At 34.6% G+C, this 144,179-nt stretch overlaps 1 long non-coding RNA gene across 1 annotated transcript; it reads right to left on the bottom strand.

Annotated features, from left to right (window-relative positions):
- Nucleotides 1–26,531: 26,531 nt before the first annotated feature.
- LOC126952274 (uncharacterized) lies at nt 26,532–115,144 on the bottom strand. Its single transcript, XR_007724836.1, has 3 exons — nt 115,073–115,144; nt 112,386–112,471; nt 26,532–26,726 (listed from the first exon to the last, which is right to left on the bottom strand). It is a non-coding gene; the product is annotated as an uncharacterized LOC126952274 (long non-coding RNA).
- Between the last annotated feature and the right edge of the window lie 29,035 nt (nt 115,145–144,179).

Here is a 144,179-nt window from a genome sequence, read left to right as displayed (position 1 = left end):
ATGGGCTAGCATTGAGTGTCTGCAGCTGTTCCAGGTGCATGCTCTGCTTCCCTTGTAATACTGAATGCCTTTAACAGCACGCAAGTCACCTCTTGAATGCTTTGCTGCATATAAATTTATTCTGCCAGATATCTTAAATCGTTTCTCTCAAGTTCAAAGTTCCACAGATCTCTGGGACAGGGACAAAATGCCACTAGTCTCTACATAGCAAGAGTGACATTTACTCTACTTCCCAAAAAGTTCCCATCTCCATCTGAGACTGCCTCAATCTGGACTTCATTGTCCATATCACTATCAGCACTTTGGTCAAAGCCATTCACCATGACTCTAGAGAGTTCCAAACTTTCCCACATTTTCCTGTTTTCTTCTGAGCCCCCAAACAGTTACAACCTCTGCCTGTTACCAAGTTCCAAAGTGACTTTTACATTTTCTTTTCTTTTTTTCTTTTCTTTTTTTTTTTTTTTTTGAGATGGAGTCTCGCTCAGTCGCCCAGCCTGGAGTGCAGTGGCACAATCTCGGCTCACTGCAAGCTCTGCTTCTCTGGTTCACGCCATTCTCCTGCCTCAGCCTCCCGTGTAGCTGGGACTACAGGCGCCCGCCACCAAGCCTGGCTCAATTTTTTTGCATTTTTAGTAGAGACGGGGTTTCGTTGTGTTAGCCAGGATGGTCTCGATCTTTTTTTTTTTTTTTTTTTTTTTTTGAGACAGAGTCTGGCTCTGTCGCCCAGGCTGGAGTGCAGTGGCCGCATCTCAGCTCACTGCAAGCTCCGCCTCCCGGGTTCACGCCGTTCTCCTGCCTCAGCCTCCCGAGTAGCTGGGACTACAGGCGCCCGCCACCTCGCCCAGCTACTTTTTTTGTATCTTTTAGTAGAGACGGGGTTTCACCCGGTTAGCCAGGATGGTCTCGATCTCTTGACCTCATGATCCGCCCACCTTAGCCTCCCAAAGTGCTGGGATTACAGGCTTGAGCCACTGAGCCTGGCCTACATTTTCAAGTATCTTTACAGTCATAACCCACTCTACTGGTACCAATTTACTGTGTTAATCCATTTCCATACTACTATGAAGAAATACCTGAGACTGAGTAATTTATTTTTTAAAAAGGGAGAGTTTTAATGGATTTACAGTTCCACATGGCAGGGGAGGTCTCACAATTATGGTGGAAGGGGAAGGAGGAACAAAGGCAAGTCTTACCTGGCAGCAAGCAAGAGAGCATGTTCAGGAGAACTGCCCTTTGTAAAACCATAAAACCATCAGATCTAGTGGGACATATTCACTATCATGAGAACAGCAAGGGAAAACTCACCCCAATGATTCAATTACCTCTCATAGAATCCATTTTATGACATGTGGGGATTATAGGAACTAAACTTCAAGATGAGATTTGGGTGGGGACACAGCCAAACCATGTCAGGTCTAATATTCAAAATCTATAAAGAATTTAAACAAATCAACAGACAAAAAACGACCCCATAAAAAAGTGGGCAAAGGACATGAACAGACACTTCTCAATATAAGACATTCAAGTGACCAATAAACACATGAAAAATGCTCAGCATCATTAATCATCACAGAAATACAAATTAAAACCACAAATCAAAACTATCTCACACCATTCAGAATAGGTATAATTAAAAAGTCACAAAAATAACAGATGCTGGTGAGGCTGTAGAGAAAAGGGAGTGATTATTCTCTGTTCTGGAAATGTATTGTATATTAGTTCAGCCTCTGTAGAAAGCAGTTTGGATATTTCTCAAAGAACTTAAAACAACTACCATTCAACCCAGCAATATTACTGGGTGTATACTCAAAGGAATATAGATCATTCTACCAATAAAATGGATATACTTGTATGTTTATTACAACCCTATTCACAATATCAAAGACATGGACTCAACCTAGGTACCCATCAATGGTGGACTGGATAAAGACAATTTGGTAGATATACATCATGGAATACTACACAGCCATAAAAAAAGAATGATGTCAATTCCTTTGCAGCAATATGTATGAAGTAGGAGGCCATAATCCTAAGGAAATTAATGTAGGAACAGAAAACCAAATACCGCATGTTCTTATAAGTGGGAGCTAAACACTGAGCATACATGGACATAAGCATGAGCACACAGTCACTATGGACTACTAGATGGAAGGTGAGGAAAGAGAGTATGAGTTGAAAAACTACCTGTTGGTTATTTGCTCACTACCTGGATCCAATGTACTCATGTAAGAATACTACATATGTACACCCTATATCTAAAATAAAAGCTGAAATTTTAGAATAATAAAAATAAAAATAAATGAGATTCCATGTTCACAGATTAGAAGACTCATTATTAAGATATCAATTATTTTCAACTGCATTTATAAATGCAATACAACTCCAATCAAAATCCCAGCAAACTATTTCTCTGATATTGACAAATCTGATTTTCGTTTTTATATAGAAAAGCTAGACTCAGAATATCCAACACAATGTTGAATTAAAAATAAAGTTAGATGAATTATAATACCCTATTTCAAGACTTACTACAAATCTGCATTAATTAAGAAAGTGTCATATTGCTGAAATAATAAACTTATAGATGAATGGAACAGAAGAGAAAGGCTATAATTAGACCCACACAAATATAGCCAACTGATCTTTACAAAAGAGTAAAGTAAATTCAATAGAGGAAAAGTGGTATTTTTGGCAAATAGTACTGAAAAATTAGATTTCTCTGTGCAAAAAAATTTAGAAACAGACTTTACACTTTTTATAAATATCAACTCAAAATAAATCATAGGCATGAATTTAAAATATGAAACTATAAAAATTTTAGAAGAAAACATAGTAGAAAATGAGGTGATTATTGATTAATAAAAGAATTTTTGTTATACAGCACAAAAAGCAATATCCATGAAAAGAACTGATATGTGGAAGCTTATTAAAATTAAAAACTGTGTGAAAGACACTTAAGAGAATGAAAAGACAAGTCACAGACTTGGAGGACATATTTGCAAAACACGTATATAATAAAATATTTGTATTCTATGTATATAGACTTGTAAAACATAAAATAAGAAAAAAATACGTAATTTAAAATGGCAAAAGATTTTAACCTTACCAAAGATGATACGCAAATGGCACATAAGCATGTGAAGATATCCAAAACCATTTGCGATTAGGAACTTAAATAATGAGATACAAATATACACCTATAAGAATGACTAAGCAAAATCTAACAACACAGTCTGGGTGACGGAACCTTGTCTCAAAACAAACAAACAAAACTAACAATATTAGAATCTGGTAAGAATATGAGGCTATCATTCATTGCTGGTAAAAATGGCAAATTATACAACCAATTTTGAAGTTTCTTAGACAGTTTCTTACAAAGCTAAACGCATTTTTACTATACCTAAGACCATTGCTGCTTATATACTTCTTAGGTATACAAGTGCATTACTACTGTCAGGTATATACCTAAGTGAAATGAAGACATTTCTACACAAAATTCTATATAATTGCCAAAAACTAGAAGCAAACAAAATTTATTTCTGTAGGTGAATAGATAAACCAACTTGGTAAATCCATACAATAGAATGTTAGCCAGAAATAAAAAAGTAAATGAATTATTAAGCCATGAAAACATGGAGGAACTTGAATTACATATAGTTAAATCAATGAAACCAATCTGAAAAGACTATATATGGTATGATTCCAATTTCTGACATTCTGAAAAATTTTTTAAAAAAAACTATGCTGACAATAATATGTTGGTGGTTTCCATAAGTTTGGAGAAGGGAATTAATTGTTAAAGCACAGGAGATGTTTAGGGTTGCCAAATTTTCAATGTATTACTGAAGTGTTGAATGCATAATATTTATTTGAAAAACCATAGAACTTCACAGCACAATGAATGAAGCATAATGTTTGCAAATTTAAAAAATAAAAGTAAAAACAACTTTTAAGGTGTCTAGCAACCCCAGAAATGAATGCGCCCTCATTTAAAGTGTTAGGGGCAGAGATGTTATTGGCAGTGTTATTGGCAGCCTAAGTAAATTTGGAAATAAATAAAACCCATAAGACTAAAGGCAAAAAGATCTGCATGTAAATACTGTACTCTAGCTGATAAAGTTCTTTTTCAGAAATGGTTCAGGTTACCAATTCTGATATTGCTATATGTATGTACTGAATTTAAACAATAGGTAAATGGATGGTGGAGGATGGGAGCCCAGATTTTTAATGTTAAAATGTGAATTCTCCAATAAACAAGGAGAGGAGGTTAGAATCACCCATGTGGCTGGAGACATCAGTGTAAATTCATTTTTACCTTAATGTAGATAGAAGTGGTTTATATACAAATAAGTATAAATAGGTTTTCAATTCATAGGTTAGTACATACATGTATATTTCACTGCTCTGTCAGATTAGAGGGTCTAAAAGCAATGAAACCTCATTAGCAATGAGCACATTTAGTGTACAGATCATGGTTTGTAACTCCATTTTCCAATAAGTAAAACCAGGGATTCTCTGAAAAATGTCTGATTCTAAGACTATAGACATATATTTCACTGCTCTATCGGATGGGAGGGCCTAAAAGCAATAAACTCAACTAGCAATGAGCACACTTAGTGTACAGATCATGGTTTCTAACTCCATTTTCCAATAAATGGAACCTGGAATTCTCTGAAAAATGGTTGATTCTAAGACTATAAAAGATGAGCTTGGAGTACTTGAGTGTCGGCGATTAAGAGTATGCTAAAATAAAACAAAACAAAAAAACAAGAACAAAAGGCCAAAATCTACATTGAGTGGTCTATGGCAACGGGATATAAGTGCCAGCTGAAAATGATTCAAATGATCAATAGCTGTAATCATTTGAACAAAACTGATGAAATAGTATTGGATTATAGCCTAAAGTATAAAATAAATAGCCATAAATTCATATACATATACGTAAATATTTGGATTAACAAATAAAAGGGACAAAAGAGACATGTCTCCTTTCCAGAAGAATTATACATAATTTATGTAAATAAGTCTACCTTCAGTAAAGTATAGCACAAATCTCTACTTCTTAAGTGTAGACTACATAGTGACTTCTTTCAAAATATAATGTATGAAAAGAAAGAAAAAATATAACTTTAGAGTGGAGAAGCTTGACAGTTTATCAGCCAGATGACGAAAGTCAGTATTCACAGTGATAAATCATATTAATAGTGTGCAATTTTGATACGATGTAATGAAAAGAGAAATACATCTCCATGGTTTTTCTCCTAAAACCCACAACCCCAATTTAACCATGAGAAAAATATTAGACAATTGCCAATAGAGAAAAATCTCACAAAATACATGACCATTACTTCGTTTAATAAAAAGTGTCAATTATTCAAAAGTTAAATATACATCTGCCACATGACTCAACCATTTACTCATAGGAATTTACCCATGAGAAAAGGAAACACATGTCCTTGCATTCTCTTCCGTTGGCCTATGGTAATACTGTTTTCCATTATTGCTAGATTTTGGGTACCTCAACCAGCATCTCTTATTAATTCTTTTAGCTTTACAAGTTTCTTAAAGTCTCTCGACTTATGTGAGTTGAATTCTGCTTCCTGATAAAATTAAGCCTGAGAATATTGCTTAGATAATCAAAAACATATGTCATCATTACAGGAATTAACTTTTTGCTATATTTGTATCTAATCTATTCCCCAGATTATCATTTGCTTTTTTAATTTCAGGAATGATATTAGTGTATTTATTAAAATTTAAATAAACATTAATAAGTAGTAAGTTAAATGTCAGTATGTTTTAATGCATATGTTAAGAGACAGGAAAAAGTTTCACATAAACTTTCTATTTTTTGTGCCACCTATAACTTTTACACTTGGTCTGCCTTTGCAGAAATTTTTAAATGTCATATTTATGTGATATTTTTATAATTATTTCTCAATGAAATCTCTTTCTTCTTATTCACACTATGGTTATACTCAGTACAGCTCATGCCATCATGTTTCTGGATTTTATTGGTGCCAGAATATCAGTTCAATGATTTGTATTCTTCATAATATACTATATGCATAGACAAAGACCTTTCTCATTTGCAGGAACTTGGAAAATTATTATTACCCTCAAACAAAATAAAGGACAAGGAGGAGTCAATCCAAGCATTGTCTCATGCCTTTCTTAAAGTTGTATTTTTTTTTTTTTCCACCATGAGGCAAACATCCCTCTTTTTTTTTGTTTTTATCTTTTCCAGATACCTCAAATACCTAAATTTCATAACACTAGTTTTAAGGAGTCATAGGTGATCCTTAGCTTGAGAACTATTGCTTCTAATATTTTTACCAAAGACTTACTAACTTCTCCTTGTGAAATCTTGTGCATTTTGTGAGTATTCATATACGAGTCACAAAGAATCAAAGTTTTACTAGGCTAGTCTCTATGTGACTATTTCTAAATGTCCAGATTTAGTAGGTTGATAGCCAAGCCCTAAGAATTGCATAGGTTATATATTTCAATTAAACATTTCAAAAATAATTTAAAATAAAATACAAGTGAGAAATCTGAATGGAATGATCACTTCAAATTCTAGAACAAAAGTGAGGATGTTTAACTCTGTAACTGTTAATGTTTAATCTCAAATATGAGCTATTGTAGTGTATGCTCTCTGATTTCAGCCAAGTATAGAGCCGTGGTAATATGTGTGAACTCTGGAATCATAAGAATGTGTGTTCAGAACTGTCACCCATCAATTTCCCAGCTGAGTGACCATGAAGAAATTATTTTATTTCTCTAAACTGTACTTTCCTTATCTATAAAATAAGAATATTAATGTCCATGCTTTATGTATCTAAGAACTAAATTAGATAATGTACATATGTAATCAAACTAATACCCAAATTTCTTGGTATAGAGTATAGAGTTTGTGGTATTTCGGTCTCTGTCTACCTTCCTACCCATATATTTCTGTATATTCATCCTCATTTACAGAGTTTCCAGAAAAAGGGCTCCTGATCCAAACCCCAGGAGAGGGTTATTGGATCTCACACAGGAAGGAATTCAAGGAAAGTTGCAGAGTGCAGTGAAAAGAGACAGTTTATTTAAAGCTACTCAGATACAGAATAGGGTAGCCTAAGAAAGCAAGGGGAGGCACATGCCATCTTTCTTTTAAACTCTTCTTATATAACATATTATCTATGTAAAAGCTAAGTTATGTCTATGTGCTGGTGGACTGACAGCATGACAACCTTTAGTATTTTATTCAAAGTTATTACTGGCATTTTAGTGTGTAAACACATCAAAGCATGACTATAATCATCACAAAAGAATATACTTTTATGTGATATTTGGGCATTTGGACATTTTGTTGTTGTAGGAGTTTGTCCTTTCAGGTATTACTAACCTGTTTCCTTAGCTGTAAACATCCTAAGACCATGGGTCATGACTGGCAAGAAATGTGCCTTTCCAGAGGCATAAAATCAACTCATAGGAGTTGATTTTAAAATGGTATCACCCTACACCTGTAATCCCAGCACTTTGAGAGGCCAAGGTGGGTGGATCACCTGAGGTCGGGAGTTCGAGACCAGCCTGACCAATATGGTGACACTCTTTCTCTACTAAAAGAACAATATTATTCTGGTGTGGTGGTGCATGCCTGTAATCCAAACTACTCCAGAGGCTGAGGCAGGAGAATCACTTGAACCTGGGATCCAGAGGTTGTGGTCAGCCGAGATGGCACCATTGCACTCCAGCCTGGGCAACAAGAGAGAAAAACAAACAAAAAAAGGTATCACCCTGGCTCTTCTATGCTCCTTTTTTTCCCCAACATAATCCCCTTTTATGAGAGAACCCTTACTCTTAAGGGGAGATGAAGGACGCAGGTCATTCTTCTGTAACTTCTCCTACTGACGATGGATGTTGATCTTTGGGGCAGGATTCTCTTGGAAATGTTTGCAGCTGGCCTCTAGGGAGCCAAGGGAGTTCCTCGTTTGTGTGATGTTCTGATGATCCCATGGGCATAGGCCCTGCCTAGTACTGGAAGAGCAAAAATCTCTGGATTCCTGATCTAAGAGGACTAGAGGTAGGATGTCTTTATTTCCTAAGTGAGAAGATGGGATGGTTTGGAAGCCTTGTGCTACCATCATGTTTGTTTAGAATTGTTGTCATTTGAAGACACAAACTTTATCAAGAGTTAAACAAGCAAGGGCCAAAAATTAGTAATAACAAGTTAGCTATCAAAGATATAAAAAGGACAAAAAACAAGGGAGACTCAGGAAGGCTCTTTCAATTGTGGACCAAATATAGTTGGGATCAGTGCCTTGGTTATATTTGTGCCCCAGACAGCTTTTTCATATATTTTCTGTATATCTTCTTCTATTTGACCTGAAGTATTTACACAACTGCAGCAGGTTTAATTATAACATATACTCCTTCTTGTTCAAGCAACCAGTAAGTAAGTGTTAATTTAAGATCCATTGCTATATCTGCTAATAAATCAAGGAAGAGTTTTAATGTGTCGCCTGTTTAATGGACAGTGTGTAGAATGAAGAAGTAAAGTTTTTAAGAGTTGCCTTATGGTAGGTAAATTTTCCCCAAAGAGCCAACAAACTGACAGCAACTTCAATCCCAGCCAATATAAGGCCCATTGCTTGCTTAATGCTAGGGTGAGTGACGTTATACAGTTGTATATTAGAGGGCTTTGCTTGTTCTATTGTACACTGACCCCTGAAGTAAATGTTATCAATACACTGGTTTCATGATCCCAAATGAGAGACAAATCACTTATAGGTTAATTGAATGAATGACCACATAGCCATGGATATGCACTGGGGGTACAAACCTGTATGGATGGGAATCATTAATAATGTTGAGTAGCAGTACAAAAGACTTTGGATGTTACTTATCTGTTTATTTGCAAAACAACAGCCTTAGGTCTTCTAAGGGTTCAAAAGTGTAGGTCTTGTTGTCTTTCTCAGGAGTCTGCTGGGACTCATAAGAAACAGGTTTAATCTTGAATAGGTGTACCCAGCTAGTGATTCCCCGAATTTCAACAGCAATAGGAGTGCTTAACAATACCTGATAGGGGCCCTTCCATTTTTGTGATCTACAGGAGATCCTTCTTTTCAAGTTTTTAATAAGACTAAGTCTCCTGGTTAAGCAGGAGAGCTATGAATATTTATGAAGGTGGTTTTTATACATCTATATTGAACAAACATGTATGTGAAATATGACTTTGTTTATGTTGGGGTGGAGACTCAACCCTTGACTGATATGATCTTAGATTCTGTTTATAATTCGATATCTTATTACCATAAAGAATCGGTTCTGTAAGTCTTATGATTTCTGTTTTAATGTTAATGCTGATCTATTGTGCCTGATTTTCAAGTTGGGGGGAAGGTATAGGAGGTGTATCCTCCCTCCATCCAACCCTGTTCCCTGTCATGGCCTCAACTAGTTTCTCAATTTTTTTTTTTAATTCCCTTTGTCCAAGAGGCAAATACACTCTGTAGGAGGAGGGGTGATTAAGGTTAATTAGTTTATTTTTATTAATTTTAGTTTATATTTCCCCTTTTTAGTTAAGACATGCCAGAGGCAGTATAAATGGCCAGGCTTTTATTTTGTTCCATAGTGATGTGAGGGTGGTGTGCTACCTGCCCCAGGTCCATCATGTCTCTTGGTGGGAACCCTATGGTGAAGAGACTTAGAGTCAAAAGACATATAGCCAATTAAATGCTCCAGGCCAGATGCAAATAGAGGTAGGCAGGCAGTAATTAATTTAAAATCTCTTTTAAGCAACATAAGAACCAAAATACTAAAAGCCAAAATGCAAGGTTATAAAATTATCTTATCTATAAATTCTAGGTATTGAGCTACTATAATCTTGACTTGCAGCAATTAGCTATACAAAACACCATCATTTTGTTCAGCTGTTGAGGCATTTGTGTGCCAATCCTTGATTTGGAAGGTCTAAATTAATTTTAGCCCTCAAAACTGGCCCTTGCAATGCAATAGTCTCTAGGCCTGGAGGGATTGGATAGTTTCAAATTCTGGAGCTAAAACATGAGGAGTTAACAATATTTTAAATGAAAAGCTAATACATTATTAAATTAACCTTAATGTTTTTGAATACAAGCCTGACCATATGTCTCATGAAAGCTGTTTATTTTGATTGTTGCTTTTGCCTGAATCTGAAGATGAAGTTTGTTTAACTTGAATTTGGTATTAGAAACTGACAGGAATCAATGCCTTCTTTAGATAAGATAAATGCACTCGGGAGTTGAAGCCCTGTAACTTAACAGCACAAGGATTTGTTAATAGCACCTGATAAAGACATTTTCTAGGGGGCTGGAGGGAGTCCTTTGACTGATTTTTTTTCAGCATATGTAATTATCAGGTTGGGAGTGGTAATACTGGAGTTCATGGTCTGACTGGAAGCTGTAAAATGATCCTACAACCTTGCAGTGAGTAATTTTTATAGCTTTAAAAAGTCCCAGCAATAAAAAGTAAGTCAGAGACTTAATCAAGGATTTTGATTTTGGGGACATTTGTTAAAAATGTAAAAAGACTCAAAACATTTGATTAAAAGAGAATCGCCGGTCATTGTGAAATAATAGTTATTCATTTTATTGAAGTGATAATCAAAATGACTTTGAAAGTCAATAGATGTAAAATCCTTAACCCTTTTAAATCTTAAAATTTGGCAACTAAGAACCTAATTCAGACAGTGTAAGAATTATAAAATCTTGTTTCCAAAGCCAGTTACCAAAAAGGCAAAACAAAAAAATCTTTTGCACCATGACTGCTTCTCCTTAAGGAAAGCCCATTTATATAATCTGGAAGTCAAACTTGATGAAAAAAGTGCTTGGTTTAATCAGACACAGAAAGAGTGTTTTCAAGGTTATGAGTATAGCAGGGGAATACTTGGCTCTTAAGAACAGCATGGGTTTTCTGATTACACTGAAAATTTAGATATATCAAGAAAAGCCAAGAGTAGAGAATCAAGTTATACTAGACGAAAACATTACTTTTTTGCTTGACCTTCAAGATAAAATATTTCAGTATCAAGCCATAACAACAGTTAGAACCAGAGGATAAAACATTACAGGGGCTGATGAAAAAATCAAAGGAGAGAGTTGTCATTTTAGGTCTTCTCAAGGGGAAAAAACGCTGAAAGCAGTGAGACACAGCAAAAGTTGAACTTTTGAGATATGGGATTCTGAAAAGTTTTTAAAAGAGAAAGATTTTAAAATTAAAAGTAAAATTTCTTGTAATTCCGTTGAGAGCAAATCAATACCTTGAAAAACATGGTTTTATGTAGGAGACCAATCTTACAGAAACTATTATAAATGATTTCCTTTTAATTATAATCAACTTAATCACATACAAATTCCTTTATAAATTCTCCTTCACAAGCCTTATTGTAACTTACACAGGCCATCTACAACATGCTTTGCCTTTCTTGTTCTAAACTTCTGTCTCTCTTAACTAATCAGTCATTTTAATTTAAGACAACAATTTAACATACATGACCCTTTTTCATACAAAATTATTCTCTTTTCTTCATAACTTTTCTTACCAAAAATACACCTTTATATTCATAATTTTCTTCATCTCTCTCTCCTCCCTACATATTGGTTCCTTTCTACCTTGTTTCACAAGTAACTATTTTCAACTCCATAATTTAATTGACCTTTAGATAATTTCTGATTTAGACAAAATTATGTTTTTACTAAATAAAACTAGATCCCAAAAGGCTTTTGGCCTCCAATGCTGTACACAGAGATACCAATTAGGCAATCCAAAAATAAAAATCATCAAAATCAGAAGGAAAATGGTAGGTATAAATTTCAGGGTGATATGAATCACTACTGAGGCACAGACAGCAAATATGCAGCCAACAAAGGAGACACGGGGATTAAGAAGCAGAAGGTTCTGGCAAACATGCCTCTGAGCCACAGTTTATCCATCATGGCAACATTGTAACCTGATACCTCTAAAGGCCAAAAAATATTGTACAACAAGGTGGTGGAGAACCTGGGAGATCCCACCAGGCCAGGTTCCCTAGCAGACATAGCCCAAAGGATCCAACAACTCTGGGCAGGGAGCTCTAATCCCTAGTCTCTGGAGAATATTAAGGAACATGGTATCCTTGTGTCTCCTGGGACTCAGAAGACTAACTGCATTGCAACAAGGAAAAGGGACAAGAAAGGGAAGGGAAGTGACAACAAAGTGCACTCACCCAGATCCTACTTACCAGAGGTGGCCAATTGGTGCTGCAAACTGAATTTCCTTAGCCTAGGGCCTCATCTTAAAAATCCCTTTGATGCCAGGAAGAAGTTATCAAAAAAAAAGGACTCTGATCCCAATCCCAAGAGAGAATTCTTGGATTTTGCACAGGAAGAAATCTAAGGCAAGTCACAGAGTGCAGTGAAAAGAGCTAGTTTATTGAAAGCTACTCAGATACGCAGTAGGGCATCCTCAGAAAGCAAAAGGAAACACCCATCATCTTTTTTTTAAACGCTTCTTATCTAGGGGTCTTGTCTATGTAAAAGCTACTTCACATTATGTCTACATGCTGGTGGGTTGACAGCATAACAACCTTTAGTACTTTGTTGATTTAAAGAAAGTTATTCTTGCCATTTTAGTGTGTAAGTGCAACAAAATATGACAATAATCATCTTAAAAACATGAATTATTTTGCAATATTAGATCATCTGTACATTTTGTTGTCATAGGAGTTTGTCCTTGCAGACATTATTAAACTATTTTCTTAGCAGTAAACATCTTAGGACCATGGGTCATGATTAGCAAGAAATGTGCCCTGCTAGTTTAAGATGGAGTTGATGTTAAAATGTTTTCAGTCTGGCCCTCCTATGTTCCTGTTTCCCTAATAACAACATGCCTTCTGCTTTACTGTGAGCATAACTAATAACCTCCAGTCTCTTGAGCATGATAATTTTTTTCTTTTTTCAATAAGTTAGTTCATATTATTTCCACTGCCTAAAATCGTCCTCCAGTTTCATTCTTCTCAGTGAATTCATATTTCCACCTTGTCTGTAAAAACTTTTCTTATCCCATAAACATAATGGACCACTTTTTCCTTTCTCTATTGAGCTACATATAAACATTGAACACCCTAACTGGTCAAATGTGTTAGAATTATTGATTTATATATTTATTCCTTCTGATTGCAAGTCTTAACAGATTGTGACTGCATCTAATTGGAGTTTTCTTTTCCATCTTGTAGCACATAATGAGGGCATAACAAATACCTTATTACATGAATTTCTGACTTTGTAGATTGATTTTAGAATGTTTCATCTTGTCATATCTAAATAAGTCTCTTGCTTGTTTCTATATTGGACAAAAAAGGTGATATTATTTCTTGGAGACAGTCTTCTACCTATGTCTCTATCCATTTTTGAGGTAGGAGTTCAGCAGGACTTATTTTCTGAGCCTTAGTTATGACCCTGCTGAACAAGAGAGGATGTAGCAAAGAAACCAGCCAAAACCTGCTAGAACTAAGATGGCGATGAAAATGACCTTTAGTTCCTGTCACTGCTTATTTGCATTTGCATAAGACACTCCCACCAGCTATATGATGTTTTGCAGATGCCATGGCCACAACCCAGAAGTTGCCTTACGTGGTTCAGGGAACTCCCCATTCCTTTTCCAGAAAGTTCATGAATAACCCACTTCTTAATTAAGCATATAATTGAGTGGGTATAAATATAGGCAGTCGGTAATTTTCCAGGGCTACTCTGGAGCACTCTGCCTATAGGATAACTCTACCCTGGCTGTGGAGTAGCCATTTTGCTTTACACAGTTGCTCTAATAAACTTGCTTTCTTTCACTGTTGGCTCGCTCTTGAATTCTTTCCTGAGTGAAGCCAAGAAACTTCCCGGGCTCAGCCTCTATTTTGGAATACGTCTGCACTATATTCATTATATGTTAGTTGAGTGTAGAGATGCTTCTTGACTTATGAAGAACAGGCTTACAACCTTATAAACTCATTGTAAGTTGAAAATATTATAACTCAAAAATGCATTTAATGTATAACATAATGAATATCATTGCTTAGCTTATCCTGTCTTAAAAGTGCTCAGAATATTTATATTAGCATAGAATTGGGCAAAATCCTCAAATGAAAAGCTTATTTCACAATCAAATGCTGAAAATGTAATTACAATGAAAGTGAAAAACAGAATATCAGAATGGTTGAATGATACGTGAAGTACTGTTCTACTGAATGCACATCACTTTTGTGTAATTGTAAAGTAAAAAAATCATAAGTCAAACCATTGTAAGATGGGAATTGTCTGTATTTTATGTTAGTTATTAATGTTGTGGATTTTTTGCTTATTAAAATGTATGTTGCATGTAGAATTAAATTTGACCTGAGGCTGCCTTCATATATTAAGTTTTTATGTAACAAACTGCAGCCTAACTTAATACACAAACAAACCAAAACCTAATTTAGGTCTCCAAAAAACAACCAAGCTTCAGCTAATCACAAACAGGCAGGGTTCAGCCAATCACAGGGATCCAGTTCATCACACCATGCCCAATTAAGGGAAATGCCTCATTACAAGATGCCCAAATAAGGCAAATACATCGCTTTAGCCAAAACAGCTGTCATAGGAAAATATCGCCATTGATTACTTTTGACAAATACTCTGGAGATAGGCTTTTTCCATGGAGCTGGATTTCATTTAGTCAGATAACAATACCTGAGAATGGATATTTTTATAGAGCTATGAGACAGATTCTAAGTGACAATGCTATGGAATAGGATTTTTTGAAAAGTCCCAAATCCAGTCTGCTTTCTCCAGAGCATTCAAGGCAGCTGGATTTCTTTTCTTTTGTCTTTCTTTTTTTTTTTTTTTTTTTTTTTTTTTTTTTTTAGACAGAATCTTACTCTGTTGCCTGGGCTGGAGTGCAGTGGCACAATCTTGGCTCACTGCAACTTCTGTCTCCTAGGTTCAAGCCATCCTCCTGCCTCAGCCTCCCTAGTAGCTGGGACTACAGGGGTGCGCCACCATGCCTGGCTAATTTTTGTATTTTTAGTAAAGACGATGTTTTACCATGTTGGCCAGGCTGGTCTTGAACTCCTGACGTCACAGGATCTGCCTGCCTCACCCTCCTGAAGTGCTAGGATTACAGGTGTGAGTCACTGCACCAGTCAAGTTGCTGGATTTTGAAGCTACCACAGTTGTAGAGAAGGTAAAGGAAGTAGGTCAAGTTTAATAGACACAAACCATGCTGCTCCAAATTCAGCCATTTTTCTACAATAAGCACTCTTAGGTTGTTGGAAGCCTTTGGTTTTTACAATCCTGAAAACATCAATTTTAACACTTTTTCTACTGGTTTTCTTATATTTTTTTGAGGAATGTCCTCCCTTTGCCACTCTAGAAGAAATCCTGCTAGATTGCCGCATGTTTACAATAGTTTTCTATAAGAAATGTATCATTTAGCATATGTATTTCTATGTAATCTGCTTTATTTATTTCTGAAAAGCCTCTAACAATTAATATTCCCACAATAAGTATATGAGAGTGGCCATTTTGTCCAACACAAGTAGATTGAAATTGCAATTTTTAAAGGTAATGAACTATTATTTTTTTTCATACAGGTAAGCCATGAATAGGTACATAGTATTTTTATTATCTATCTGGATCTACTGTTAACTTTCTGTGTAATTCTGAGAGTCTATTAATAGTTCCTCTATATTGGTTTCTTTAGTTATAAAATGAGAATTGAATTAAGAGCTTCACTCATGATTTATTATATGAATAAATAAAAGTGATTCATTATTTTGCATATATTGAGTACATAAAAACTAGAGTTTTGCTACAGGGGTGAAATCAGGCTCCTTATAACCATTAACTGAATAGATTGAGAGCAATGCATAGTTTTAACTTTTGTGTGTATCTGTGACCCCCTACCTATGGCACTGCTTAGAGTTCTTTTTTTTTTTTTTTTTTTTTTTTTTTTTTAATGTGAAGCTTTTACTTCCCCAAGTGTTTTGAAACAGAATTCCTTTAGTCCATTTTGTGAAGAGATTTGATGGCAAATCATGAAGTAACTAGTTTTTTTCAACATATTGTAATTAGTCACCTATTTTTAGAGCTGAATGTTAATTAGTCATTTCATGTTCTTAATTAAAAATGTTTCAGAATGGCATTGAGGCATAGAACAAATGAACAAATTAAGTCCATTCTGCATGATAGTTCATTTACCCTTTTAAATACATAATATATTTTAAATGTTGAAACTAAACACTAAGATTAAATCTATAATAGAGCGAGCTAAACTTAGTACTTAAGTGCTTTTTTTGACAAAGTCACTTTAGGGTCATATTTTTCTATCTAATATCCTTTTTAAAAAATTCTGCATAAATAGATCTCAATTATCACAGTGAATCGCCTAGCTAATCACTGTTTTCTCATTCTCATTCTACTCAGCCTATGGCATTCAGAAACTTTATTTCTTTATTACTATTTATTATTTGTTTAGCATTGTTTACCCAATTTGTATTTCATAATCATTTTGTCTCATTCACCAATATAGTTTCATTTTATACTTGTTATTGTTTTTTCTTTTTCCTTTTACATATGTTATTATTCTCTAAAATTCCATGCAAAAATTAAAAATTTTATCAATTTTTATTTGGGAAAATTTCCAGAAGATGAGCAGTGGTTGGGATCTAAGAAGCAGACAAGATACGGGAAGAAATGAAACAGTTAACTTTTCAAATTTTAGGATTATCTTCACTTAAGTCTAAGATTTTCTTCAATAGCCCAGAAAGGCAGATTTATTTTATTACTTATGCTCTTGTTGTTTTACTAAAAACTAAGATACAATTGAAAGGCTAGTATTTTCTGTTATATTTCTGCACTTATAACAAATTTCCTCTGTAATTCCTGTGTGGTAAAGATAAGATACGCAACATACTGACAAATGCATTTGTCTGAGTGTTTGTGTTGATTGGGCACAGAGGTGGTGCAGTTGCCAAGGATAGCTGAATGTATATAGCTATGGTATTCTTGACTTTTGTTTCTTATACCACAGTGTCTCTGTAAGATTTTTATTGGGCGTGTAGTCTGTGTGTATTATAAACCTGTTACAAACCTGTGTCTTTGGATGTTTGTCATTTTGCGTGGGTTTATGTTTGTAATATAGACTTGTTCCTTTGATATATGCCTGCTCTCCCTGATAAAATTTATTCTAAATTAAATGTATTTTGCCTTGGAAACACTTCTCATACTTTTTGTTGTGTCTAAGTGACCTCTCACTACATTTTAGTTGTAGCTCTCCAATGTTCATTTCTCATCAGCCTTATTACAGAAGCCCTGTGAAGGAAGACTGTTTATTGCTCTGTGAGCATGTTTTACTCCTGCCTTCACAGATAGCATCAATGACACAGATACAACTCACAGCTGCTCTGCCCACCTCCCAGTATCCCAGCAGCTTGAAATGGAAAGTGTCATTACAATTGCTTAACAAGGATATCTCATAACAGCTGCAGAAATCAACATGACAGAATCCAAAAGAACAGACCTAAATAGTAGAACTCTCAAAAATATTAATTCAAATAGTGAATTCCACAACCTGCTTCACTTGCATGCTTTGCAGTCTGGTTAGGCTTAATTCCTGATATAACTTTTTAACTAGAGCTGTCCTAACAGGAAATCTGGCCTGTGATGTCATAAAATTCACATTGTATTTTCTCTTTTTTTATTTTCATCAGGAGGTTTTTTCTATACTTGGTACATATTTTCAATAAAGCACTGACAGATGCAGATGTACATGTCCCATTTAATGAAAAGCGTTGTCCTTCAAGGAGGCCTAGATTGATTGTTAGAAAATTGTATCAAAAAATAAAAGAAGAAATAACATTAATAATATATAGACATTTTAAGAAAATAGAGTAGTGAGGGGACACTCACTAAGTTTTATAAGTCTAGCATACCATGATATAAAGAATTTGACCAATAGACCCACCTAAAAAAACTTAAATCATAAATTTCTCATAAATATGGACACATTTGAATCAAATGCTATTAAATAATATACAGTAGTGTCTCAAAAATTTTTAAGATAACCACGTGAATGTTATTGATGAGAGAGAAGTTGTTTTCAACATCCTAAAATCAATCAAAAGGAAAAAAAGGCACTTAATCTCAATAGAAAAAAAAATCCCTTCATATAATCCAACATCTATTAGGGTGAAATTCTCAACAAAATAAGAAATGTGTCATTGATAAATAAATAAATACACAAACAAACTAATCTATGAAAATTCTACTTAATAGTAAAATACCAAACACTTAGCCTCTATGATCAGAAAAAATGTAAGGATGTCTGCACTGATCACTTCTATTAAATACTTTACTAAGGGCTGGCACAATATAGCCAGAAAAAAAATAAAGGTACATAATTCCGAAGTGAAGAAGTAAAATTATTTTTGCAAATTACATATATTATTGTTTACATTGAAAACTTTAAAGTATCCTTAAAGAAAATTTATCATAAATAATGAGTGACTTCAGCAAGGTAGCCGCCTACAAAGTTGATATTCAAAATTGTTCTATTTCTATATGCTAACAGTAAATAATTGGGAAATAGATTTTAAATTAACTTAAAATTTTCAAGCATAAGTATAACAAATGATGGATTCTCTGAATCTTCATGTTTAGAGGAACTTTAAATCTTCAAAGTATTTTTGAAAGAAATTAAACAATATTTTAAAAATCCATGTTTATTGTTATAAATTAATTCACAACACATCAATTTATTGATTTAGCACACCCTCTTTAAAATCTGGAATGGCTTTGCTGTAGAAATTGATAGGTTGATTATAAAACTTGTTTGAAATGCAAAGGACCTAGACTATTCAAACAATCTTAAAGAAAAATGTAGACAGAGTACTCAAAGAAGTAATCAGTAATCAGTGGACTATGGCAATGCCATGAGAATTGACATAAAGTTCAATGGACATAGACCCCTACATATATATGGCCAGTTGATCTTAAAGACACTATGACAATTCAAAGTTGAAACAAAAGTCATTCTCAACAAATGGTGCTAGAACAGCTGAATAAACATCAAAAATGCATCAATTCTCACTTCACATTATATACAGATATTAATTTGAGATTGGTCATATACCTAACATAAAATCTAAGACTAAAGAAACTTCTGGAAAACGAATGAAGCTTCTAGAAGAAGTCACAGGAGAATATCTTCACAACCTTGAGGTAGGTATCTATTTCTTTGAAAATATTCATAATACGTGTATCTGACATAGAATTTGTAAGAATACATAAAGCACTCCCACAAATCATTTAAGACAAACAATCTATTTAAAATGGGTAGAGATTTTAGACAATTAACACGATAGGATACACGAAATGTCAGGAAAGTTATGGGAAGTGCTTATTGGGAAGTGCTTATTGAGAAATGCTAGTGAAAACTGTAAGGTGCTCAGCAGGAAATCAAATAGAAAATACAACTTTAGACATCCTGGATTAGCTAGAACTAAAGAGATTCAACTTTTAAGAGAATGTGAAACAACTGGAACTCTCATGCACCACGTGTGGTGGTGTGACATAGTACAACTACTTTGGAAAACTGCTTGGAATCTTTTTTTTTCTTAGATTTAAACATGAACATAGATAATGATATACTAATTTTACTCCCAGAAAAACAGTGAAAATATATGTCCTTAACACATGTATGCAAGAATGTTTGTAGTAGCATTATTTATTATGGCAATGGGTAAAAACAAAGGCTGCATTCATGAAAAGAAGAATTTATAAACACATTATGATATAGTCATAAATGGAAGGCAGTTCAGCTATGCAAAATGAAGACAAAATTATCAATAGAAGCAACACGTTTAAATGTCAAAACACTACGCTGAGCAAAAGAAATCAGATCTAAAACAGAATATATTTGACATTATTCACAGGATATTCAGAAACAGTCAAAATTTATCCAAAGAGATAAAAGCTGCATGCTACTTAGTGTCACCTATGGAAGGTTAGAATAACTGTAGGAAGGAACAAGGGAAATTTTTTGACCAATGGAAACATACTATATTTTAATAGGACTGCTAATTATATACATGTAAACATTTGTAAAAACTCCTTGAACTCTACATTTAAAATGGGTGCATTTCAATGTATGTAAATTACACTTCATTTTTTAAATATATGTAAATTACACTTCATTTTTAATGTTATTTCTAGAAATTACTAGAAAAATACTTCACTATGATTTAAAATGGGCCATCAATTTTCAAAATAAAATTTTACCTACATTTATGATTTTAAGTTATTTTATAAAGATGTATAAATGAAGCAATCACTTCTATAATGTTTATTATTCAAGAATATGTTCTTTAAAAATAAATTAAGGTTGTTAACGAAAAGATAGAATACATTGTAGAATCCAGTGATAAGGAATATCAGAAGCATCAAGACCTAAATAAAATAGTTCCCGTGCAGAAAGGTTAAAACTAAGTCCTAAATAAACAGTTAGGAATTTTATGAACTACAGAAATTTTCAAGAAGAAACCTAACTAGTCAATAATCAATTTCTAGTGTTGCAATTTATTTCATTATTCCTGGCTGAAATTATGAATGTGTTTTAAATATAAACTTGAAGACAACATCTGTTTTCAGGTAGATAAAAGATTCCTATTTGATTTTTAAAAAATTACAATTAACTTCACTTAATATTATATACTGAGATTACAATTAAATAAAAAACAGTATCTGTTTATTGGATATATTTTCTAAAATTTGATTTATAGCTTTGTTATACAATATTTTTCTAGAGAAAAACATGTAATTTTATAAAGATAATAAAACTCGAGTTTTTGTGAAGTGCAAAACCATATAATGTTAATCATGTAAAACTTTACCAAGACATATTTTCTGTTTTTGTTGCAGAAATTGATAAGCTGATTATAAAACATATTTGGAAATGCAAAGAATCTAGAACCAAAATATTTCAGTTTAAAAATCATGTGTTCCTTTTTAGTGTAGCTTAAATAATCTTTATTTTTATGCTCTTTCTTAATTTTTTTTTAAAGATATGTCATTTAAAATTAAGATAGAGAGTGGTAATTTGCTTCACAGGCTTTTAGCACTAATAACCCTATATTAGGAATTAAAAGAATGTTTTGTGAGGCTATAAACATTCAAAATTTTGATGTATATTGGAGATAAAAAGTGCCATTTAGGTGAACGTTGGATGTATTTATCTTTAAATAAACAATTTTATTTATTAGATGAGAGCTTTTAAAATGTTGAGTCAAATTGCTCATATTAAGTTCCAGATTCTTTTAATATTTATACTTTTTTTGCCACTTTCACATATTAGTCTGAATTTATATTTAAATAGAGTATACTACCTTTTATAATTAGCAATGGAAATTATTTCAGTTATCTTCATGAAAACTCCATGTTTTCTAAAATATTACGTTTTTAAACAGGAATATAATAAATGATTACAAATAAAATATATCATTCGTTTTCATTTAAAAATTTAAAAATGTTATCTGTAGCAATGAATGAAATTCTTTTAGCTAAAGATCACCATATGAGCTAGCAATGCTTGACCTGAAAGAAAACTATTGGGTTAGTGCCTCACCATTATTGTTTACATTGAAAACTTTAAAGTATCCTTAAAGAAAATTTATCATAAATAATGAATAACTTCAACAAGGTGGCAGACTGCAAAGTTGATATTCAAAATTCTTCTATTTCTATGTGCTAACAGTAAACAATTGGGAATTAGATTTTAAAATTAACTTAAAAATTTAAAGCATAAATATAACCAATGATGGGTTCTCTGATGATGAAGATGATAATAATAATAGTCACTATTTAGTGGTGATGATGATATTTTATTTAGAAACAGTAACACCTTTTATGATTGGTGTATCTTACTTCTTCATAAGCATCATTCTAGCAAAGAGAAACATCTGATAAAAATACACAAAACAATGAAAGTAATTACCATGTGTTGCACATTCTGAGGAAATAATTTATTTGGGAAATAGAACACACTGAATTACCAGTTTCTAGTTTACCTAAACGTTTGCACTTAACCTAAATTTTTCTACTATGAGCAAGGAATTTATTTAAACACAAATACACATTTTTTTTTAAATTTGAAGACCCAGAAAAAAGATGTTTGACAAATCAATTATGTGATTTTCAAAGAAAGAACCCTTTTATATTTATTAGTAGTAAATGTATTTTTTTTACAAAGATTAGAACTTTTGAAGGTAAACTAGATAATCTTTCTTTCTCTTTGAAGAATTTTTTCCCCTGTCAGTTCCATGGCCTATTTGTGCCTGTTAAACACTTAGAACAATAAAATTGCCTTTCATGAAACAGAAAAAAAGGCAAAATGCTCTATAGTTTTACACTGAGGTTACTATTTGAAATTTTTAAACATTACTAGTTTTTCTCTTTCAAAATTTTTAATTTTTCTTTTCATATAGAGAAGGGAGGAATTATTGGAAAGAATGCTTTTTATTTCTTTATTTTAATTTTAAGAGGGAGGTTTAGCTGCGTCACAAGTAATACAAAATATGACAAACTTTAGTAATAAAAACGACGATGTGAGGTTTATTTCTACTAGAATCTCAAGAAGACATGAAATGCTCCCATCTTGAAGTTGAAGGTACGCGGCAAACCTATGAATGCCTTTGGTTATTCTGTAGGGGGCAGCAAAATCTAAACAAAATAAGTATTGAAGGCCTACTGACAGGAACCATTTAGCAGCTGGTTTGTTCTATGAACAAAGGGGTGGAATATACCTGAATTGCTTCAAAATTATCATCATGGCTAATTAAAATTCTTTACATTCACAACAGGGGTTGCTTGTATTCCCCTTTATCTAATCTCTTCCTTTATATACACAACTACTGAAGCTGAACAAAACCAGTGAGATAAAATTAACACACAAATTGTTTTTCCTCCCTTTGGGCAGGACAAATCCTGTTTACAAGGAAAATGATATTATACATAAATATTCATGAAAAACAACAGAATCAAAATGATTGTGTTTTTGTGTAAACTAGCAAAAAATAACATGAGGTAGAATATTTGATACATTTATTAACTGTTCCACAGTGTCCAAAAAAAAAATTTATTTAGAACATATAACCATTTGCTATCAATAAATAATTTTAAGTTGTGCCAATTAAGAGAAACTAAAGACTTAATTAACCAATAAATTTATTCACATTTCCTGTCCATCTTATAATGGACATTTTAGTATATTGCTTTATAATGCTTTCATTTTAGTATATTGTCAAAAGATGATCTCTTCATTTCTTCCCCCTCACAAAAGTTTTGTTAGGAAAGAATTAAGAAAGCAAAAAGATACATTATCTTCGTTAGGATTCTAGGGGCGAAATTTAATCTAGTCAGAAGTATAAGTGGAAACTTGAAGGAAAACATTTTTCATTAAATGGGACATCTACATCAACCTATAAAATCATGTGATTTCAAAACTGCAGTATTCATTATCTTTCAGAATTAAATCACCAGGCTTTTGTAAAAAAAAAAAAAAAAAAAAAAAAAACATAAAACGCTTCTTATATCATGTTCTTTGGCTTTATATTTCACTTACTGATTTTTCAAACAAATAATGTGTGTTAACATTAGACACTGATCATGATATTTCTTAGGTATATATAAAATCTGTAACTGGCAAATTAAAGAAATACAGTAATTTATGACATGGAGGATGTATCTTTAAGGTATTTAAATAAAAGTGAAACGAGATAGTATTAAATTAGCCAAACCTCAAATAATATCACATAAACAAAGTTTCACTTTTTTCTTCTATTTAGAAAGCTTATATACATATCTTAGTTTCTCTAAACTTTCAACATTAATTTCATTTCTTTTCTATTAGTTACTGCTTATTCACTTTCTTCTCTCATTAGAACATTCTATGAGAAACTGTATTCAGTACTAAGAGTGTAATTAAATCCAAAGTGTTTATTTTTTTCTCCAATACTATTAGGTTGGTTGAAAGTAATCGTGGATGTTGTCATTACTTTCAATGGCAATGGCATTTTGATGTATAAAACCTATAAATGGTAAATTAAAGAAGCACAATAATTTGTGACGTGTGGGGGATGTATCATTAAGGTGCGAAAATGAAAATGAAGTGAGATATTAAATTGGCAAAAAATCAAATAATATGAAATGAACAATCAAAATTTACCAACGTGCTTTCATCTCCAGAGTTTGGATAGACACTCCTTATCCAGTCTCTGGAACTGAAGACATATAGATAAATTGTTGTAATGAAATCGTTTCAAGGAAACACTCTCTCTGGCTATCTGACCTTTTTGTTCTAACTTGGGAATCCAGCAGATTTGTATACTGAGAGATACATGCATCAACTTGAAATTACACTCTTTCTGTGTTCTTGTTCTTAACAGTATACTTTCTTTAATAAAATGGAAAACAAATGTGCATGAATGTGTGTGTGTGCGTGTGTGTGTATGTGTGTTTGGTTGTTGAATCCATTCTTACAAATATGTTGGTCTCCAATTGCCTTAAAACAACTACACCAAACTGCCTCTTCTCAAAATCACGATAGTAGGAGTGTAAAAATATACAACTCATGATAAGGGAACTTTGCACCAACCTAAGGTAAGAAAGTGAAATATTACGAGATGGATACTATTATTAAGAAAGAATATTAATTTATGTTGTTTCTGTCTTATACTACTTAAGACATTGTTTAAATCCAATTTCAATTTTCATTCTTAATTCATCAACATTTCAATATGATTTATTGATATTATTAGTTGTGTTTTTCTCAAATGGATAGAACAAGCTGTGGGTAATGTACAGACTGCACCAAGAGAGCTTTAATTTACTCAGAATATTTCGTGCACTGTTTTGTAAAAATTATATTTCACAGGAAGAAAAATCTTCCATCATTTAAAAATTAGGATTTTTCCAGGTTATACTTACATATTTTAATGTACAGGAATAAATGTAATGGGCTTAAAAGAGCAAGACTCTCTCGTACATTTTTAAAAAGGGCTGAACATAGAATCAGAACTCTGTTAAATTATGAACAATTAATTTAACTTTGAAAATATTTATATTCCTTCAATTTCTAAAATTATATGTCTTATTTTATTTTGTTTTATTGTAAGCCTGGTTTTTAAAGTCCATTGATTTATCTACATCAGCAATTTATCAAACATATTTTTCTTGCAATCTACTAGTTCAACCATCATAAGCTGCTTGCTAATTGTGATAATGTTTCACTGGACTCTTGTAAAAATAAGAAAAATAAAATCACTGCACAAACTTTTCCTTAAAGCCAAATGCCAGATGTATTTTACTACCTAAACACTCACTATCCAATCTCTGGAGCTGAAGACATGTCGATAAATTGTTGTGATGGAATCGTTTCAAGGAAACACTCTCTCTGGCTATCTGACCTTGCCGTTTCAACTTGAGAATCCAGCAGATTTTTATACTGAGAGATACATGCATCAATTTGAAATAACATTTTTTCTACATTCTTGTTCTTAAAAGTATACTTTCCTTAATAAAATGGAAAACAAATGTGTCTGAATGTGTGTGTGTGTGTGTGTGTGTATGTGTGTGTATGTTTGGTTTTTGAATCCATACTTGCAACTACGTTAGTCTCCAATTGCCTTAAAACAACAACAACAAACTACACCTTTTCAAAATCATGGTATCAGGAGTGTAAAAATATACAACTCATGATAATGGAACTTAACAGGACAAAATTTTCATGGAACTACTCTAATACCTGTTTCCCCAACTCCTGGGATACTGCTTGTTAAAATAATATGTATTCCTTCTTTTCCCTTGTCCCTCAAGCTTCCCAAACAGTTTACAATAATTTCTATGGTAGATTGAGTACTGTTTATTTTCATGTTCCTTTATTGCTGAAATAAAGACTAATACTTTCAAACTTCCAGACTGCTGTTATTTTTGCTTCAAAGCACTTAAGAACCAGTTTTTCAAAAGGTAATGAAATTGATATTCTCACGTAAAAGTCTCAAGTAAAGGCTTAGATAATTCTGAGACTCACATTTAGAGTAACAAGTAGTCAACAATTTTCCGTTTGTTTATGAAAATGCTACTAAAGCACGCTTTGATGGACATGAATTATGAGTCATTTTATAGTGGTTGCTGGTAATGATGTGCTGGATTTCATTAAACAGTCTGCATCCTTTCATTTTATCTGTTGAATCCATAGCTCATAAACACAAATTAGTTGGTTTAAGATTGGGGGGTAGTACATAAAATAATCATGCAATAATTATAGTAGCTCATTTATGTATACATTAAACAGAAAGAATGGAAATTAAAAAAAAAACTATTTCAGTAATTTCTTATAACACTTAGGATATGAAAGGTTTACAGAGACAGTGGGTTACTCAGAATAACATAACCGCCTAATTCAAGAGCCAGAACCACATCTTGTCTCCTTTATCTCTGTCCAACACTCCTTTTACTAAAATGGTAGCATGCTACAACTCATATGAAAGTGTTGAATAATCACTGCTAAGGCATTTGAGACTGAACAAAGAGCTAAATAAAATGACATCACACTGATCATACTCAAACCTCTGACATGTAACTCATCAAGGTGATATTCTGCAGGTCATTCAAACTCTCTGATCTTGGTCTTCATTTTCATATCTGAAAAAAACAAAGATAATATTATATACCCAATAACCACGTAAAACTTTCAGTACAGTGCCCTTCACCTGGTAAATATGCCACAAACATTTATTACTATTATTATTATTATTACTACTCAATTAGTACTCTTTCTATTTTTACCTTAATGTACATAGTGTTCTGGGGCAATTACTCTCTTCAAGTAAAACACTTAACAATAGTATTTTGTTCTTATATCCAAATCTAGAAAATTACATTTTTTCATATATATACATTCTTTTCACTATGGGTATATATGGTTATATGTAAGTGATTACATTTAAAAAGTCCACACCAAAACTTTAGCATTAAATTTGCTGTCAAGTTTTTTTGAATTTTGTCTTTCATTTTTCCATGAAACTAAATTGGCTATTTTCTCTACAGAGTTTCCCATGAAATTTGTGGAATTATTAATTTAAAATATCTCCAGTATATGCACTGCCCCTTGAGTTGTCACTTGTGACAGTTGACATTTTCTCTCTAGGAGTCCCTATCTGTAATAATGGTTTGAGAAGAGAAACTTCTGTTAGAGGCTCCTCAGTGATCATAAGGTAGGCTTTGCAGGTTGACAAGTCAAACAAATGTCATTTATTATATTTTTGGCTCTTCTTCCCTCATTGGGATCATTTAAGTTTCCTTATTCTGTGATCCCTAGAGATCTGTGCAACTCCATTTGAATTAGATGCTGTCAAAATCATTACATCTGTCGAGAATTCAAATTCCTTGCAATTCAATATTAAATTTTCCTTGTCATTTCAAAAAAATACTGAAGACAGTTTTCAGCAAATGGAGATAGAAATGTCAAAAATTCTCAGCTCTCACACTTTAAATACTGAATTAATGAGTGTCAATCAATAATCTTATATCAGGTCATCTTTCCTCCATGAAGTGACACCTAGGAATAAAAATACTCTGCCACTCTGTGTCATTACTATTGTAAATATTTGCATCTGAGAAATGGTCTACTCTAGGAGTGGAAGACTGAGAAGATACTTGCTGTTGGATGACTTTCTGGCAGAAATTGAAAAAAAATATAATCTGAAAAAAGTAGCAGTTAATAGTTTATGTAACAAATAAAAATTGCTAGTTTAGAAGACTCTAGAGAGCTTTATTCTAAAAAATTTACTATAATAAAGATCTAAAAGTATGACAGGAAATTCAAACTTCTGATCTGACATTCAAAAATCCCACTCTTGTCTTTCAGCCTCTCCAACCCTTATGCTCCAACATACCGTTCTTTCCACGTTGTTAAAAGTAGACAAAATTTCAACTCCAGCTATATCAACTTGCTTTCCCCTACATTGCCAGGTTTAGCTAATAAAAAGTTCCTTTATAAAAAATGATACAATGACTTTACGGTTTTCTTTTCTGACCTCAGCTGTGATTCAGGGCTGTTTCTCATTTCATTTGCTTTTCCTAATTATAATCTCCTTCTATCTTCATTATTGCTGATCTAAATGTTTTCTTTTGGATTCAGGTTCTGAATCCAATTCTACCTAAACTGCATTTGGCAGACCAGAATAGGTGTGTGAGCTCTTTGACACTTTTAAATACGAAGGCAGGAATCCACAGTAATATTTAGAAACTTTTTTATAGCAATTTGACAGAGTAATTTTATGCTGATTAAATTTTATATTAATACAAAATTGGATGGTTTGTACTTTGTGATTTTTCATCTACTTTTTCAACTGATTCACTTTTCTTGCATTTTGCTTTAAGTATCAGTTTACACCACATTAGGATTTTTTAAAATAAATATCTGATCCTTTACCACAGATAGTTTAGAAAATGTGTTCTAATTTATCTCCAACTTACTGCCTCTCAAATAATGACACTGGATGTTTAAAATATGTCTCCATCATATGTAGTGCTCTTTGAATTTCTACTTATGACAGATGATGCTTTGTTAGTTTTGTTTTTACTTATAGTAAAATAGAGGCCTGAGTTCAAAACTGCTCTGAAATACATCAGTAAGGTAGGCTGCATTGTACTTTTTCCTAGACTTAAGCCAAGTTTGTAAATAAAGCTACTGGAATCTGCATTCTAATTAAAGGAAAGACTGGTTCAAATTATATACTCCAGGGCCAGAAAAATAAAATTCAAAGATAACTGAGGTTGAGAGAACCCGCATTTGCTCATAATGCGTGGGATTGGAGCTGACTTACGGCAACTGTCCCAGACCTTCTTGCATTGAAGCAGTAATTCTAGACCTGTTTTTCATGTGGAGAGGACAGAGGTTATCATAAAGTTTCAAAACCTTCACCCCCACCCCGAGTGTATGATCATTAATAGCATGTCCTTCTACCCAGTCTAACAATAAAAGATTTCATAACTACTGTCCATTTCTCTTTCCCGTTCCCAACCACAAATAGGTCACCTGGTCCAATTCACTCTACAAATATTTATTCCTCTTATCACTGCCCTTTTCCAGCTTAGGCCCAGACTCATCACTTAAAGCACTGCAATATGCCCAACTCATCTCATTACATTTGCCTTGTGCATTTTCTAGTAGAAAGCAGTAGAATGCAGACATCTCCACATGGGATTCTCTAGCATTATGAAGCTTACTAAAATCACTGATTTCTGCTCTTGAGTGGTCTCCTCAAGATGATATTATCAAAGGTTGTAAAAGTCAGAACAAGACACCCAGAATATTTTCGGAAGCTTTTAAATGGAGTTTAGTGTCAACATGGCATCAAGCTTTATATCCTAATAATGTGACATCAGTGACAGCTTTAAATTTCATATTAAATGATAGGTTGAGCAGGACCAAATGCTTTCTGAACCTTTATTTTGAATTGCTGAGGAAAGCAGAATTGACAGTTTCAGCTCTGTAATCATCCTTTGAAACTAGTTTGACGATAGAAAGGGTTTCAAACTCTAGTTAAGAATTGTGTAAATGAAATGCAAGAAAGTTCTAGGAGTTCTTATTCCAGTGTAAATTTGGAAGAGCCCATGTGCAAATTTTATTTTGCTTAATGGCAGTTAATAAATTACTCTATCTTATTTTAAATTACCACCTGCAGTATAATTACACCATAGGAATCATAAAGTACTTCTGAAAACAAACAAAACACTTTTGTTTTCCTTTAACCTATATAATCATCAAGGATCAAAGAAAAAATGACAATATGACTGGAAGGGTAAGATGAACATTTGTTTCAGGAAATGTAAACCAATTGTTCTTTCTAGCTAGAAACAACCCTTAACATTCTTCAAGGGCATATTCTATAGTGAATTATATATGGAAAAATTGGAAACCATTGTTAATGTAGATTTTATTGTTATTAAACCAGAATACTTGACATATTTTCTGACAATATTAATAGATATTTTAATCCAAGATTCTTGTAAAATACAGGGATTACAATCTTTCTACCCAATATTTTAAAATATTTTCAGTTTTAAAAAAAGTTTTATTTCTTCCTCCTATTCACATTTTGAGAAATTAATTAAAGTACGGGATTGGATAGAATTTCTGCAAAGTTACTGCCTGATTTCTAGCCAAAAAACTAGGGCCTATTTAGTTGAAAAGGAGCCTATGTTAAAACAGAATAAACTTCTTCTGGTCCTGACATTCCAATTCATATATTTTTATACAGGTCTGAATTAAATCATAAATCATGGTTTAATTTTGAAAGTGGAAAATACTTTGTGATCTTAGATTAGCAGTCATCTTCATCACACAGAAGATTTCAATTAATGTGTAGAATTTTATGATGAAAAGCAGATAATTGTTACTGAAACTGACATAGATACCTAAGAAAACAATAACTTTACTCAATAATAAGGCCAAACATTTATTGAGTGTTACGGGCTAGAACAATTACTTGTGTTTTACAGTCTTTAACATGTTTAATTCTCACAATAACCTTACCTGATAGCTACTATTCTATTCTATATAGAAAATGACATTGATGCACTGAGAGATGAAATTATTTTCTAAGGTCTTACAAATAGAAAAAGGCAGTACTGAAAGGGGACAAGATTTACCTAGATTTTTGTGTTCTGGTATGCTTGCTATATGTAACATAATTACTATCCTGTTTTTCAAATATTTATGCACCTACAAAACTTCTTTGTTATTTAATATGGTTTCATTCATTCAAACATTGCTCATTAAGAGCAAGAAATGCTTCTACATAATCCAGTTATAATAATGGATATACAAGAGAAGTTTGCTGTTCTTATGAAGTTTACAGACATATTAAAAATTCAATCCAATTACAGATTCAGGAATAATTTAATTATTTCATGAAATCAACACACTATTTGGGTTTGGGAAATGAGAATAACTTGGATCTTGGTACCAAGATAAGCAGAGCACTATGGAAGTAAAACTTCTTGAGGATAAACAACCTTGAAAAGTAGAAATTTTGAGCAATTGGAAAAATAGAAATGAGAGGTATACTAGATTTAGACAGTATAACATTTGTAACATGGTTGTGGACTTCTGGACTTTTTTTGTGGAGATATTGTGAGACACTTGTGGGCTTTAAACATAAGCCTTGGGGCAATGTTTTACTTTTATCTTTTCTTATTTCCTCCAGGATGTACTGGCAAATGGCATGCAGCCTCATTACATTTAACTTAATTTAATCTCATTTAGCTAGAGATTTCATTAATTTACAACTTGGTATAAATTAGCTCTCAGAGACAAATATGTCCACACATGTATGGTCTCTTATGGTGAAGCAGTTTAGTGTCTATGAACTTGTCCCAGAATTGGTAATTATTCTTAGGGCTGGAGTTCAAATTTGATATTTTATTTTTTTGGTGGACTCTGAATAGTAGTGATGCCAGATATTTTCTTGATCCCTTCGCAGGACTTGCAAGATGGGTGCCTCATTTACTCAGCCTAGCCCGGTCAAATCCTTGTGGGAGGGAGCGTGCGAGCAAACGAGTGCAGGCACCAGAACAACCTAGTGTAAGAACCAGTTGCTTTAGCACCCGCAGGAGCGAAGTCTGGGCGGGCTTCGCAGCAGTGTCCAGGTTAGGGGTGCCTGTGGCCCCAAAGTTCCAGAGGGCATGTTACAATGCTTACTTAGCTCTGCCGTCTGCAGACAGCAGTGTGTTATCAGCTCAGGTGGCCCTTGGCCTCGTCACGTGGGGAAGCTGCTTTTCTTTTTTTTTTTTTTTTTTAATTTATTATTATTATACTTTAAGTTGTAGGGTACATGTGCATAATGTGCAGGTTTGTTACATATGTATACTTGTGCCATGTTGCTGTGCTGCACCCATCAACTCGTCATTTACATCAGGTATAACTCCCAATGCAATCCCTCCCCGCCTCCCCATGATAGGCCCCGGTGTGTGATGTTCCCCTTCCTGAGTCCGAGTGATCTCATTGTTCAGTTCCCACCTATGAGTGAGAACATGCGGTGTTTGGTTTTCTGTTCTTGTGATAGTTTGCTAAGAATGATGGATTCCAGCTGCATCCAAGTCCCTACAAAGGACTCAAACTCATCCTTTTTTATGGCTGCATAGTATTCCATGGTGTATATGTGCCACATTTTCTTAATCCAATCTGTCACTGATGGACATTTGGGTGGATTCCAAGTCTTTGCTATTGTGAATAGTGCTGCAATAAACATACGTGTGCATGTGTCTTTATAGCAGCATAATTTATAATCCTTTGGGTATATACCCAGTAATGGGATGGCTGGGTCATATGGTACATCTAGTTCTAGATCCTTGAGGAATCGCCATACTGTTTTCCATAATGGTTGAACTAGTTTACAATCCCACCAACAGTGTAAAAGTGTTCCTATTTCTCCACATCCTCTCCAGCACCTGTTGTTTCCTGACTTTTTAATGATCGCCATTCTAACTGGTGTGAGATGGTATCTCATTGTGGTTTTGATTTGCATTTCTCTGATGGCCAGTGATGATGAGCATTTTTTCATGTGTCTGTTGGCTGTATGAATGTCTTCTTTTGAGAAATGTCTGTTCATATCCTTTGCCCACTTTTTGATGGGGTTGTTTGTTTTTTCTTGTAAATTTGTTTGAGTTCTTTGTAGGTTCTGGATATTAGCCCGTTGTCAGATGAGTAGATTGCAAAAATTTTCTCCCATTCTGTAGGTTGCCTGTTCACTCTGATGGTAGTTTCTTTTGCTGTGCAGAAGCTCTTTAGTTTAATGAGATCCCATTTGTCAATTTTGGCTTTTGCTGCCGTTGCTTTTGGTGTTTTAGACATGAAGTCTTTGCCCATGCCTATGTCCTGAATGGTACTACCTAGGTTTTCCTCTAGGATTTTTATGGTATTAGGTCTAACATTTAAGTCTCTAATCCATCTTGAATTAATTTTCGTATAAGGAGTAAGGAAAGGATCCAGTTTCAGCTTTCTACTTATGGCTAGCCAATTTTCCCAGCACCATTTATTAAATAGGGAATCCTTTCCCCATTTCTTGTTTTTCTCAGGTTTGTCAAAGATCAGATGGCTGTAGATGTGTGGTATTATTTCTGAGGACTCTGTTCTGTTCCATTGGTCTATATCTCTGTTTTGGTACCAGTACCATGCTGTTTTGGTTACTGTAGCCTTGTAGTATAGTTTGAAGTCAGGTAGCGTGATGCCTCCAGCTTTGTTCTTTTGACTTAGGATTGTCTTGGAGATGCGGGCTCTTTTTTGGTTCCATATGAACTTTAAAGCAGTTTTTTCCAATTCTGTGAAGAAACTCATTGGTAGCTTGATGGGGATGGCATTGAATCTATAAATTACCTTGGGCAGTATGGCCATTTTCACAATATTGATTCTTCCTATCCATGAGGATGGCATGTTCTTCCATTTGTTTGTGTCCTCTTTTATTTCACTGAGCAGTGGTTTGTAGTTCTCCTTGAAGAGGTCCTTTTCTCAATTGATGCAGAAAAGGCTTTTGACAAAATTCAACAGCCCTTCATGCTAAAAACGCTCAATAAATTCGGTATTGATGGAACGTACCTCAAAATAATAACAGCTATTTATGACAAACCCACAGCCAATATCATACTGAATGGGCAAAAACTGGAAAAATTCCCTTTGAAAACTGGCACAAGACAGGGATGCCCTCTCTCACCACTCCTATTCAACATAGTGTTGGAAGTTCTGGCTAGGGCAATCAGGCAAGAGAAAGAAATCAAGGGTATTCAGTTAGGAAAAGAAGAAGTCAAATTGTCCCTGTTTGCAGATGACATGATTGTATATTTAGAAAACCCCATTGTCTCAGCCCAAAATCTCCTTAAGCTGATAAGCAACTTCAGCAAAGTCTCAGGATACAAAATTAATGTGCAAAAATCACAAGCATTCTTATACACCAGTAACAGACAAACAGAGAGCCACATCAGGAATGAACTTCCATTCACAATTGCTTCAAAGAGAATAAAATACCTAGGAAGCTGCTTTTCTCCAGTGAGGGCAAAGGGCCAGTGTGACAGCCTTTTTGGGTACCCGCATCCAGTGGATCCCAAATTCTTGTTCGCTGCCCAAGAGGAATGAGGTCATGCAGATGAATTGAAGGATGGTGAATGTGGAGAATTGTACTGAGTGATGAAAGCAGCTCTTAGCAGAGAGGGAGCTGGAAAGGCAACAGGAACGGAAGGTTCCTCTCCCCTGAAGTCAAACCGCCTCTTGGCATCTGTCTTTCGAGGTCAAGTTGCCTAGTCCAGACACCATCTCTGAAGTGAAAGTTTCCTCTCCCAGATATCCAACTGCTTCTCCCTGATGTCTGGCCACTTCTACTGTCTGCCAGCTGAGTCTGGGGTCTTTATAGGTACAGGATAGGGGCGGCCATAGGTAATTTTGGAAAAGGCAGCATTCCATTGGTAAAAAGACATTATTCAGAAAGAACCAATCCGGAGAGAGCAGGCACACAGAGATGGAAGTTCTCACTTTGGGCTGTAGGTTTCAGGCCTTTTGGCTCAAAGGTGTTTTGCCAGGGACCCACCCCTGTCTGCCTAGACGTTCCCTCCCTCCTATAGCTATCAGCAGTACAGTTTTCAGAGTTTCCCAGTTGAAACTAATATTCAGTTGGGAGTGAAAATGGAAATCCTAAAGAATATCACCCAAAATTTTATATTTCCTAGAGTCTTTCATCTCATGAAAAGAATGGGAACTGTAGAGGTCTTGTAATTTGTAGTCTTGGCTTACTTGGGTTGAGTGATATTGGTGACAGAAGAGAAACATAATCTATCTGGTATTTTATTAAAAGATAATGATATAAAGGTGATTAAATGACAGTCACTGTTCCCAGGAACTATACACTACAGTTTACAGTATAATGGATAATAGTAGTTTTATAAACAACTAAGTCTAAATTTGTGAGAATGTCTTTTATAGAGATGTATACCAACTACCAGAGTAACAAGTGAGACCATTGTTCTCTCAGGATGGATGGGGTGCATAGATAAGAAACACCTGACTCAGGACTTGAAAGAAGTAGAAATTTTACAGATAATAAAGGGATGAAGAGAGTAAATGTTTTAGAGAGTAATAATGGCACATATAATATTAGAGAGAAATACATAAAATATATTTCAAAAATGATCCTTGGCCAGGTACGGTGACTCATGCCTGTAATCCCAGCCTTTTGGGAGGCCGAGGTGGGCAGATCACTTGATGTTAGGAGTTCAACACCAGCCTGCCCAACATGGAGAAACCCGGTCTGTACTAATAATACAACAATTAGGTGGACATGGTGATGTTTGCCTGTAATCCCAACTACTTGGGAGGCTGAGGCAGGAGAATCACTTGGACTCGGGAGGCAGAGGTTGCAGTGAGCCGAGATCATGCCACTGCACTCCAGCCTGGGCAACAGAGCAAAAATCCATCTCAAAAAACAAAAAACCCAGAAAAACAAAAATGATTTTTAATTTAGTGCAGATAAAGCATAAAGTGGAAAAAGGAATAATGACAGGTGATCAAGTTAGCAAGGCTCACCCAAGCAAGATTGTAAAATTTGCACCCTACCACAGCAGTGAAACCAATATATTTCTCCTAACAAAGCAGCCTAGAATAATTTTAAAAAGAGTCTACATATTGAAAATTTTATCTGAAATGTCAACAGCCTAAAAAACTCCACATATTTTAATCTTCTTAAATATGAATTATGTTGCGTTGACATATATCAAATATTATTTAGTCAAGCAATTTCACTTAAACTCATGGTTCACATTTATTTTGAACCTTTCAGCAAACTTTATGTGAATTGTGTGACACGTTATAAAATTGTTTATCAATAAATTCTCAACTAGTTTAATAGAAAATAGGAATAATGAAATATTTAAAAAATAAAATTCTGGCATTGCATAGGTAGTTCACAATTTAGTGCATAAGCAATAAATGTTTTAATAAATGTTTATCATGCTAATGTAATGTAATGATACTTATTTACTTTAAACCTACGACTTGACAAAAGTAATTAGAATTAAAGCAATAATTGAGTACATTTTAAAGTGGAAATAAAAAAATGTTTTGTCTCATGTGGAAACAAGTGTTCAGCATTTTAAAATAAGGTTTATTGAATTGTGTTAATTTTCAATAGAGCAATACATTGATAATTATTTTTCAATGTATAGAATGCAGTTTCTACATACATACCTTCTATATACATAATTGTCTATATCTACATGATAATTAGTTCTAGATCACAAATAAATATATACAAAAATATAATAATTTGAAAATAACAAGCAATTTGACTTATAAAGAAACTGAATTATTGAGCCATCTTGCCTTTTCTAATTTGTAAGTTTAAAGTGGTGTATATTTCAAAGCAATAAATTTGAATTGATCAAGTTAAATTGAAGGATGAGTACTGTTTACTGTGATGAAAGAATCTCATAAAAAGAACAATTACTAATTATTCATATGAAAGAAGACCCATTTAGCATAATAGTTAGCTGTTTATAGTAAAAGAAGGTAACTTCAAAATGGTTCTATACACATACATACATACACACACACACACACACATACATACACTCACACAGACAGGAGCCTCAGTCAAGGGCCTTGTGATATTTTTCAAATCACACTTAACATTTTCAAATTCAGAAAGAATTTTAAAAGAATAAATTTTGAACAAATTCAATTGGAAATGTTTTAGTAATTTTTACAAATCATAGAATTACAATATGAAATTTTCTATTATTGTCTCCTTTATATTTAAAGGAAGGAAGGAAGAAAAGAGAGGAAGACATTCATGTTTTCTTTACAAAATTCATGGAGTCTTATGTTATTTTACTAACTAAAGTTTGTATTTCATAATTACATCACAGTATATAAAAATATTGATATTTTTGAAAAGGGCTTTTTATCTATGATTTTGATAAATTAAGGTGAATAAATACATGAGATGACCATTTTTAATGCATGAGATGGATTAAAGGAAATGAAAAATATTATTTATTGTTAGAAAAACTTTAAAGTTAAAGGGGAGCTTCTGGATGGTATAATCTCTATATTACCAACCAGAGCATGTCAAGGAAAATAGACATGATCTTACCAGAGAAGATACCCTCACATACACACATGCACATGTATTTAGCTGAATTGGAGGGTGGTACTGTGCACCAGATTCCAAGAGCTTCTTGCAAAATGAGGAAATTTTTTTACTATGTAAGATGACTTACATATAGCAAAAGTGCTAGCTCTTAACATGAAGGGAAAATGAAAGAAACTAAATTAAGCACAATTTCTAATATTTCACAGTCACTTAGACATGTGAAGAAAAGGACTGATATGAGATGAAAATTACTCAGATCTTCTCTATTTTGGTTAAAGGATGGATAATAATGTCTTCTCCTGGAATGAAGAGTGAGAAGAGTAGCAGATTAATTACTACGTCTTTGGTATCGATCACTAATGCATATGTGATCTAATTTTCAGTTTCGTTGCTTAGAGAAAGGCAGATTGTGGGAGTAAACCAAGAGTTAAGAGACTTATGTTCATGGCATTGCTCCTTGGTTAGTTAAATTTGATAAAAGATTTAAAAATAAAAAAAGAGATTTAAATTCAGTTGCATCCCTGTTAGCAAATATCATTCCCTAGAATATAATGTAAATATAATAGGCTAAAACCAAAGCAAACCTAGAAAAGCAACATTTGGAGACATAGTGAAAGTGTCCAGAAAGTTAGAAGACTGAAAAGTAAGAAGAGTATTTAGAAAGCCTCGTTTGAAAATGGTACTGAGCATTACATTTATTACACTGTATTATAGACATTAATGGTGATAGTGATATTTCATGCCATTATTTGATTCCACTGGTGAATGGAATGAAATAGCACAAATGGGTATTCAGAAATCTTCTGTTCAAATCTTTGGCCTAATGGCAGATCGCTGTGTAAACAGTGTAGAACAAGTGTGTGTGTGTGTGTGTTTTTCTTTTTGTCTTTTTGGGGGTCTCAAACATTTCTAAAACCTATATTAGTAATTTGTGCCTGTGTTTTGTCTTTTGTTGCCTTATCATTTCTTTACTCAAAAATCATACTTGCTGAATCATCCACTGTGTTGCAGACATTGCAGACACTGTTAGAGGTGATCAAAAAACTAAAAATTAATAAAAACAAAAAAGAAAAAAATTGGGCACCATCCCTGTGATACTTACAATAGAGTAAACTTTTGCTTGTAACTGGAGCTTTGTGCACAGTTATTTTCTTTAAATAAGAGACAACCCAAAATATAAATTAATCACGGTTTTGGTCCTCTCTTCCTTAGGTTAAAGAAGAAACTGTCCTGGCTGGGCGCAGTGTCTCATGCCTGTAATCCCAGCACTTTGCAAGGCCAAGGAGCCTGGATCACGAGGTCACGAGTTTAAGACCAGGCTGTCCAATATGGTGAAACACGGTCTCTACTAAAAATACAAAAAATAAAAAACACATCCAGGCTTGGTGGTGTGTGCCTGTAGTTCTAGCTACTCCAGAGGCTGAGGCAGGAGAATTCACTTGACCCCAGGAGGCGGAGGTTGCAGTGAGCAAAGATTGCACAACTGCACTCGAGGCTGGGCAATAGAGGGAGGCTCCATCTCAAAAAAGAAAATAATAATAATAATAATAAACTGTCCTATATTTAATAATTTCCCTAATTTTCTGAATTATTTGTTTCAACACAGTCACTTATGACTGTTGTTCTGTAAATTTAGGCACCAGTGTCTAATAGGGCTTGATAAACTCTTCCTCAAATTTCCTGTTGAATTCACGTGGGTATCTTCTACTGTATGCAAATGTTTTAGATCGCAAAGCCTTTCAGAAAATGAAAAATAAACACATTTTAAATAAAAAGGAACATCATTTCTGGAACTTTTCATATATATGTATATACTTCAATACTTTGCAAAGTGTTGAGTCAAGTCCTCATTGAGTATGCAGCTAGAAAGACTCACAAAACCAAAAAAGCAAACAAATAAATAGAAACAAATTTTGCCTTTTTGCATCATCATGTATTGTACAAACACATATACACATAATATATAACAATGAATCAAACAATCATCCTAATCAACTGTCTAATTTTGTTTTATTGTAGCCTTCCTGCTTGGAGAGATGGGATCTTAGTCCCAGCGCATCAAAGATGGAATGAGAAGCAAAATTCTAAGACATATTTTTATATAGACAATTCTGCCTCTTAGAAAGAGGTTGGGCCGGGTGCGGTAGCTCACGCCTGTAATCCCAGCACTTTGGGAGGCCGAGGTGGGCGGATCATGAGGTCAGGAGATCGAGACTATCCTGGCTAACACGGTGAAACCCCGTCACTACTAAAAATGCAAAAAAGTAGCTGGGCATGGTGGCGAGCGCCTGTAGTCCCAGCTACTCGGGAGGCTGAGGCAGGAGAATGGCGTAAACCAGGGAGGCGGAGCTTGCAGTGAGCCGAGATCGCACCACTGTACTCCAGCCTGGGCGACTGAGCGAGACTCCATCTCAAAAAAAAAAAAAAAAGAAAGAGCTTGAAAATTGTGTGATATTGCATAAGGTAGCATAAATGCCTTGTTTTATGATTGGCATCAATTCTTAAATACTTTTTTGTTGTACTCATTCACTTATTTTCTGTATTTTCAAAAGCACATATTTGTTTTTTTTTGTCTGTCAAGGCAGAGAAGGGAAACGTAGTAATTTTCTATGTCCCCTATCTATTAGCTGGAATTCTCTGGTTAAACGACTTAATTATCTAAATTTTCTTAAAATGTACCAGCTTTATAATGTTATTCTAAAGACTAAATACATTTACACATGTTGTTAAAAAATGCTTAGCATATTATATTAAAAAAAAAGATAGCAACAGTTCTTATTTTAGATATTGTTACAATTATTGTTGATTTTCAAAAATTATACAGATTTATTTATTTATTTATTTATTTATTTATTTTGTATTTTTTGAGATGGAGTCTCACTCTGTCACCCAGGCTGGAGTGCAATGGCACAATCTCGCCTCACTGCAAACTCAGCCTCCCAAGGAGCTGGATTACAGGCACGTGCCACCACGCCTGGCTATGTTTTTTATATTTTTAGTAGAGACGGGTTTTCACCGTGTTAGCCAGGATGGTCTCAACCTCCTGACCTCGTGATCTGCCCGCGTCACTCTCCCAAAGTGCTGCCATTACAGACGTGAGCTACCGCGTCTAGCCATATTTTTTTATTGATTAAATGTACTTTGTGTTGCATTTCATGGCATAGAGAATGGACACATTTATTAGATTCCAAAAATAAAAACTTCAAAAACAAATAGAAGACAAAAATTGAAAATATAAAACAAGTTCTGGATATAAAGAAAGCTTTGTGTATTATACACACGATTTGTTAGAAAATTGGAGAAGCATTTTCACGTTTGGAAAAGCTAATATGTAAATATGAGATGTATTTGGTTTTGACTTCTTATAACATTCAAACTTCCAAGAATTTTCTTATTACTGAGAAGTGAATTTTCCAAATGGAAATTTTTATATTTGGACAAAACATACCAGCATTTTAGGAGATCATTTTTTTCATATACAAACAAGATACAGTATTTCTGTGGGATATTTGAATGTGTATATTGTGTGATTATTTTTCCATAAATCATTTGTTGAAAAAATGAAAATCTATAAATAAAACGTTTTAGGACACCCAATATTTTTATATATTTTTGTCTCAAATATAAATTTGACATTTTTTATATATCTATTTGTAAAATTATACATTCATGTTTATAAATAAAGAGTAAATACTAGATTAATTATAATTTCTTAATTTAGCCACTAATTATTTCTAGAATTTTATGTGCAAGATATTGAGTAATCAGTGAATCATGGAATAAGATCGCCTATTTTCTAAATTCAAGGCTAACACATTAGCCAATAAAATGTTATTTCTTTCTATGAGATGATTTAAAACATATCTGTCATTGAATCTTATTAAGTAAAGGTTTTATAAGAAAAAGCCCAGGTTCCTGCCGAGCGCGGTGGCTCAGGCCTGTAATCTCAGCACTTTGGGAGGAGGAGGTGGGTGGATCAGGAGGTCAGGAGGTCAAGACTATCCTGGCCAACATGGTGAAACCATGTCTCTAGTGAAAATACAAAAATTAGCTGGGTGTGGTGGCACGTGCCTGTAATCCCAGTTACCGGAAAGACTGAGGCAGGAGAATTGCTTGAAGCCAGGAGGCAGAGGTTGCAGTGAGAAGAGATCGCGTCACTGCACTCCAGCCTGGGTGACAGAGCGAGATTCCGTCTAAAAATAAATAATAAAATAAAAGCCCAGTTTCCAAATGTTAAAATATTTAAAAATTATTTGTAATTTATCTCATTATTGACACGTTTTTGAATCTTAGATTTTAAAAAATGCTACTTAAACATTAATAACAATCTTTGAGCTTTTATAATTTAAATATTTCAGTAAAGATCTTTCTATATATACTACGTTAAGGAAAACACATACGCAGAGATAGACAAAACCACTTCACAAATATAAGAAATTGCTATGTATTTGTGTGTGCATGTTTCTGTGTAAAAAAAAGATGAGTTTATTAAAAAACCACTTATTTATAATTTATATTATATAAAAAACATGAACTTTATAACACATGTAGGCTGAAGGTATAACCCTGTTCTGAATTTTTTCTCATGGCATGACTGTTTTCGTTATTTACATTTCTGTTTGAATGGAATCCTCATAGGTCCTTCCTTGCAAAAAATAGTAAGTTTATTCCTCTACCCAGTTTTATTCTTCCCAAAACTACAACAATAAAAGTGATATTATTTAATTAGTTTTTACTCAATATCCTCCTCAACTAAACTGTAAGCTCAATATAGACAGACTTTCTTTTCATAAACTGTAAGGTCAAGAGCCTACAGATAGTAGATGCTCAATTAATATTAGGAACTGGGTAGAGTATTGAATTAATTAGAAAGCTACTCTGAAAAGAATGCAGAAGCCAGGATGTTGATTTGATTTCAGGACATGAGAGTTACTTAGAATTCAAGACAGTCTTTTGTTTTGTTGTTAGCTATCTATATACAAGCTTTTGAAAATTACTTAGTTTCTCTGCCCTGGGTTTCTCATATTCAATATAAACATTTAGGTACAAGTTTGTGTTTGTAATAAAATATCTCTCTAAAATGAATAAGATATGTAAAATCTAAAAGTCTGGGCCCTAATTCCAATTCCAGTTGTGCCAGTTACTAAGGCCAGTTCTTGTAAATGTAAAGGGAGAATGATTAGACTTAATTGGATTCCTAAAGCACGTAACGCAGAGCAAAAGATCTTCTAAATGAGTCCAATATATAACTCTGTATGTCATTTTTTCATTTTAAGGTACTTTTAGCTCTAAATAATTAATAATTTGCTTACATAATTCTGTACTAATGTAATCAGGAGGAAGATGGGTATTATCAAGCCAAGCCGTTTTGGAAGCCTAAATCTCCTCTGTTTGGATCCTGGATGGTACTCAAGACCTCACTGACCAGGTTTTAATGTCAAATAATGAAAATATCATACACAGGTCTACTTCTGTATAATACTCATTACAACTTCCTAAAATCAAACACATTAGTAATGTGCATCTCTGGAGGAAACTAATCCAGAATAAGTCTGAGCATAGTTTTTAATGCTGACTGTAACTCAGAATGAGTAGAGAAAGACAGCACTGCATGATATTGGCTTGAAACACATGACCACTGAGCTGTCATTGTATTAGCAGTGAGGTGCAGTGACAGGTGTATTGGAGCTGTGAGCAGTATCAAATATATCCAGGACATTATGCAATCATAAAGCAGTAAAAAGATCTCCTCTCTGAATGTAATATTCACTTCTGCCTAAAATCAGAAAATATACACGTGGATTGCAGCATACTGACAATGACATGACAGAAGTTGGTTAAGTTTGTGATAAAGCTGCCTCTAGCTCAACTCTAAATATAGTCATCTCTGACTGCTAGATACTGCTGATGAAGCTCCCAACTTATTTTGCATAGGAATCTAAATATTATCTGAAGACAACTTCTAAATAGATATTTAAATCAGTATTCACTAATTGGAATATTCCCTGTTGTCATCAACTTGCAAATGTTGTAACACAGTTAAAATTAATTCTAAGTTCATGTGTGTTTTCTGCTAAAAAAAAAATGCACACTTTTAACAATCCATTACATATTGAAATAAGAGAAAGAATTGAGAAAAGCAAATAAGTTTAAGGAAGTTAACTTTGGTAATTGGTTCTAAAGGAAAACTATGCAGTAATGTATTATTATTTCTCCTACAGTAAAAGATTTTCTATTCTGTATAAATGAGTTCAATTAAATATGCAACTTTCCTTGATATTCACTAGCTGATAATGTTATTAATAAGTATTTTTTATTCTCTCCACTTCTGCGCACATCTTTATGATCCTCTGCCTCTTAATGTTAAGTGTGTAATATAACTTGTTTTGGTTATACAATTTGAGAAGTGATATTTGTCACATCAGGATTAAATCTTTAAGATTTAAGGAAGCATTCAATTGTTTCCTGTCACTATAGATTAGTTTTAGTTTTATAGAAATGAGTATATATAAAATAATATGTTATTTACTCTTTTGACTGGCTTTTATCACTCTACATATTTTGATATTCAGTCTTTTGTTCAGTGTCTCTCTAGGTAGTATTTTTATTGTTGAGTAGTATTCCATTCTATAGATATGCCACCATCTTTTTACCTAATATATTATTCTGGGCTCTCCAGAGAAACAGAATCAATAGGAGATATGTATCTATATCTATCTATCTGTCTATCATCTATCTACTTATATATATGTATACTTACATATAGAATTTATTATGAAGATGTAAAGGCTCTCATGATTATGAAGACTGACTAGCATCATAATCTGCTATCTGTAAGCTGGAGGCCTAGGGAAGCCAGTGACACAGTTTCAGCATGAGTCTAGAGGCCTGAGAACCAGGGAGCCAATGAAATAAATCCCAAATTTCCAAGGTCCAAGAATCAGGGGAGCTAATAATACAAGTCCCAATATGAATGCAGGAGAAGACCAAAGTTCCAGCCCAAGCCATCATTCAGAGAGCAAATTCCTCCTTCCCTAACGCTTTTGCTTTATTCAGATCTGCAAGGATTGGATAATGCCAGTCTACCCTGAGGAGGGCAATCTTGTTTACTCACTCTATCAATTCAGATGCTAATTTCATCAGGAAAAGTCTATACAGATACACCCAGAAGTAATATTTAGTCAAATTTCTTTGTACCTTGTGATATGATGGTCAAATTGACACATAAGATTTATCATCACAGTCATTCACCTGTGGATTGGCATTTGGGTTATATCTAGTTTTGCCTATTAAAAATAAATCTTCTATGAATATTCATGTACAAGTCTTTGCATGGTCGTGTACCTTTATTTCTCTTAGGAAAACACCTAAGAGAATGCCCTTCTGTTTTCTAAAGTAGTTGCACCATTTTACGTTGCAACCAGAAGTGTATGAGAGCCTCTGTTCCTCCACATTCCCACATAACTCATTCTAGTAAAGTATTTTTAATTTGCTTCTCCTTAACTATATTAGTGATGTTGAGCATATCTTTGTGTGCTTATCTGTCTTCGTCATATCTTCTTTGATGAAGTATCTATCAACTATTTTTCTTTTTATGTTGGTTGTTTGATTTTTTATTATTGAGTCTAGGAGTTCCTTATATAAGCTGGATTTTTTTTTTAATACAACATATGGTTGTAAATATTATATTCTAGTTTGTGGGTCTTTTCATTTTTTTCTTTCTTTTTTTTGAGACAGAGTCTCACTCTTGTCACCCAGACTGGAGTGCAATAGCGCAATTATGGCTCACTGCAACCTCCGCCTCCCATGTTCAAGTGATTCTCCTGCCTCAACCTTCCAAGTATCTGGGATTACAGGCACCCACCACCACACCTGGCTAATTTTGTATTTTCAGTAGAGACAGGGTTTCACCATGTTGGACATGCTGATCTCAAACTCCTGATTTCAGGTGATTTGCCCGCCTCGGCCTCCCAAAATGCTGGGATTTCAGGCGTGAGCCCCTGCGTCTGAACCTTTTCAATCTTATAACAGTGACTTTGTAATTTCTGAAAAATTACAGTTTATCTATTTATTCTTTTATGGAAAGTATTTTGGTGGCATATCTAAGGAATCTTTACCTAATTTATGTGTGATGATTAATTTTACCTGGCAATGTGTCTGGCTATGAGGTGCCTGCATTAAACATTATTTCTGTGTTTATGCCTATATGAAGGTGTTTCTGATAAGATTAGGATTTGAACTGGTGGCTGCAGCAAAGTAGGTTGCCCTCCTCAATGTGGGTAGGTATCATCTAATCCTATTAAAAGCCTGGTATAGAGCAGGCAGAGAGGAAAGGAATTTGCCCTACTTTTTCGCATCTCACTGTTTGAGTTGAAACATCTCATCTCATTTTCTTCAGCTCTTGAACTGGGGATTTACGGCATTGGCTTCCATGGTTCTCAGCCCTTTGGACTTGAACTGAATTATACTAACAGCTTTCCTGAGCTTCAAGCTAGCTGATCTCATGAGAATTCTCAGCCTCCACAATCATATGTGCCAATTTCTCCACAATCTCTCTCTCTCTCTCTCTCTCTCTCTCTCTCTCTCTCACGCACACACACACACACACACACACACACACACACACGATATTAATTATGATAAATTATACTGATTCTGTTTCTCTGGAGAATCCTGACTAATACATTAAAGTTAAAAATACTCTATACTTTTTTCCTAGAAGTTTTACATACATCTATGATTTTTGTTTATAGTTCAAGGTAAGTATCAAACTTGACTTTTGCATATGCACATCTAATTATTCTAGCACAATTTGTTGAAAAGGCTATCCTTTCTCCAATGCTGTGTCTTTGAACCAGTATTAAAAATATATCATCCTTATATGTGTCAGTCTATTGCTTGACTCTCCATTCTACTGATCTATTTGTTTATCTTTATAAAGCTCTCACATGGTCTTGATTACTATAGCTTTATAATACATCTTGGAAAGACTAATACTGCAACTTTGGTCTTATTTTCAGAATTGTTTTGCATGTTCTAAGCCTGTTGAATTTTCATTTGAATTTTAGAATATGTTTGTCAATTTCTACAGAAAAAGCCTGCCAGAATCCTGACTGGAATGATACTAAATGTAAGATTAGGCTGGGTGCAGTGGCTCACGCCTGTAATTCTAGTACTTTGGGAGGACGAGCCGGGCAGATTACAAGATTAGAAGATCGAGACCATCCTGGATAACATGGTGAAACCCCATCTCTACTAAAAATACAAAAAAATTAGCCAGGCATGGTGGTTGGCACCTGTAGTCCCAGCTACTCAGGAGGCTGAGGCAGGAGGACAGCGTGAACCCAGGAGGTGGAGGTTGCAGTGAGTTGAGATCGCACCACTGCACTCCAACTTGGGCGACAGAGTGAGACTCTGTCTTTAAAAAAAAAAAAAAAAAAAAATAAAAAAAAAAAATCTAAGATCAAAATGAGAATTGACATTCTAATAATATTGTGTTTTCTTTTATGCTAACACATATCTCTATTTTTATTTATTATTGTCATATTGTTTGATTATTTGTTGGTGAAGTTTAACTTCAAGACATTATTTATATTTTCAAATTCTTTACTTTTAGAACATATGGAATAAAGTTGTATTAACTGTCTTAAAGTACTTTAGCTCTAATTCTAACTACTGTGTTATGTCTGGGATGCTTTCAATGGATTATTTTCCTTAATTATGGGCAATATTTCCCTGTTTCTTTAAATGCCTGGTAATCTTTGATATTATGCCAGACATTGCAAAATTTTTGTCATTGTGTTTTGAACTTTTTATTCCCTGTAAATGTTCTAGGTATTTTTTTCTGGGATTTAGTAAGTTACTTAGACATAGCTTGTTCCTTTCAGATCTTGATGTTATGACTGGTTAGGCAGCTGCAGAGAAGTAACCAGGCAGCTAATTATTTCTCATTAATTAGGTATGGTCTTTCTGAGTTTTTAACCTTTTGCTTCATGAATTATGAGATTTTTCTGGTCTTACTAATGAGAACATACACTGTTTCTGGACCTATGTGTGCACTGGTCATTGTTATTGCTGATCCTTTTTTGTAGTTCTTTACCCAGTCTCAGGTAGTTTTCTCACAGATATGTACAGATTAATATTCTGCTCTTTGAGGGGGACTTCTGTGGATTTCTAGGATTTTATCTCCTTGCCCCTCTGCGGTTGTCTCCTTTGTGGTACTCTGTGCTGTGAACTCTTGCTACCTAAGTCTCCTGGTAGTCTTAGCTCCATCTCCTCAACTCATGGAACCTGCCAGAATCCTCTTTCCTTTTTGTGAGCACGTGCTTTCTAAAATGTAAATATGATCTTTTAGTTTTCCTACTTAAAATCTATGTTTTAGAGCTTGGCGTAATATATAGGAGTTCTTGTGATCATGTTCTTGCAAGTCAAGTCCTCCAAACTTGTATTGTTGTACTCTGACACACAGAGAAAGAAAATAAAACAAACAAACAAACAAAAAACCAACACACTGCTTATGTAATAAAATCTCCTGGGTGCATTTATTTACATTTTTAAATATATTGTCACACTTACTACAGGAATGGTTGCAAAAAAAATATATAGATTTTTCATATTCCCTTACCAAACTTTCCCTAATGTTAACATGCTACATAGCCATACTAAAATGATCAATACCAGAGAACTAAATTGTCACATACTTCTCTCTCTCTCTCTTTTTTAAAATAGATAGAGTCTTGCTCTGTCTCCCAGGCTGGAGTGCAGTGGCACAATCTCGGCTCATTGCAACTTCGAACTCCTGGGTTCAAGGGATTCCCCTGCAACAGCATCCCTAGTAGCTGGGACTACAGGTGCACATCACCACGCCTGGCTAATTTTTGCAATTTTAGTAGAGATGGGTTTTTTCTTTCTTAGTTTTATCCTTTCTTAACAGTTGCCAGGTCTTTAATTTTCCTTCGCAGCATTGATACTTTAGAAAGTACTGGTCAGTTACTTGGAAAATGCCTATCAGTTTGAGTTTTATTGATACTATCTCTTATTAAAATGAGATTGTGACATTTTGGAAAAAGTACTATAAAAATGATATTGTTCTTTTTAATGAATGATGTCAGGGACTTCGCAATGTCAATTTATTTTATAAGTGGTGATGTTAGCCTTGACCACTTGCTTAAGTTAGTATCTGCCAAGTTTATTAATTTTAAACACTATTTTTCCCATTGAAATTTATACATATTTTGGGGGTACATATATTTAAATTACACAAATGTTCTGTTTGTTTTCAAATTTCCTTCACTATTTTTGTTCATATATCATAGGTGTGCATATTTTGGTGATATGTGCAATATTTTGATACATGTGTACAATGTGGTTCCCCCCACTAATTTTGCCAACCATAGATAACTTTTTCCTAAAATAATTATTACACTGGTGTTTAGTGTGAGTGGTTTCTTCTTTCCCTCTTTTCTTCTAAATTTTCAAATCAGAATTCTATGAGAAAGAATTTCTTCTCTCTTATTTATTAATTCAATATTTGTTTGATTCATGAATTTTTATTATATAGACTATAGCTAAAACTATCATTATTTTATTGTTTAAATTATTTGGCCATTAGGATCTACTACAGGTTGCCTCCTGTGTTCTTTTGTTATACTGTTATCCTTTTGTGATAACTTTTTTATATTCTGGCACCCCAAGATGCTTTAGATATATTTTGTAATTTCCTCACCCTAGTCCTGCATTCAACCATTATTTTAACATGAAACCCTAGTTCTTTTTATTGGAGAATGATGTTTAGGATAAAAGATTGTTTAGGATATAATACTAATATAGATTATTTAGGATATAATACTAATTGTGCTCATTGCCACTGGAGTACTATTAATACTTGGTCTTCGCCTTCTCAATAAACAGCTAGGGAATATGTATATATATATATATATATATACACATACACACACACACACACACACACACACACAAGATGATTGTTGACTGGATGATCAACATATGTTTATTTATCCATATTTAACCAGTCAATCATCTTGTATCATATACCGTATAATTTTTCATGATCAGTTTAACTGACATCTCCAGTTCTATCATTTGAGCTTTTTCCTTTTCTTATTTTCAACTTCATTCTCCGATACTTAGATAGCCAATTCTTATTTTTATTATCCATTTTTATAGCTTTGTTTAATGCCAGTGTGTAATAATTTCATAAATTCTCACTCGTCTCTAAGTATCTATTTTTAAATTTTATTGCACAGATTACAATATATATTTATGTACAGAGATTTTGTTTTGTTTTGTCTTTATCTTTAGAAAGTAACTTAGTTTATATTTTGCATTCCACATACCCCTCAGTGTGGTTATGTTATTGATTTGCAATACAGTTAGGTTAAATTTTTATTCTGGAATTATATTTTTGTTTTCTTCAATGTCCTGGTAAGTTTTAATCATTTGTTCATAGTCACAGTTACGCAAAAAATATATTCAGAGATGAGTCACCATCTTGTTATTTCTACCACCCATTGTCCTTCCCCTCATCTTTCTACCCCTTTTCGCCCACTCCTTACCAGGTGATCAGCATATATCTGGAATATTTTCAATTTCACCTTTTTTCACTTACTTAGCTCTTTCTCATTATTTATAACAATTATTTTTTAATTTATTGGGCCTAATCCTAGGCCTGAGATCATGCTACATAGTACATAGTTTGATTCTCAAAAAAATCTTATGAAGTAAGTAATATTCCTAGCCCATTTTTAGGAAGAAGGGAACAAAAGCTTAGAGTGGTAAAGTAAATTGACCAGGGCTTCACAGGCATGTAAATGATCCAGCTCACATTTATGTTATCAGGGGTGTCTGATTTAAATATGCACTACTATCTCCCAAATATTTTTTAAGACCCAATGATACTTTTACATTGAGGCCTTTAGTGATCTCCCAGGGCAGCTAGGCATTCTTTCTCTTCATCTTCCATGGTCACCTGCTTATTATTCATGTAACATTTTGAATCCTAATTCTGCCACTTACTATGTTTATAACTTTATGTAATATAGCTAACCCATCTGTACCTCGATTTGTTTATCTGTTACGGTAGCTACCTCACATGGCTGTGGTGAATATTAAATTGGTTAATATTTGTAAAGATCTGTATTTCATGTAGAAGATACAGTGTAATAATTGAAAAGTGTTTTAAACACACCAACTTCTGATTACTAGTTTAATTTTTAAAACATTCGTTTCTCACTTCCTACTTTTTATTTCACACTAGATTAAAAAGATTTTTTTTGGTCACCCTTGCAATTATTTCCACTGCATAAAAAGTGCCTAGAATATACATCAGTGTTCAATGTATACCTGAAAAAAAATAATTTCATAAAAATTAAAATCTGTGAATAACATTCCAAAGGTTAAAAAAAGATAAAATGAAGTGTTAATTTAGCAGTCATTTTAAAGCCAATATTAAAATTAAAATATAATTAAATATCTGCATTGACATACAAATGTATCCTGGGAAAATAGTGAAGTTTTTATTGAAGATTGCATGCATTACAAAATAAATTTCAATTGAAAAATAATTTTTACCGAACGATTTCTGGATTTTCTTTTTCCTAATTTAAAAATTATGAAAAGTGTTAGCATTTTTTATAAGACTTTGGAGGTGAATCATTACATACTGCTGGCTTCCTTTCTGCCAACATCAATAAAACAGTAAAGTTCTTTGGCTTTGGGGTCCTGAGGGACAGCCATGAACCTGAACTTGATGCCCTTCTCAAAACTGTTTCCTGAGAAAACTCTGGAGTGAGCCACAAAAGAAAGAAAGTGAAATATTTGTGTTAACCAGACTTTCTGGATGTCAAAAGGTCAAATATTACTGTATAGATAGATATTTGAACCTTTTACACAAATCAAACTGTTATGCTTCCATGAGTTGTTCAGGCTCTTTATCTCTGCTCACAATGAGGAGGAAAGGTAAACAAATATCTTTATATATCAAATAATTTTAAGGAAAATGAAAATGAAATGGTATTAGGTAAATTTAATGTATGCTTTATTTAATATTTTTAATTGTATAAATGTGGGGGTACAATTGCAATTTTGATACATGGATTTGTTATGTAGTAGATCAGTTTGGGCTTTTAATGTAACCATCATTCAAATAGTGTACATTACACCCACTAAGTTATTTCTCATCCCTCACCTTCCTCCCACCATTCCAAGTCTCCAATATCTATGAGTCCACTCTGTATGTCCATGTCTACACCTTATTTATCTCCAACTTACAAGTGAGAACATGTGATATTTGATTTCCTATTTCTGAGTTATTTCACTAAAGATAATGGCCACTAGTTCTGTCCATCTTTCTGCAAAATACATTATTTCATTTTTTTTTTTTTTGGCTGAGTAGTATTCCAAATGTGTGTATGTGTATATTTTGGCTGAGTAGTGTATGTGTATATTTTGACTGGGTAGTTTTCCATGTGTGTATGTGTATATATACATATATAACATTTTATTTATCCAATTATCCATTAAAAAATGTATTAGTCCTGGCCGGACGCGGTAGCTCAAGCCTGTAATCCCAGCACTTTGGGAGGCCGAGACAGGCGGATCACGAGGTCAGGAGATCGAGACCATCCTCGCTAACACGGCGAAACCCCGTCTCTACTACAAAAATACAAAAAAACTAGCCGGGGGAGGTGGCGGGCGCCTGTAGTCCCAGCTACTCGAGAGGCTGAGGCAGGGGAACGGCGTGAATCCGGGAGGCGGAGCTTGCAGTGAGCTGAGATCCGGCCACTGCACTCCAGCCTGGGCGACAGAGCGAGACTCTGTCTCAAGAAAAAAAAAAAAAAATGTATTAGTCCATTTTCACACTACCGAGAAAGACATACCAAGACTGGGCAATTTACAAATAAAAAAAAAGGTTTAATAAACTCACAGTTCTAAGTGGCTGGGGAGACCTCACAATTATGATGGAAGGTGAAAATCACGTCTCACATCAGAGCAGGTAAGGGAGAGAATGAAGGCCAAACGAAAAGTGTTTCTCCTTAAAAAAATCATCAGATCTTGTGAGACGTTTTCACTACCAGGAGAACAGTATGGGGAAACCACATCCATGATTAAATTATCTCCTACTGGTCCCTCTCACAACATGAGGGAATTATGGGAGCTATAATTCAAAATGAGATTTGGATAGGGACACAGCCAAAACGTATCATTCGGTTCCTGGCTCCTCCCAAATCTCATGTCCTCACACTTTAACACCAATCATGCCTTCCCAGCAGTCCCCCAAAGTCTTAACTCATTTTGGCATTAACTCAAAAGTCCACAGTCCAACATCTCATCTGAGACAAGACAAGTCCTTTCTGCTATGAACCTGAAGAATCAAAAGCAAGTTTGTTATTTCCCAGATATAATGGAGGTACAGGCGTTGGTTAAATACAGCCATTCCAAATGGGAAAAATTGGCCAAAACAAAGGGTCTACATGCTCCATGCAAGTCCAAAATTCAGTGGGCAGTCAAATCTTAAAGCTCCAAATGATCTCCTTTGACTCCATGTCTCACATCCAGGCCATGCTGATGGAAAACGTGGGTTCCCAAGGTTATGGGTAACTCCGCCCTTGTTGCTTTGTAGGATAAATTCTCCCTCCTAGCTGATTTCACGGGCTAGCATTGAGTGTCTGCAGCGTTTCCACGTGCGTGGTGCAAGCCCTCAGTGGATCCATCATTCTGGGAACTGGAGGATGGTGGCTCTCTTCTCATAGCTCTACAGGCAGTGCCCCAGTGGGCACTCTGTGTGCGAGCTCCAACTCACATTTCCTTTCCACACTGCCCTAGCAGAGGTTCTCTATGAGGGCCCTGCCCCTGCAGCAAGTTTCTTCCTGGACATCCAGGCATTTCCATACATCTTCTAAAATCTAAGCGGAGGCTCCCAAACCCCAATTCTTGACTTACCTACACTGAAAGACTCAACATCATGTGGAAGCTGCCAAGGCTTTGGGCCTGCACTCTCTGAAGTTGCAGCCTGAACTGTACCTTGGCCCCTTTCAGTCACAGCCGGAGCAGTTGGCATTCAGGGCACCAGGTTCCTAGGCTGCACACAGCATGCACAGCATGGGGACTCTGGGCCCAGTCCATGAAACCAATTTTCCTCCTAGGCCTCTGGGCTTGTGATGGGAGGGCTGCCATAAAGAGACATGCCTAGATACATCTTCCCCATTGTCTTGGGAATTAACATTTGGCTCTTTGTTACTAATGAAAATTTCTACAGCTTGCTTGAATTTCTCCTCAGAATATGGGATTTTATTTTCTGTCGCATTGTCAGGCTGCAAATTTTCCAAACTTTTATGCTCTGTCTTCCTTTTAAAACTGAATGACTTTAACAGCACCCAGGTCACCTCTTGTATGCTTTGCTTTGCTGCTTAGATATTTCTTCTGCTAGATATTCTAAACTGTCTATTTAATTTCAAAGTTTCACAAGTCTGTAGGGCAGGGGCAAAATGCTGCCAATCTCTTTGCTAAAATGTAACAAGAGTCACCTTTGCTCAAGTTCCCAATAAGTTCTTCATGTCCATCTGAGACCACCTCGGCCTGGATTTCGTTGTGTGTATCATTATCAGCAGTTTGGTCAAAGCCATTTAACAAGTCTCTAAGGAGTTCCAAACTTTCCCACATTTTCTTATCTTCTTCTGGGCCCTCCAACCTGTTCTAGCCTTTGCCTGTTACCGAGTTTCAAAGTTGCTTCCACATTTTCAGGTATCTTTTTAATAGTGCCCTACTGGTACCAATTTACTGTATTAGTCTGTTTTCATGCTTCTGATAAAGACACACACAAGACTAGGCAATTTACAAAAAAAAAAAAAAAAAAAAAGAGGTTTAATGGACTCACAGTTCCATGTGGCTCATGGGCCTTACAATTATGGCAGAAGGTGAAAGGCACATCTCACATTGCAGCAGGCAAGAGAGACAAGGAGAGCAGAGTGAAAGGGCTTCCCCTTATAAAGCCATCAGATCTCGTGAGACCTTTTCACTACCGTAAGAAGAGTATGTGGGAAACCACCCCTCTGATTCAATTATCTCCCATAGAGTTTCTCCCACAACAAGTGGGAATTATGGGAGCTACATTTCAAGATGAGATTTCGTTGGGGACACAGCCAAACCATATCAAGCAATATTTAGGTTGATTTCCTACCTTTGCTATTGTGAATAGTGCTGTGATAAACATACAAGTGTAAATATCTTCCTGATATAACAATTTTCTTTCTTTTGTGTAGATACACAGTAGTGAGGTTTCTGGGTCAAATGGTAGTTCTTTTTTTAGTTCTTTGAGAAATCTCCATATTGTTTTTCTGTAGAGATTGAATTATTCTACAACCCACCAACAATGTATAGACATTCCCTTTTCTTCACAACCTTGACAACCTCAGTTAATATTTTGACTTAAAAATTATTTTAAACTCAGAGGAGATTTAGGCATGTTTGTTACATGGATACGTTGCATACTGATGGGGGCTGGTCTTCTAGTGTACCTGTTACCCAAATGTGATATTTTATTAATAGCCATTCTTACTGGTATAAAATGGTTCTCATTGTAGGTTTATTTTGCATTTCTCTGGTCATTAGTGATGTTAAGCATTTTTTCATATGTTGTCTTTTCTGATTTTACTTATTTGAATCTTCTCTTTTTTCTTGGTTAGCAATCTATCAGTTTTGTCTGTCTTTCCAAGAACAAAATTCTCATTTCATTGATGCTTTTATTGTTTTTTTAGTCTCAATTTTATTAGCTCTGCTCTGATCTTTTTTATTTCTTGTCTTCTGCCAGCTGTGAGTTTGGTTTGTTTTTTATTTTCTAGTTCCTTGAGGTACAATACTAGGTTATTAATTTGAGATCTATCTTTTTGATTTAGGCATTTAACAGTCTAAACTATTTTCAGCACCATTTTCACCGTATCTCAGAATTCTTGGTATATTTTGTCTCTGTTTTCATTCATTTCAAAACAATATTTGATATTTGCCTTAGTGCCATTGTTCACCAAGTTTCATTCAGGGACAGGCTGTTTAATTTTCCTGTTAGTTAATAATTTAGAAAGTTTCTCTTGACACTAATTTCCAGTTTTTTTTTTTTTTTTCTTTCCACTGAGAAGTGGTCTGAGAAGATACTTGACAGGATTTTGAAACTTGGGAATTTATGTAGACGTGCTTTATGTGTAAGTATATGGTCTATTTTGGAGAATGTTCCATGCACAGATGAGCAAAATCAATATTCTGTTTTTTGGGGGTAGAATGTTCTGTAAATGTATATTTGGTCCATTTGGTCTACAGTCTTGTTTAAGTCCAGAATTTCTTTGTTGATTTTCTAACTTGGTGATCTGTCTAGTATTGTCAATGAGGTGTTGAAGTACCAATTATTATTGTATTGCTGTCTGTCTCTTTTCTTAGGTCTAGTGGTATTTGTTTTATGAGTCTGAGTGTTTTAGTGTTAGGTGCATTTAAAGCTGGGCAAGGACATGACAAAAAAGAAAACTGTAGGCCAATATGTCTGATGAACACAAATCCTCACAAAATACTAGTATGCCAAATTCAACACCATATCTAAAAGATAATACATCACAATCAAATGAGTTTTGGTCCAAGGATGCAAGGATAGCTCAACATTTACAAATCAATAAATGTGATTCATCACATAAATTCAAAACAAAAAATATATAATCTTCTTAATAGAAGCAGAGAAAGCATTTGATACATTTCAGCATCCCTTCATGATAAAAATTCCCAAGAAACTAAGCATTGAAGGAATATCTTTCAAAATGATAAAAGTTATATATGACAAAATCACAGGTAACATCATACTGAATCAGAAAAGGCTGAAAACATGCCCCTTAAAAACTGGAACAAGAGGAGAATGCCCAGGTCCTCACTCCAATTCAACATCATACTAGAAGTGCTTGCCAGAGCAATCAGGCAAGAACAAGAAATTAAAAACATCCAAATAAAAAAAGAGAAAGTCAAATTGTCTCAGTTAACTGACAATATGATCTGTATTTAATATTTAAGAAAGACAATTTTGCAGTAGTTAAAAAAAAAAAAAACTACAGTGTAGCCATCAACAATGAGCTGCTTCTCTCTTTCTCCTTTCTTTTCCAGTTTTTTAACATCAGATGCATCAGAACATTAATGTGGTTATGGATAATCAAGACCTTGTGCTATAGGAGAGGACGCTGATAATAGCTGTAGTTCCAAAGGGGAGCTAACCTCACTTAGCAAGTTCTGCCTCAGAGAAGGCCATTGTTAGATCCCTCAGTGTTTGCAGAGCCAACACGTGATAAGATGTAACTCTATACTTCTTGAGACAGGCTATACTGTTTACTGACCAAATATTCTGGGCGCAAATATGAAAACTGTTTAGTGAATGAATAATCTGCTTTTGGCCATTTAGAAAAGCACTATTAATTCTAGAAAAGTCAATTTTGTTACTATTGATTAAAGTGAGTCCATGGATTTATTTAAACTAAATTGTAAAATTATTGATAATTCTTATTGCTCAGAATCTATGGTACCATCCTAATCCTTAAATGAAAAGGATAATTGCAACTTCATGTTTTGCATGTGCATGAAATATTACCTAATGTTTCCCCACCCACAACAGAAATTACTGACTCTAAACAACAGATTAAATAGAACAAATTTGTTTCTCTCAGTTACCAACAGAGTTCTATTTTATATTACTGATTCTTAGTAATGTGTGTATATATATATATATATGTATTTCTAATATATATTTATAGTTTACATTTATGTTTACTTCTATTTGTATTATAATACTTAGATCCTGCAAAGGCTCTATGTTGGGTTCAGCAAAATGTCAGGAAAAATCTCCTGGGTTACTACAAGGTATCAAAAGGTTGAACCTTGAATTCAGGGAGTTTTGCAGTTTCTGTACTACTATACTTTTACACACAATAATTCTCACATACTGAGCACCTTACTCCTCAGCTGTGCTGTAAAACCAGCCAGGCCTTCCGAGGTCTAGTTCCCCCACACAATTCAGGTGATCCTGCCACTGAATTTGTAGAACCCCACTACTCACATAGAGAACAATATATGGTTTTGTTCTTTGTGCAAAGTTTTTCTTTGCAATCCATTTTCTTTTGCTTTATGTTTTTGCTTTTTTTAAAATCTTGATTTTGATGTTCAGCTTTGTTTTTATTTTGTTTTCTCAATTTTTCAAGTAATTTACTTACAGAGGGATATTGGAAAGCAACTATGCTTACATAGTTTTCAACATACATAAAACATATAAAAATATTGTGTTAGTTTATCTCTGTTTGTGGGAGTGTGAGCAGTTATGCCATAAATATATTGATTTTGAAATAAAAGTAATGTGGTTGGTTAATTAAAACATGGGTACTCTTCATGAAGTAGGGATTAGGATGGACATTGAGAGATAACTGCTAATGAACAAATCTTTTTAAAAATGTATTATTACTGTACTTTAAGTTCTGGGGTACACGTGCAGAACGTTCAGGTTTGTTACATAGGTACACACATGCCATAGTGGTTTGCTTCACCCATCAACCCGTCATCTATGTTAGGTATTTCTCCTAAAGGTATCCCTCCCCTAGCCCCCCAACCCCTGACAGGCCCTGGTGTGTGATGTTCCCCTCCCTGTGTCCATGTGTTCTCATTTGAACAAATCTTTTCTTAAAATTTTTGTCCCTTCTATTTTCTAGTTGTCTTATAGATTTAGAGGGAGGAGTCAGTAAGATAGCATTTAGATATTAAATTTTTCAGTGCAAGAAATGTATAGTTTATAAAAAAATATTTTATAGTATATGTTCATCTGCTGTAACTCTTGTGAATACATAGGAAGGATTTTGCACTAGTTATTGGAGTTATAGCATAAAACATTATGGAATTGTCCTCAAGTGCCCAAAGTTTAATAGTGAAGAAATAATTGAACCTTTCTCCATATGTAAATTTAACTTTCTTTTGTTGTTGTTGTTGTTGTTGATTTTTTTTTTTTTTTTTTTTGAGACGGAGTCTGGTTCTGTCACCCAGGCTGGAGTGCAGTGGCGCGATCTCGGCTCATTGCAAGCTCCGCCTCCCGGGTTCATGCCATTCTCCTGCCTCAGCCTCCCGAGTAGCTGGGACTATAGGCGCCCGCCGCCACGGCTGGCTAATTTTTTGTACTTTTAGTAGAGACGGGGTTTCACCTTGTTAACCAGGATTGTCTCAATCTCCTGACCTCGTGATCCAACCGCCTCGGCCTCCCAAAGTGCTGGGATTACAGTCATGAGCCACCGCTCCCGGACAACTTTATTTTCTTATTAGTGAATATGAGACTATTAATGATTGGACAAATTTTACATATTTTAAATGTCTTATTGAGACAATAAAATTAATAAAAATATAATTTATATTCAGCAGTCTACTTCTAATTTTGAAGGCATTCAATAATTAAGAGTGTGTTTATATATGCAATGTTTGAATGATCAGTTTTCAAAGGTTCAGAACAAACTAATGTGCACTAAAATCCATAATTAAACAGAATGTAAATTTTTCAATTCTTCAATTTGTTTAGACACTCATCTTATTTTTTGTGACCACCAATAACTTTTCTGTGATGTTTTAATTATATACAGAAGTAATAAATGTGTTTAAATCTTATGAGGATACTTGGGCCTTTCTCATTTTGAAATAAATATTATGTATTGTTGCTTAATATTTTGCCATTATTTCACATTGAACTGCAAATAAAACCCTTGTTAATGTTTCTGATTGGTTAGATAGACTTTTTCTTTGTCTTAACTTTCAAATATGTGTACGTGTACATGGTTAAAATACGGTATCACAATACACTTTTCATTTCTGAATTGTTGTCTTTTAAGCTAGTGAATAAATAAATTGCATAGTAATTCTCACTACAAATGTTAATGGGAGAGCAACTCTAGCAGTACTGCTAAGAATTAAATACGTTTAATTGTCTCTAAAATTCTTCCTCTTCTTTGAATTATTCTCAGGTTTATTACAGAATTCAACTGATTCCTTTCCCAACTGAATTTATCCATGATAGTTTACCTACCTATAGTTATATAGTTATTAGTTTTCCTCTGATCTTAAATTTAACTCTCGACAAATATCTAGAAATTTGAATTATTTATTATTCCCTTTTAAAAGAATAAGGCTTATATTTTTTAGTGTGTGTTAGGCTATGCAGATAGCCTAGCTAGGCACAGCAGCCTAGGCTAATTTTTTGCATGTGCCTAGTGCAATCGCATGGTGTATGTATATTTGATGAAAACTTTTTGATGATTTATGATAACTCATTTTGCATGCCTAAAACATACAAAAAAAAGTTATTTGATACTTTTTTTTGAAGTTTTTTTTGTGTTTTTTTTTGTGTGTGATTTTTTTTTGGTTTTAAAATGTGAGTGTGTGATTAAAGCCAGTTGTAACACAGCTGTCACTGAATTCCTAAGGTGTTTACTCCCTACGGAAAACAGCATTTTTATGACAACTCTACTTAACATATACAACCTTTATTCCCTAGTAAGAAAAACTACATATATTTTAAAATGTGATATAGTAGAAGACCTGATAGTTCATACGGTTTACGGAAACATGTTCTTAGATATTTTAATTTCTAGGACTTGTCACACCCTCTGTAATTATTTCTACTCTTCCCCCAAACTGTCAAAGCGTGTTTTAAAAATTTCATTTAATCTGTATTAACAGTGTTCAGATTTCATTTTACTCAATAGTAAGATAGATTCAGTGACAGATTATATTGTTACATTTTAAGTATTTCATCTCTCCGTCTTAGGTCTTCTTGTCTGTTTCTCTCCTATTCCTAATCTTTGTTAATAACATTGCCATTCTTTCTGTCATGAGAATCAAAACCTTAAAGTCATGTGTGACCTCTCATTTACTCTCTAACCCTTATATAATTGAGTGCCAATTTCTGACAATTCTACTTCTTCACCTTCTTTCAATCTCAACCTCTTGTTTCTATTTCTATCACTATGACCACACTCCCAGCCTTCAATCACTTTTACCTGGGTTTTTGACATCCTCTGAATATTTTCTGTGATTCAAAGCTATACTTTCTTACGTTGTAGACAGATTTTTCTCTTTAAATCAAATCCGTGATCAAGTAATCCTCCTTTTCAAGAATGCATCATTGTTTTTTGCACAGTACATAATAAAATGCACAGATTTCAATCTTTCATTTAAGATATTCAAGAGCCTAATTCAAGTCAATATTTTATAGTTTTTATGTTTTTAGTTACATTTGCTGGATGTTTTATGGTAAATAAAATGCCTGTTAAGGAGATTTGAAAACATAAACAGTACAAAAAAAAAAATAAAATCTTTATTTGTAATTCTACTATAAACAAATACCATAACCTTACTTTTACTTCTAGATTTTTGCATGAATGGCGTAAAAGATACCAGCATGACTATTCACAATTTTACTTTTTAAAAATTTATGCAAGTTTTCTTAGAAAAATGATTTTAATTGAAGAGTATTATAGCTTCCATAATGATCACATATGATCATAGCAAGATGCATAACCCTTTTTCCCATGGTTCTTATTTTGTAAATCACATTTTTCAAAATTATATTTTATTTTCACATGCATTGTCTTATGAAATAATAGAGTAGTAATTCTATTTTCTATAGTTTATACTTGTATGTCTAACTTCCTGTTTCTTGAGTTACTAATTTTGATTCAGTTCTTGAAATTTCTTAGTTTTCATAGCAGTATCAACATAAAGTTCTGGAAGCAATTTGCTACAGAAAAGTAAATATATATTTTGTTTTCTATTCTCTCCTATATTAAATACCTTTCAATTGTCTGTATAGTTAAACAAAATTTTATTTGTACATAAAAAATCCTGGAGTTAGATTTGAGCCTGAATACATTTGTTGGTAATGCACATTGTGTTCTGTTATTTGTAGGAGTCTTAACTCATGAATGGTTTTTGTTTTCATTGATCTTTGAAATTTTATTTTTATTTTTGCTTTCTGATTGCTTGCAACATATTTTAAACTTATAAATTAAACATTTGATAATAAGGGTTTGGCTTACAGATCACTTTTAGTTGACTTTATATGAATCATTGAGGGTTTTCAGTTTCCTATATCTCTTGTTTTTATTTTTCCCCTCTCTGCCTGTCAATAGACTAATATTTTCCTCTAAAAGGTAACAGATAGATAATTGGTATTTGATGTGTTAATGATACCCTAAGTCTGGTATGCCTTTGTATACAACACAAAAAGCAATATGCCTACTCATTTTCTGTTGCCAGTTATCCTAATGAATAATTAGATGCACCTTCCACACTATTTTGTATGTGAAAGCCATCTACACATATTTATAAAATTTTAATCACCTTTTAATCTGAATAGAATACATTTGAGTATGTTTTTATTTCAAATGCCAGAAAACCTCTGGCATTTGAAATACAAAAAAAAATATCGTATATGTAAATATTTTCTTACTACTGGCCAAGAAAATAATTCAGTGTTCCTTGAAAATTTCTACTTTAAGAAAATGAGAAATACTCTTCTTAACTAGCTGATGCTTTAAAATAATATCTCTAACAAACTCCCGTAGTGCAGAGCATGATGAGTGGATATAGAAAGTGCACTAAATTGGGAACTGGCCCCTAAATTCTAGAGTGAAGTCTGTCACTACTATTTACATGCTGCTTATTAGTCAACCAATACGATGGAATTTCAAGTTTCTCATCTTTAGAGCAAGAATTGGTAAGGTGTAAGGGTTTTTTAATGTTAACACTCAAACAAGTAGTATTTTTGAACTGTTTTTTAATTGAATGTAACTACCTATTATTTTCACATTCTATGTTTTCTGCTATCTGCTGTTAAGACATGCCACAATTTTCCATAAGAAAATTACCCCATGTGTATTTTGTTTTATTATTCTCACACGTCTGATTTCAGCTTCTGGACGTCTCTAATATATTTTTTTAATTTCAAGTTTTAGAGTTGGCCCCATTCATTTTCTGATTTTAAGCATTCTTCAGATATTATAAAATATACTTAGAATAGACTTTGGTTAAGACAGCATATTAAATAAGGTAAAAAATAGCGTAAATGACCCTCAAAGCTCCTAGAATGGAAAATCATATATTCACAAAATTTGAATTTGTCTGTTTGGTTCTTTACTTTTGCAAAAATTTGCTATAACATGTGTGCTTTACTGTTCTTTATTTTGACACCTAAATGTTCAGCAAAACATTAGCAAACATGAGGTATTTTCCTATAATAATTCTTTTTGTCACACACACAAATAAGTACAACTTGACTTAGTTAAGTCTAGTTATGTTATTTTTGTTTAAATACTGCTAGCTATGATGTTTAAGAAAGCATTATCACACTTTACAATTACCCATGCAAGATTTATGACAATTCTAACAAAGTTATTTAATACAATATAAAAACTGAAGTTACTTCCTTTTTCTGGGAGGCTAGAATCTTATAAAAAATTGAGTAAGAACTTTCCCCACAACTTTATATAAGTTTTATTAACAGAAAATATTGGATAATAGGTATATTAAATCAAAATATAAACAATAAATGAGTAAAATTTCCGTGATTGACACATAATATAAAACTTAGTCAAGGTTGGGCGCAGTGGCTCACACCTGTAATCCCAGCACTTTGGGAGGCCGAGGCAGGCAGATCACGAGGTCAAGAGATCGAGACCATCCTGGCTAACATGGTGAAGCCCGGTCTCTACTAAAAATACAAAAAATTAGCTGGGAGTGGTGGTGGGCGCCTATAGTCCCAGCTACTCGGGAGGGTGAGGCAGGAGAATGGCGTGAACCCGGGAGGTGGAGCTTTCAGTGAGCCGAGATCACGCCACCGTACTCCAGCGTGGGTGACAGAGTGAGACTCCCTCTCAAAAAAAAAACTTAGTCAATAAAACTTTGAAAACCTCTCAAACAGGATCTCTTTGAGAGACACAAAACTTGATCAAATTTGCTTATTTTGCTTTTCTTATTAAAATTGGTATAAAAATAACTGCAACTGCTAGCCATTTTCTGTATGCTTGCATTAAAATCTATTCGACTTTATACCTACAAAGAATCTCTGCTTTAAAGTAGAGAGATGTTCAGCTGGAACCCAGGAGAAGAATTACTGTTAGATATCTGAAGTCTAATGATTGATGAACATAACACTCTTCTCAAATTCAATTTTAGATCTGAGTTGATGGCTCTACTACTAAAGCAAACACCTTAGGGCCAGATAGCACTTTTCTCCAAAGTTTTCACGTATTAGGAAAAAGATGGAGCTCTGTCATTTACAGAAAAAGGAGATTTTTTTTTTTCTCAACTCAGGGAAACTACAGTGGCTTCTTTATAAGTCATCAGTAGATTATCTTCTTCTCATATATATACTTTTATTGTTAGTTCTTTCCATGACAGAATTGATCTCAGATGAGTTTATATGTTTTTATAAGTTGGCCTGAAAATTTTGTTTTAAATTTTTTAAAAATGTGATTTCATAACACAATGCAATTTTATGTATTATTTATAAACATTTCTTATGTACTTAAACACAAAGAGTAACTTATTAGATAGGAAAAATGTTCAGCATATTGATAATTTTAGTGTATAGCTTAAAATTGTTAATTACTATTCACTGGAAAATTAAATTAAAAAGTAAAATAGCATTATTAAAATTATTCAGAAAAACAATGAACAAATACTTAGATTAAATATTATGAAATAATAAAATCCTACTCAAAGGAAAATGTGCAGTCTTTTCTCTCTCTCTTTTTAATTTTTTGAGATGGTCTTTTCCCAGGCTGGAGATCAATAGCATGATCATGACTCTCTGCAGCTTCAAACAATTCCCCACCTCAAGAGAACCTCCTACCTTAGTCTCTCAAATACCTGGGACCACAGGCACACACCACCATGCCTGACTAATTTTTGTTTAAATTTTGTAGAGAGAGGGAGGTCTCGCCTTGTTGCCCAGGATGTTCTCAAACTCCTGGGCTCAACTATATATAATTATTAAATTTTAGAAAGTAGGAAAATAATAGTGAAATAAGAAAAACATGTGCAAGGATAATTTTAATAAAATATGTTGAAAATAATTTATTAAAGAACAGGAGATATAAAATTATACGATAAAGTCCATAGCAGGTCCATCCCAAAATGGATAAATCAAATAAGCCCTTGGTAATACTTTTCTAAAAAGCTTGATTAAAATAAAATTCATATGCCACACAATTATCTGATTTAAAATATAAAATCAATTTTAAGTGCATTTGCGAAGTGAGGAAAACATTGCCACAATCTAATTTTTTGTTTCCTCTAAAGGAAATTTCATACACATTAACATAACTGCGTCCCACCCTCTCCTCCAGGCACAAGAATCCAGTAACTTTTTTTCTGTCTCTTTATATTTGCTTATTCTGAACATGTAATGTAAGTGGAATTGTACTATATGCAGTATTTTGTGACTAGATTCTTTCACTTACATTGTGTATTCAAAGTTCATGTAATGATATGATCACCTGATTTTTCTTCTTACAGCTTATTGGTGTGATGAAGTACAGTAATTGGTTTTTGAATATAGAACTTTGCATAGCTATCATATTTGCTTGTGATATATATTTTTTAGTAATTTCGTGGAAATTAGACTAAATTTGCCAATATATTGCTGAGGATTTTTGTATTTATGTTCAAGAGAAATATTGGTCTCTGGTTTTTCTTTCTTTTTTTTTTAAATCTGTTTTTGATATTAGGGCAATAGTAGCCGTATTAGTCCATTTTCACACTTCTATAAAGAAATACCCAAGACTGAGTAATTTATAAAGGAAAGAGGTTTAATGGACTCACAATTCCACATTTCTGGGGAGGCCTCTGAAAACTTATAATTAGGGCAAAAAGCAAAGGAGAAGCAGGCACTTTCTTCACAGGGCAGCAGAACAGAGTGAGTGCAAGCAGAGGAAATGCCAGATGCTTATGAAACCATCAGATCTAGTGAGACTCACTCATTATCAGGAGAACAGCATGGGGAAAACTACCCCATGATACAATTACCTCCACCTGGTCCCACTGTCGACATGTGGGAACTATGGGTATTAAAATTCAAGGTGAGGTTTGGGTGGGGAAACAGAGCCAAACCATATCATTCTGCCCTGGCCCCTCACAAATCTCATGACCTCACATTTCAAAATGCAATTATGCTCTTGTAGCAGTCCCTCAAAATCTTAACTCATTTCAGCATTAACTCAGAAGTCCAAGTCCAAAGTCCCATCTAAGACAAGGCTAGTCCCTTCCACCTTCGAGCTTATAAAATCAACAGCAAGTTAGTTATTTCCTATATAAAACAGAGGAATAGGCATTGGGTAAATACACCCATTCCAAATTGGAGAAATTGGCCAAAACAAAGGGGCTACATGCCTCATCCAGGTCCAAAATCCAATAGAGCAGTCACATCTTAAAGTTCTCAAATTATCTCCTTTGACTCCATGTCTCATATCCAGGTCATGTGAATGCAAGAGGTGGGCTTCCCAAGACCTTAGGCAGTTCCACCCCTGGCTTTACACCCCTGGCTTTGCAACTCCTCTCCTGGTTGCTTTCACAGGCTGGCATTGAGTGTCTGCAGCTTTTCCAGGTGCATGGTGCAAGCTGCCAGTGGATTTACCATTCTGGGGTCTGGAGGGATAGTCATCCTCTTCTCCCGGCTCCACCAGCAGTGTCCCACGGGGGACTCTATGTGAGGGCTGTGACCCCACATTTCCCTTCCGCACTGCCTCAGCACAGGCTATGAGGGCTCCACCCCTGCAACAAACTTCTGCCTGTATATCCAGGCCTTTCCATACATCCTCTGAAATCTAGGCAGAGGTTCCCAAACCTCAGTTGTTGATTCCAGCATACGCACAGGCCAACACCACATGTAAACTACCAAGGCAAGGGGATTGCACCCTCTGAAGCAATGGCCTGACCTGTACATTGACACTGCTAGAATGCAGGGTACCAATTTCCAATATTGCACAAAGCAACAAGGCCTGGGGCCTTAGGCCTCCAGGTCTCTGATGGGAAAAGTGCCATGAAGGCCTCTGACATGCCCCAGAGATATTTTCCCCATTGTCTGGATGATTAACATTTGGCTCCTTGTTATGCAAATTTCATAAGCAGACTTGAATTTCTCCCCAGAAAATGGGTTTCTCTTTTCTATCACATTGTCAGACTGCAAATTTTCCTAACTTTTATGCTCTGTCAACACTTAAGAGCCTTGCTGTTTAGAATTTTATTCTACTAAATACCCTAAATCATCTCTCTCTTCAGAGTTCCACAGATTTCCAGAGGTCTCTAGAAATATTTGAGATCAACTCAAATATTTATAATTTGCCTGTAGTGAGAATATTCAAAATCCTATCTTCTAGCTATTTGGAAATATACAATACTGTTAACCATAGTCACCCTGCTGTTAAATAGAATACCATAAATTATTCCTCCAATTTAACTGTACCTTTGTAACCATTGACCAATCTCTCCATTTCCCTCCAGCTCCTCCACCCCCTCATAGTGTCACAGCTTTTTCACTCCAGGTGTTCAGCTAGTGAGAGAAAGTGTTACAGCTCATTTACTCCCACCACTGGCAAGCTTAGGGTTCCTGTCCCATAACCAAGAATAATAAGCCACATGCACACCAGAGAGTGAGTAAGGCAGAGTTGAATTTGTTAAGCAGCAGAAGAGCTCTCATGAAGGAGAAGGGATCTGAAATAGGGTTTCTGGCTGTGAGGCTAAGTTCAGGGTTTTTATAGGCTTGGAAGGAGGAGGAATGCACTGATTGGTCTGTGGGCCATATTGGAGGAAGCACCAATCAGAAAGAGACATGTTAGTAGAAAGACAGAGTTGAAGGCAGAGTAAAGGCTCAGCCTACAATCAATCAGGGGCTGCAGTAATGTTACACTTTATGCAAATGAATGTTCTGCCCATGACCAAACACAGAAATATAGGTATATGTAAAATAAGTGAAAGATAAGGACAATTGGGAGGAAGTGTGTGAAATGGGACAGAGGGGTAAGCCAAGGAGAGGGAAATGTGTCCAAAACAGGAATGGAATTTGTTCATCCGAGTTCAAAGACTAGGCATTTCCATCCAAGGATGCAGACTCTTTCCTGTCTTATGGGGTCTGTGGTTTTATTTTCAGGCTGTTCCTAATTTAAAGGAGTTTTACTGAGGACCCACTCTAACTGCCTGCCTGACCAGTGTCTTTCTTTCTCCTCTCTCCCTAACTCTGGAAATCACTATTCTATTCTCTACTTTTATGAGAACAAAATTTTTAGTTCCCACATATGGATAAGATCATGAAATACTTGTCTTTTTTTGTGCCTGGCTTAACATAATTTTCTTCATGTTCAACCATGTCTCAAATGACAGGATTTCATTTTTCAATAGATGAATTATATTCTATTGTGCATATATACATTTTGTTTATCCATTGATCCACTGATGGACACTTAGGTTGGTTTCAAATTTTGGCTATTGTGAATAGTGCTTCAATAAACATGGCGTGAAAGTATCTCTTCAACACATTAACTTTCTTTCTTTCTTTTTAATATATACTCTGAAATGGGATTTCTGGATACTATGGCAGATCTAGTTTTAGTTTTTTGAGAAACTTCATATTCTTTTCCATAGTAGTTTTACTAATTTACATTCCTTTCTCAGTGTGCAGGCATTCTTTTTTCCATGTTTATGTCAGCATTTGTTTCATTTTGCTTTTCAATATACTCAATCTAATAATTGGGAGGTGGTGTCTCATTGTGGTTTTGATTTGCATTTTCCTGATGATTAGTGACATTGAGCACTTTTTTCAAATACTTTCTAGTCATTTGTATGTTTTCTTTTAAGAAATGTCTATTCAGTCTTTTGTCCACTTTTGAAAATAAGTTATTATTATAATTATTATTGTTATTTGCTATTGAGTTCTTTATATATGTTGAATAGTAAAGCATTCTCAGATACATAGTTTGCAAATATTTTCTCTCATTCTGTAGGATGTCTTTTCAATGTGTTGATTTTTTAAGTTTTCATGCAGAAGATTTTTATTTTGATATCATCACAGTCATTCATTTTTCCTTTTACTGCTTGTGGAATCTTATTCAAAAAATTCTTGTCCAGACCAATATCAGGAAGCATTTTTTCCCCACATTTTCTTCTGGTAGTCTTATTGTTTTAGGTCTGGGTTATCTATTTTGTTTCATTGATCTATGTGTCTATTTTTCATTCAGCATCATGCGGTGTTGGCTACTATAGATTTATAGTACATTTTAAAATCAAGTAATATCATACCTCCAGTTTTGTTCTTTTTACTCAAAATTACTTCGGCTATTCAAGGTTTTTGTTGTTTCATGTGAATTTTAGGATATTTTTTATTAGAGAAAGGACAGTTTTTTAAATAAGGGATGCTGCAAAAAACTGGCTAACTGTATGCAGAAGAATAGAACCAGACTCCTGTCTCTCATCATACACAAAAATAAAATCAAAGTGGTTTAAATACTTACATGAAAAACCTGAAACTATGAAACTACTAGAAGAAAATGCTGGGGAATGCTCAAGGATATAAGTCTGGGCAAAGATTTCTTGAGTAAGAACTTAAAAGCACAGGGAAACAACGAAATATGGGCAAATATGTTCACATCAAGTTAAAAGGCTTCCGTACAGCAAAGGAAACAATTAACAAAGTGAAGGGATAATTCACAGAATAAAAGAAGATATTTGCAAACAATTCAACTGAAAAATTAATAATCATAATATATGAGGAACTCAAACAACTCAATAACAAAAACCCAAGTAATTAAGAAAAAAGTAGATACAATAATTGAATGGACATTTCTCATCAAGAGGACATAAAAATGGCCAAGTGGTGTATGAAAAAATGATCAACATCACTAAACATGAGATATGCAAATCAAAACAATGAGATATAACCTCACCTCAATTAAAATGGTTTTTATCAAAAAAAACTAAAAAAAAGATACTGGTGAGGATGAAGAGAAAGGAGAAGATTTTTATACTATTGTTGGGAATGTAAATTAGTAGAGCTACTAAGGAATTACAGTGGAAATTTTCCCAAAAAAACTAAAAATAGATTTATCATATGACCCACCAATCACACTGCTGGGTATATATTCAAAAGAAAGAAAACCAGTATGTTGAAGAGACATTTGCACTCCCATGTTTACTGCAGAAGTAGTCACAATAGCCAAAATATGGAATCAACATATGTGTCCATCAGAGAATGAAAGGATAAAGAAAATTATATATGTTTACACATACAATGTAATACTATTCAACCATAAAAAAATAAAACCCTGTTATTTGGAACAACATGGACAAAACTAGAGGACATTATTTTAAGTAAAATAAAACAGGCACAGAAAGACATATATCATATATTCTCACTCATATATGGGGGCTAAAAAAGTGATCTCATGAAGATAAAGAGTAGAATAATGACTACCAGAGGCTGGGAAGAATTATACAGGTAAATGGATAAAGATGGGTTGGTTAATGGGTAGAAAAATACAGTTAGAAAGAAGGAAAAGGATCTACTACAATAGGTAGATGTTATTAACTATTAACTACAGTTGTCATAACAGGTGTTTCTAACATGAAGAAATAATAAATGTTTGAAGTAATGGATAACCCAATTGCCCTAATTCGATCATTACAAATTGTTTGCTTTTATGAAAATATCACATTTACCACATAAATATGTATAACTATTATGTATTCACAAAATTTAAAATAAAAATGTTATTCCTAAGTATTTTGTAGCTATTATAAACAGAATTGTTTTCTTGGTTCTTTTTTCAAATGGTCATTTATTCGTGTATAGAACTGTTACTAATTTTTATAGGTCAGTTTTGTATTCTAAGCGTTACTGTATTTGTATACTGGTTCTAACAATTTCTAGGGTGGTCTTTAGGGTTTTCTCTATGAAAGATCATGTCATCTGCAAACAGGGACAAGTTAATTTCTTCCTTTTAAATGTGTATTGCTTTATTTCTCTCCCTTGCCTAATTGCTCTAGCTAGACCGTTCAGTATTATGTTGAATAGAGATGACAAGGATGGGCATCCTTGTCTTATTCCAGATCTTAGAGAAAAAGTTTTTCAACTTTTCCCTGTTCAGTATGATATTAACTGTGGGGTTGTCATATTTGACCTTTATTGTATTGAGGTACATTCCTTCTATATCTGATGGGTTGATAATTTTTATTATAAAAGTGTCTTATATTTTGTCAAATGCTTTTTCTGCATTTGTCAAGATAATTATGTGGTTTCTGTTCTTCATTCTGTTAATATAGTGAATCATATTTATGTATTTACACCTTTGAATCATTCTTGCATCCCTGAGATGAATTCCACTTGATCACTGTGAATGATCTTTTTAATGAGCTATTGGATTCAGTTTGCTAGTGTTTTGTCATTTTAATGTCCATGGGATTTATAGTGATGATCCCTCTATCTTTTCTGACATGAATAATTTGTATCTTTTCTCTTTTTCTCTTAGATAACCTTCCTGGAGGGTTCTCAGTGTACTGATCTTTTCTAAGTACCCTTTGTTTTGGTGATCTTCTCTATTTCTTTCTTATTTTCAATATTATTGATTTTATTTAATTTTTATCATGTATTTTCTTCTGTTTGCAGTGCATTTAACTTGCTTTTCTTTTTCTAGATTTCTAAATGGAAGAAAGATGTTAGATCTTTCTTGTTTTATAATAATATGCATTTAGTGATATAAATTTCCCTGTAAACACTATTTTTGTTGCATCCTACAAATTTTGATCAGTAACATTTTTATTTTTACTTAGTTCAATATATATTTTCAATTTCTTTTGAGACTTTTCCTTTGACCCATCTTTTATTTAGAAGTATGTTGTTTAATCTGTAAGTGTTTTGGGTGTTCCAGTATTTCAGTTATGGATTTCTAGTTTCATTCCATTGTGGGCTGAGAACATACTTTGTAAAATTTTTTTATTTTAAACTTACTAAGGTGTGCTTTATGGCTCAAATCTGGTCTCTCTTAGTAAACATTCTCTGTGACCTTAGAATAATGTCTTTTCTACTGTTGTTAGATGAAGGAGTCTATAGCTGTCCATTGTGTTCAGTTGATTGATAGTACTGCTCAGTTAAAATATATTTTTACTAATTTTCTTCCTACTAGATTTATCAATTACTAACAGATGGGTGTTGAAGAGTCCAACTATAATATCGAATTTAGCATCTCTCCCTGATGTTCTTTTAGTGCCTCATGTTCTATCGGTTTTAAGGCTCTGTTGTTACGTACATATAAATTAAGAATTGATATGAGTTCTTAGAGAATGGATTCCTTCATTATTGTGTAAAATTTGTAAATTCTTTGTGTTATTTTCTTGATGTTCTTTGGCTTACATTACACATCTTATCTAATCCGAATCTACTTCAGTTTTACACAAACTCAGTTTCATAATATAAAGTTTATTTTTGTATTGCTCCACCACTTGTATTTTCTTGTGCTATTACTATTATACATATTACGTCTCTTTGTGCTGTAAACCCAATGGCACATTGTTGGAATTGTTACCTTATATAAACATATTTTTTAAAGAAGATGGAATAAGGGAATTTTGAAATGTAGCTTTGAACTGGATCTCCTAATTTTCATGTAGGCATTTAAAAAATTCGCTGGATATGAAGAAACAAAGGCATTATCTGGATATTTGGATATGAAAATATCTTTTGATGGATAAGGGGATACATTAAAACAGGGATTCTACCCCTGGCTAGTTTTATGGTAAATTTATTTTAAGACAGATAATCACATAGCACAGGTCTTAAATTTTGCCTTGTAAAAAATAAAAATAAAACAAATCTCTGCTAGGAGATATCTCTCAATGTTTGGTATCAAGTACCAAATCTGATAAAGCACGGTCACATTGATATTAAAGATATTGACTACATATGGTTTTTATTTTATCTGTGTTTACTGGAGAAATGACATTTTAAATCTTCCCCTGTGTACTGAAAGGTATGTTGAAACTATGAGATGATGTGCAAAACAATGTATTAATATTATACAAATTTTGGGGTAAGAAACATCAGAAGACTGTGTTCACAAGAGACTGTGAATATGAGAAAATAATCTGAATTTTAGGTCAAAAAGATTAGCATTAAAAATCAGTAAGTTAGAATAAATAAGAACTAGTACTTGATAGCACAATACGGTGAATACAGTTGACAATAAATTACTGTATATTTTAAAATATCTCAAAAACGCAATTGGAATGTTCCTAACACAAAGAAATAAGAAATGATTTAGGTGATGTATATCCCAATAACCCAGATTTGATCATTACACATTGTATGCATGTATCAAAACATCACATGTACCCAATAAACATATATAATTGTTAGGTACTCATAATCATTAAAAATATTTTTCTAAAAAAAATGCTTCTCAGGAAAACAAATAAGTAAGCCTTAATCTGTGTTCATAGCAAAGTATTGTGGTAGAGTTTTAACTATGCAAATATCTTAACAACATAATAGCCTGTCATAATACAATAAGTACACTAAATAATAACAGAAAATCTAAGTAATACAAAAGAAAATGTGTGAGAATAAGAACATAACTAATATAGGGAAGAAATAAAATAGTCAAATTTTTTTCTACTTGAATAGAAAAAAGTATTATGACTCTGCAAATACATGTTCTTTCCAGTTTATAATCTTTAAAGGATGCTATTCCCTCAGTAGAAGCCTTCTGAATTCACTACAGTTGATGATAATTGCCTACAGTCATTTTTAGAAACTATAAGCATAAATCTAATTATTGCATCTAAATATGCATAAATGGTTGCTATCATAGCTATCCATTTTAGCTTACTATTAAAAAACTTTTTCCCTTATGAAAATGAATCTTATGTTTGACTGGAAATATTTCTTTAATTTCGAGTTATGGGGAAAACCCATTAAGGTAATAGAGCTTTAAAATGAAATAAATTTTTTATCAGTAAAAGCTATATTTTATGTTTCTGTTTTGAATTATTCATGGAGTCCTAGAATCTAGATATTGAAAAGGGCATGAGAGATGATCTATTCAAGTAAAATATTTAATCTAAGTTATGCTATCTCTTGGGGAAAAAAGCCTCGATGCTCTTGTATAAAATCAACAAACGAGGTATTTGCTGAGGCAAAGAGCTATTATTATAAAATGATATAAATCTTATATAGTATACTTTTTGTTTATGTTATATACAAATATTTTATAGTATATGTTATAATATAAATACTACATGTAAAAATATATAAATATATTTAATATTCCTTCTATATTTTATAGTATATATTCCTCTGATATATATTATTTACTATGGTAATAAAGTAGCAATAAATAAAGTTACAAAGTCATTAGGTAATTTTTCAAGGCCTAAATATAAAACCTAAATATAAAACTTAATATTCTTCACTCCTGGTGCAGGACCAAAATCAAGAATTACTTTTTTTTTCTTTGTGTCTAAAATTTAATATTTAATTGGTTAGGTTTCCATGAACACACACTTATTCTCCTCCCACTTCAACAGAGTTATATGTACATCTTAATAATTTCAAACATGCTTGTACTCCAGTAATACATTTATTTTCTTTTTCTAACCTTTATGAGACATCTGCCTCCAAGTGCTCCTGTTTACAGGCCAGACTGTGAAACTGACTGACCACGTTGCTTGCTCTGTAACTGTCATCTTGGGACTTTATTCTGTAACATCAACCTGGAATTTCCCCTCATATAATCTTTTTACTGTTCCTCTATTCTGTTTCACCTGGTCCTTTCCTTTTTCTACATTTACTTTTTTATTTGGTAGAACATCCATCCTCTAGTGGCTTTCTGTGGATACCTGGAAAATAACATTTTGACACATTGTATATTTCATAAAAGTCTTTTTGAATCTCCACATTTCCTAAGTAATTTTCCTGAAAATAAAATGTTCAGTTGACACTCCCGTTTTCTTGGAAATTCAAAGACTTTGCCCCGTTTTGTCTTTTGGGTTCCACTATTGCTCTCGCAAATTCCTAACGATATTGTGACTCTTTTTTTTTTTTTTTTTTTTTTGATGTTTTCAGATTTTTTTTTAAAATTTATTTATTATTATTATACTTTAAGTTGTAGGGTACATGTGCATAACGTGCAGGTTTGTTACATATGTATACTTGTGCCATGTTGGTGTGCTACACCCATCAACTCGTCATTTACATCAGGTATAACTCCCAATGCAATCCCTCCCCCCTCGCCCCTCCCCATGATAGGCCCCTGTGTGTGATGTTACCCTTCCTGAGTCCAAGTGATCTCATTGTTCAGTTCCCACCTATGAGTGAGAACATGCGGTGTTTGGTTTTCTGTTCTTGTGATAGTTTGCTAAGAATGATGGTTTCCAGCTGCATCCATGTCCCTACAAAGGACGCAAACTCATCCTTTTTGATGGCTGCATAGTATTCCATGGTGTATATGTGCCACATTTTCTTAATCCAATCTGTCACTGATGGACATTTGGGTTGATTCCAAGTCTTTGCTATTGTGAATAGTGCTGCAATAAACATACGTGTGCATGTGTCTTTATAGCAGCATAATTTATAATCCTTTGGGTATATCCCCAGTAATGGGATGGCTGGGTCATATGGTACATCTAGTTCTAGATCCTTGAGGAATCGCCATACTGTTTTCCATAATGGTTGAACTAGTTTACAATCCCACCAACAGTGTAAAAGTGTTCCTATTTCTCCACATCCTCTCCAGCACCTGTTGTTTCCTGACTTTTTAATGATTGCCATTCTAACTGGTGTGAGATGGTATCTCATTGTGGTTTTGATTTGCATTTCTCTGATGGCCAGTGATGATGAGCATTTTTTCATGTGTCTGTTGGCTGTATGAATGTCTTCTTTTGAGAAATGTCTGTTCATATCCTTTGCCCACTTTTTGATGGGGTTGTTTGTTTTTTTCTTGTAAATGTGTTTGAGTTCTTTGTAGATTAGAGACTTAAATGTTAGATATTGTGACTCTTAATTCTATGTATAGGATTGTTTTGGCTATTTGAAAACTTTTAGAATCATCTATTTATGGTTTTCTAGATGTTTAGGGAAATTCATTTTAGTGTGTACATTTAAAATTTATTTTATTAACATATGGATCCTTAAAACTGAACACTTCTGCAGTAATATTTGTAGGGATTTACTTGTGTAATGTTTTTGAATTATTTTCTTCCCTCAATTTCTATTTTCTTTCTCTCTGAGACTCCTCCTAGTCATATGTCTAACCTCCAATTTGATCATGTAATGTTGCCAGTTTGTCTCACTTACTTTTTATTGTATTTGTCTCTTTTTCTACATTTTGCAAAATTTCCTTAACATTAACTTTATTACCTTTCCATGAATTTTCTCTTGAATCATATCTTTAATTGACAAGAACACTTTCTTGTGTATAGAACTCTTTAATCTTATTTGATAGATGTAATATCTTTTAACTACCTAAGAATATTAACTATAGCTCATTTAAAACTTTTTGTTCATTATTCCTGCTTCCTCTGAAATTCCTTTGTTTCTGACTTTTATGATAGATAACTTTTTCCATTTCTGATGATCTTTCCTATCCTTTCACATTGTTTTCGTCAAACCTCAACCAGAAAAAAAAATGAAATACTTTAAGTATTTGAAACAGGGAATTGGTACAGGAGGTTAGCGACATAGACAGTGGCTCATCTGATAATGCAATCATGGGGCAGTGCCTCACTTTGGCAACATAGAGATGGTTTTGGAGAATGAAAATATGAAACCAAACAGAGCAAGATATGGAAGGAAATTAACTTTAGGGAAAATAATAATAGAACTAGCAAACATATTTAAAAGAAAGTTAGGAGGATTTTATGCAAACTCTTACATGGGTGAGACCTCTCCAGTAGTTTTATTGTTGATTGATTTGGTTTGAACCAAGCATTTCAATTGGTATCTTCAAAATTGAATGACCAGGAAATATTTTTTCACGTGATGATCCACCTCTCTAGACAGGAATATTTTAACCTCCTTTCTGGACAGTATAAGCTGAGCTGGAAGTTAAGCATGGAAAAATGGCTAGTGACCTCACCATTCATCAGCAGATGCTCACTCAGTGGCCCAGCTTTCTGCCTTTGCCTAAGACTCACACAGCCTTGTGAGTTTTCTTTTTGGATCTCATCCACAGAGTAAACTCCCTGTCTCCAGCTACTGTCAAGAAGTGATAGTATCAAACTGAGTGATTTAGTGGAAAAGAGGTGGAACTTAACACTCTTTATGTGGGGTTTCAATCACTCTTTCTGTGTTTACACCCAGTTCTCTTTTTACATTTGGTGGTGACTCCAATTAGTGAATCTTTCCAGTGGTTCCATGGCACAACAGTATGCCTCTTATTTACATTTTTCTCTGTAAACCGATTTTGGCTTTTGTCATAAGTAACCCAACTAATACCTATTCATTCAAATTCCCACCTTACAAAATTGTGCTTATTTCTCTCATTTGTTCTTGGTTTCTCTAGATGCTTGTGGATTTACAACTTGTTCACTTTGGTTTCATTTTAGTGAGAATTCAAAGAACAGAGATTTGTATGAGTGTATAATATCTATCTTTTCTTTTATCATCTTAATGACAGGTGATATTGTATAGATAAGAAACTTAATGAGTGAAACCTTAGTAACAACACTGCTTTTAAAAACAAAAGAAAAGCTTTAACTAGCTTCTTATTATTGCAAAATTATGTTATGCATGTTTATTTTGTTCAAAATATATATACAACTTTTATTTTTAATATTTCTCTCCTAATCATATTTGCATGTCAGGATTATAGAAGTCTTATCAGAAACTGATAGATCACTTATGTAGAAATGTCTGTCAGTTATTTTAGAATGCATTATTATTTCACAAATGCTGTGAAATTAGAAATAGTATAAATATTATATTTTGTGTTACTTTCTTCAATGCGTTTGTCAAAAAGAATAGCACATCTGTGGATGGTTAAACAATACGTACTGTCAGTCTGTGTCTTAGTGATTGTCCACTGATGAGAAACTCCAATTAGCCTATTATCAAAGCATAATTTCTCATGAAAAAGTTTGTTTTTCTAAATTTTTACTAGATACAATCTATACTTCAATGATTAAGTGAAATACAGTTCAGCAATTCACATATTTCACATTTACTTTTTTGATTACTAAAAATTACATGTTATTAAATCCATGTGTGCAAGCAACACAATAAATTTTTTGTGCCTTCACTTTGAAGGTAGAAAAATATTTCTTGGGTTACATACTTGATCAATGCATGGCATTAAGGGTGAAGATTAGGAACTTAAGGGTGAGCTGATTTGAAAATATCACTTCAACATTTGCAAAAATAATTGGTATTCATGCATAGATTTTCACAGCTTGAATATGCATAAATTGTTCATTCAAGCATTGTGTATGATCTCACTCACCTTACTAGAGGTAGTTTACAGAAGTGGAAACAGTATTCAATTGTACAGGCTTTTAAAAGAATTATCACTCTAACATTTGAGATAGTTTGTGAAAAGTGAATTTTATGTTATTTTGAGTGAGAAGTTAATGCCCACATGCCTTTCTAAATTCAGAGAACCAGAGCCAATTTTTCTATATCAATTTTTCCTCTGAGAAAGAATACAACTACATTGTCAATGCACGGACAAAGTTTTAATCAAGCTCTGCTTAAACCAATACTTAATGCAAGTAGCAAGAATACCTGTTCTTGAGGGGGCGGAGCAAGATGGCCGAATAGGAACAGCTCCAGTCTCCAACTCCCAGCACGAGCGACACAGAAGACCGGTGATTTCTGCATTTTCAACTGAGGTACTGGGTTCATCTTACTGGGGAGTGCCGGACTATCGGTGCTGGTCAGTTGCTGCAGCCCGACCAGCGCGAGCTGAAGCAGGGCGAGGCATCGCCTCACCTGGGAAGTGCAAGGGGGAAGGGAATCCCTTTTCCTAGCCAGGGGAACTGAGACACACAACACCTGGAAAATCGGGTAACTCCCACCCCAATACTGCGCTTTAAGCAAACAGGCACACCAGGAGATCATATCCCACACCTGGCTGGGAGGGTCCCACGCCCACGGAGCCTCCCTCATTGCTAGCACAGCAGTCTGTGATCTACCTGCAAGGCAGCAGCGAGGCTGGGGGAGGGGCGCCCACCATTTCTGAGGCTTAAGTAGGTAAACAAAGCTGCTGGGAAGCTCGAACTGGGTGGAGCTCACAGCAGCTCAAGGAAACCTGCCTGTCTCTGTAGACTCCACCTCTGGGGACAGGGCACAGTAAACAATAACAAACACAGCAGAAGCCTCTGCAGACGCAAACGACTCTGTCTGACAGCTTTGAAGAGAGCAGTGGATCTCCCAACACGGAGGTTGAGATCTGAGAAGGGACAGACTCCCTGCTCAAGTGGGTCCCTGACCCCTGAGTAGCCTAACTGGGAGACATCCCCCTCTAGGGGCAGTCTGATACCCCACACCTCACAGGGTGGAGTACACCCCTGAGAGGAAGCTTCCAAAGCAAGAATCAGACAGGTACACTCGCTGTTCAGAAATATTCTATCTTCTGCAGCCTCTGCTGCTGATACCCAGGCAAACAGGGTCTGGAGTGGACCTCAGGCAATCTCCAACAGACCTACAGCTGAGGGTCCTGACTGTTAGAAGGAAAACTATCAAACAGGAAGGACACCTACACCAAAACCCCATCAGTACATTACCATCATCAAAGACCAGAGGCAGATAAAACCACAAAGATGGGGAAAAAGCAGGGCAGAAAAGCTGGAAATTCAAAAAATAAGAGCGCATCTCCCCCGGCAAAGGAGCGCAGCTCATCGCCAGCAACGGATCAAAGCTGGACGGAGAATGACTTTGACGAGATGAGAGAAGAAGGCTTCAGTCCATCAAATTTCTCAGAGCTAAAGGAGGAATTACGTACCCAGCGTAAAGAAACTAAAAATCTTGAAAAAAAAAGTGGAAGAATTGATGGCTAGAGTAATTAATGCAGAGAAGGTCCTAAACGAAATGAAAGAGATGAAAACCATGACACGAGAAATACGTGACAAATGCACAAGCTTCAGTAACCGACTTGATCAACTGGAAGAAAGAGTATCAGCGATTGAGGATCAAATGAATGAAATGAAGTGAGAAGAGAACCCAAAAGAAAAAAGAAGAAAAAGAAATGAACAAAGCCTGCAAGAAGTATGGGATTATGTAAAAAGACCAAATCTACGTCTGATTGGGGTGCCTGAAAGTGAGGGGGAAAATGGAACCAAGTTGGAAAACACTCTTCAGTATATCATCCAGGAGAACTTCCCCAACCTAGTAGGGCAGGCCAACATTCAAATCCAGGAAATACAGAGAACGCCACAAAGATACTCCTCGAGAAGAGCAACTCCAAGACACATAATTGCCAGATTCACCAAAGTTGAAATGAAGGAAAAAATCTTAAGGGCAGCCAGAGAGAAAGGTCGGGTTACCCACAAAGGGAAGCCCATCAGACTAACAGCAGATCTCTCGGCAGAAACTCTCCAAGCCAGAAGAGAGTGGGGGCCAATATTCAACATTCTTAAAGAAAATTATTTTAAACCCAGAATTTCATATCCAGTCAAACTAAGTTTCATAAGTGAAGGAGAAATAAAATCCTTTACAGATAAGCAAATGCTTAGAGATTTTGTCACCACTAGGCCTGCCTTACAAGAGACCCTGAAGGAAGCACTCAACATGGAAAGGAACAACCGGTACCAGCCATTGCAAAAACATGCCAAAATGTAAAGACCATGGAGGCTAGGAAGAAACTGCATCAACTAACGAGCAAAATAACCAGTTAATATCATAATGGCAGGATCAAGTTCACACATAACAATCTTAACCTTAAATGTAAATGGACTAAATGCTCCAATTCAAAGACACAGACTGGCAAACTGGATCAAGAGTCAAGACCCATCAGTCTGCTGTATTCAGGAGACCCATCTCACACGCAGAGACATACATAGGCTCAAAATAAAGGGATGGAGGAAGATTTACCAAGCAAATGGAGAACAAAAAAAAGCGGGGGTTGCAGTACTAGTCTCTGATAAAACAGACTTTAAACCATCAAAGATCAAAAGAGACAAAGAAGGCCATTACATAATGGTAAAGGGATCAATTCAACAGGAAGAGCTAACTATCTTAAATATATATACACCCAATACAGGAGCACCCAGATTCATAAAGCAAGTCCTTAGAGACTTACAAAGAGACTTAGACTCCCATACAATAATAATGGGAGACTTCAACACTCCACTGTCAACATTAGACAGATCAACGAGACAGAAAGTTAACAAGGATATCCAGGAATTGAACTCATCTCTGCAGCAAGCAGACCTAATAGACATCTATAGAACTCTCCACCCCAAATCAACAGAATATACATTCTTCTCAGCACCACATCGTACTTACTCCAAAATCGACCACGTAATTGGAAGTAAATCACTCCTCAACAAATGTACAAGAACAGAAATTATAACAAACTGTCTCTCAGACCACAGTGCAATCAAACTAGAACTCAGGACTAAGAAACTCAATCAAAACCACTCAACTACATGGAAACTGAACAACCTGCTCCTGAATGACTACTGGGTACATCACGAAATGAAGGCAGAAATAAAGATGTTCTTTGAAACCAATGAGAACAAAGATACAACATACCAGAATCTCTGGGACACATTTAAAGCAGTGTGTAGAGGGAAATTTATAGCACTAAATGCCCACAAGAGAAAGCAGGAAAGATCTAAAATTGACACTCTAACATCGCAATTAAAAGAACTAGAGAAGCAAGAGCAAACACATTCGAAAGCTAGCAGAAGGCAAGAAATAACTAAGATCAGAGCAGAACTGAAGGAGATAGAGACACAAAAAACCCTCCAAAAAATCAATGAATCCAGGAGTTGGTTTTTTGAAAAGATCAACAAAATTGACAGACCACTAGCAAGACTAATAAAGAAGAAAAGAGAGAAAAATCAAATCGACGCAATTAAAAATGATAAAGGGGATATCACCACCGACCTTACAGAAATACAAACTACCATCAGAGAATACTATAAACACCTCTACGCAAATAAACTGGAAAATCTAGAAGAAATGGATAATTTCCTGGACACTTACACTCTTCCAAGACTAAACCAGGAAGAAGTTGAATCCCTGAATAGACCAATAGCAGGCTCTGAAATTGAGGCAATAATTAATAGCCTACCAACCAAAAAAAGTCCAGGACCAGATGGATTCACAGCTGAATTCTACCAGAGGTACAAGGAGGAGTTGGTACCATTCCTTCTGAAACTATTCCAATCAATAGAAAAAGAGGGAATCCTCCCTAACTCATTTTTTGAGGCCAACATCATCCTGATACCAAAGCCTGGCAGAGACACAACTAAAAAAGGGAATTTTAGACCAATATCCCTGATGAACATCGATGCAAAAATCCTCAATAAAATACTGGCAAACCGGATTCAGCAGCACATCAAAAAGCTTATCCACCATGATCAAGTGGGCTTCATCCCTGGGATGCAAGGCTGGTTCAACATTCGCGAAACAATAAACATAATCCAGCATATAAACAGAACCAAAGACAAGAACCACATGATTATCTCAATAGATGCAGAAAAGGCTTTTGACAAAATTCAACAGCCCTTCATGCTAAAAACACTCAATAAATTCGGTATTGATGGAATGTACCTCAAAATAATAAGAGCTATTTATGACAAACCCACAGCCAATATCATACTGAATGGGCAAAAACTGGAAAAATTCCCTTTGAAAACTGGCACAAGACAGGGATGCCCTCTCTCACCACTCCTATTCAACATAGTGTTGGAAGTTCTGGCTAGGGCAATCAGGCAAGAGAAAGAAATCAAGGGTATTCAGTTAGGAAAAGAAGAAGTCAAATTGTCCCTGTTTGCAGATGACATCATTGTATATTTAGAAAACCCCACTGTCTCAGCCCAAAATCTCCTTAAGCTGATAAGCAAAACTTCAGCAAAGTCTCAGAATACAAAATTAATGTGCAAAAATCACAAGCATTCTTATACACCAGTAACAGACAAACAGAGAGCCAAATCAGGAATGAACTTCCATTCACAATTGCTTCAAAGAGAATAAAATACCTAGGAATCCAACTTACAAGGGATGTAAAAGACCTCTTCAAGGAGAACTACAAACCACTGCTCAGTGAAATAAAAGAGGACACAAACAAATGGAAGAACATACCATGCTCATGGATAGGAAGAATTAATATCGTGAAAATGGCCATACTGCCCAAGGTAATTTATAGATTCAATGCCATCCCCATCAAGCTACCAATGAATTTCTTCACAGAATTGAAAAAAACTGCTTTAAAGTTCATATGGAACCAAAAAAGAGCCCGCATCTCCAAGACAATCCTAAGTCAAAAGAACAAAGCTGGAGGCATCACGCTACCTGACTTCAAACTATACTACAAGGCTACAGTAACCAAAACAGCATGGTACTGGTACCAAAACAGAGATATAGACCAATGGAACAGAACAGAGTCCTCAGAAATAATACCACACATCTACAGCCATCTGATCTTTGACAAACCTGAGAGAAACAGGAAATGGGGAAAGGATTCCCTATTTAATAAATGGTGCTGGGAAAATTGGCTAGCCATAAGTAGAAAGCTGAAACTGGATCCTTTCCTTACTCCTTATACGAAAATTAATTCAAGATGGATTAGAGACTTAAATGTTAGACCTAATACCATAAAAATCCTAGAGGAAAACCTAGGTAGTACCATTCAGGACATAGGCATGGGCAAAGACTTCATGTCTAAAACACCAAAAGCAACGGCAGCAAAAGCCAAAATTGACAAATGGGATCTCATTAAACTAAAGAGCTTCTGCACAGCAAAAGAAACTACCATCAGAGTGAACAGGCAACCTACAGAATGGGAGAAAATTTTTGCAATCTACTCATCTGACAAAGGGCTAATATCCAGAACCTACAAAGAACTCAAACAAATTTACAAGAAAAAACAAACAACCCCATCAAAAAGTGGGCAAAGGATATGAACAGACATTTCTCAAAAGAAGACATTCATACAGCCAACAGACACATGAAAAAATGCTCATCATCACTGGCCATCAGAGAAATGCAAATCAAAACCACAATGAGATACCATCTCACACCAGTTAGAATGGCAATCATTAAAAAGTCAGGAAACAACAGGTGCTGGAGAGGATGTGGAGAAATAGGAACACTTTTACACTGTTGGTGGGATTGTAAACTAGTTCAACCATTATGGAAAACAGTATGGCGATTCCTCAAGGATCTAGAACTAGATGTACCATATGACCCAGCCATCCCATTACTGGGGATATACCCAAAGGATTATAAATTATGCTGCTATAAAGACACATGCACACGTATGTTTATTGCAGCACTATTCACAATAGCAAAGACTTGGAATCAACCCAAATGTCCATCAGTGACAGATTGGATTAAGAAAATGTGGCACATATACACCATGGAATACTATGCAGCCATCAAAAAGGATGAGTTTGCGTCCTTTGTAGGGACATGGATGCAGCTGGAAACCATCATTCTTAGCAAACTATCACAAGAACAGAAAACCAAACACCGCATGTTCTCACTCATAGGTGGGAACTGAACAATGAGATCACTGGGACTAAGGAAGGGGAACATCACACACTGGGGCCTATCATGGGGAGGGGAGAGGGAAGAGGGATTGCATTGGGAGTTATACCTGATGTAAATGACGAGTTGATGGGTGCAGCACACCAACATGGCACAAGTATACAAATGTAACGAACCTGCACATTATGCACATGTACCCTACAACTTAAAGTATAATAATAATAAATAAATTTAAACAACAACAACAACAACAACAACAACAACAACAAAAAGAATACCTGTTCTTCCATGAACTGACTGGAAGCTTTCCTGCTGACCGAGACAAAACTCACTAGGAATGGGTATTGAGAGGACGTCTATTCACTAACAGGTTTGGAGTCAACTTCCAGAGTCATAGAACACTGCAAGGCTCATGAGAGTAAAGTGAGAGAACACTGAGAACTCCTTGAGTATTTTGAAAATTCCAAGAAAAGTGCAGCCAGACAAAGCAATTTGAACATTTCATGGGCTCTTATTTTTGACATTTCTATAATTTTGCAGTTGTGAATATGGGTATGATATTTTCTCCTTTTCGCTTGCTCATGTTGAGTACCTACAGACTTAAATGATTTTCAGGCATTGCAAAGATACCCCCTGCAACTCCAGGCAAAGGAAGTAGGGTTTGCTCAGCATAGACAGCATTTATTTGGAGAGCAGGTCCATATGTTTTACCAGAGTCTCAGAGTGGCATCTATATTAAAAAATGATTTAAAAGGGACTTCAAGCTTCCCCCTGAAAGGAAAGTAAGACTATCTCAGTTTATCAAACGACATAATAAATCCTGGGTTATGTTAGTTTTGCATTTCTCTTCTAGAGCCTGTATGTATTGACTGATAGACAAGTAGAGTATTCTATATCGGTGATTACGCTGCTAATTGAGTGTAGAAGATAATATTTATTGTTAAATGAAAATAAAATAAGCTCAATAAACAATTCAAGTTAGAACTTCACTCTCATGGCAGCCTTATTTTTGGTCTTATTTTACTCTTTAACCTCTAATTTTATGTACATTTACTTACATCTTAAGATTTTAATCAAAATATATATATATGCTATGAAAATGGATGCCTGGCTTAAATGTAGTCTCACACAGAAGAATATGTCTTAAATTTTATTTAATAATATTTATGTAATCAATAAAATAGATGTAATAACCAGAATATTAAATATGTATGGTTTTATCTTTCTTAATCAGGAATTATGAACATAGATGTAGTTGTTTTATATTTCTTTTTACTCAACGAAATATATACCATTAGAAAAAATGTCTTAAAAGTAAAAGAACCTTTCCAAAGGGAAATTTATATAAATATTACTAAAGGATCTTGCTAAAATAAATCAAATTTAAAACCTGTTGAAACCCCCCAAAGCACAAAAGTCTTACATTGAACAATGTTGAAATTATCTTAAACTTCCCTAAACTTTGTCTATATAAACAATCCCAAACTTCTGTTCTATGAATGATTGACTCTCTGGCAGGGTAGATCCTGGTATACTTGTTTGTTTGTTTGCTTTGTTTTTTAGCCCATAGCAATTCACTCAACAGCTGTGAACTCCATTTTCTTGCTGTTTGTTCCACCTCCTAGAGTTTTTTCATTTGCTTTTTATGACATAATATGATATCATTAAAAATGAATTTTGTAAACTATAAATTAGATAATCATATTTTGTAATGTGTAAATGTTGGGGTGACAAATATTGCTCATGGAATTATATCAAAAAGTTAACCTTGTTTTACTTTTACCTCTATATTTATCACGCTGTTTTCATGGCAAATGCACATCTCGTATGAGTTGGTGAGGAATTATTAAAGCTGCAAAAGTAGGATCATTTTATTCTACATTTATGTTTAGTTGGTTCTTTATAAAATGAAGTTTTTACATAATACCTTTTTAAAAAGGAAAATTGCATGTAACTAACGTACATTTACTCAAATGTTTTAACTTTTATGACAGAATCAATTCAGACTTGAATACATGTTGTGAACTACTTCTAATTACCAACAAATAAAAAAAATACAATTCAATTAAATGTAATTAAATTAAATGTACCTATTGTTGTTTTGAATATAAAGCAAGAGAAAGCAAATGTATTTATTTTCAAAGAGGGAGGTAAATTAAAAAAAAAACTATTTTGAAAAGTTCTGCATAAAAGGGTAACTTTAGATTGCATTAATTTTTCAGTGAAGTAGCAGTTTAATTTTATACACATCTAGCCAGTTATTATTTTAAGATTCCAATGAAGGCTACTGAATAAATAGGTAAGTTAATAAATCCTTGTGTTTAAACATATGGCATTTAAATCACAAAATAAAATGGCATATTAGTTAGTTAATCAAAATTAATTGATGCTGCTGAAGAAATTATGCCCATCTGTAGCAGTTTCTTAATAAATATAAACCTGAAAATAACTAAGACCAATAGATTTTAAATTGCAGCAGTAGTTTTAATAACATCATTAATTTCCTTCACCTCTAAAATGTCAAAGATCCTATGAGTTAAATTAGATAGCATTTGGATTTGATGATGTTAGATATTTTAGAATATATTTAAAAGAAATGATTGTTAATTTTATCCATTTAGTAAATTCAGTGGGAACTTAGTGTTCTCTATTTTCTACCTTCAGCAATTTCAGCATTTAATTTACATTACCTATTCCTAATAAACACACACACACACATACTCAATTGGCATTCGCAGATTTTTTTCCACCTAAAAGATGTTGATAATCTTCCTTCAGGATAGGACATTTATCATAAATTTGTTCTCCCATAATCTATGTCTATTCAATGTTCTTAAAGTCACTCACTGTCCTTAGGACACCCAGACATCCAGCAGTTAGGTAGCTTGCCCAAGACTACAAAACTCCTAAGTATTTGAGTTGAGTTAGATTCAAACACAGTACTCTTACCCTCTTATGAATGATATTGCTTTTTCAGCAGAATTATCTTAGCTCCTGAGATAGGCACAAAAATATTGTATAAAACAATGGTTCAAAAGATAAAATAAGGATATCAATATTATTTCTTAAACATCATAATGATTTTTAAACTATCTATATACTTTTACTGTTTTGAAATCAGAAACTATGAGAGGAATCTACTTTTAAATAACATATTAAATATAATTGAAATTCCCACTGTGTTTTACTCTCCTTCAGGAAGAAATCTACAAAATTTGTCTCGAGGGTATATTCTGGCAGGACATAATGTAAGATAATGTAAAGCTAGACAGTTTTTACAACGAAGTGGCCCACTTGTAAGTATGTTCTAGAACAATAATTGTTTTAAAACAGGGCATTGAGATCTTTGGGTAGGCTATCAGGACATTTAAATGCAACAAGAACATAACATGCACTATACAAATATAAACCTCATTTACATTTTTTTCACACCAAAAGAGCTCTTTGAGAAAAATATATAAAAGTATTAAATTTGCAAAAAACTTTTCCTGTGAAATGCCAGTCACTCAACAGAAGAATCTTAGTTTTAAGATAAAATCTTTCCTCCAAAAGTGTATTAACGCCCCTCCCATACTTATTATGTTGAGATTTAGACAACATTTTCTCTGTTTGATCTTGAAAACTGATTTCAAAGCCACTAAGTCATGACAATAACGTAAGGGAAAGTCTAATCCCTTTATTACTTTTCTTTTTTAAAAACTTGGCTAAAGAATTAGAGAATATGGAGTAAGTTCTTATTCCCACAGTAGTACAACTGCCTTTGCTCTGAAGATATGATTGGTGCCGTCAGCAAAAACAGTGATAACCTACAATGACTCAAGCTCACAGCTGTAGATAGCTCTGGTTTGGGGCAACACACCTTCTAATGATTTAGAAAGTAAGATTTTTAAAAAAGCAAAAGAGTAAAGAGAATGCAGACAGAAAAAAGAAGTCATACTACAGTATAAATGAAATACTTATATTTTATTTATCAGAACACTAAAATATAACCATAAAATACACTCATATTCCAACTGATTCAAAACTAACCTCTAACAAAATGCCAAGGACATGCATAGGACAATCTACTCTTTAAATGAAATTTATTAATGTTGTTCTGCTTGGTTATCATTAAAAAAGAAGGCTTTAGGAAAGCAAAAGAAAGCAAATTTTAAGGATTAAACAAAAGTGTCAGGAAAACAGAGAAATTAAAAGTAGTTTTATAGGCCATTGCTTGGCATTATATTATAAGCAATTTCTTCTTAAGTTATAGTTGTAAAAATTCTTTTTTTCTCTTTTTAAGAAATTTAGTAACAATATAGACAATTTCTTTCATTTAAAAAGTATATTGCATAAACAAGCAAGTACGATTTATTTGTCAAATGTGACAAACAGCTGTTTTAATTAATATTTGCTAATTTTTGTTTTTTACTGAAGTATAAAGTTTAAGTACTTAAAAATATACATTGACTACTCGCCTGTCAGCAAGTCCCTTTGTGCTTTAATGATTTGATTTAAATTTAGTATTTTAAGTTTGTTCTACATTTTCTGAAGAAGAGAGTAATGTAATGGATACTGAAATAATGTAATGTAAAGACAACTAGTGTATAGAAAGAGAAATATTGTAAGGGAAAGAGAGCAGGCATCAGAGTCAGAGCTGGTTTTGAATTTGAACTGTATATATATATATATATAAATGTATGACTATGAGTTAGTTCCAAATGTCTTTTCAGTCAATTTTTTTTGTGTGTGTGTAAAATAGGAATAATACTACTTATAATGAAAAACGTTTACAGGAATTTGAAATTCTTTTCATGATATGTCAAAATATAGTTGATTTTCTAAGCCTGTACTCTTCAATGTAGTAACCACTAGCCACATGTGCTACTAAACTAAAGAACTGTGGATGGTGCAACTGAACTGCTGAGTTTTTATTTTATTTAGTTGGTTAATGTAACTTAAAATTTAAATTTAAAAACTAATAATTTTACTTTAAAATATAATCAATATAAAACCTGATGAAATGTTTGATGAAGTATTTGTAAAAAAGGTAAGTAGGCTTAAAACAAATTGCATATGTGAATCTAATGTTTTAATCATAAATTTTATACAATAAAGATCCAGCACTTTAGAAACTTTGTCTAATTTGAGATGCATACTAAATATTTAATATGTCAAAATTTTAAAATTTGGTAGAAAAATAAATGTAACTATCTTATTTTAAAAATTTTGTGTTACATTTGAAATTGTAATATTTAGGACATATTAAGTTAAATATTTTTGTAAAACTAATTTTATCTCATTCTCTTTACATATTTCACCTGACTAGTAGAAAATTTAAAGTTACATGTATCTTTTAATATATTTCTATTATTCAGCATTGTTCCATAAATGCTATTTCTTATTAAACTTACTGAAAAATAGCAAAGATTTAATATGGAGAGAAGAAAAGATAGTTGTTTTGTATTCATATAATCAGTAGTTCTTTACCTTGGCTTCATATAAGTCTTATCTGGTTTGCTCAAAAAATATACACCTGGACTATATAATAATTATATGGGAAGTTGAGAACCACTCTTCTAGCTTTTTTAAAAGCATATTCTTGTCACTAGAAAAGAACAGAGCAAAGATACTCATGTGAGAGACTTTTAACTTCTTATTTTAGAATACTAGTGAATGGACATCCAAGTTGGGTTGACTATTCATCTATATTACCTTTTCTCAGCCTCTTTTAATTCTATTTTTCACAGAGAAAAAGCTTTTAGAATTATTTCAGTATCATGAAAAATTAAAGTGGTAAGGACTTTGTCAACCATGACAATCTTTCAGCCACCAAAGCTACCTTCAGTAAACTGCCTGAGCATAATGTACTGAGTTACGTATCTTCTTTAATTCATTTTTCCCAACTGAATTTCTTTGTGATTTTTTTTCTTACTTCTCTTCATTGAACAATATGCTTGGGTGGAGATTGTGTATATTTTTCTCACTAATGTTTCTATGTAACTTGACAGCTACTAAAATTTAAGTATTTTTTAAATTAGTAATTAAATATGTTAATGTGTAAATAATATTAATTGGAATATGATGTAAATTAATAATTTTCATTTTCTTGAAAATATGGAAACTTCTTGCCAATATTATCAGACCATTTTTCCTATTTCTAATCATGTCTGGATTATTAGTTTTTGATCTTTCTTTGAGGCAAGGATATTAGTATATTTTTATCACGGATTATTATATGTTTTAGATAAACTTTAACTTTTGTGTATCATCAAAAGTAAACCTGAATCATAAGAAAACTTTATTTTCCACCAAATAAACTGAAAAAAAAAATCACCACTTCTTAAAGTATCACATAAAAATGGCACTTCTCTCTGTGTGAAAGGTGGTCCTGCAACATACCATCTGCTCTGTGAATTTTGTACTCTCTGTCAGTTGTCTCTGTCTTCTAATTTCTTTTACGTAAAAAAGGCTTTCTTTCACATTGGGAAAAGTATCTAAGTACTATTTCCTCATTGGAGTTAAATGTTGTAATATTACTCATCTACAACTAGTGAATGTCTCCCGCTTTGAGAATAGATCAGTATATGACGTGTCTAATTAGCAGTAATTTATTATTTTCACTCAGTTTGGCCGAGTCTTTTTTAACAGGATTAATCAAACATTAAGCCTTGGAAGAAAAAATGAAAAGTCTAGTCTCTGGTTTCCAGCTTCTGTCACAAAATTGTCATTCATGATTGCAGTTCTGGGAACAGGATCTTCAAGCCAGCCTGTTTGTCTATCTAAAGCGTATCTCATTCTCTCCCTATCTCAATTTCTTCTCTTAAAATAAAAATTTAAAAATATATAACAGTTATCAATTCCTAATAAAAATATTAATTTGAATGCAAGAATTTGGGAATTCATTAAGTTTTTTTTCTCTCTTAACTGGCCATGCATGTAAATTTCTCTGCCCCTTTGACACTTGCGAAATCAATGTAATTTTGAGCAGAAAACAAATAAACTAAGGATATGAAGAGTATAATATGGAGGCTTGTCCTGAGTATTTGCTGTATAATTAGGAAAAGATGATGTAACCATAAAAGAATAAATGACAAGTATCATCAGCCAAGACCAAACAATTGAGTTAATAATTGCTAAAGGAGTTGAAAAGAGGAGAAAAGACTGTGGCATAATCAGACAAAAACTATTAGAATAGTGAAGAAGGCACTCCAGACAGGAGATAAACTGTGATTAGCTGCATGACATACAGGTAGTAAGGGCCAATAGGACAAGCTGGAAATAAACTATTTGCATTGAAGGATATGTTTTGATTGAAGGATTAGTTTACTCATTCATTCATTTGTGTGGATCATTCAATTAAATTATAAATATATTGACACAGTTCCCTCAGTGGGACGAGGGAATGTTTTTAACTCTCAAGGATTAAGAGAAATGGGGCACTTGACATCTTTAAATTTGCAAACTAATAACAGGGTCCCAATGAATGAAACGTCCAAGTATAAAAATAAAATGAATACTTCTGCTTCCACTTGAAACAGAGTAACAGGGACCAAATTTGCCTTCAATCCTTAAATAAACTAAAAATATAATAATAACAATTGGCAAAATATATGAAACTATACATCTCAAGGTATCAGTAAAGAAAGAACCATTTTCTCTGAGAATTGGATAACAGAAGATATGAATTCTATTATTGCCCAACTTATAGCTGAATGCAAGTGCAATTCCCTTTTGCATATTGGTCTTATGAAAATTTTATTAATTTTTATAACTCTATATTTCTGTAGAATACTTCACTCCTATGTAGAAAACTGTATTACAAATCGTGAACTATTTATTTATTTTCTACCAGTCTTTTAGGTATATTAGTACATAGAAACTTGAACTTTCATTTGAAAATAAGTGGTGATATGGGATATAATTGTCTTCTCCCTTCTTAAAAAGTCCTTTTTATTAGAAATAAAACGTATGCACAAGAAAGCACAGATAATAGTTCACAACCAATATCTTCTCACGAATTGAACCCATTGTGTACAAAGAACATGGATCAAGAAATAGAATATTGCCAAAGCCCCTGAAGTATTTACTGTGTCTTTCTCTGATTTTACATTTGAAACATGGGCAGAGTTCTGATTTCTAATGTACAGATTTCTTTTAACAGTTTTTAAATTCTATAAAAATAAAACCCACCATACGTATTTTTCGATTTTGGATTGTTTTTCCTTAAATTATGTTTGGGATATTCTTATTTATGGAGCAATAGTTTTCACCCTAATTGCTACATATTATTCAATTTTATGAATACAGATGGTTAATTTATTCATTTATGGTTGTTTGATGTTTGTCTTTAGATTTTTGCCATTATGACTACTACTACTGGTAATATTTTCTTTGTATGTATATACATGTGCATATATATATGTAGTATTTTGATTAAAATGTATTAATTCTATCTGGAATAAAGAAGCATAGGCCAGGCGCGGTGGCTCATGTCTGTAATCCACTTTGGGAGGTCAAGGCAATTTACTTGAGATCAGGAGTTCGAGACCAGCCTGAACAATGTGGTGAAATCCCGTCTCTACTAAAAACAGAAAAATTAGCCAGGGGTAGTGGCACGTGCCTGTAATACCAGCTATTTGGGAGTCTGAGGCAGGAGAATCGCTTGAACCTGGGGGACAGTGAGCCAAGATTGCACCATAGTACTCCAGCCTGAGTGACAGAATGAGAATCTGTATCAAAAGAAGAAGAAAAAGAAGAGGAAGAAGAAGAGGAAGAAGAAGGAGGAGGAGGAGGAGGAGGAAGAGGAGGAGAAGGAGGAGAAGAAGAAGAGGAGGAAAAGTATAATTCCTGGGTCACAGAGTCGGCATATGATTGGCTATAGTAGGTTATGCCAGTGTTCCAGAATGATTGCTTAAATTTACATTCTCTCTGAAATGTTCATTTTCCAGTTGTTGAACATGCTCACTAGCACTTGATATTGGCCAATGTTTATAACTTTTAGCTATTCTGGTGAGTTTGTAGAGGTATATCATTGTAGTTTTAATTTATATCATAGAAACTAAACATCTTTGTAATAGTTGCCCCTAGATAACTTCATCTGTGATGTAGCTCTTCCAGTACTTTGCTACCTTTTAAAATTAGATATCCCCATGCTTTCTAAATTGGTATAAGTACTCTATATATTCATAGAGTTTTTGCTGATATCACGTTTCTGGTCTTTTCTATTTACTTTAGGCTTATTTTGTTCTTCTTTTTCTTTAAACCTTTTAATTTCGATGTTTAGCTAGTTAATTTTCACTGCCTTTTCTTAAATAATTACACTGAAGGCTATAGCCTTCTGTTTAACCAAACTTTATTTTGTATTCTTTGTTTTTTAATTATATTATCTATGAAGTTACATTTTAGGTAAATAAAAGATTATTTTATAGTGTTTAATTGAATTGAATCTTTTATCTGTGTGTATATATACACATGTACACACACATATACATTGCTATATATAATAAAGTTTACCTTATTGTCTGTTTGGTCTAACATAAATTGAGTTATACCACTTTCTTTTGATTAGTATTTGCCTTGTCACCTATATTTTTATGCATTTCACTTTGAAATTCATGTCCTTATATTTTAGTTTTTTTTTTTCATTTTAAAAGCATGTCTCTGGATTACTTTTTCTTTTATTGTGATATAATAGTCATCTTTTAATTGATGGTACAGTTCATTTACATTTTGGTAATTAATGATGAAGTTAGAGTCATTGAAACTAAATTTACTGAAAGTAAATTCACTGAAAGAATTAAATTACTACTACTAAAAAGTAATTTTACAGTTTCAGGTCTTAAATTTAAGTCTTAATCCATTTTGTGTTGACTTTTATATATGGTGTAAGAACAGGGTCCAATTTCATTCTTCTGCATGTAGACATCCAGTTTTCCCAACATCTTTTTTTGAGAAGATTGTCCTTTCCACATTGTGTGTTCTTGGCAACTTTGTTGAGCATCAATTCACTTTAAATGTATGGGTTCATTATTGCCTCTCTATTCTCTTCCATTGATTGATGTGTTTATTTTTGTAACAGTACCATTTTTAATTACTGTAGTTTTGCAATATATTTTGAAATCAGGTAGTGATGTCTTCAACTTTCATTTTTTTAAATTCGGGATTGCTTTGGAAGTTGTGTGTGTGTGTGTATGTGTGTGTGCATGTGGTTTCATATGAATTTTAGGTTTTATTTTTTCTGTGAAAAGTAAGTTTGGAATTTTGATGAGAATTGCATTGAATCTGTAAATTCCTTTGGGTAGTATAAACATTTTAACAATATTAATTATTCCAAACCATAAACATAGAATATTTTTCTATTTATTTCTCTCTTTTTAAATTTATTTTATCAATGTTGTATAGTTTTCAGCATACAGATCATGCACATTTTTGATTAATTTTATTCATAAGTATCTTATTATTTTTGGTAGCTGTTATAAGTAGGGTTGTTACTGGATAATTTTAATTTTTAATTTGTTCATTACACAAAAAGTTGAAGATGGACATGTATCCCTTCAGTTTCTAACCCAGGACTAGGTTTTGTTTTGTTGTTGTTTTTAGTATTAGTTTGTTTTGCTTACTCTTCGAAGAGAAGATAACTTTAAGAAGATAGGTGTTTTGGTTGTAAATGGGGATATCAAATACTACTTCCAATTTTACTTTGATTCCCATTTTTTTTCCCTTTCCCCAAACTCTGAAGTCCATTAATACTACTTTGTCTTTTGCCTGAATTTTGAACAAATTAACATTCAGCATATATGGTAATGCAAAGTATATGATTTCATAGAGAGATATTATTCATAAATTTAATCAATAATTTAACTCAAAAATATGGCATCTAGTTAACTACACATCTTATTGCTTTTTCTATTCTGCTCACTGTCTATTAATAATTTCTTCTCTAAATGACTTCATTTTCTTTCTCAGGGATACCTAAGAAGTTCTTACTACTCAGTAGGCGAGGTGAAAATATGTGACTTCATTTTCCTTATAAACGTCTAGGAAACTCTCAAGATAATTCTCAGATTATTTACATGCTTTTCCACACATTTTACTGAGAGTCTTACGTTTGATTGTATCAGTACCTGAAGTCACATACTACTTCTGTGAAATGGCTAGTGGTATCAATAACATTGTCAAATTTTAACATTCATCTTCTCCTCTTGAGTGTGTGGTTTAAGTTGTAAAGGGGATATAGCAAAAATTATTTAAAGTTAAGCCTTCCTTGAGAATACCTTAGGATAACTATCAAATATGAATAAAAGTAATCATTTTTCAACTAACTCAGCACAGCAGCTTTTCTTTAAGGGTTAAAAAGATCACTGTTATTTTACCAGGCAATCATGTTAAATAACTGAATTCGAGTTTGAGGCCATGATGAAATTTATCTTTATGCCCTTGATTCTCACACAAAGTGGTAGGAGCCTTGCACAAAATTAGTTTACAGAGTTTACAGATTCACGAAAATACCGATAAGGAGTAACTCTTGGGTTTATACTAATTTCATGAAATTAGAATGACCGTCTCTTGAATTTTACTTCTCATTCTCCTTTGCTGTGTTTTTATGCATACCTATGAGTCATAGACAAATTCTAAAAAGCTAAGTGTTCATACAGTGTTTACTTGATTTGTACACCATTAATTATTTTCTGTCTCTTTCTTCTTATAGTTTTTTCTCCAAGAATATATTTATTAAAGGTTATATGTAAGGCATGAATCCTTCTTCTTGGTGTCCTACTGCTTTCTTTTCACACTCAGTTCTGCAAGCACAGTACCAATTATCCTGCCTAAAATCTAATCTAATTATACTAAACTAATGACTCTTACATATTTGTATTCAATGAGCTCTCATATACACTCTCATATATTACTCACAGATATGCTTCTGAGTCATATTGTACCAATGCCTAAACATCAAATAAATTTATTTTCCCCCAGATCCACAGTCTTCAATGTTAAATTTATAATATATATATAATTATATATAACATACATAATATAAATTTATCATTTATTCAGGTTCTCCAAGGATTTTTTAATTTTTGTAGAATAAATTATTATGTTTAATTTTTACTTTTGGTCATGTTTTTATGTGTCCTCTAAGACACAGAGTTTACTTTTTGGAAGTTTACACATGCCACCTTTTTCTCTTGATTTTCTGCATAAATAGTACTATCCCTTCCTCAATGTTTGATTGAAATATTTCAATATTATCTAACTGCATTTTTGTTGTTGTTAATAAGAGAAAGTTATTTTAAAATTCCTTAGTAATTGGAGCTACAAATTCTACCACTTCTTGCATCTCTCTCCTGGAGTCAGTCTCTTCATCAAAAAGTTATACTTCATGATATCTTTTTATCAAAATTCAAATTTAACTCTTACTGTTTCATGACAACATACATATAATACTATATACAATTTGTTATAAATTGCATTGTATAATTATTCATTTTGTAACATACAAAACGTATGTTAATACTACATAGTTTTTTAAATACTAAATTATTCCATATATAATGAAACTACCTCTCCTCTAAAACATGTTTCATAAAAATAATTTCCCCTGTGTCTTCTGAAGATGTTTATACATCTCTTCTTGCACTCATCATCTTGTATAGTGGCCAGCTAGGGGTTTATGTGTCCTCATTGCAAAAGACTGTGTTGCCTAATGGGTACAGACCATCTTATTTATCTTTATTCCCCTAGCACCTAACACAGTGGACAGTACATTGTATGTATTTGGTAATTGCTTGTGAATTGAACTGAAATTGGTTTACAAGTGTTTCTCAAAATTAAATAGCCAATAACACATAGCTTTCAAATGATTCTAGTAATTGGAACTGATTATATTATACATTTTTCTTAGACTATCATATATTGTATAATAAACATTGTAATTCTATTTTACGATAATGAAACATTAGCACAGATAAAAATAAAGGTGCCATTAAATTACTCTTTATTGCTGTGTTATGTTATTTTAAGAATTGGATACAATGTTGCATTAAATTTTTAATTATTTTTGATAAAAGGGATATGAGTTATCTGTACTCTGAGATGTTTAGGAAATATGTTGACTAGTAGGTATTTTTAACTGTTTTAACTTCCACAATTTAGGGATAGGGCTTAAGAGGGGATAAGCACTCAACTCAAATAATCAGGGCTGATCATTAAGAATATGTTATGCCTGGTAATTTAACAGACCTTAACAAACTTATATACTTAATAAATTTTAAAATCGTTTCTGAAAGCTGATAAATGACATATAAAATAGGCATTTTCCAATGTAAATTTTTAACAAAACATAATTTTTAAAAATGAAGTAAAATGGCCGGGCGCGGTGGCTCAAGCCTGTAATCCCAGCACTTTGGGAGGCCGAGACGGGTGGATCACGAGGTCAGGAGATCGAGACCATCCTGGCAAACACGGTGAAACCCCGTCTCTACTAAAAAAAAAAAAATACAAAAAACTAGCCGGGTGAGTTGGCGGGCGCCTGTAATCCCAGTTACTCGGGAGGCTGAGGCAGGAGAATGGCGTAAACCCGGGAGGCGGAGCTTGCAGTGAGCTGAGATCCGGCCACTGCACTCCGTCTCAAAAAAAAAAAAAAAAAAAAAAAAAAGTAAAATACAAGTATTTATTAAAATATTAATGATATCTAATTTTCTCCAGCTCTGATATTTCCTCCCCTTTTTCTCTCACTCTTTCTATTCTCTGTCTTTTTCTCTCTCTCATGTGTATCTTTGAATAAGGTACTAAAGTATAACAGAAGTGTAACAGAATAGTTTGTTTTTCTACATTTCCCTATGACAATAGGGAAGGACCACTTCTTTCCAATTATTTCTAAAAGGTGATGGAAAGGAATCTGCTAAACTATAGTGCAATTTATTAAACATCGTACTCCACTGGCAGTCACTGCTTCCAGACATCTTTCTGTCTTACTGCTGCCATTGTGCCTGTCTTTGAGTCTGCTATTAATTCTCTTCTCCAATTTCATGTTTTAGAATATGCTTCTCTGAACAGATATATATAGAGAGAGTAATTGACTGGGACAGAGATACACCAGGCTTATGGATGCCAAATTGCTCAATTTAGGGGAGGGAGGTAGATAAAATATGCATTAGTCCATGAAATGATTCCATGAAGTTTGCAATGTGTAATCAGCATTCTCAGCAGATGCTGTGGCTCTCAGTGGGCTATACTTTGTCTTTTTCTAGCTAAATTCAGGTGAGTGAATGCTTTACATTATTATCTGTTCATGGAGCTTCTGTGTTTTGATTTAAGTTTATATACAGAAGACAGTCAAAAATATTTTCTGTTAATTGGTCATATTTGTCTCTTTTGTCTTAAAATATTTAGCACCTATTTTAAAATCAGCGTGGTGACTATAGTTAATAATAATGTACTTTTTATTTCCAAATGATCAAGAGAGTAAATGTCAAATGATCTCACCACACAAAAGCATCTGTTGAGTGATGAAGTGATGGATATGGTAATTAGCTTGCCTAATCATTCCATAATGCTTACATATATCAGAATATCACTTTGTACCCCACAAATATATAAAATTATTTGTTAATTGAAAATTAAAACGTATTTTCGATTAACAGTCTATTTAATGAATATGTTGTCTATGTTTTATTTCCAATGTATCCCTTTACTTATATTTTGCATGCTATTTCCTAGACAATTAACTCTTATCTTTGATCTTAAATTTACTTTGCAGGGAATGTAATGAGAAAATGGGGGCCAGAAAAGTGAAGTAACTTCAGAAACATCAAATAAAAATGTAGTGTACTTCAGCGTTAGGTCTTGAAACTTAGATTCTTGGCTACTAGTCCTGTATTTAATGTGGGACAGCATAGAGATATTGAAGAGTGACATATGGGTGACTGGGAAGTCGGCGCAGCCTTGTCTGAAAAAAAAATCGGAATGGTCTTCAGAAACTGGATAGTGAATCATGTTTCATATCCACAAGAGCCATAATGGATGAAACTCTACATCACTAAAATATTATTTATTTCATGAATTCTGTAGATGAGTACATTTGTGGAATGTTGAATTTACATGTTGAGGGTATATTCATACCCTACTAAATTTTCTGGAAAAAAAAATAGAGTACCTAGAATGGGAAAGTTAATGCCTGCAAAATCTTATCAATTTTATCTTGGTGTTAACAGAAAATTTAACACAGAGTATATTATAGCAAAAAGAACTTAGCTAAATCATGTATGGAAAGTTAAATTCCCTACTTTTGCTAAATAGTCTAGGAAAGTTGTCAGTGTGACTTTACCAGTGACTTCCATGATATGTTAAAAGCAGTTCTGTATTCTTTTCAACTTCCCCAGGTGTGGTCAATAGCTACTAGCAATTCCATAAAGTAAAAGCACAGTATCCTTATTGCACATCCTCTGGTATATTTCTTACTCTGGTTGACCTTGAAATTTGATGAATATATCATATGGCTTTAATAGTGAACAACAAGTAAAAGTAATTATTTTCTTAATAGCATGACATCTCTTATTTCACCTTATTCTGTGAAGCATTTCTTGGCACTGTATGGTTTATTTAACTGAACATCAATTTTAACCTGACTTAGAGTTTCTCATTGCAATATACATTTAGAAATGGGCAAGGAGATTATCTGCTCTGTTCTTGTAATTTGAAAGAGTTCAGATGTCAGAAAACTATATATATATGTCACTGTCCCTCGGAATCTGGCACTCAACACTGGCAAAACATGACCTGTAACCTAAACACCAACTCACAGGGTGACTAACAACAGAGTCATCTTTACATTTCTAGTCCTGTGTTTCTGAAACAAAAGACTAATGCAGCCAAATATTATAAAAATTTTACGTCTGACATTGTAGACCGATGCTGGTTACGAGTAGAGAAAAGTTTCAAGGGTAGGGGTGCTTAGTTAAAAAACAAACAAACAGGCCAGGCGCGGTGGCTCACGCCTGTAATCCCAGCACTTTGGGAGGCTGAGGTGGGCAGATCACGAGGTCAGGAGATCAAGACCATCCTGGCCAACACGGTGAAACCCTGTCTCTACTAAAAATACAAAAATTAGCTGGGCGTGGTGGCGCGTGCCTGTTGTCTCAGCTACATGGGAGGCTGAGGCAGGAGAATCATTTGAACCCGGGAGGAGGAGGTTGCAGTGAGCCGAGATCCCACCACCGTACTTCACCCTGGCAACAGAGAGAGACTCCATCTCAAACAAAACAAAACAAAACACACATACTTAACTTGTCAAATGCTGCCTCTCAGATATCATGAACACAAAAGATTCTTGCACATTGCAGTGTCTGTGTATTATTTTCTAAGAAAGCAAAACATGAAGTTTATTACTTTTCTTAGTATTCCAATTCCAGTTTTTAAAAAACTGCCTGAATTTACAATATTGAAATGACATGTATAGCAGCTGATTAACAATGTTTAATATTAAATAATTGACACTATACTTCAAATTTGAATACAGGTGCATTTATTAACAAGTGTAAAGTATGGTATTTATTCATTTTATTAGCAACTAGAATAACATTGAATGTCATAATTTTTATTTAAAAAATACAATATAATCCACATTATTATTGTGCGTGTGCCATGCATCTGTTGTGCGGGTATGTGTGTGATGAGGACACTTAAACTTTGCTATTTTATCGAATTTCAAGTAGACAATGAGGCATTATTAACTATAGTCACCATGCTGTACATTTGATCCCCAGAACTTATTCATCTGATAACTGATCAATATCTCCCCATTTTCCCCAACTCCCAGCCACTGGGAGCCACTCTTTTAGTCTCTGCTTCTGTGAGTTAAATGTTTTCAGATTCCACATGTAAGTGAGATCATGCAACATCTGTCTTCCTGGGTCTGGTTTACTGCACAGAGCTTCAAAGGTCCTCCAGGTGCATCCATGTAGTCACAAGGACAGGATTTTTGTGTGTGTTACTGGACAATATTCAGTTGTGTCTATCATCTCTCTAGCTATATATCTACCTCTCTATTATTTTAAAATTTATTCATCTATTGATGGACACTTAGGTTGTTTTCATACCTTGGCCTCTGTGATTAATGCTGCAATGAATATGTTAGTGCAGATATTTGTCTGATACTGACTAAGTGAGATTGCTGGATCATATGATGGTTTTATTTTTAGATTTTTGAAGAACTTTAATAATGTTTTCCATAATGGCTGGACCAACTTACATTTCCACCAGCAGTGTACAAGAGTTTCTTTCCTCTACACCATTGCCAACACTGGTTTTCTCTTTTCTTTTTGATAATAGCTATCCTAACAGGTGTGAGGTGATATCTCATTGTGGTTTTAATTTGCATTTCCCTTATGATTAGAGTTGTTAAGCACTTTTTCATATAACATTTGAGTGTTTTATGTCCTTTTTGGAAAAATATATGTTGAGGTCTTTTGCTCATTTTAAAAAGAAATTATTTGGTTGTTCGCTACTAATTTATGTGAGTTCTTAATACATTTTGAATATTAACTCTTCATCAAACATACAATTTGTAAAGATTTTCTCCCATTCCCTAGGTTGTCTTCATTTTGTTGGTTGTTTCTTTTGCTTCCAGAAGCTTTATATTTTGTAGTCCTACTTTTTTAGTTTTGCCTTTTTGCCTTTGAATTTGATGTTATATTAAAAAACATTGCCAAGACCAATGTCAAGGAGTTTTTTCCCTCTGTTTTCTTCTAGGAGCGCTATTATTTCAGATGTTACATTTAAGCCTTTGATTTATTTCGAGTGAATTCTGTATGTGGTGTAAGACATGGGTCTAATTTTAGTATTTTGCATGTGAATATCCAGTTCTCCAAATACTATTTATTGAAAAGACATATACAGATTTTCATAGAATTGTTTAGTACTTTATTACTTTTTCAAACATTTGTATAAAAATTCATTTTTATTATTAATTAAACTAATATAGATTTGCAATTCAAATAGTTTCATTATAACTTACTCTTTAACTTTATTGAATAATATCAATTTTTTTTTTTTTTTTTTGAGACGGAGTCTCGCTCTGTCGCCCAGCCCAGGCTGGAGTGCAGTGGCGCGATCTCGGCTCACTGCAAGCTCCGCCTCCCGGGTTCACGCCATTCTCCTGCCTCAGCCTCCCGAGTAGCTGGGACTACAGGCGCCCACAACCGCGCCCGGCTAATTTTTTTTTTTTTTGTATTTTTAGTAGAGACGGGGTTTCACCGTGGTCTCGATCTCCTGACCTTGTGATCCGCCCGCCTCGGCCTCCCAAAGTGCTGGGATTACAGGCGTGAGCCACCGCGCCCGGCCTCAATTATTTTAAAATACTATTTACAATATTAGAATATTTGAAATTTTTGCCTTATGTCATTTGCATTAATTTTAAATAAAGTATTTACATTTTGCTCTCTTTTAATGTAATTGCAATTTTTAAAGATGAGCACTATTAATAATATAAGCATCAATTACATCCTCATAATAAAAGCTGAAGCATATTACTATTCTCTCCACTAAACATAATTATGCTATTCTGGTAGAAATTTATTTTAGTCATTTTATTTGTATGATTTTTGCAGTGTAATAATATCAAGAGTTTGTGTAGTTTCGGGAATCACACATGAATAGTAATCTACTTGGAATCAACAAGTTTATTCAGTTCAAATAATTTATTCTAAACACCAATGTAACATAATGTTTTGAACACTTTATGCGTATAAACATGGGTTACACAGATACTTATGTAATAAGTATAATAGTTAAACAGTAAATATATTATTGATGATGTGATTACATTTTTCTCATTTAAAAAATATGCATAGAAATTTTAAATGGGAAATTCAAGACATATTATTGATTCAAAATTGAGTGAAGGTGTACTTAGTAGATATCAGTAAAGAGCAATATAAATAAATTGAACAAGTATCAAAAACCACTGTACCATACCAACTCCTGTGGGCCTTTTACTTATGGCAGACCCTATTAAGAGTTGTATTTATGGTTATCATGTAGGTTGTAGATAGGGCTTAGACTCATTCAAACTAAGAGCAGGTCATTATAAATATCCAAAATTGTGTCAGGTTTTCTAATAACTTAGAGTCCTAATAGAAAAAAAAAAAAAGTCCGTTTATAATACCTGACAGTAAGTTTTTTAAGGTTCATTTAGATTCTCAACTTTTTAAAATTTTGTAACTTTATTAAGCATGTAATAGTTTGTTTTAACTTATTTATCTTATTTACTGTACATATATATTTAGTATATAATAGTATGTTTTAACTTATTTATCTTATTTAATATGTATCTTGTAATATATTCTTTAATCCACTGGGTTTTGCTCTATTTGAAAAACATAGGGAGAGTCAAATCTTGACATTCTCGAAGGCTATTTTTTGGAAGAATTCTGACTATGTTTTAATTTCTTTAAATCACTCCTGAAATCCAGTTCCAATTGGATTAGATTTGGATTGAAATTGTAATTTCTTAAGAAAATTATTAATATTATTCCATATTAATGCAATATGTAGTGATGGGGAATAAGAATAGAATTTACATTCATGTGTAGAGGTTCTGACACTATTCAATTTCTCCTGTCCTCAAGAAAGAAATCTAAGCCTTCTTTGCAATTTGTTGTGGTACTTATTTATTCTTGGCTCAAAGGCCATTACAGAACAATTTGCATATTTAGTCAATTTAATACTATAATATGCTTGCATAAATGAATAGTAAGTATTTCATCATTATGTGCCCCACAAAATCATAAGAAGTTACTAAAATTGATGAGATGAGAATATTGAGGAAAGCCATGATAGATGACAGTTAGGACCGCATTATTAATATTATACAATTATTCTGTTAATAAATGTTTTATGATAAACATTTTATATACTTAGAATACATATAAACAAAATGTATTGAATATACGTACTAATCTCAACATATCTATCTGTTGCTCATTCTCTTACATAATTTTAATACTGGCATGTAAATTTAAAATATTATTTTAAAATTATGATATATTTTTCCGCATTGTACTTTGGCACCCGGGTTTATATTTGTAGGGCAATTATCAAATTGTTCTTAATATGCATTGAAACAGTTCCTTTGCAGATACTATGCATCAGTTTTTCTGTCACTATAGAGTTAAATCATAATGGAGTTTACCTTTTTTTATTTAAATTAAGATTTTTGAATACATTATTTTCAGGCTTAGAAAATATTATGTATGACATTATCTTAGAGAATGCTTTACTTGGGTTCTCTGTTTCTCGTGAATAATTTTGATTACTATTGAGTGAAATGATATTACAAATTAAGCCTTTATAGGCCATAAGAAATAATTCTCATGTGTGTTGTACAAGCATATTTTAATAGTTTTCTAAATCATTACAAAAATTTGTAACAAAAATAGGTTATGTATACATATACACACACACACATTCACACACATGCATGTGCACACAATATAGTGAAGAAAACCAGCGTAATGAACATCCTTATTCAAAAATAAATTTGAAAATAATAAATATGTTACCTTCAACTTTATATGTGAAATCAATTATAATCCCTAAGGAACTTTTCAATTATTATTTTTCAGATTGAGTTTTGTACTATGAGAGAAGTACCAAGACACATTTTTGTAGTTTACCAAGGGGAAAAACTGCTCACTTTGTGCTTTCTGAAAATGCAAACTAAATTATGCTACAGGAGATATAAAATTGTGTCATCTACATGTAAATTGGTTTTGGAACCTGAGGAAGGGGTGTATTTTGTATATATTATGTTAAGATCTTATCACAGTATCAAATGGATTAGATTTTATTAAGAATAATATAAACAACTTTTTTAAAGAAACTAAATTGAACAGAACTACACAATTAATTACTAAGACTCATTAATTCCTTCACAATACAGTTATAAAAACAGTAAAAGTGTAATGTTTTATGAACATTAAAGTATACATTCTTGCCTAATGAAGCTTTTAACCCTCTAGCTACTAAAGAAATTATGGTTTAAAAATTCAATTATATCTTAAAACCCTTTCGAACTTCAAATAGCTAATGAAAGAAGATTGTTTTCACTACTTTTTTGTCTAATCACAAAGGGCATTGCCACTGATAATTACTTGGAAAGGTCTCAATTTTAGAAGTCTTTAAAATACTAAGTGTAATAACTTATTCAGACATAAGATCAATTTAATAATTTCCTAATGCTTGAAAATATATTTCAACTGCAGGACATCCAATGGATCCAGTAAACTATCCAATATTGCCTACCCTTGCATTATGAAGATAACCTATTCTACAAATACTTGTGATTTGGCTGATATTCAGGGGTGGCTATAGTTTAGATGTTCATTCCCTGAAGCCTCATGTTGAAATTAGATCTCAATGTTGGAGGTAACTTCTTAATGGGAGATGTTTGAGTCATGGGAGCAGACTCCTCATGAACAGATTATAATGCCTCACAGGGCAGGGGATGTGACTGAGTTCTTGCTCTGTTAGTTCTTATAAGATCTGGTTGTTAAAAAGAGCCTGGAAGCTCTCTTTTCTCTCTTCCTTCCTCTCTCACCATATGCTCTTTGCCCATGCTGGCTCCTCTTTGCCTTCCAAAGGAGTGGAAGCAGCCTGAGACCCTCACCAGATGCAGATGCCCAATCTTGAACTTTTCTAGACATCAGAATTATGAGCCAAGTAAACCTTTCCATTTTATAAATTACACACTTCATGTATTCCTTTAAAACAACATAAAAAAGTCTAAGACAGAAAATTGGTACCAATCAGTGAGACACTGATGTAAAGACACTTGAAAATGCAGAAGTGGCTTTGGAACTGGGTAATGGGCAGAGACTGGAAGAGTTTGAAGGGCTCAGAAGCAGACAAAAACATGAGGGAAAGTTTAGATCTAAGTGGTTGTGACCAAAATGCTGATAGAAATGTAAGCAGTAAAGGCCATGCTGATGAGATTTCAGATGGAAATGAGGAACTGATTAGGAATTGGAGCCGAGGTCACTCACGTTATGTTGGAGCAAAGAAGTTAGCTGTATTCTGTTCATGCCCTAAGGTTTCGTAGAAACCTGGACTTTAGAGGGATGACCTAAGGTATAGCAGAAGAAATTTCCAAGCAGCGAAGTGTTCAAAAAGTGGTATGGCTACTTTTAACCACTTACAATCAGGTACAGCAACAAAGGAATGATCTAAAGGTGGAATTTATAATTGAAAGGAAGGCAGAGAATAACAATTTTTAAAATGTGCAGTCTGTTCATGTGGTAGGAAAGAAAATAGTATTTTCGGGACAGGAATCCAAGCATGCTGTGGAGCAACCATTTACTAAAGAGATTAGTGTAACTAAAAGGGAGTCAGGTTTTAGTAGCAAAGAAAATGGGAAAAAGGCCCTGAAGTCATTTCAGAAATCTTTGAGGTTGCCTCTATCATCCCAGGCTCAAAGGACTAGGAGGAAAGCATGGTTTTGGGGGCCAGGCCTGGCATGCTGCTGCCCTACATCACCTTGGGATGCTGCTCCCTGCATCCTGGCCATTACAGCTTCACCCATGGCTCAAACGGCTCCACAAACTCCTTAGTCCACCACTTCAAAACACAAAGCTGTAAGCTCTGACAGTTTCATGTGGTGTTAAGTCTGCAGGTTCCCAGGATCCAAGAGTGGTGGAGGCTTGGTGGTTTCCACCTAGATTTTGGAGGATGTATTGAAAAGCCTGGGTGCCCAGAAGAAGCTAGCGACAGAGGTGGAGTCAGCTCAGAGTTTCCACTACAGACTTGCCTAGTGGATGTTTGGGAGTAGAGCCACGACCCTCCAGTCCCAACAATTAGAGAATTATAGAGCCATTGGAAGCCTGCGCTCTCACTCTCAAAGACCACAGGCAGTTGACAACAATCTGTGAGAGTAGCCACTTGGGCTGTGTCCAGCAAAGTTATTAGGTGAGGCTGACCAAGACATTGGGAGCTGACTCCTCACACCAGGATTCCCAGGATGTGGGACATGGAATAAAGGAAGATTTTGCAGCTTTCAGATTTAATGTCTGCCTTGCTGTTTTTTTTTTTTTTTTCTTTAAATGGATATTTTTATTTATTTTGCTTTTAATTTTCACGGACACAAACAGAACATATAGAAGATCTTTCTAGAGATGTGAGGTATGTGTGAGAGTTTCTTTTATTTTGTATACCTAGAAGTAGAGTACCAAGAAGAAAGGGTCAGCATGTCTCCAATTTTGTTAGATGTTGCTAAGTTGCTTTCCAATGTGTTTGTACCAATTTTACTCCTTTTTTTTTTTGAAAGCACACAATAATTCCTTTTATTTTTGCAGCAATCACCTAAAACTTGAATTTGTTTGCAAAATACAAAACTTTATCTTGTAATAATTCAATAGGACTGGTTAATTTATGGCAATAAAAATAATCCTCAACTGTAAATATCATCATTACTTTTGTTTCTCACTCATATAAACATCATGAATACCCTATCTGACTCAAGACTTGGTAGTAAACTGCAATAGTTGCATTCTTTATATTTGAAAATACATTTTCCTCATTCAATTATTAACCCTTTCTTTCACTATTTTTTTATTTTCTTAAAGAGACAGCATGAAAAAAAGAAACTGATCTGCTCATTAGATTCTTATTTCAAAATGTCTTTGTAAAAAATCCATCTCTCTTGATCAGGAATAATAGCCCAATTGTCCATAGATTCTTAATATACATGTCTTGTGTATATACCTATCTAAGTGTACATCTCTTGGTACCTACCAATACGGAACATCTATTTTTCTTACTTTAGTAACATTACTGAACAAGCTATTATTCTAATATACATGTACATAATAATGATATATCATTTTCCAGCATAATACCTTTGTACTATAATTTGTATGAATTCTTTTGATAATTTTGGTATTTTAAATGTATATGGTACCTCAGAAAATAATTAATTTTAGAAACTAATTTATATTCTGATTGGATGTGGTATTTGTGTGGGGACTGAGACCCTTTTGTTTTGGACAATTTCTTCATTTTGAAAAGGAAATGTTTACCCAATGCTTGCAAAATCATTGTATCTTAAGAGTAAATAAATTTTTATTGATTCTAAAGGCTCATAGCTGAAAGGAACTTGCCTTGAATCTCACATGAAACTTTGGACTTTAGAGTTGATGCTGGAACAAGTTAAGACTTTTGGGGACTATTGATATAGAATGATATGACATTGTATTGTATTTTGTATGTCAGAAGGACATAAGATTTGGAGAACCAATGTCGGAAGGTGGTGTTTTGGTCAAAGAAGCAGACCTCTCATGAAGAGATTAATGTTCTACCTGGGTAGGAGGCAGTGAATGAGAGTTCTCATTCCATTAGTTCTTACAAGAGCTGATTGTTTAACATAAGTTGGTACCTCCTTTGTCCCTCTTGTTTCCTGAGTCTGGGGCACTTACGGGCTTCAGACGGGAGGAAGTGCATGCTGATTGGTCCACAGGTGGCCATAGGCAGACTGGAAAAAGCACCACAAGTCCGGGGAACTGGCAGTCTGGCCCCCAGGCTTCAGGCCCTTCCCAGCTTGAAGGTGGGGTCTCAACAAGGACACACCCTCTTCTTTTCAGAAGCCTGTCTGCCTCCTGCTGCTGTTCATGGTGCCCAGGATGTTTATGCCAAGGGGCGCCTGCAGACCAGTACAAAGCTGCTCTCAGCACAACCTCTGCCTCCCTTCCATGCTTGTCTATGCCCAAAGTCTGGAGGGGGCTGAAGTGCAAAAGGGCTGGTGTGTAAACATTGCCCTGAGTGTACGCACACCTGTTTGGGCTGCAACAGCACCCTGGCTGCTCAGCCCCAACCTTGGTACAAGATCAGGGTAGGTGCTGGGAGTAGGTTGCAGCCAGGCAGCACAAGCAGACACCTCCAAGTCTGTGGGGGTAGTGGGGGTCTTCTGTGTCCCCAAGAGTGCAGATATGGCCATTCCACAACCATGACTTGGGCAGCTGCAGCTGCACCCAGGAGAGTGGAAGTCCTGCTTGTTCCCAGACCCCAAGAGCACAGGGATGCCTGACTTCACAGCTGCAACTTGGGCAGCTGCAGTTGCATGCAGGAGGGTTCTCCCAGCTCCCATCAGCTCCATGGAGCATGCAGCCTAGCTGTGCTTTCCCTGCTGCAGCTGGCATGTTGGCAGCAGTGGCTCCAGGTGAGCCTCCACTGCCATCATAATGTTTCCTTCTTCTCTTAAGACTATGATTTTTCTTTTAGCATTATGACTTGTTTGGTGAAAGTCAGATACGATGTATTACGCAATATAAATTCAGGTAAACAGGATTTTAGCTTCAGATTGTATGCTAATCTAAATGAATCTTAGACAGAGTTGAATCCTTGCTGTAGCTGCAGGTGCCAGAGGATTCAAATTCCCTCTTAGCCCTTATTTTGTCTCCGTTTTTGTCTTTAACTTTGTCTTAGAATTTCTCCTTACATGGAGTCTGTGCCTTGATGTTCTTTCTGGTATAATCCAATATTATTTAACTGGAGCCCTATTGGTTAGGAAGTAAATTGTTGGGGAGTGGAAGCATTCTATAATCTTATTATTAAATCTCTATCAGTGTTCCTAGGCTGTGTCCATAGACCTTCACAAGTGTTTGCTAGCTTTCTTTTCCTAACTTTTAGATGAGAAAAGAAGGCTATGGGGGCTATAATGAGATAAATGTCTCTTCACAAGGTGAGATAAAGGGCTGCTGGCTGGGCGTGGTCATGCCTATAATCCTAGCACTTTGGGAGACTGAGGCGGGCAGATCACTTGAAATCAGGTGTTGGAGACCAGCCTGCCCAACATGGTGAAACCCCATATCTACTAAAAACACAAAAAATTAGACAGATGTGTTGTTGGCTGCCTGTAATCCCAGATACTAGGGAGGCTGAGGCAGGAGAATCGCTTGAACCCGGGAGGTGGAGGTTGCAGTGAGCCAAGATCACAAAAGTGTATTCCAGCCTGGACAACAGAGTAAGACTCCATCTCAGAAACAAAACAAAACAAAATAAAACAAAACAAACAAACAAAAAACCCTGCTAAACTCTTTTACCTTGGAGAATAGGCCTGCGTTATGAAGAAGGATCTGATTTTATTTCAAAATGTTTACTCTTCCCTTTTCTCTACCAGCACCACGAAGAGATCTCTTTAAATTCTTCATTATGAGAACTAGATGGAGTTTCTAGAAGTAAAATCTCCTAAAGTGTATGGGCCTCCTTAAGACTGAAGTTCTTAGTAGCTCCTCCATTTCAAACCTGTCCCAACATGCAGACTAGTATGGCACATCATCAAAATTACCATTTAAATTTTACTACCAATTGATGGCTCCACCAGGTTCTGCTTGAAGTAACCATAACTTGGGTATGACTTCTGGAATTGACGGTGTTTTCACATTTTAGGGTGACATTTTTGTCCTGTGACCTCAGTTATCTAATAAGTTTAAAGAAAGTTGTTGATTTCAATTCACTTCGCTTTTTCTTTATGTAAGTATAAGAATCACTGTATCCAAGATCTTTATATGTGAGAGCTAAAAGAAGTCCTCATATCTAGTTTTTTTTTTTTTTGGACACATTCATTTAACCACCCAATCCATACTTTACCAGCAGTTTCAAGTAACCTGTGTTTGAGTAATCCATTATTATTATTTTATGAGACAACATCTATCTTTCTCTTTACTTTCCAATTTGGCAAATGCCTATTGGCATCAGTGAAATCTGAACTTTGGAAGAAATATAAGCAGATGGGATTAACTGATAGAAAATTATCGGTTTCAAACCTTTAAACATATTATTGGAGGTAACTTATTTTGTAAGGTAAGAAAATTCTACAGTAGATTAAGAGTCCAAGTTAACACCTTCTTATAACCTCTTAGGGCTACTGGTAGATGTTCAATGTAATCCAATTGCCAGCTATATGGCAAGTCTTATACTTTTAGTCATAGCCACTTGCAAGCCATCCTCACCTTTTGACACTGAATGTAGTTTCTTATTTTACTTTCAGTTTCATCAAGTACAAGGGGAATGTGCAGTCCGTCAGCCTACTGTGCATGGCATAAGCAACTATATACTTACATAAAATATATGTACATATATATGTATATTTTATGAATCCTGATAACTAATTCTGGGAATTGTATTTAGACTTTTGCCTTAGCATTTTCATTTTCTTCTGAGACTGCAACTGTTTTGCTAGTTTTTGTTGGTTATTTAGTGGACTCATTTATTCTTACTCTGAATTCCTATGGAGATTGTCTATGAAGAAAATATTAGTTGGGTAGGTATGGTGGTTCATGCCTGAAATCTCAGCACTTTGAGAGGGTGTGGCGGGAGAATTACTTGAAGCCAGGAGTTCTGAGACCAGCCTGGACAACATAGGAGACCTCATCTCAGCAAAAAACTTAAAAATGAGCCAGGTATGATGGCATTCACCTATAGTCCCAGCTACTCAGGAGACTGAGGCTGGAGAATCACTTGACCATGGGAGTCCGAAGTTGCAGTGAGCTGTGATTGTGCCATTGCACACAGCCTAGGTAACAGAGCACGACCTAGTCTCTTAAAAAAAGGAAAAAAAAAATCAAAGAAAAAAATGAGTCCTCTTTAAATAGGCTTCTAGAAATGGCAAGTGTATTTAGATAGGAAAAACAGAAAATAAAACAACTCTGCCAAAACAAAAGAAAAGTAAACCCTGTGTTCTAGTTGATAAATTTGTTTTTCTTAGATGTACCAATTATTAATACCAAAACCACTTCACATGTAAACTAGGTTAAACAAATATTTGAAAAAAAATTAGATACTAGATGCGAGTTTTTGCTGTTAGAGAAAGAAGTTACAAATAAGCAAAAAATGTTGTCTCATATTAACTCTGTTGTTCATAGAGTCAAAAATATCAATATGAAAAATAAATTTAAAGATTATTTATTTTATCTTATAAACATAATATATAGTATATAAAATAAAATTAAAAGTTTATTTTAACATGTATATCCAGATCAGTTACCACAGAATAAGTATAAATATATTGGTATATATGGCCAGATCTTGGTTTCCAAGTACCATTTTCTATTGAAAGAAACCAGAGGTCTTTGGCAAGATCGTTGATTTTAGTACTGGGGAAGAGATTATATAAGACAATTCTGGAACATCTTATAGTCCCCTCCCCAAAAAAAGGATATCAAAAACACGCTGGAGTAAACCTGAAAACTTGAAAGCCTTTCTGATGATGAAAACTGACACAATTTGAACCACATAATGAATAATATTACTACTGGATTTTAACACAGAGAATAGAATAGATATCCATGAGCCTATACTGATAGAAATAAATGGAAAAATAAATGAGAGAGACTAATGTAATTTCGTACAACTTCTAAATAACATTATAGATACCTCTTCTTCCAGGATGCTTCTCCTCCTCTTGAAGGCGTGCTTGATTTTGTGACTTGCTTTCAAAGAAGAGGCAGGCTCTGAAAATCCTTATATTTAAAAGGAGATATTAAATATTTTTAACTTTGCATGCCAGAGATCTCTGTGACAAATACCCAACTCTGTTATTGTAAAAATGTTTCAAAGCTTAGATAAAGCATAAACTAATAGATATGGCAATGTTTCAGTAAAAAGTTCATTTACAAAAATGAATGGTAAGCCATATTTGGCCTTTGGGTCACAGTTTTTCACCCTTTTGAATCGATCATGGAAAAAGGAAAAAACTAGTAACTTCACCGTGGATAAACTTGTCAAACAGAACTTTAACCAAGTGATGAAGATTAACATCAACAGTGACAAGGCATGTAAATATTATGTGCCTCTTGATCAGATGAAATGAGATGAGCACTCACCTTTATGATATTCTTCGCCAAAACCCACAACCCCTGTCTAATTATGAGTAAACATCAGACAAATCCAAATGGAAGTGCACTTTACAAAAGCCTCCTCTTAATCGTTCAGAACTCTCAAGGTCATGGATAACAAAGAAAGACCCAAAGATACCTCTTAAATCTCCTATTGAAATAGCTCTTTATACTTCAGTGTGAATGTATTTTAATTTAATTATGAGGATTAATATTTACAGTGGAAAGTTCTTTAACAGAGAGTTGAATTTATCCCCTAAGCTAAAACCAGGGGGTCTTAAAAAGATTAAAACTGAAAAAGGTAGAACAGGATGTACTTTCCCAACACTTGGGCTGGGAGACATTCCCAAATAGCCTCAGGTGAGTGTAAAAAACTTTTTGTGATTAATTTTTGGGCACTCTTCATGTCCCAAAGTTGATACTTGAAGATTTCATGGTGATGGATAAAGTCATAGGAAATGTATGATTCAAAAATTGACTGTAAACAGTTTTCTTGTTTGTATTCCCATTACCTGGATGCATAATTGAAAAAAAAAAAATAGGTGAAAATGGAAGGCTCTGCCTTTTCCATCTTCTTATGCAATGTCAAATGTCTGCTTTTTGTCCAATTTTAAACGGACATGCTGAAGGGAGACTTCAAAATATCCCATATTTACCCATCATAAATATTAAGTTATATAGGATGCAACAAGAGATCATTGCTATTTTTGGAAGTGATCAACACAACAGCAATACTTTCCATTAACTCCCTATTTAATATTTCTATTAGACTAGTGTTCTAGCCAGATCATTCATAGAGATTAACAATATGAATAACTATTTATAGAGACTCATCACAAACTTTCAGAGATTAAACAAAATGGTTCTCCAGAGTCCCTCAGCCATGTCTGATACAATAAAGACTACACAGGAACTGAGGAAGGCCAATGATGATTAGTAGAACACAGTACGCTGATTAATGCTTTATTCTCAATTTTTATCTTAGAATACAGTAAGGCAAAATTTGCATTTTCCAGAAATGATATTTAATATTTAAGGACTTCCTGTAGGCATAGTGACTTTGCCTGAATACCATCTTAATCTAGTTCAGTGAGGCTTGGACTTGGACTTGCTAAATTTTAAAAGCAAGGTAATGTACTACAATGCTTATCTGATAATTCCCTAGAGGATGAACTGAGATATTTAGGAATTTAGTAGTCACTCATATGACCACTAAAGAGTGGATCCACATTCAGCTAAATTTAAAGTACAACCCCGTTCATGATGTGTTTTGTAACAACATGGGTAGAAGTAACTGGAAACATCCCTTGAACTGTGAGGAATAAATTATTTCTTACAGTGCCACTAAAGAGGAAACCCAGGGACTGGTGGAACCGTTTGGGTTTGGACAAAATCACATTGCCCATTTAGAAATACTGCTGGTCTCTATTCACAAACTCACCAGAAAGAAATGTGAATTTGAGTGTGGCTTTGAACAGAAACAGGCATTAAATGCTTCACAAAGGTTTACAGCTCAGGCTTTCCCACTGAGATCTTATGACCTGACTGCTCAGATGATTTTAAAAGTGACTGCAACAAGAAAGCACATTAGGAGCATGTGATAGAAACTGAATAATGCAACTCAGCAGAGACTACTGGGAATTTAGATTCAAAAGCTGCCTGATATGGTCATTCATTATAGTCTTTTGGAAGATAATTGATAGCTTTTCACTGGACATTTGTAGAAATGCCCCCAACATAGAAGTATACAAAATAATCCTGAAACAGGTAATACCTGGTGTGTTTGGGAAATGTAATAGAAACATGCAAATACAGAAGGAGCTGCTCAGCAGAACTCATTGATAAAATGGATGTGTTATATTCAAGACAATGAAACATAAAGAAGATCAGGGTGAATTTACCACAAACATGAACAGATTGCCTGAGGGCCATGACTTCATCCCTCTGGGGATCTCCCAACTCATTGTTCTATTTCTAAGTTTTGTAATCATCTCCTAGCCAAGCTAAAACAAGCTGCTCGATTCTCCAATGGGAGTCCCCAAATGGAGATTTACTTGCTTTTTTTTTTTAAATTGACTTGGCTGTATCCAGCAGATCATAAACCTCTGATAGAAGACAGTTAAGTCAAATGTGCACAATAAGCAGAGCAGTGAACTATTTATTTAGGGATGGAGGAGGTATTACATTTGTATTCTCTGAATAGTTTGGATATTCGTATAATCTTACCGCTGAGCCAACAATATTATAGAAAGGTGGAGTAGTCAGGCAAATGGGCCCAGGATAACCTGACAATAAAATATTCAGGTGGGGAACTGAATTTAGAGGAAGGTGAATTAGAGGAAGAATTTAGAGGAAGGTGAATTGCCTGACATAATAAAGGTAGACCTTGGAGACGGACTACTGAGAATGTGCTGGAATTCTGAGAATATTTCTTCTGGGCTTTGCTCTCCAAATGGTGGAAGCAACAAGAAATAATGTAATTAAAGTTTTGAAACTGTAAATTGTCTAGCATTTTGACCTATTTTAATATACTTTATCAGATTATGTACTTCATTGCATAATTTTATTCTATTTATCACTTTACCATTTTACTGCCACTAATGTACAAAAAATCAACACAGAAACATGATATTACACAGACATATCATATTCTTTATCAGCCTAAAAACAAAAGTTAGATTTAGAATGGACAATTAAAATACATGCTGCTTAAACAGATGGTGGAAAAACTTTGGAAAAGCTGAGTAAGTTGATGAAAAACTATATCCTCACACTAAATGAGACAGGAGATGCGGTGTAGTGGGAACTTCAGTGAATTTTTTTTGCAATGGGACAGTTGAAATAAAATATGAGGAATGATGCAGTACATAACTTCATGTATTACCCATGTAATATTTTTCTTTTATCTTTCCTAATTTAATTTCATTGAAATCATGGTTGTGTTGCCTGTATTCGTAGAGAGAACTATCAATATACAATTGACAGAGTGTATTTATTCCTAAAGGAATTTCATTATGGCCATAAAGTCACTCCATCTAATCATAGTAGAGTTAACTAATTATAGCCCCTTTACCAAATGGAAGAGAGAGTTCTGTGACTCTTTTTACCTCCTAAATCCTACTACACTTTCCTAGGAGCTGATGTTACTGCATATACTAATGTACTAACAGTATAACCTAGCCAAGCCAAACCAACACCAAAAGAAAAACACATCAGGAATAGGAGTGGGGAATATGAATTAAACAGATAATAAAGGAAAAATGCAATAAATTATGAAAATAATGAAAGGGCTCACAGATGGGTTATCACCCCAGGGAAGGAGGCAACGGTGTTATTCCCAGAAGTTTGTGTCACAGCAAAAAAATAATACTCGTATTTATTGCTTTCAGATCTGATGCTAACAGATGGCTAATGCTGGAGGAGCAACCTCACTTCTTTCATATACAGAAAGGAAGCTGGTTGGTAGCTCTGCTTTAAAAATCCACCAGGATAATCTGAAAGAAAGATAAGATTCAACATCTTCTGATTATTGAACTGACCAAGAGTTGACTCAAGCTACCATGTGACTCATGAGTTATAAATTTTTTCAATATGCTATTTTTTTCAGGTATGCTAAGAGAACTGCCATCCTTGAATTGCATAGGTAGGGGGCTGATTTGCAGTTAGGAATTTTTTTCACTGTGGCTGTAAATTATGGTGACACCTGCCAAGACAAATATCTGGATATAATGGGAAAAAGACAGCTGCTGTACTTGCCCAATATGTCAGAGCTTGATTTGCTTCTTCAAATATATAGACTGTGAATGTGGAAAAATACTTCTAAGAACAGTTTTTACACAGCTTGCATGACCCAAAAGGAGTGATATAGAGGCCACATAACACTAATGATTATCTTTTGAAGCTTTCCAGGGGCACCTCATGGCACAATCAGACTGAGTTGTACTTAAGGCTAGAATATCCCTGATTGGCTGTTACATGGCATACACAAAAGTTTTGTGTGCACATGGCATACTCAAACTGTCCTGAAACCAAGAATATATAATGTCAACAGTATATGGCTGGTCCCATTGTGCTAAAATTTTAAAGCTAGTCTCAGGTGACCATGTCCAGAAAAATTACATTCCTGGAGACTAGTCATTATAAGATACATCATTCATCAAATAGGGAGACTACCTAGCAGGGAGGTAATTATTTTATTATGCAAACAAATATTTATCACATAGTTACTATGTATTTGGCATTGTGCCAGATGTTGGGGTGGCAAAGTCATTGTTACAGAAGCTGTGATGTCCCTCCCATATCCTCAGGCCAACCACCAAGCTTGTGACATTCATTTGATCTTTCCAGGATATTGGCTACTGTTGGAAGTCAGCTTGGGACACTAATAAAGACATTTAAAAGGATTGGATATGTCATCAAGTTGCTAGAACAACATGGCTGACAACAATTCCTGAAGGGTGCTGCCCCCTCACCGAGGAGGGTCTATTGGATACTTTATTCACTTTAGAATTTAATGTGGCAACAGAGTTTATCTGAAGCTAAAATGAGAATGTGCTTTGTCTAGGAGAATGCCTGAATCTGCCTGGACTCTCAACCAGGATAAGTGCAGTGAGATTTATGATGTAGTGTTAAAGTCTGAAACTTCCCTGTCGACCTTCAATGTTAGCTTCTCTGCTGATGACTTACAACGGGCTAGTAGTTTTGCCAACCCTGTCTTGACTACTTAAAAAGCCACTGAGATCTTTTACTGGCTGTTGACCCAAAGTCAAGATTTCTGCCACAGTTTTTGGTGGTTCAAGTCAGAGGTAAAACCTTAGTGCAGTATATGTGCACAAAGGTTGAACCTGAAGGGACCTTGTGCTATGGGATATCTCTTAGATCTCACTTCAGACACTTTCCTGCACTCTTTCTCTCTCTCTGCACTATATCCTTCACCTTTAAATGAAAACCTTATGTGAGTGTACTCTGTAAAGTCTGATGAGACCTTGCAAATATTCACACTGAGAAAAACAATACAAATGTTCCTATGGATCAATGCTAGAAGTCTAAACTACCAGAGCACATTTATGGGGAGATGTCACTGGACAATGGCCACATTCTTGTTCGCTAATCACATTGGCACAATGGATAAAATTGAACATGTTTTTCTTGTTATTGAAGAGCCTGTCCTTGTGAGGGAGCCTGTCCTTATGGGGAAAAAAGTGTGCTTTATAATGATACTTGGAAGCTGATGTCACTGAAAACCTGTGCGATGATGCCTATGGTACAATTACATCAATCATATGGCTTGGTTCTGTGTCTCTACCCAAATCCCAGTGTTAGAGGAGCCTGGTGAGAGGTGATTGAATCATGGGAATGTACTTTCCCCTTGCTCTTCTTGTCATAATGAATGAGTTCTCATGAGAGCTGGCTGTTGTGAAAGTGTGTAGCATTTCCCCCCACCTCCCTGCCGTCCATGTGATGATACGCTTGCTTCCCCTTCACCTTCCACCATGATTGTAAGTTTCCTGAGGCCTCCCCAGAAGCAGAAGCTTGTACACCTCACTGAGCCGTGAGCCAACTGAACTTCTTTTCTTTATAAATTATCCAGTCTCAGGTAGTTCTCTACAGCAATGAGAGAATGGACTAATACATTGTATAAACCAATTAAAATAGAAAATATACTGAATAATACTATCTAGCCCCATCCCTATCACTGAAGATGGGTAGTACATAGAATAAAGTTATTTCTTTGGGGAAGAAATAGGAAATGATACTGTAAATTAATTGATTTATGGTGTGTTAAACATTATTTAAATCAGTGTGGCTATATGGTGTAACAAGGGGCTATAGATTTATTAATAGAACTAAGTGGAAGTGAATGCATGTAGCTAGCGATCTTCCAGATTAGAAAATATTTCATGTGGCTAATCTGAAGCCTTCAGTAGATTTGATAGCTATGAAAAATAGTATCCAGTGGAAAAAATGAAATTGGCCTTAGAACAACTAAGAACACAATTACATCTCTTCATCAATACATGTATAGATTTTCAAGAAACTCTCAATGATGGAAGAAAAGAATAATTCAGTGGTTAAGAGAACATCAAAGAGCCTGTGAAGAAGGAATATGGTTGCAACTAACATGTCATATAGAGGAAATTATCACTTTCTATTGAACGGCTTAAATGCAAGACATAATTAGGGATTTAGTAGCTTATTGTTTAATATAAAATATCATGTAAAACAAATTATCCAAAATAACTGAGAAATATGTGGCAAGGAGATAATAAGTAAAGTCAAATGAGTGGTAAGGACCTGACTCACCTTTTCATTGAAAAGAGATGTCTGAAGGAATGAATAACCTGGACAAATTACCCTTGCTAACACATAAAACAATCCTAAAAAGATTACTTTCATAATATATTAATGATACTTAGTAGCATAAAATTTTAGGAGTTCCTATATATAAAACATACATAGTGTGGTATATCTAGTGTGTCTCAAATGCTTATTAAAAACAAGAAGTAAAAACCAACCCATACATTATGAATATATGTGGCAGGGCTAACGGTGATGACAGGTCATCATTACAACTGTGTAATTAGTGGAATCTCAAATGAAGTCAAACTAAATGGCTTTATTTGTGTCATTGTTTTTCCATGGATTGTTTCAATCTCTCCTGTTTATCTGAAATAAAAAGGAATCTGAGTACAGGAGAAAAATAAATTTTGGAAAGTGAATGTGGCAGTATTTTGATCCTTCAGGACAAGAATTTTTCATCTATTTCTGAGGTTTTCCTTATTATTTGAATCATTCCTGAAGATTGGTGTCACATAAGGTCAGTGATTTCCATTGAGTTTGCTTTGACAATTAAACCATTTGGATTAACACAAAATTGATGTTATAAAATGGACATCTTAAAATTCCACTCAAGAAGAAAAATATAAATATACACTATTCAATTAAAGACCTAAATTTATTAATAGAATTAAGTGAAAAATGAATTAGTAAAAAAATGAATTAGTATCTTAAAATACACCCACCAATGTATTCACAATTACACAAAAAATAAGCAGCCTCTCTTATGGAAAATAAGACATGTTCAGCAATAAACACAATTATAATGTAAAGCAACTTATGAAGCAATTTCAATTAAGGTAAATTAAAACCCTTTAAAATATTAACAAACCTATTGAATCAACATTAAAATGCACACACACATTTAGACACATGCATTACACATCATCATGCATCATTGGCTGAATAAATTCTAATGGTGAAGTGAAAGTTGGTTTTACATCAGCAAATATATTAATGCAAGGTAGCAAGTAAATGAGGTCAAGGAGATAAAATATGATCTCATCAATAAATGCGTCAAAGATCTTAAAGGTCTTTAATAAATTCAACCTAAGTTTTATGAAAATAACTCTCAGAAAGTTAGGGATTGAAGTGCATCTACAAAAATATAACAAACAAAAAATATATATATAAAAGAAAGGAAGGGAAAAAAAGCAGTCAACTAATTATCATCAAAGGATTAAAAGTTTAACTACAAGAGTAAGAATTAATCAAAGATATCCACAACTGCCACTTCGCTTTATATTATAGAGGAAGCCAGAACTAGTACAATAATGTACGAAAAACTTAAAAATTGATAAGGACAGGATATAAAGATGCAAGATTGTTATGATTTATGGATGATGGACTTATATATGTTGGAAACTAAATAGAACCTACAGAATAACTATTAACATTTCTAAAAGAGAACACTTTAGCCAATTTGCTGGACATACAATCTTCACGAAATAGTTAAATCTGTCAGGAACTTAGAAAACAGAATTTTTAAAAAGTTAAATAGTATCAAAATATCAACTATCTTTGAAAAAATGTAAGAGAATGCTTTATTCTTGATTGACATAGACCTGAAGATGTTTTGCAATAAAATAATAATGTTACATATATAACTTAATTTATATAAATATATTAATTAATTTATATATAATTTGATTTATATAAAATATAGAAAAATATAAAGTATTACATAGTGATACTAATATAATTTAAAATTTTCTGGATACAGTGGCTCATGTTTATAATCCCAACACTTTGGGAGGCTGAAGTGAAAGGATTCCTTGAAGCCAAGTCTTCAAGACCAGCCTGTGCAACATGATGAGACTCCATCTCTCCAAAAATATAATTTAAAAAAAAATCCAGTCATGGTGGCATGTGCCAATAGCCCCAGTTGCTTAAGACACTGAGACAGGAGAATCACTTGAGCCTAGAATTTCAAGACTGCAGTGAACCGTGAGCATGCCACTGCACTCTGACCTGGGTGAAAGATCAACACTTTGTGTCAAAATAAATAAATAAAAATAGGAAAAAATAAAATAAAAATAAATCAGATTATATTACATTTTGGAGAAAAACATTATGATAATACTTAGGGAATTTGCGACTCCAACTTTGCCGCCCAGTAATTTCACTGTTGATTCTGTCCTAGAGGACCATTGAACATATGAAGAATCTGTAATTGAGCTTGTTCTGTGAACAATAATTATAAAAATAAAACACGCTAATAAAACCTATTTTTCAGTAATAGAAAGACTTTCTAAATCACCTTAAAAGGGAACACTATACAGAAGTCACAGTGAATATTGTAGATGTGCATGTATATATAAAGTTCTAAAATTTATAATAAATATATAATTTTATAACAATAATTGCAGAATATAATGTTAAATTTTATGCAAATTTATATATCTAATAGTTAAAATAATTTAATGTTTAAAGACCTATAAAGTAATAGTATATTTTTGTATGGATTAAAACATATTATATATGAGAACATTAGAAATATCCATAGAATGGATATATATCGACTTCAGATAATGTTTGCTTCTGGGGAGGGAAAGTGATGAATAGAAGAGGTGTGTGACAAGACTTTAGTAGTGTTTGTGCTATTTTACTACTTAAAGTTACTGAGAGAAAGAATGAAGCATATATGTCCAAATAATTTAATTTAGTAAAGGGTGTTTTTTGCATCTGTCATATTATATTTTGTATTTTGCATTCTTTAAAATAGCTCATAATGACAAAAGGAAAAATGTCCTTTCTGAATGTATGGCAGGCAATTATGAACATTTTATATATTTTTTTAAATAGATTGATTATACTGATGTATTATAGCATTACTATAAATGTATTTAGATGGCAAATCATCAAATAGCATCCCCAACAGCAATCAATTTATCTCTCTTTGTTGCTGAGATTTCCTCCAGCTCTCTGAGTTCTTGCCCTTCATAGGGCTTTTTCATGCACTTCTTTATCCTTTGATATTCTGTGTTACTCTAATAGCATTGCCTTTATCTGCTTATTTAATTCGCATTTTTGTCCCCTGTGACTAGTTTCTATGTTCCTCTAACGAAAGAAGTCTGCTTGTCTACTGATAAATGTGCTTACAATATTATTTAGCACCTAATTGGGGCCCCCGAAACATTCATTAAATGAAAGAGTTGAATATATATGCACAAATTATCAGCACGATGAATGTATTAATGAAACAGGGAACAAAGTTATAAACTATGAACATTCATGTGCCCACCAAGTGTAATACTTTCTGAAGGCAAGCAGTTGCTGTCACAAATTTACAGGGAATGACGAATGTAAGCACTGCAGATTAGCATGGCTGCCTCAAGTAACACTGATGATTTAAATTGTGTTAACAAAATTCCAGTTTCAAAACACATCAAAATACAAATTGATATGCAAGGACTTTCCTGGACTCAACAAGATAACTCTTTACTGTGTAGCTAAGTGCTAAAACCAAGCTCAGAAATTCAATCTGCGTGATACTGAATTTCAACATCAGTTGAATTCATGGCTTTGCTGTGTCCTTTATGTGACAGTACATTTATTGCTAAGAAAAGAATGAGTATTCAACCATTATGATAACACTTTTGGAAAAACTAAGGGGGCTGAAAAAATATGTAATTCAAACCTCAATATCTTTGAATCATTTTTCTATGCCTTAGTTTCCTAAAAATATATTCCCTTTTTTATAGTACAAATTTTAAAAATTGTTCTGTTGCCTTATACTTTACATTTTTGACTGTTGATTGGAATACACACTCAACCTAGCTAGGTGGAATAACATAAAATTAATGTAAGGAAGATAGGGATTATATTCAACTAGAACTTCAAAGATTTACTAATATGCATAAATGGATAGTTGGGAAATAATCATGGAACTAGAATTTATAGGTTTGGGGCAAAGAAATGGAACATAATTTTATTTTGAACCAAACATATATAAACGTGAACCAAATTCTGATCCTTAATAATGACAATGAAAAGCCAGAATGCCCATGAAATAGAGGAGGAAGAATGGCCTTTTGGTAATGCCACCCAGGTACCAACTCCTTCCTGTATTTTTCTACTGAGTCCCAATGATTTGCAAATCATTTATGACGTAGTGTTAAAGTCTGAAACTTCCCTGTCGACCTTCAATGTTAGCTTCTCTGATAACATGATTTGCAAATCATTAGGACTCAGTAGAAAAATATAGGAATAAATAGCATCTATAACAACGACATTCCTATGCTTTCTGTAGATTCTGAGTGCGAGTTGGAAGAGCTGCAAGGGAAATGGTGTTCCTGGTATCAGCAAGAGTAAGGGAAGCTTAACATCCCCTATGCCAAATCACAAAATCGAATAGTTAGATAAGAGTATGTAACAAAATAAGCTTCAAGGTAGCACAGAATTCAGCTCTAATGTAATAATGCTTCTCCTCTGCTTTATGGGCAAATGAAACATTTGGCTGCAGTGTTAAAACGTAGATTCACATCGAGTATGTCTGCAATATTAGTTCATTTTTATAGAAGTAATTTATAAAGAAAAGAAGTATAATTGACTCACAGTTCTGCATGACTGGGGAGACTTCAGGAAACTTAAAATCATGACAGAAGGTGAAGGAGAAACAAGAAACATCTTACATGGTGGCAGGAAAGAGAGAGTGACAGAGAGAGGAACCATCACACACTTTAAAACTATCAGAGCTCATGAGATCTGACTAGAGCAGCAAGGGAGAATTATGCCCCCATGATCCAATAACCTCCCATTAGGCTCCTCCTCTGACATGTGAAGATTACAATTCAAGATGAGATTTTTTTTTTTGTTTTTTTTTTGTTGTTGTTGTTTGTTTGTTTTTATTATACTTTAAGTTCTAGGGTACATGTGCACAACGTGCAGGATTGTTACATATGTATACATGTGCCATGTTGGTGTGCTGCACCCATTAACTCATCATTTACATTAGGTATATCTCCAAATGTTTTCCCTCCCCCCTCCCCCGACCCCAGGACAGGACCTGGTGTGTGATGTTCCCCTTCCTGTGTCCAAGTGATCTTATTGTTCAGTTCCCATCTGTGAGTGAGAATATGCGGTGTTTGGTTTTTTGTCCTTGTAATAATTTGCTGAGAATGATGGTTTCCAGCTGCATCCATGTCCCTACAAAAGACATGAGCTCATCCTTTTTTATGGCTGTGTAGTATCCCATGCTGTATATGTGCCACATTTTCTTAATCCAGTCTATCATTGATGGGCATTTGGGTTGGTTTCAAGTCTTTGCTATTGTGAATAGTGCTGCAGTAAACATATATGTGCATGTGTCTTTATAGCAGCATGACTTATAATCCTTTGGGTATATACCCAGTCATGGGATCGCTGGGTCAAATGGTATTTCTAGTTTTAGATCCTTGAGGAATCACCACACTGTCTTCCACAATGGTTGAACTAGTTTACAGTCCCACCAGCAGTGTAAAAGTGTTCCTATTTCTCCACATCCTCTCCAGCACCTGTTGTTTCCTGAAGTTTTTATGATCGCTATTCTAACTGGTGTGACATGGTATCTCATTGCAGTTTTGATTTGCATTTCTCTGATGGCCAGTGATGATGAGCATTTTTTCATGTGTCTGTTGGCTGCATAAATGTCTTCTTTTGAGAAGTGTCTGTTCATACCCTTTGCCCACTTTTTGATGGGTTGTTTTTTTCTTGTAAGTTTGTTTAAGTTCTTTGTAGATTCTGGATATTAGCCCTTTGTCAGATGAGTAGATTGCAAAATTTTTCTCCCATTCTGTAGGTTGCCTGTTCACTCTAATGGTAGTTTCTTTTGCTGTGCAGAAGCTCTTTAGTTTAATTAGATCCCATTTGTCAATTTTGACTGTTGTTGCCATTGCTTTTGGTGTTTTAGACATGAAGTTCTTGCCCATGCCTATGTTCTGAATGGTATTACCTAGGTTTTCTTCTCGGGTTTTTATGGTTTTAGGTCTAACATTTAAGTCTTTAATCCATCTCAAATTAATTTTTGTATAAAGTGTAAGGAAGGGATCCAGTTTCAGCTTTCTACATATGGTTAGCCTGTTTTCCCAGCACCATTTATTAAATAGGGAATCCTTTCCCCATTTCTTGTTTTTGTCAGGTTTGTCTAAGATCAGATGGTTGTAGATGTGTGCTATTATTTCTGAGGGCTCTGTTCTGTTCCATTGGTCTATATCTCTGTTTTGGTACAAACACCATGCTGCTCTAGTTACTGTAGCCTTGTAGTATAGTTTGAAGTCAGGTAGCGTGATGCCTCCAGCTTTGTTCTTTTGGTTTAGGATTGTCTTGGCAATGTGGGCTCTTTTTTGGTTCCATATGAACTTTAAAGTAGTTTTTTCCAATTCTGTGAAGAAAGTCATTGGTAGATTGATGGGGACGACACTGAATCTATAAATTACCTTGGGCAGTATGGTCATTTTCATGATATTGATTCTTCCTATCCGTGAGCATGGAATATTCTTCCATTTTTTTGTGTCCTCTTTTATTTCTTTGGGCAGTGGTTTGTAGTTTTCCTTGAAGAGTTCCTTCACATCCCTTGTAAGTTGGATTCCTAGGTATTTTATTCTCTTTGAAGCAATTGTGAATGGGAGTTCACTCATGATTTGGCTCTCTGTTTGTCTGTTATTGGCGTATAAGAATGCTTGTGATTTTTGCACATTGATTTTGTTTCCTGAGACTTTGCTGAAGTTACTTATCAGCTTAAGGAGATTTTGGGCTGAAACAATGGGGTTTTCTAAGTATACAATCACATCATCTGCAAACAGGGACAATTTGACTTCCTCTTTTCCTAACTGAATACCCTTTATTTCTTTCTCATGCCTGATTGTCCTGGCCAGAACTTCCAATACTATGTGGAATAGGAGTGGTGACAAAGGGCATCCCTGTCTTGTGCCAGTTTTCAAAGGGAATCCTTCCAGTTTTTGCCCATTAAATATGATATTGGCTTTGTGTTTGTCATAAATAGCTCTTACTATTTTGAGATACATTCCAACAATACCAAATTTATTGAGAGTTTTTAGCATGAAGGGCTGTTGAATTTTGTCAAAGGCCTTTTCTGCATCTGTTGAGATAATCATGTGGTTTTTGTCTTTGGTTCTGTTTGTGTGCTGGATTACATTTATTGATTTGCGTATGTTGAACCAGCCTTGCATCCCAGGGATGAAGCCCACTTGATCATGGTGGATAAGCTTTTTGATGTGCTGCTGGATTCTGTTTGCCAGTATTTTACTGAGGATTTTTGCATCAGTGTTCATCAGGGATATTGGTCTAAAAATTCTCTTTTTTGTTGTGTCTCTGCCAGGCTTTGGTATCAGAATGATGTTGGTCTCATAAAATGAGTTAGGGAGGATTCCCTCTTTTCCTATTGATGGAATAGTTTCAGAAGGAATGGTACCAGCTCCTCCTTGTACCTCTGCTAGAATTCAGCTGTGAATCCGTCTGGTCCTGGACTTTTTTTGGTAGGTAGGCTATTAATTATTGCCTCAATTTCAGAGCCTGTTATTGGTCTATTCAGGGGTTCAATTTCTTCCTGGTTTTGTCTTGGGAGGGTGTATGTGTCTAGGAATTTATCCATTTCTACTAGATTTTCTAGTTTATTTGCATAGAGGAGTTTATACTATTCTCTGGTGGTAGTTTGTATTTCTGTGGGATCAGTGGTGATAGCCCCTTTATCATTATTATGTCTATTTGATTCTTCTCTCTTTTCTTCTTTATTAGTCTTGCTAGCAGTCTATAAATTTTGTTGATCTTTCCAAAAAACCAGATCCTGGATTCATTGATTTTTTTGAAGGGTTTTTTGTGTCTCTATCTCCTTCAGTTCTGCTCTCATCTTTGTTATTTCTTGCCTTCTGCTAGCTTTTGAATGTGTTTGCTCTTGCTTCTCTAGCTCTTTTTATTGTGATGTTAGGGTGTCGATTTTAGATATTTCCTGCTTTCTCTTGTTGGCATTTAGTGCTATAAATTTCCCTCTACACACTGCTTTAAATGTGTCCCAGAGATTCTGGTATGTTGTATCTTTGTTCTCATTGATTTCAAAGAACTTCTTTATTTCTGCCTTCATGTCGTTATGCACCCAGTATTCATTCAGGAACAGGGCTGTTCAGTTTCCACGTATTTGAGGAGTTTTAAGTGAGTTTCTTAATCCTGATTCTAGTTTGATTGCACTGTGGTCTGAGAGACAGTTTGTTATAATTTCTGTTCTTTTATATTTGCTGAGGAGTGCTTTCCTTCCAAATATGTGGTTCTTTTTGAGATAAGTGCGATGTGGTGCTGAGAAGAATGTATATTCTGTTGATTTGGGGTGGAGAGTTCTATAGATGGTTATTAGGTCTGCTTGATGCAGAACTGAGTTCAATTCCTGGATATGCTTTTTAACTTTCTGTCTTGTTGATCTGTGTAATGTTGACAGTGGGGTGTTAAAGTCTCCCATTATTATTGTGTGAGAGTCTAAGTCTCTTTGTAGGTCTCTAAGGAATTGCTTTATGAATATGGGTGCTCCTGTAATGGGTGCATATATATTTAGGATAGTTAGTTCTTCTTGTTGAATTGATCTCTTTACCATTAGGTAATGGCCTTCTTTGTCTCTTTTGCTCTTTGTTGGTTTAAAGTCTGTTTTATCAGAGACTAGGATTGCAACCGCTGTCTTTTGTTTTCCACTTGCTTAGTAGGTCTTCCTCCATCTCTTTATTTTGAGCCTATGTGTGTCTCTGCATGAGAGATGGGTCTCCTGAATACAGCACCCTGATAGGTCTTGACGTTTTATCCAGTTTGCCAGTCTGTCTTTTAATTGGACCATTTAGTCCATTTACATTTAAGGTTAATATTGTTATGTGTGAATTTGATCCTGTCGTTATGATGTTAGCTGGTTATTTTGCTTGTTAGCTGATGCAGTTTCTACCTAGCATCAATGGTCTTTACAATTTGGCATGTTTTTGCAGTGGCTGGTACCGGTTGTTCCTTTCCATGTTTTAGTGCTTCCTTCAGGAGCTCTTCTAGGGCAGGCCTAGTGGTGACTAAATCTCTCAGCATTTGCTTATCTGTAAAGGATTTTATTTCTCCTTCACTTTTGAAGCTTAATTTGGCTGAATATGAAATTCTGGGTTAAAAATTCTTTACTTTAAGAATGTTGAATATTGGCCCCCACTCTCTTCTGGCTTGTAGAGTTTCTGCCGAGAGATCCACTGTTAGTCTGATGGGCTTCCCTTTGTGGCTAACCCGACCTTTCACTCTGGCTGCCCTTAATATTTTTTCCTTCATTTCAACTGTGTTGAATCTGACAATTATGTATCTTGGAGTTGCTCTTCTCAAGGAGTATCTTTGTGGCATTCTCTGTATTTCCTGAATTTGAATGTTGGCCTGCATTGCTAGGTTGGGGAAGTTCTCCTGGAAAATGTCCTGAAGAGTATTTTCGAACTTGGTTCCATTCTCCCCGTCACTTTCAGGTACACCGATCAGACGTAGATTTGGTCTTTTCACATAGTCCCATATTTCCTGGAGGCTTTGTTCATTTCTTTTTCCTCTTTTTTCTCTAAACTTCTCTTGTGACTTCATTTCATTCATTTGATCTTCAATAACTGATATCCTTTCTTCCAGTTGATCGAATTGGCTACTGAAGCTTATGCATTCATCAAGTAGTGCTCATGCCATGATTTTCAGCTCCGTCAGGTCATTTAATGACATCTCTACACTTTTTTCAAGGTTTTTAGGTTCTTTGTGATGGTTTCAAACTTCCTCCTTTAGCTCAGAGAAGTTTGATTGTCTGAAGCCTTCTTCTCTCAACTCGTCAAAGTCATTCTCCATCCAACTTTGTTCCGTTGCTGGTGAGGAGCTACATTCCTTTGTAGAGGAAGAGGTACTCTGATTTTTAGAATTTTCAGCTTTTCTGCTCTGTTTTTTCTCCATGCTTGTGGTTTTATATACCTTTGGTCTTTGTTGATGGTGACATACAGATGGGTTTTTGGTGTGGATGTCCTTTCTGTTTGCTAGTTTTCCGTCTAACAGTCAGGACCCTTAGCTGCAGGTCTGTTGGAGTTTGCTGGAGGTCCACTCCAGACCCTGTTTGCCTGGGTGTCAGCAGCGGAGGCTGCAGAACAGTGAATATTGCTGAACAGCAAATGTTGTTGCCTGATTTTTCCTCTGAAAACTTCATCTCAGAGGGGTATCCAGCCATGTGGGGTGTCAGTCTGCCCCTACTGGGGGGTGCCTCCCAGTTAGGCTACTCAGGGGTCAGGAACTCACTTGAGGAGGCAATCTGTTCATTCTCAGATCTCAAACTCCATGCTGAGAGAACCACTACTCTCTTCAAAGCTGTCAGACAGGGACATTTAAGTCTGCAGAGGTTTCTGCTGCCTTTTGTTCGGCTATGCCCTGCCCCCAGATGTGGAGTCTACAGAGGCAGGCAGGCCTCCTTGAGCTGTGGTGGGCTCCACCCAGTTTGAGCTTCCTGGCTGCTTTATTTACCTACTCAAGCCTCAGCCATGGTGGGCACCCCTCCCCCAGCCTTGCTGCTGTCTTGCAGTTCTATCTGAGACTGCTATGCTAGCAATGAGCTAGGCTCCATAGGAGTGGGACCCTCCGAGCTGGGTGTGACACCCTCCATACTAGACGTGGGATATAATCTCCTGGTGTGCCATTTGCTAAGACCATTGGAAAAGTGCAGTATTAGGGTGGGAGGGACCCGATTTTCCAGGTTCCGTCTGTCACAACTTCCTTTTGCTAGGAAAGGGAATTCCCTGATCCCTTGCACTTCTCGGGTGAGGTGATGCCTCACCCTGCTTCGGCTCACACTCGGTGGGCTGCACCCACTGTCTTGCACACATCGTCCAACAAGCCCCAGTGAAATGAACCTGGTACCTCAGTTGGAAATGCAGAAATCACCCGTCTTCTGTGTCGCTCATGCTGGGAGCTGCAGACTGGAACTGTTCCTATTCATCCATCTTGGAACCACCCCCTCAATATGAGATTTGTTTGGGGACACAGAGCCAAACCATCATTCTGTCCCTGGCCCCTACCAAATCTTATGTCATTTTCACATCTCAAACAAAATCATGCCTGCCCAACAATCCCCCAAAGTCTTAACTCATTCCAGCATTAACTCAAAAGTACAAGTCCAAAGTCTCATCTGAGACAAGGCAAGTCCTTTTCCCCTATGAGCCTGTGTAATCAAAAACAAGTTAGTTTCTTCCAAGATACAATGGTAGTACAGGCATTGAATAAATGCTCCCTTTCCCAACTGGAGACATTCACCAAAATGAAGAGGCTATAGGCCCTGTGCAAGTCCAAAACTCAGCAGGGCAGCCATTAAATCTTAAAGTTATCAAATAATCTCCTTTGACTCCATGTCTCTCATCCAGGACATGCTGATGCAAGATATGGGCTCCCAAGGCTTTGGCAGCTCTGTTCCTTTGGCTCTGCAGGGTACAGCCTCTTTTACTGCTTTCACTGGCTGGTGTTCAGTGCCTGTGGCTTTTCCAGGTGCGTGGTGCAAACTGTCAGTATATCTACCATTCTGGGGTCTGGAGGACAATGGCCCTTTTCTCACAGCTCCATTAGGCAGTGCCCCAGTGGAGACTCTGTGTGTGAGTTCCAACCCCACATTTCACCTCTGCACTGCCCTGGTAGAGGGTCTCCATGAGGGCTCTGCCTCTGCCACAGACTTCTACTTAGACATCCAGACATTTCCATACATCCTCTGAAATCTAGGCAGAGGTTGCCAAACTCCTGTCTTCAATGTGCCCACAATCCCAACGCCATGTAGAAGCCACCAAAACTTGGGACCTGCGCTCAGTGAAGCAGTGGCCAGAACTGTACCTTGGCCCCTTTTTGCTATGGCTGGAACTGGAGTGTCTGAGACAAAGGAAGCCACGTCCCAAGGCTGCACAGGGCAGCATGGCCCTGGGCCTGGCCCATGAAACAATTTTTCTTTTCCTAAGCCTCAGTTACTGTGATCAGAGGAGCTGCCACAAAGATGTCTGAAATGCCCTGGTGACATTTTGTTCATTGTCTTGGCTCCTCATCACTTATGCAACCTTCTGTAGCTGGCTTTAATTTCTCCCCAGAAAATGGGTTTTTATTTTCAACTACATGGTCAGGCTGCAAATTTTCCAAACTTTAATCCTCTGCTTCCCTTTTAAACAAAAGTTTCCATTTCAAAGCATCTCTTTGTGAACACACATGACTGTACACTTTTAGAAATAGTCAGGTTACCTCTTGAATGCTTTGCTTCTTAACAATCTTTTCCACCAGATACACTAAATCTTCTCTCCCAAGTTCAAAGTCCTGCAGATATCTAGGACAGGGGCAAAATGCAACAGTGTCTTTGCTAAAGCATAACAAAAGTGACCTTTACTCCAGTTTCCAGTAAGGTCCTCAACTGGATCTGAGACTACTTCAGCCTGGACTTCATTTTCCATATATCACTATCAGCATTTTGGTCACAACCATTCAAGTCTGTAGGAAGTTCCACACTTTCCCATATCTTTCTGTCTTCTTCTGAGCCTTCCAAACTGTTCCAACCTATGCCCATTACTCAGTTCCAAAGATGCTTCCACATTTTCAGATACCTTTATAGCAGTGCCCCACTCTTTCGGTACCGACGTACTGTATTAGTCCATTTTCACACTGCTGTGAGGAACTACCTGAGATTGGTTAATTTATAGAGAATAGAGGTTTAGTTGACTCAAAGTTCCACATGGCTGGAGAGGCCTCAGGAAACTTACAATCATGGCAGAAGTTGAAGGGGAAGCAAGACACATCTTACATGGTGGTAGGAGAGAGAGGGAGAGAACTGCAACACACTTTTAAAACATCAGATCTCATAAAAAGTAACTTCTTATCACAAGAACAGCAAGGGGAAAATTCACCTTAGTGATCCAATTACATCCCACCAAGCCCCTCCCTTGACATGGTAATTATAATTCAAGATGAGATTTGGGTGGGGACACAGAGTCAAACCACATAATCTAGGATCTCAGATTTTTTTATTTCTCATGACTCCCAAATGATGCCATTTGGTTGTCCATGGGGCCACAGTTTTGAGTATCAAGGCATTATTCAAAGTGATCTCTCTCTGAAGTTAACTAAATATAGGCTTCTGAGAAATAACATGCTAAAGTTTTTCTGAGAATAGCACACCAAAGCTTTACTTGATTTACTTAATAAAAACTTTTATAAACTACCTTTTGAATCCAATAAACAAAAACACCTGACATCATTTTCCTCATCATGGCTGATGTGTAGAGTTTCATATACAGTGGTCCTGACCTCATCCAATTTCAAAACCAATTGATCGGTTTATAAGGGGATGGCATCTTGAAAAAATGGAAGGCACATTCCTTCTTATAATACCCCATATTCATAGCATTCATTTTCCTAGTCCCCCTTAGCGATGATATCCATGGTTATTTACTGTGAAAAGGAGAACCTCCAACTTTTTACAGACTACAAGATCCCTATTTATGTGACACTTACTCTTTACACACCCAGAAGCATCATAGGCCAGTATGCAGAGTGTTGGTCAGGAATGTAGATGATTAATGTTTTCGTTTGAATTGACTTCACAGTCAGTCCACTGAGGCCCAGAACTCATCAAGTAGTTATTTCCCTTGTTCCTGAGTCTAAGATTGGGCTTGCTATCCTCAACAACCAGAACAATTCCCCCAATACCTTTCTAACCTATAAAGTAAGAACTGTCATAGTAACAAGACCCAACTGAAAGACATTTTACCGTCATTTTTCTTGTCCAATGGTGCATCAAAAGCAGGAAAGAATCTCTGGAGAAATGGCATAAAACAGAATCACTATGAAAGATTTGAAATTAAGTTCAAAAGCTTAATTGGTCTGATAACATGACATAATGTTATTATAAATTTACATAAATGGTAAGTTTAATCTAATCACTATTTTAGATGTGATATGCTTACCGTAACAAAATAACACAAACCTGTATATTCAACTTTTACATTATGAAGGCACTTTCTCTATGCTGATTTCAAAAAGAAACATAATCAGGTAGCTTTCACTAAGAACAGTGGTGTGTGCGACTTTACAATTCTTTCTCACAGGTGGCTTTTTTTTTTTTTTTTTTTTTTTTTCTTCAAAAAGCAAAACTTCTGCTTTTTTGCTTCAAACAAAATAAGCTATTTTCTTATGCCAGTGCAAAAAAAAAAAAAAAAATCCAGAAAGAATGAGGTGGCAAAGACTCTTGATGTCTTGTGAAGATCCATGTAAAACTGACGGTGGTAGATACATTTCACCAAAATTACAAACTTTGTCATGCTAGTGAGGTATCCAGGAGTCCAAACATCTAGGAACAAAATATGGCTTGCAAACTCCAGGAAAATTTTCCCCACATTTTAGCACCTTACAATTAGGAATGAGAAATAGCACTGGGTGAGCCACACAGCTAGTCTTCTTTCCACCAATATGCATTACTTCCTGGATATTTTTTACAACCAATACACACACACACACACACACACACACACACACACACACAAATTAAAAGTCTGAAACATGGTATATAAAAGACTGTAAATAAAATACAGGTACTATGGAGAATTACATCATCATGATGTGAGCACTCACTCAGTATTGGCATTGAAGGGCTAAAGAGAAAATTCCCCAGGAGCCAACTATTTAGTCAGTGAATTTATGTAGCAAATGCACCCTGAAAGAGAAATAGATTGAGGTCAGCACCTCCGCTGTTTGTTTGTCAGTTCCAATACTCTGGGTAGATGGGGAAAGATTATTAAGAAGCAAAAATGGATGATTTTTGAATAAGGGACCCTTCTGAGGAAGAATCTCTTTAATCAAAAATCCAGAGGATATTGTTTCTTATGTGAAAGACCCAAAAGCCTTCTATGGCAGAAGTTCTTTGTAATTACCAGAATGCCACAATGACTAATTCTGTAGCTGTCGAGCATCTATCTTCCAAGAGTGACCAATGACTCTTCTTGCACTCATAATTAAAGCTGCCATTGTGTCAAGAATGCAGATTATGCATGAGTTTGACAATATAAAGTTCCTCAAATAAATTCAACCTGGTGCTATTGCTACTGAGTGTTCAATTTGCCTGTGAAAGCATCTTAGTCTAAACTTCCAATGATAACTCACTAGTAAGAAATTAACAGTTATCTGTTGGTAAGTTACTTATAGTGACACTATTTTAGGGAGGAATCTTTCTGTTGCAGCTTAATAGAATTTATTAACTCACGATATTGAAAATTTCATAGGTAGACCTATTTTCAAGTATATCTGATTTCTCATGCTTATGCAATGTTACCAAATATCTATACATGTTTAATCTCTTACCTCTTTGTTGATTTTATTCTCAGTCATCTCTTCAAGGAGAACTAAAAATGGTCAGTTGGCAGCTGACACAGTACTTCAACTTGAAGACTGCTGAAAAGGTATGTGATTCTTCCAACTATAGAATTAATTTCTATGGCTGAATTTCCTTGTGGGAAGTGTAATTCCTGGCTGGGCAAGCCTGGAAGGATTCACCATTATGACAATGATGTAAGTTAACAGATTGGTAAGCCTGGCAAAAATCACTGCAGTGGGAGAGGAGCAGTTTCTAAAATAAAATTTCTAAAATAAAAATTAATAAGCCAAAAATAAAATTAGAAACAAATACTAGATATAAAAGGAGTAATGATTTATTCACATTGGGGCAGAAACTCAGTCTTTATTTAGATTTTCACTCTCAACTTGAACTCTTTCTCTGAAATAACTTCAAACTTACTACATGTCTTAGGTATGCACTCATATTTTATGTAACATTCTTTTTGAGCTAGAAACCCAGTTAAATTAAAATAATTAAAAATAAGAGGCCAATGAAGATATCAATGACTCCATCTTTCAAAATAGTTGGTATTATAGAACAGCAATTTTGTGTTTAGATATGGTCCCTTGTCAAGTTAGGATGCAGCCCTAGATGATATAGTCTAGGACCTGAATCAGTGATCAATGTATGATTATAATTTCCCTACCAGTTAGAGTGTGAGAGCCTGGGAAACTAGGGTTGTACTTGTGGTTGGTGCTAATAATGATTGTACCTAGCGACCACTAATTATTTTGTTTCCTTTCTGTTAATTTATTTCTGCAAAATCTAACCTTCTGACTGCTTTGCAAATGAAGTTTTATTAGAACACAACCAGTTATTCCACTAAGGTGGAATCTAGGAATGGCATTCTGGGCCTCTTTCTAAAAGCATGAGCAAAATAGTTACTTACTTTTCTGTAGTAACTAACTATCAAGGGGAGTTGAGGTTACAGGTACACATTGGAGACCACAAAACGTACTAATGGAAATACGGAAATAAACAATTCTTATGTTTTAATTGCACACCCACAATAGGGTGGTGAAATCTGTAGCTGTTCCATTCCATCCCACACAGACTGAAACATCCCTTTGTCCAGGGTATTCATACTGTATACACTACCTGCCCTTTACCCCTTAATAGCCACCCTGGTTGTCAATCTACTGTTGTGATATCACAGTGCTTGCGCTCAAGCAACCTTTTTTTTAAAATCTTTGTGTGTGTGTGTGTGTGTGTGTTTTATTTTTTTATTTCATTTTATTTATTTTTTAGACAGAGTTTCACTCTCTCACCAGGCTGAAGGGCAGTGGCATGATCTCGGCTCACTGCAATCTCCACCTCCCAGTTTTAAGCCATTCTCCTGCTACAGCCTCTCAATTGCCTGGGACTACAGGCACCTGCCACCATGCCCAGCTAATTTTTTTGTATTTTTAGTAGAGATGGGGTTTCACCATGTTAGCCAGGATGGTCTTGATTTCCTGACCTCATGATCAGCTCGTCTCAGCCTCCAAAGTGCTGGGGTTACAGGTGTGAGCCACCACACTTGGCCGTTACTCTTATTTTACTTGTTAATTGCCCCAGAGCACAAGAGGAGTGATGCTGGCAATTCCAATATGCCAAAGAGAAGCTGTAAAGCGCTTTCTTAAAGTGAAAAAGTAAAGTTTATCACAGGTATGTATGTATAGAAAAGAAAAAAACATACTATATACAGAGTTTGGTACTAGCTTTAATTTCAGGTATCCACTGAGGGTTTTGGACTGTATCCCCCATGAATCAGGTGGGACTACTGCACTTGAATCAAAGTAGCCACTCAATGAACATCCATTGAAGAACTAATTAAACAATGGTGATGATTCTCTTTTCATCTGTACTATTTAAATCTTCAATGAACCCCAACTTTCTCAAGCCAGTCTCACTAGATCTTAAATGTGTTTCAGAGAAATGATTTAGTATTCAGTACTATATGACAAGATCCATTGTCTCTATTAATATATATATATAGAGAGAAAATAACAATTACCTATCTGCTATCAGCATAGTCTCAGATGATTCTATATTACTAATCAATTACTTTTGGTTTGAAGAACTGTAACTTTTCCTATCTGCTGCCGTCTACCTGCCAATGTATGTTATCCTTTCTTTAGTGAGCTTTTGCTTAAAAACACTGGCATCTTCTAATTTCCACAGTCTTAAATTTATCTGGCTGAGAGAGAATCTGTAGTAGAATTTAGCACCTAGATGAACCAGTAGGTTGGACTACTTACTCTCTGTAATCTATTCTTCCATTTGATAATCAGGGCTGAGTTTCATTTCTCTTAAGGTCTGGATTATTACAATTTAGATAGACTTGGATGGAGACGAAACAACTCTCTTGTAATCTCAGCTGTTCTTGAGAAGTGACTTAAGGAAGATATGAATGTGGAGAAGCAAATATTGGATATTTTGTTAAACTTGTTTCCTGGGGCAGAAGTTCTCAAAATGTAGTTTGGAGACCTCTGGGGTTACCTGAGACTTTTCAGAGGGTTTGCAAGGTCAAAAGTCTTTTTATCATAATAAAGATATTATTTAGCTTTTTTTTACTTTAATTCTCTCATGGCTGTACAGTTGAGTTTTCTGGAGTCTACATGATATATTAATTAATGAAAGATTAGACACAGAAACAAATAGAAGATTCCAGATGTCTTCTATAAAGCCAGACATGACAGAAATCTGCAAAAATGGAAAACAATGTCAACTTTTTTTTCTGGAAAATATTGCCACTTTTTTTCTGGAAAATGTTGCCACTTTTTAGTAAATATTTTTAATCAATATCATTTTGATTGACAGTTCATTGTAGTATATATTTAATGAGGTATATTGCAATTTTGTGATATATGTATCAAATATGGAATGATAAATCAAGCTAATAATCATGTACAACACATGAAATACCATTTTTGAAGGGAAACATTTGAAATTTGCTCTCTTAGTTATTTTAAAATATATAATACATTATTTCTGGCTATAGTCACTATGTTGTGCAAGTGATTAAGGTCTAAAAACCTGTTTTTCTTGTCTCTCTTAAACTTTTGGTACCCTTTGACCAACAACTTTCCACTTCCCTTCTTCCCCCTCCCAATTAACCTCTGGCAACCATCATTGTATTCTCTACTTCTAAGAGTTCCACTTTTAGATTCCAAATATAAGTTAGATCATGTAGTATTTGTCTGTCTCTGTCTGGCTTATTTCACTTAGCATAATGTCCTTCAGGTTTGTACTAGTCAGCGTTCTCTAGAGTGGCAGAACTAATAGGATAGATGTATATATGAAGGGGAGTTTATTAAGGATTATTGATTCACACAATCACAAGGTGAAGTCCCACAATAGTCCAATCCGAGTCCCAAAACCTCAAAGTAGAGAAGCCAACAGTACAGTCTTCAGTCTGTGGCTGAAGGCCCAGGATCCCCTAGCAGATCATGATGTAAGCCCAAGAGTCCAACAGCTGAAGAACTTGGAGTCTGATGTTTGAGGATAGGAAATATCCAGCGCAGAGGAAAGACAAAAACTGGAAGACTCAGCAAGTCTGCTTTTTCCACCTTCTGCCTGCTGTATTTTTGTCATGCTGGCAGCTGATTAGATGGTGTCCACCTGGACTGAGAGTAGGTCTGCCTCTCCCAGTTCAGTAGCTCAAATGTTAATCTCCTCTGGCAACACCCTCACAGACACAACCAGGAACAATATCTTGCATCCTTCAATCTAATCAAGTTGACACTCAATATTAACCATCACAAGTTTCATCTGTGTTGTTGCAAATGACAGAATTTTCCTCTTTATTGAGGTTGAATAATATTCCTTTGTGTACACATACCATACCACATTTTCCTTATCCATTCATTGATTGATGGCTACAGGTTGATTCCATGGCATAGCTATTTTTAATAATGCTGCAATAAACATGGGAGTACAAGTATCTTTTTTAAAGTATTGATTTTAATTCCTTTGAATATATTCTCAGAAGTGAGATTACATTTGTTAACATGTAATGTGTTTATTGTTATTTCAAATAGATTGAGATATGCATATTTTGAAAGGTTTCAGTTTTAATGTCTAAATAATAATTATCAATATATATACTGTGCATAAACAAAAGCTCTTTGGCTCTCTTTAGCTTCCCAACGAATTTTACAACTGTGCAAAGGAGTTTAAGAAAGAGAAAAATGAGAGAGAGAAAGAGAGGGAGAAACGGAATGGCTGCCAAGGAGAGCTTGGGAAGTCAAAAGATGTGGTGTGGGAGCCTAAAAAATAAAGCATAAATTATGGTATCAGAAACCCAAGGCTATCTTGCTTAAATGCTTTAAAAAACAACCAACCTCAAATTTCCTATTCTGCAAGATTTTCGTGTACTATATTGTATTCACAAAAACCTTCTTCTCCAAGTTCTTACCATCTCACGTGTCTGTTTTATCATTATACTTTTCTACTGTTGGTTCATCCTGTTTTGTTTTTATTTTCATTTTTCTTTCTGAAAGTTTCCTTTGCCTTGTTAGTGAATTAATAATATTCTTGAAGACATGGAAGTCAGACAAATGTAGGTTAAGGAAAATTGAAATTGAAATTTTTTGATTTCCTTATTAAATTTATGGGCCATTTTTAAAATTTTCCACTTCTGACAGAGCCTTTATGTACTTAAAATATTCTAATTTGTATTGCTTATCATTATGTTTTGCTTTAGCTTAACTAAAAACATCATTAGGCACCATGGAAAGGCCATGCATATTATGACATCTTAAATTAAAAGTATTTCTTTAACTATTAGAGTGGGGGATGATCTGTTAATAAAATAAACCATTTTGGATGTATTCTTGGGGAATAAAGCATGCCTAAATCCCACATGTGATTTATCATCTATTGGTTGAATCAGGCTTATTTTAGAGAAGACAATGTGCTAATGAGATAATAAAGATTTCTACATGTGTTTTGCTGACACTAATATAAATATAATTTAAATTATATCCATAAACCTTTTCAGGTTAAAAAATACATTCTGTCATGACTATTTCATCATCATCCAAATTTCTCTTTCTAACTTCCCTTGGGACTATGGTGTATTATCATAGAAATACTGCACCAACCAAAGCTCGCTCAGACTTTCATAGGAAGTCTAGCAATAGCAATGCAGTGCAATCTGCATTCTCATATGAAATAACCATTAATTCCCCTCCTACATTATCATTATGTATAATGAGAGGCAGCCCCTCACTATATATGTTTCTATATATGTAAATATATGTATGGATAGATGTATTTTGTATGTGATATTGTATTATATAAAACATTATATACATACTTATATATTATCCTATACTGTTTTTGGCAGAGAGTGTAACTTTTGCCCTTCTTAACTCGAGATTGATAATTTGCCTGTTATTATTTATTCAGTATTTCAATTGAGATTTCTCCTAAGGGAGAAAATACTCCTGTAATTCTTTGAAAATGTACCAAATATACTATCATTTTTCATAATTAAAAACGCTTGTCATAACCATATGAAGAATTCATTCAAGGTCTCCTGCAAAGCCCTGCACACAACATTAATTTACCGAACACTAAAGTTTGAGGTATGCAATTGACCTTCTTGAGATTTAAGCCTGTGACTGCATTTTACTATGACTTTTATGGTGAGACCAAGATCCCCTGAAATAATCTCTTCTAGCCTCAAATTGTTCTATTGCTCAAAAGTGTGCTCAGAAAGGAAGAACAAGCAGAAAAAAAACAAAAACAAAAAAAAACCTCAAACACACTACTGTGGATTCGTGTATAGTATTAAATTATTGGTGAGCTGGTATCAGCATCGCTACTGTTAAATAGAAATACATCCTTTCTTAGCCGGGCGCGGTGGCTCAAGCCTGTAATCCCAGCACTTTGGGAGGCTGAGACGGGCGGATCACAAGGTCAGGAGATCGAGACCATCCTGGCTAACACGGTGAAACCCCGTCTCTACTAAAAAATACAAAAAACTAGCCGGGCGAGGTGGCGGGCGCCTGTGGTCCCAGCTACTCCGGAGGCTGAGGCAGGAGAATGGCGTAAACCCGGGAGGCGGAGCTTGCAGTGAGCTGAGATCCGGCCACTGCACTCCAGCCTGGGCGACAGAGCCAGACTCAGTCTCAAAAAAAAAAAAAAAAAAAAAAGAAATACATCCTTTCTTAACGGCTAAAATGTTAACGAAACATTTAGTAAAATAATTTGATGAATACAGTGGACAGTAAGGACTTTTAAAGGTGTTTTTGGTGGCTAGTATACTTCCCTTAAAGAATTATGTCTGTGGCTGGGCGCGGTGGCTCACACCTATAATCCCAGTACTTTGGGAGGCCAAGACGGGTGGATCACCTAAGGTCAGGATTTTGAGACCAGCCTGACCAACATGGAGAAACCCCATCTCTAATAAAAAATACAAAATTAGCCAAGTCCGGTGGTGCATGCTGTAATCCAAGCTACTTGGGAGGCTGAGGTTGCATTGAGCCAAGATGGCACCATTGCACTCCAGCCTGGGCAACAAGAGCAAAACTCCGTCTCAGGAAAAAAAAAAAAAAAAAAGAATTATGTTTATGTGTTTGTTTAAAATCTCACCACCTCATGAGATAATTGATTGAACGCTATAGGCACTGATTTCAGCTTAGACGTTTCTGAAAATTTTAGGCTGTAGTGTATAGTGAATCAGAAATAACCAAAGAATTATTGAAACAGATTCCCAGTATCAGTCATAAACATAAACTGTTTTAGAAATAAACAGCTTTTCCTTAAAATTCATGATAAGGGATGAGGTTGGGAAGATGGCAATTATTAAAAGTAGTTTGTTCAGTGTCCTAGGTGAAATGAGCAATTATCAAGCTATAAAGAGCTATGATACATGGGACAGAGAAAGCCAGATTTTCTTTTCTCCCTCTATATAAGGGAGGTATAAGTAATTATTTCCGACTTATTTTACAACTTGTAATTATTTCAGAAAACAACATATCAAAAGCAAAATTAATTATACTTTTTTGGATTTAATTTTAATATTAATTTTAATTTTTTTTAGAGACAGAGTCTTGCTATGTCACTATGTTGCCCAGGCTGGTCTTGAACTCCTGAGTCCAAGTGATCTTCTTCACTCAGTCTCTCAAGTGGCTGGGCCTAAAGACACATGCCACAACACCCAGGCAACATTAATTCTGTTTTGATGATTAAGATGCATTGTGTAAGACTGTGAGTATAATTTGTAAATTGACCTCAGAAATACCCGAATACAACTTCTAACTTTATGCTTAATAGCAACGTGATGAGAATCAATTTCCTCATTTACAAGGGGCAAGGAATAATATCTACATTTTGTGACTTCTAAGAATGTAACACACAAAATACATACATGGAAAGAGAGAGAGAAGGAAAAAAAGAGAGAAAAACTAGCATAATAGTAGTGTAGTAGCAGTGGTATAATTATTTCTTTTTATTATCAATTTCACTAAAATTTGAAATTATAATTGGCATTGTAATAAAATTGATAAAACAATAAATAGGAGTAACTATATGAAATTATCTACCATCGTTCCTACATATTATGTGCTTAATATACATTAGTTGAATTATTAGAATATTTGAAGCTTTATTTTAAGCTTTACTTTTTTAAAATGTATAATTTATATCAAATAAATAAATTGGTTCAATAGCTATGAGTAATAACAACACTGACACCAGTAAATTTTAAGTACCTAACCAAGCTTAAGAAGAAAGATATTTCATGTCTGGTAAGCCCTGTGTACTCTTTTTATATGATATCTTCTCTCTTTGTAATCCAGAGGTAACTTTTTAAATCCAGATAATAAAAAAAAATCACTCCGGATATTATCATTTTCTTCCTTTTCTTTATAGTTTTGCCTGTATTTAAGCATTATGTAAATGGTATTATTCCATGCGCATTTTCCTTAGGTTTTTTAAAACAATGAACATTGCATTTTAATGCTTCATCCATCTTGATGTACGTAGTTATAGTTCATTAGTTTTTACTGTAGTATAAATATTCCATTGTAAATCACAATTCATCAATCCTTTTTCCTTGTAATGTGTTTTTTCTAGTTGTTTATTTTGTTATGATATACCCTTTCTGGTGAACATATGATGACTTATCTCATATACATAGAAGTGAAATTGCTTTTGCGACTTAAAGCCTGCTTAACTTAAATAAAGAATGTTAAATTTTCATGCTAACAAGTAAGTGGCACGGATTTACAGGCTCATCAGGGACGTATACGTATTTCTTTTGTTTCATATTCTCACTACATATTTCTTTTGTTTCATATTCTCACTACTGTTTTGAATTAAAAGATTGCTTATTTTCAAATATTCTGAGTGTATAAGAACATATCCTGAGCACTTAATATGCATTTTGTTAGGCTCAGCTCAGTATGCTTTTATGTGTTGTTAATCTATTCATTTTTTTCATCAACTTCGAAATGTGTATCTTTGCCTTCTTAATTTTTATTACTTAAATTTTAGTTTTACTCTATGTAGTTGAAATTGTGCTCTATTCAGCTGGAGATACAACTATTATTTCAATATAATTTAAGCAATTCATTGTGTAACTCTAGTTGCTGTCCTCCAGCAGTAGATCAGACTGTTAGGAAAGGTCAGTATTTTCAGGGTTTTGTTGTTGTTGTTGTTGTCGGGACAGAGTTTTCTCTTGTTGCCCAGGATGGAGTGCAGTGATGTGATCTCGGCTCACCACAACCTACTCCTCCTGGATTCAAGTGATTCTCCTGCCTCAGTCTTCCCTAGTAGCTGGGATTACAGACGCCACACACCACGCCCGGCTTAGTTTGTATTTTTAGTAGACACGGGGTTTCTCCGTGTTGGTCAGGCTGGCCTCGAATTCCCGACCTCAGGTGATCCGCCTTCCTCGGCCTCCCAAAGTGCTGGAATTACAGGCATGAGCCACTATGTCTGGCCGGATTAGTTTTATAATCTTATCTGTTGTGTTTCAGCAAGAAAGAAACAAAATAATAATTGACACTCCACAGGCATATTTGGTTTTCAAAGCTGTTTCATAAGCCTGAATCATAAACTGGACTCACATTAGCTTTAAAAGACAACACGATCATCTAAACTAAGGGCCTGAAAAGCAGCCTGTGATAGATACGTGACTCTTGTAACAACACACATCTGCTAGAAGTGCAAGGGTACATGACAGCAAGATGCCTGCCAGGGCCACGTACTGAACTGACATGAGATGACTCAGGGGTCCAGGCAGAATATATTCTTCTAAGGATATGCCAAAATGAAGCATGACTTCAGATAGGTGGAAAACCCTAGGAAACAATAAAAGACCAACTTACAACACAGCTAGTTCTCAAAAATCACACAAGTCAGAAGAAAGTGTGACTTCACTAAATATTAGTAAGATTTGTAAAACTGAGGTCGTTTGTTAGCAGAAGAAAGGTTTATTCATCTGTCTTTTCAAGTATGACTATGTACATTAAACTTTTCTGCTTTGTTTTCTTTTTTAATTTTTCCTTTTTTATTTCAGTTGGTTTTGGGGAACAGGTGGTGTCTGGTTACACGAGTAAGTATTTTAGTGGTGATTTCGGAGATTTTGGTGTACACATCACCAGAGCAGTGTACACTGTACCCAATGTGTAGTCTTTTATC

Source organism: Macaca thibetana, chromosome 4, assembly GCF_024542745.1.
Source record: "Macaca thibetana thibetana isolate TM-01 chromosome 4, ASM2454274v1, whole genome shotgun sequence".
In the NCBI taxonomy this organism is placed as follows: Eukaryota; Metazoa; Chordata; class Mammalia; order Primates; family Cercopithecidae; genus Macaca; species Macaca thibetana.
The sequence above is the reverse complement of the archived record's forward strand: the minus strand, read 5'-3'. Positions and strand labels throughout refer to the sequence as shown.